Here is a 121,896-nt window from a genome sequence, read left to right on the forward strand (position 1 = left end):
TAAATAAATAAATAAATACAAAAAAAAAGAAAAAGAAAAGTCAACTTTGTGTTATGTTAAGGAGATTGTCTGTGGCCTAAGATTATAAAGTACAAATATCCTACATTTTCTTCTAGGAACTCCGTGCTTAGGGTTTTTAACTGCTAAAGTATTTACCTATCTGGAGTTTATTTTGGTACGAAGGTTAGTTATGGATCTAATTATTTCAAAGGATAATTGCTGATAAGAGATCTATTTTTAGAACAGAGTTTATCTTCTGGTTAAGGTCTGAGCTTTGGAGCTGCTGGTTCTGTGTGAACATGTGCTGCTGTTACATAAAATTTTTGAAATGTTTATTTACTCAGTCAGATCTGTAATTTTACTGAAACTAGGAGAAACTAGCTGTCTTAGTTAAAGTTCTGTTGTGAAAATACATCATGACCATGGAAACTCTTATAAAGGAGAGCATTTACTTGGGCTGGCTTACAGTTCAGAGGTTTATTCTCTTATCCTAATGGCAGGGAACAGGTGGTGCTCAAGCAAGCACGGTACTGCAGAGGGAGCTGAGAGTTCTACATCGGGATTGGCAGGCAGCAGGAAGAGAGAATGACACTGGGTCTGTCTTGAGCATCTGAAACCTCAAAGTCCACCACCAGTGACAAATTTCCTCCAACAAGGCCACGCCCCTAAGAGTGCCACACCTAGGAGCCTATAGGGGCCGTGTTCATTTCCGCCACCACACTAGCCATGGACTAGAACAAGGCCACACCCCTAATAGTGTCACACCGAGGAGCCTATGGGAGCCATGTTCATTCCTGCCACCATCCTAGCCTTGGACTAGAACATAGACTTATTCTGAACAGCATATGAGTTAGAAGAACAAATGCCTAAAATTCAGTGAGGCATCTCTTAGCTCAGTGTAACATATAGGCCTATCTAAATAGTAAAATGCCTGCGTGAGCTTTCTCACAATATCTCCCTGAATCTGTTTGCACAGTATTTTATGTCATGCCTCAAATACTCATTTTCTCTTTAACATAGTAATTGCTCCATCTTCATCCCTTCCAATCCATACCTATTTTCCTATGGGTCCTACTAAAAATTTTAGACCAATAGAGATAGAAAGAATATGTAGCCCCTCGTGTTCTTCAGCCAGCACTCCACTATCTAACCAAGGGATTGTTGTGACCTGGAAGCAGATGAAGCCGCATATACAGGTTGGTGTCGGTGGCTCTCTAAACCATGGCCATCAAGTTGGGTTTTCTGGAGAAAGCAGGTGTTGTTTACTCCTATGGTTTATATTTAATCTCTGATTCCACTAACAACAATTTCTAACAAGTGCAGTCTTACATTACGAAGGACTTCCAAAGTTTAAGCATTTGAGAAGAGAGAGATCCTCAGGTTTGTGAACTGGGAGGATTGGCCTCAGGTGTCATTCAGTCATTTATTTAGCCTTGGTTTCTGTTCTGTTAAGGCAGATTGTAATGTTTTTGGACCTTTGGGTGAAAACATTTTGGAAGCTGCCAACAGGGCTTTACAAAGGGAGTGTTATTTTGTAACAGACAAAGCCTGTTAAATGACTTTTCTATTGTGAATAAGCACTAAAAGGCTGGTCTGGCCCTTCTTTCCTTCCTTCCTTCCTTCCTTCCTTCCTTCCTTCCTTCCTTTCTTTCTTTCCTTCCTTTCTTTCCTTCCTCCCTTCCTTCCCTCCTTCCTTCCTTGGTTCCTTCCTTCCTTCCCTTCCTTTCCTTCCTTCCTTGCTTCCTTCCTTCCTTCCTTTCCTTCCTTCCTTCCTCCCCTCCTTCTTTCCTTCCTTCCATTCGGGTCTTTAGCAGAAGTTGAGATCTTATTTTATTAAAAACAGCTTTATTCATTTTTTATTTTTTATTAAAAAGTTTTATTAAAACTGATAACATCTAACCCTGTTTTTAATACCAACTGGCTTTTTTGTTGTTTTTAAAGACATAATTTAGCATTGATATTTTCATAATTAAAGAACAAATCAGAATGGAAAATGATGGACCAAAGATATATACATTTTATTTGCATATCTGGATAATTTAAAGATATTAAAAACTGACTCTCTAGTTCTAATAAACTGTGAGTTCTTGGTGTAAAACATTATTTTTTCCCTTTTGAGACAAGGTCTCTCTTTGTACCTCTGGCTGTACTGGAATTCATAGTGTAGACCGGGCTGGCTTTGAACTCACAGAGATCCACCTCCTAAGTACTGGGATTAATTCATGTGTCACCGTGCCAGGTTTAATTTTTTTTTTTTTGTCTTTTGAAACAGTAGCTCAGACTGACATGGCACTTCCTGTGTGCTGGGGGATGACCTTGAGCTTCTCATCCTCTTGTCCCTACCTCCTAAAGGTTGAGATTGCAGGCATGCACCACTGCACCTGCCATGTGTGCTCTGTGGGGTGATGGGGATTGAACTGAAGGCTTCAGGAGCCTCATGCTAGGCAAGCGCTCTGTCAACTGAGCTACATTCCCAGCCCTTTGTTTTAAATTCTGTAAGTCGGTAAATGACAAGAAAATCAGTTGCTTTGCTTTCATGGTATCTAGGATAGAATTTAGGTATGTTTTTGGTTTTGTTTTGTTTTTTAACAATGTCTTGCCATATAGTCTGTCCTTGAACTCACCATTTTTCTTCTTCTTTCTGAATCCTTGGACTACATTTGCTACTATACCCAGATTTGGTTAGCATTATCTGAACACAAGTCTTGCATACATAAGACTTTTTAAAAAGTAATTTAACTTTATTGTATGTGCAGTGGTGTGAGGGTGTCAGAGCATCTGGACCTGGAGTTACAAAGAGTTGTGAGCAGCATTGTTGGTGCTGGGAGTTGAACCCCGGTCCTTCAGAAGAACAGCCAGTGCTTGTAACCCCCTGTCGTACCTTGTGAACTGTGGGCTCTTAGTAACTATTTGCCTATGTACTGTGATTAAATAGTGGTAATTTCTTTGCAATAAAGATATTGTTTTCATTTTGCTTACTCTGTATCTGTAAATTGTAAGTGTGACATGAAATATGAAATAGCATCTTTTCCTTTGGCCTTATTTTTACATTGCTTTCACACACAGAGAAAGTTTAGGAAAATACTGACTTTTAGGCTGAATTTCAACTAAGTGATAAGAAATTATCCTTTTTGAAAAAGTTGTATTTATTTTTATTTTGTATGTATGGACGTTTTGCTGTATTTTTGTCTGTGAACTGTGTGTATGCCTGGTGCCCAAAGAGGTCATAAAGTCTTTGGATCCCCTAGAACTGGAATTAGAGGTGGTTATGAGCCTCCATGTGGGTGTTGGGAAAAGAACCCAGGATCTCTGGAAGACTACCAGGCCATTCTTCTAGCCCAGGCCATGTTGTTATGTTAGTAGTTACTAGAATACATAGGGCCTGCTTCAGCTTTGCTGCTGCCCACAGACTGCATGGGGAACTTCCTCTCTGGAACACACGGCTGTGCAGTAGAGCACTGGTGCTTTGGAGATGGAGCAGAAAAGGCACAAACATTGTTGTATTGATGCTTGGGACCAACATGGACACATGAAGCATTTCCAGAGTGAGAACTATAACAATAATAAATATAACCCTGGTGACATTTTCCTTCCACAAGAAGTCAAGGTGTTCTTACTGTTGATCTTTTAGTGAAGTTCTGCTGTTCCTGTCCTTACTTCAAGGTACATCACTGTTTTTCTCTGCTCTTAGCCTCCGGCTTCTAAATGTTCAGTCTGTCTGAGTCTTCAGCTATTGCTGTCCTCTCTGATGTGAATGCAGGCTGAGAAGTATTACTGTAACTCTGAAAAATCTAATGTCATGAGTCTTGCTGGAATGGCTGAAGATGTGACTTTTTTCTGTGATGTGTTACAAAGACGAGGATGAAGACCCATATGAGTACATAAGGATGAAATTGGGTAATTGAGATAAGTTTTCCTTTATCAATTCCTGAATATATAATTATGACTAAATTTATATTCCCAAGCAGTCTGCTCTGTATGGTGAACTCCACAATTCAGAAAAGTTTTATGTTATTTTGCACCAAGGAACTTGATGCTTTTGAAAGTTGTTTTGTTGTTTGAGTCACGTGTGTAAAGTTCCTTATTGCAGCTTGAACTCCTGCCAGGGCCCACCTTGTGGGACCTCGAGCGACAGAGCTCAGCATGCTGACTCCAGGAGCATTTCTTCTTCTCAGGAGAGCAAGGGAAGGAGCAGCACTGGCCATCTCCATTCTCTCTCCATTCTGCCGTTTCCTTTGAAACGTCCTTGTCCTGTGCAGGATTTGTTTCCTCCTCTTTCTCGTGTCCACCCCTTTCCTTGTTTGCTAAGACAGAAGAATGAAGTCATTCTTCCTTCTGTTTAAGGCTTTGTGAAATAGGTTCTCACTCAGTTGTCCAGTCAGGCCCAGAACTTAATGTGTAGGCTGGGCTCAGATTTCTGACAGTCTTCATGGCTCAACTCTCTGAGTGCTGCATTTATAGGTGTCTGCCGTCTTGCCTGGAAAGGTGTGCTGGGATTGAGTCTAGGGCTCTGTGTGTGCTGAGTCTACACTGAGCTAACCTCCAGCCCTAGAGAATTCTTCAGATGGTCAGCGTTTTGATTTTATTTTTAAGACATTTTTATCTATAAATGTGTGAATGCCCAAGTAGGTCAGAAGACAGTGCTGTATTATTCCTTAGAGCTGTAGTGAGAGGTCATCGTGAACTGCCTGATGTGGGTGCTGGGGAACTGAACTCGGATCCTCTGGAAGAACAGCAAGTGTTCTAAACCACTGAGGCATCTCTCCAGCCCCAACTTTATTGCTCATCCGTCCCTCCAACCCCATGTTAACTGCTCAGTTGTACCTCCAGCCCATGTTAACTGCTCAGCCGTCCCTCCATCCCATGTTAACTGCTCAGTTGTCCCTCCACCCCATGTTAACTGCTCAGCTGTCCCTCCTCCCCATGTTAGCTGCTCAGCTGTCCCTCCAGCCCCATGTTAACTGCTCAGTTGTCCCTCCTCCCCATGTTGACTGCTCAGCTGTCCCTCCAGCCCCATGTTAACTGCTCAGCTGTCCCTCCACCCCATATTAACTGTTCAACCTTTCCTTCAGCCCTTCTTTTCTTTTGACTTTGTGAATGAGAGTCTCTCTGTGTTCTCAGGCTTACCTTGAACTTGCAGCAATCTAGGCCTAGCCTCCCCACCACTACATTATATGTGTGTACCACTGTACCTAATGTCTTACCTTTTCCTCCAGCCCCTGATTGTTTTTGTAATGTACAGTGTATTTACTTAACTTTTAAAAACCTAATGTTATTTAATTTATTCTTTGTTCTGCTATCTTCATTTTGTTTTGCTTTTGCTTTTTAAAAATATGAAAACTAATAGTTCTAGTGTCTTTCTGCTATAATACAATTTTCTATTTTTCTATTTTTTTAATTTTTATTACTTTATAAATAAAACCATTCAAAATTTTCACTTCTTCCCCTCCTCCCTCTTCTCTCTCACTCCCCCACTAACCACCCCCAACCAGTCCAGGCAGCGTACCCTGCACTGAGGGAAGTCCAAGGCCCTCCCCACTACATCCAGGCCTAGGAAGGTATGCACATAAACAGACTAGGATCCCAAAAAGCCAGTACATGCAGTAGAATAGAATCCCAGTGCCATTATCATTGGCTTCTCAGTCAGCCCCCATTGTCATCCACATTCAGAAGTCCAGTTTGATCCCATGCTCATTCAGTCCCAGTCCAGCTGGCTTTAGTGAGCTCCCATTAGCTCAGGTACACTGTCTCAGTGGGTAGACCAACCACTCATGGTCCTGACTTCCTTGCTCATGTTCTCCCTACTTCTGCTCTTCAACTGGATCTTGGGAGCTCAGTCCAGTGCTCTGAAGTGGGTCTCTGTCTCCATCTGTTGCCGAACAAAGGTTCTATGGTGACATTCAAGGTAGTCATCAGTCTGACTACAGGACAAGGCCAGTTCAGGCACCCTCTCCTTCATGGCCCAGGGTCCTAGCTGGGGTCATACCCATGGACTCTGAGGAACCCCTCCAGAGCCAAGTCTCTCGCCAACCCTAAAATGGCTCCCTTAATTAAGATATCTTCTTCCCTGCTCCCGTACCTGCCCTCACTCCATCTCAACCACCCAACTCCAACAAGCTCTCCCCTATCCTTCCCTTTTCCCTTCTCTCTCCCCCTCTCTTACCCCCTACCCAACCCCCCCACCCCAATGATCCCAACTTTCACCTGGCAAACTTGTCTACTTCCAATTTGCAGGTGGATCTATATATGTTTTTCTTTGGATTCACCTTATTACTTAGCTTCTCAAGGATCAATGTTTTTGTTTATGGCGAGAGTCCACTAATGAGTGAGTACAAACCATATTCCTCTTTTTTGGTCTGGGTTATCTCACTCAGGATAGTGTTTTCTACTTCCATCCATTTGCATGGAAAATTCAAGATGCCATTGTCTTTTACCACTGAGTAGAACTCTAATGTGTAAATGTCCCACACCTTCTGTATCCATTCTTCCATTGAGGGGTATCTAGGTTGTTTCCAGGTTCTGGCTATTACAAAAAGTGCTGCTATGAACATAGTTGAACAAATGCTTTTGTAGTATGATTGGGCATCTCTTGGGTATATTCCCAAGAGTAGAATTGCTGGATCCTGAGGTAGGTTGATTCCCAGTTTCCTGAGAAACCACCACACTGATTTCCAAAGTGGTTGCACAAGTTTGCATTCCCACCAGCAATGGATGAGTGTTCCCCTTACTCCAATTCTCTACAGCATAGGCTATCATTGGTGTTTTTGATTTTAGCCATTCTGACAGGTGTAAAATGGTTGTTTTGATTTGTATTTCCCTGATAGCTAAGGAAGTTGAACATGTCCTTAAGTATCTGTTGGCCATTTGAACTTCTTCTGTTGAGAATTCTTTGTTCAGTTCAGTACCCCATTTATTAATTGGGTTATTTAAAATTTTAATGTCGCACAGCGAAATGGCGGAGACCATAGCGGACACCCGGCGGCTGATCACCAAGCCGCAGAACCTGAATGACGCCTACTGGCCGCCCAGCAACTTCCTCGAGATCAATGTGAGCTACTGGCAGACCATGGGGGTCGGCCGGGGCCGCTTCACCATCTACGAGATCAGGGTCAAGACAAATCTTTCTATCTTCAAGCTGAAGGAATCTACTGTTAGAAGAAGATACAGTGACTTTGCGTAGCTTCGAAGTGAACTAGAAAGAGAGAGCAAGGTTGTAGTTCCCCCACTCCCTGGGAAAGCTTTTTTGCTGCAGCTTCCTTTTAGAGGAGACTATGAAATATTTGATGACAATTTCATCGAGGAAAGGAAGCAAGGGCTGGAACGGTTTATAAACAAATTCGCTGGTCATCCTCTGGCCCAGAATAAATGTTGTCTTCACATGTTTTTAAGGGATGAAATAATAGATAAAAGCTATACTCGATCTAAAATAAGACATGCCTGAGTTTGGAAAGAAGAGGCAAAACGAGACCATTAATGATTGCTCCACACCAATGAAGAAGCTGTAACTAACTAAGCATGCTGCACGGGCGCTGCTCTAACATGCCCTGGGTGTTCCAACACTCACAGGCTCCCTTTCATTTTGTTTTGTTTTGACAGTTGACAAGAAGTTTTTTATTTGCTTTAGTGAAAACTCCCTCATTGAGCCTCTCTACCTAACTCTCCATGATGCATCCATATACACATTGTAGCCTCACAAGCCCCATAGAACTGCACTGTCCTGACAAAAGTTGCTGACTTGGTCTTATTTGCAGATTCTCTATCCTGTTTGCTTCTTGAATCTGATTGGCTAGAATCTTTCTCCTCCCCCTTAATGTGTGATGTCACCACTTGGTCCTAATTTATGTGCAGGAGCACGACACCGTTTGTCTCCGGTGCCACACATATGAGGTGTACTTTGTGTGCAGAGTGCATCTTTCTTCTGGCCTGTAATCCCCTTCATATGGAAGATTAATGAGGGAAATCTTTACATTCTGTATAAAAGCAAAATCAAATTTATATACTAAAATCATTTGTCAAAAAATTTAAGTTGTTTTCAAATAAAAGTTGAGATGCAAAAAAAAATTTAGTGTCTAGTTTCTTGAGTTCTTTATATATTTTGGAGATCAGACCTTTGTCTGATGTGGGATTGGTGAGCATCTTCTCCCATTCAGTAGGTTGTCTTTTTGTCTTAATGACTGTGTCCTTTGCTTTACAGAAGCTTCTCAGTTTTAGGAGGTCCCATTTATTCACTTGTTGTCTGTGCTACTGGGGTTATATGTAGGAAGTGGTCTCCTGTGCCCATGTGTTACAGACTATTTCCCACTTTATCTTCTATCATGTTCAGTGCAGACAGATTTATATTGATGTCTTTAATCAATTTGGACTTGAGTTTTATGCATGGTGATAGACATGGATCTATTTTCATTCTTCTACAGGTTGACATACAATTATGCCAGCACCATTTGTTAAAAATGTTTTCTTCCTTCCATTGTATAATTTTAGCTAGTTTTTCGAAAATCAAGCATTCATAGTTTTGTGGATTAATATCCTGGTCTTCAATCAATTCCATTGATCAACATCTCTGTTTTTATGCCAGTACCAAACTGTTTGCATTACTGTAGCTCTGTAATAGTGTTTGAAATCAGGAATGGTAATGCCTCCAGAAGTACTTTTATTATATAGGATTGTTTTGGCTATCCTGGGTTTTTTGTTTTTCCATATGAAGTTGATTATTCTTCTCTCAATGACTGTGAAGAATTTTGTTGGGATTATGATGGGGATTGCATTGAATCTATAGATTGCCTTTGGTAGAATTGCCATTTTTACAATGTTGATCCTACCAATCCAAGAGCATAAGATCCTTCCATTTTCTGGTGTCCTCTTTAATTTCTTACTTCAAAGTCTTAAAGTTCTTGTCAAATATATTTATCACTTCCTTGGTTAGTGTTACCTCAAGATGCTTTATGCTATTTGTGGTTATTGTGAAAGGTGATGTTTCTCTGATTTCCCTCTCTGCTTCTTTATCCTTTGTGTATAAAAGGGCTACTGATTTTTTTTTAGTTGATCTTGTATCCTGCCTCATCACTGAAGGTATTTATCAGCTGTAGGAGTTCTTTGGCAGAGTTATTGGGGTCACTTATCACTATCATATCATCTGCAAATAATGAAAGTTTGACTTCTTCCTTTCCAATTCAAATCTCCTTGATCTCCTTATGTTGTCTTATTGCTATTGCTAGAACTTCAAGGACTATGTTGAAGAAGAGATATGGAGACAGTGAACAGCCTTGTTTTGCTCCTGAATCTAGTGGAATGGCTTTGTTTCCCTCCACTTAATTTGATGTTAGCTGTCGGCTTGCTGTATATATTAATTATGATCCTTGTATCCTTAATCTCTCCAAGACCTTTATCATAAAGCAGTGTTAAATTTTGTCAAATGCTTTTTCAGCATCTAATAAACTGATCATAATTTTTCTTTCAGTTTATTTATATGATGGATTACATTGATGGATTTTTTATGTTGAACTAGCTCTGCCTCTCTGGTTCATAATGGATCACATTTTTAAATATGTTCTTGGATTCGGTTTGCCAGTATTTTATTGAGAATTTTTACATCGATGTTCATGAGTTAGATTGGTCTGTAATTCTTTCTTAGTTGAGTCTTTGTGTAGTTTTGGTATCAGGGTAACTGTAACTTCATAAAAAGAGTTTGGCAATGACTCTTTTGTTTCTATTTTGTGAAACACCTTAAGGAGTATAGGTATCAGCTCTTCTTGGAAGTTCTGGTAGTTTTTTTGCCTTAAACCATCTGGTCCTGGGCTTTTTTTTTTTATTGGAAGGTTTTTGATGACAGCTTCTATTTCCTTGTGACATATAGGTTTATTTATATTGTTCACCCAGTCTTTATTTAATTTTGGTATATGGTACTTATCTAAAAAATGTCCATTTCTTTCACATTTTTCAATATTGTGGCATACAGGCTTTTGTAGTAAGACCTAATGATTCTCTGAATTTCCTCAGTAGCTGTTGTTATGTCCCCCTTTTCGTTTCTGATCTTGTTAATTTGAGTGTTCTTTCTCTGCCTTTTGATAAATTTGGATAGGTTTTCTCAAAGAACCAGCTCTTTGTTTCATTGATTCTTTGGATTGTTTTCTGTGTTTCTGTTTTGTTGATTTCAGCACTCAGTTTGATTATTTCCAATCTTCTACTCCTCCTAGGTGAGTCTGCTTCTTTTTTTTTTTTTTCTAGAGCGTTCAGCTATACTGTTAAGTCTCTAATGTGAGCTTTCTCCGTTTTCTTTATGTGGGCACTTGGTGCTATGAACTTTCCTCTTAGCACTGCTTTCATAGTGTCCCTTAGGTTTGGATATGTTGTGTCTTTATTTTTGTTGAATTCAAGGAAGACTTTAATTTTTTCCTTTATTTCTCCTTGACCCAAGGGTGGTTCAGTAGTTGACTGTTCAGTTTCCATGAGTTTGTAGGCTTTCTGGGGGTAGAATTGTTGTTAAATTCTAACTTCCTTCCAAGGTGATCTGGTAAGACACAGGTGGTTACTAATATTTTTTTGTATGTGTGGATGTTTGCTTTGTTACCAATTATGTGAACAATTTTCGAGAAGGTTCCATGAGATGCTGAGAAGAAGATATATTCTGTCCTATTTGGGTGGAATGTTTTATAGATGTCTGTTAAGTCCATTTGATTCATTACATCTGTTAGTTCTCTTATTTCTCTGTTAAATTTCTTCAAAGGCTTGCCTCCCAGGACAGAACAGTTCCTGGGGAGACATCCCTGGGAATCTGTGCCAACCTCTTCCATGACTGGCCTCTCCAGGAAAGCGCAGGCCCTGGGAAGCAGTGCCAGGGAAGTTGTGTCCCCCTCTTACTCAATTGTCCTCATTAGGGCCGGCCATTGCCTGGGGCCAGGCCATGTAAGTAGCAACCCTTCTTACCAGGAGTCAGGCCAGGGACACTGTACTCCCCTCTTCCTCAGCTGGTCCTCTCAGGGCAGGATTGGCCCTAGGGATGCAGATGCTGTGCTACCGTCTTCCACAGCTGGCTTCTGCAGTGGCACACAGAATATGGGGACCAGGTGGGGAAATCTATGCCATCATCTTCCATAGCTGTCCCCTAAAAGACTGTAGATGCCCTGGGGATCTATGCTGGGGAAGCTGTGTCCTGGCCTCCCCAGGACAGGTTAGGCCCTGGGCTGCCAGGCTGTAAAAGCTGTACTCCCTTTTCCATGGCTGGCCTGTGTCAACCCTTCCACAACTGGCCACGCCAGCATATGCAAGCTTGGTAAATCTGCACCCACCTGTCCATGTCTATCCTCCATAGTGCCTGCCAGGCTGGGGATTTGTACCACCTCTTCCATCTCTCCAGAACAACAGGCCCTGGGGTGCTCAGCCTGGGAAGCTGAGCCAGCCACTCTTCCAAGGATGGCCTCCCAGGGGCCAGCCACTGCCTGTGGTGCCAGGCTACCAAACCTGCATGCCCCTTTCATGGCTGGCCTCAGCAGGCCTGGACAAGCTCTGGGAAGGCAAGCATGGAACACTATGCCCTGCTTGTCCTTGGCTGACTTCCTCAGGATTAGTCAGGTTCTAGGGAACCAGGCTGGGGACGTTGGGCTCACCTCTTCTACAGATGGCCTCCACAGGAAAAGAGAGGCCCCGGGATGCCACAACAGGGATGCTGTGCTCTCCTCTTCCCTTCCACGATGGGTCCCCTCAGTGCCATACAGGGCCTGATGAACAACGGCAGGGTAGCTTAACTCCCATCTTCTATGGCTGGCATCTTCAGGTCCAGACAGACCTTGGAGCCAGTCAGGGGAAGCTGCAACACCTCACCCATGGATCACCTCTGTTAGGATGAACAGGCCCTGGAGAGCCAGGCCAGGGAGGCTGAAGCCCGATCTACCATGGATAGCCTCTGTAGCACTGAACAGACTGTAGGGATGCAGGCCAGAGAAGAAGTGCCACCCTCTTCCACAGCTGCCCTCCTCAAAAGCAGACAGTAATGGGAAGGCTGGCTGGGGAAACTGTGCCCCCCTTTTCCATAGATCACCTCTGCAATGCCTAACAGGCCCTGAGGAGTCATGCTGGGGCATCTGCACCCCCCTCTACTATGTCTGGGGTCAGCAGGGCCAGACAGGTCTTGGGGAGCCAGACCAGGGATGCTGCACCCTGCTCTTCCATGGCTAGCTTCTGCAGGGCATCAGGCCTCAGCCTCTTCCAAGGATAGCCTCTGCCTTTCCAGAGAGGCCCTGAGGAACCCTATGGGGGAATCTTTACTTCACTTTCCATGATGGGTCTTCACAAGGCCAGACAAATTTGGGGGAGCAGGACAGGGATACTGCACCCCTTCTTCTAATGCTTGCCTCCACAGGCCCTACCAAGCTGAGGAAAGTGCATGGCCTCTTCCATGGTGTGCCTCCCTAAGACAGGACATGTCCTGGAGAGTGAGACAGGGGAAACTGTGCCCACCTCTTTCACAGCTGGCCTTTCCCAGCTTGACCAAACCATAGGATACCATGCCATATAAGCTGAACCACACCCTTATGGCTTCCTCGGGACCAGACAGTCCCTAGAGAGTCCTTCTGGAAAATCTATGACCTGTCTTCCATAGCTGAGCTCCACAGGGCCACGCAGACTATGGGGATTTAGGCCAGTGCTCAGCTCACCTCCGCAGGGTTGGACAAGCCCCCAGAAGCTAGGCCATGGCAGCTGTGCCCCTCTTCCATTACTGGCATCACCAGGAACTTTAAAAATGGGGAAGCTGTGCCTCTTCATCCACAGCTAGCCTCCTGGCAAGCCCGAGAAGCTGTGCCCCCTCTTTGATGGCTGACCTCCCGGGATAAGCCAGTTACTAGGGAGCCAAGCAGGCGAAGCTGCACCCCACTCTTCTATGGCTGTCCTCTCTGGGGTAGGACAGGCTCTGGGGAACAAGACCAGGGAAACCTGTGCCCTGTGATTCCAGGCCAGTTAAGTTCTGACCTCTCTTCCTTTGCTGGGTTCCCCAGGGCAAGCCATGGACTAGGGAGCCATGCTGGGGAAAGCTGTGCCTCCCACGTCCACATCTGTCCTTACCAGGGCCTACAAGCCTGTGGAAGTTGTGCCTCCTCCTCCACGTCTAGCTTCCTCAGCGTCTTGTCGACTGGGGAAGCTGAGCCTGCTCTTCACCAGCTGGAGTCATCAGGGCCACCACGACCTGGGGGCCAACCCATGTATTATGCACCCGACTCTTCCATGTCTTGCCTCCCCAGTGGCAGTCATGTCCTGTGGGATCAGGCCAGAGCAGCTGTACCCCTCTTCCACAGCTGGCCAATGCTGGGCCAGGCATTCCCTGGAGAACCTGAATGTGGATGCTGGACCCCCATCTTCCATGACTGTCCTCTGCAGAGCCAAACAGGCCCTGGGGAACCAAGTGGGGAAAAGTCCACCCAGTTCTGTCATAGATGGCCACTGCAGGGCTGGAAAGAACCTTTGGAAACAAGTGGGGAGCTGTGCTTCCCTCTTCCATGGTTGAACTTCACAGGGACACACAAACATGGGAGCCAAGCTTGGTCAGCTGTTCACACCTTTTCCATGGCTGGCATCACCTATGCTGGAATGTCCTGGGCTGCAATGCCATGGAATATTTATCTGCTCTTCCGTGAATGGCCTGAGCCCCCTCTTCCACTACTACCCTCCCCACAGCCTGCAGGCTCATGGAAGCTGCACCCTCTCCACAGCTAGCCTCCTCAGGGAAGGTGTGCCCCATCTTCTGCAGCTTGCTTCCCTGAGACGGAACAGGCCCTGGGGAGCCAGGCAAGGGAAGCTGCACCCCTTTCCATGACTGGCCTCACAAGGGCTGTCGAAGACCTCGGGTTCCAGGTAATGTAAGATGTAACCTCCTTTTCCACAGCTGGTCTACCCAGGGATGTGCAATTTCCTGTGAGCTTGGCTGGGGCAACTTGAGCCCCCTCTTCCATATCTGGCTTCTGGCATGCTGCACAAGCCCTGTGGAGCCAGGACTGCAATGTTGGAACCTTCTTCCATGGCTGGCCTGTACCACATCTTCCATGGCTAGCCTCCCCAGGGCCTGCCAGGAGAGGGAAACTGTGCTACCTCTTCCATGGCTTTTCTCCTGGGACAGGACGGACCCTGAGGAGACAGTCTGCGGAATCTGTGCCCCCTCTTCTACGGCTGAATTCCCTAGTATAGGATATGCCCTGGGGAACCAGGCCATGGAAACTGTGTCCCCCCCTTTAATGTCTGGCCTCATCAGGCCTGGCAATGCTGTGTGGGGTTCCCTGGCCATTTAAGCCACAACCATACTACCATGGCTGGCCTCCCAAATACCAGCCTAAATGAAGGAACCAGACCATGTGAGCATCCTCTGGACCAGCCATGTTTTGGGGTGCAAGACCATGTAAGTTGTTCCCCTTCTCCCAGGATTTCCCTGAAACGCATTTTCCATTACTGCTCCCCTGGGGCCTGCAAGCCAGTTGAAGCTGCCCTCTCTTCCACAGCAAGCCTCCACAGGACCCACAAAACTGGGGAAGGCGTGCTTCCTCTTCTGCAGCTGACATCCCCCTGGACCAGTCATGCCCTTGGGTGTTAGGTCGTGAATGCTGCATCCCCTCTTCCACAGCTGGTCTCTGTAGGGCATGCAAGCCCATGGAAGCAGTGCCCTCTGTTACACAGCTGGCCTCATCAGGACAGGACAAGCCAGGTAAGGTATGCCTCCTTTCCACGACAGACCTCACCAGGGCTGGACAGGTCCTGGGAAGTCATGATAGGGCAGTCACCTCCCTCTTTCTAGGCTGGGCTCCACAGGACTGCATAAGTCCCAAGGATTCAGGCTGTTGAAGATGCACCCCCTCTTCCACAACTGGCATTCTGAAGGCCCAATAACACCAAGGAAGCTGCAACAATGAATAAATGGGACCTCCTGAAACTGAGAAGCTTCTGTAAAGCAAAGGACACAGTCATTAAGACAAAAAGGCAACCTATTAAATGGGAGATCTCCACCAACCCCACATCAGACAAAGGCCTGATCTCCAAAATACATAAAAAGACTCAAGAAAGTAGACATTAAAATTCTAAATAACCCAATTTAAAAATGGGGTACTGAACTAAACAGAAAATTTCAAATGGCCAAAAGATACTTAAGGACATGTTCAACTTACTCAACTACCGGGGAAATGCAAATCAAAACAACACTGAGATAGCATCTTACATCTGTCAGAATGGCTAAAGTGAAAAACATTAGTGACGGTTTATGCTGGAGAGGATGTGGAGTAAGGGGAACACTCATCCATTACTAATATGCAACTACTTTGGAAATCAGTGTGGAGGTTTCTCAGAAAACTGGGAGTCAACCTACCTCGGGATCCATTCTTGGGATACCCAGCAGATACCCAATCATATTACAAAAGCATTTGTTCAACTATGTTTATAGCAAAATTATTTTTAATAACCAGAACCTGGAAACAACCTAGATTCCCCTTAATGGAAGAATGTATAAAGAAGGTGTGGCACATATACACATTAGAGTACTACTCAGCAGTAAAAAGAACAATGACATCTTGAATATTGCATGCAAATGGATGGAAATAGAAAACACCGTCCTGAGGGAGATAACCCAGACCCAAAAATATGAATATGGTATGTACTCACTCATTAGGGAATTCTAGCCATAAACAAAGGACATTGAGCCTATAGTCATGATCCTAGAGAAACTAAGTAATAAGGTGAACCCAAAGCAAAACATATATAGATCTTCCTGAAAATTGGAAGCAGACAAGATCGCCAGGCAAAAGTTGGGAGGATGGGTGGCAGGGGGAGAGTGAAGGGAAGAGGGGAGAAGGGGAAGGTTGGGAAAAGCTTGTGGGAGTGGGATGGTAGAGATGGAGGAATATGAAGGACAGATATGTGTGCAGGGAAGAAGACACCTCAATTGAGGGAGCCATTTTGGGGTTGGCAAGATTCTTGACTCTGGAGGGGTTCTGAGGGGTCCACGGGATGACACCAGCTAGGACCATGGGCAGTGGAGGAGAGGTTGCCTGAACTGGCCTTGTCACATAGTCAGACTGATGACAATCTTGAATGTCACCATAGAACCTTTGTCTAGCAACAGATCGAGACAGAGACCCACATCAGAGCACTGGACTGAGCTCTCAAGGTCCAGTTGCAGAGCAGAAGGAGGGAGAACATGAGCAAGGAAGTCAGGATCACGAGGGGTGGGTCCACCCACTGAGACACTGTAACTGAACTAATGGGAGCTCACCAACTCCAGCTGGACTGGGAATGAAGGAACATGGGATCTAACTGGACCCTCTGAATGTGGCTTACAGTTGGGCAGACTGAGGGGCTAATGACAATAACACTGGGATTTGTCTCTGCTACATGTACTGGCTTTTTGGGATCCTATTCTCTTTGGATGCATACTTTGCTCACCCTGGATGTAGTGGGGAGGGCCTTGGACTTTCTTCCACAGGGCAGGGCAGCTTACCCTCTCTTAGGACTGGAGGGGGTGGGTGTGGGGGGAGTGGGATGGAAGTGGGAGAAGGGGAGGAAGTGGAAATTTTGATTGGTATTATTTTTAAAGTAAGAAAAAATAATAATAAAAGCAAGGGAACTGTACCCTGTCTTCTATGGCTAGCCTCCTCGGGGACTCTCAGGACAAAGAAGCTGCACACACCTCTTCCATGGCTGGTGTCCCCAGGACAGGACAGGACCTGGGGAGTCTGTCCAAGCTAGTTGCTTCCCCCTCCTCCTCTCTGTGGAAGGAAGTGGCCTCTGCGGTGCAGTACAGGCCTGGGAGACCAGGCTGGAGAATCTGTTCATCTTCCACAGTTGGCCTCTGCAGGACTGGACAAGGCACGGGGAGCCAGGTCAGGGAAGGTGCATACAGTATTCCTTATCTGGCCTCACCAGGGCCGGTCAAACCCTGGGGTGTCAGGCCATGTAAGCTGCAACCCCCTCTTCCAAGGCTGTCATGCCCAGGGCTGGTCATTCTTTGGGGAGTGAGGCCAGGGAATCTGCACAACCCTCTTCTATGTCCACACTATGCAGTGCTGGACAGACCATGGGTAGTCAGACAGTGTTACTGCGTCCTCGTCTTCCATGTCTGGCCTCTGTTGGGCCAGACAGGCCATGGGGAAACAAGTGGGGGAAGCTGCACCATCCTCTTCTGCAGATGGCCTCTGCAAGGCCAGGTAGATGCTGGGGAGACAGTTGCATAAGTTGTGTCTCCTCTTCCATGGTTGGCTTCTTCAGTGCCAGACACACCCTGGGAAGCCAGGCTGGGGAAATCGCTGCCTCTCTTCCACGACTGTCACGGAGCTGGCCAGGCCCTGGGAAGCCTGGCCAGGAAAACTGTGCTCCCTTTTCCACAGCTGTCTTCCACAGTGCTTGGCAGTCTCTGGTGAGCCATGCCCAAGAAGCTGTGTATACCACTTCTGTGACTGGTCCCCTCAGGTGTGGACAGGAATGGCGAGTCTGACTGGGGAATCTGCACCCCTTCTTCAATAACTGGCCTAGCCAGTGCTGTACAAGCCCTGGGGAGCCAGACTGGGGATGTTGCTGTGCCACCCACTTCTGTGGCTGGCCACCACAGACCTGGACATTCCCCAAAGCCATGCTGGAGAAGCTGTACCCCCAATTTTATGACTGGCCTCCCAAAGACAGCCTAGGCCCTAGGGTACAAAGCCAGGGGAACTGTGCTACCTCTTCCATGGCCGTCCACTGTCCCATCTTTAACAAATGGCCTCCCCAGGGCCTGCCAGGGCAAGGACCACATAGCCTGAACTTCCATGACTCTGTGCTCCTCTCTTCCATGGCTGGCCTTTGCATGCCCTAAAAGGACCTGGGAAGCCAGTCCAGAGAAGCCAACCACTGATCCTGGCAGGCTGAGACAGGCCCTGAGAAGCCCATCTTGGAAAGCTGTGCCCTACCCCTTCCAGAGCTCGTCTCTTCAGGTGCAGACAGAAATAGGAGCTGGCAGGAGGTCTGTGTCCCCTCTTCCACAGATGGACTATGACTTGCCATACATGGCCTGGGGAGCCATGCTGGGGCAGGAGCACTCTCCACTTCTGTGGCTGCAGTCTGCAGGGCTGGAGGGCCCTGAGGAGCCAGGCCATAAAGTTGCATCCACCTCTGCCAAGGCTGGCCTCTGCAGGTTCAGACATGCACTGGGGAGACAGGCAGGGGGAGCTGCAGACCCCTTTTCCATGGCTGAGCTCCGCAGTGCCATACAAACCTGGGAGTCTCAGACTGGGCACACTATGTCCACCTCTTTCAAGGTCGGCCTCTGCAAGTCAGACAGGCCATGGGTAGTCTGCTGGAAAAGGCTGCCTCCCCTCTTCCACTTCTGGCTCCTTAGGTCAGATAATCCCTAGGGAGCCAGAGCATGGAAATATCACCCCCTTTTCCATGTCTGACCTGTCCTTTCTCTTCCAGTACTGACATCCCAAAGATCTGCAAGGTTGGGTAAGCTGTGACTCTCTTCCACGGCTAGTATTCCCAAGGACTACCAGGCAAGGGAATCTGTCTTCACTTCAATGACTAAACTCCCGGGACAGGACAGGCCCTGGAGATCCATACCAGGGAATCTGAGCCCCCCTCTACCATGGCTGGCCTCCCCAAGACAGGACAGGCATTGCAGAGCCATGGCAGAAATGTTGTACAACCCTCTTCCACAGCTGTCCTTCACATGGCCCAATAGGCCCTGGGGAACCAGTCTGTGAATCTGCACCATTCTTACATGGCTGGACTCCTCAGGGAGAGTCAGGACCTCATGAGCTAGCCTGGGGGAGCTGTGCCACCCTTCTTCAATGTCTGGCCTCTGAAGGTCTGGAAAGGACCTGGGGACCCAAGCCAGGGAAGCTGTGACCCACTTTTATGGTCACTGCAGGTCTGGACAGTTCCTGGGAAGCCTTGCTAGGAAAGCTCTGTTCCCCTCTTCTACAGACGAACTTTCTGGGTGTGGACAGGAATGGGGAGCCTGGCAAGAGTTTCATTGCAACCTGTTCCACAGATGGCTTACACAGTCCATACAGGTATGGATAATGACAGCCCCTATCAATACTGACCATAGATTCCATGGGGAGATGGGTCAGGATAGTGACAGTACCAATCAGTGCTGACCCTAGTATATGTGTGTAAAGATGTGTCAGGATAGTGACAGCCCCTATCAATACTGACCATAGATTCTATGGGTAGAGATGGGTCAGGACAATGACAGCTCCCATCAGGGCTGATCATAGTGTCCTTGGGTAGAGATGGGTCAGGATAGTGACAGCCACCATCAGTGGTGATTATAGTATATGTGGGTAGAGATGGGTAGGATTTTCATCTCTCAGTGTTGGTGGTCATCTTTCTGGGTATAAAGTTGTCATATGACAGGTTATAGAGATGTCATCTGTATAGGGTTGTCAAAGGATATAGGGTTGCCATTTGACAGGGTAGAGGGGTAATTGTCATCTGTCAGGGAATAGGATTGTCATCTCTCAGGGTATAGTGTTGTTTGTCACCTGTCAGAGTATAGAGTTGGTTGTGTTCTACAGGGTATTGGGTTGTCATCTTTCAGAGTATAGGGTTTGTTGTCATCTGTCAGGGTATAGGGTTTTCATCTGTCAGGGCATAGGTTTGGTTGTCATTTATCTGTGTATAGAGCTGGGTATCATCTGTCAAAGTTTAGGTTTGTCATTTGTGAGGAGTATAGGATTGTCATTTTCAGGGTATAGGGTTGTCATCTGTCAGAGTATAGACATATTATCTCTGAGGGTTTATAGTTGTAAATTGTCAGGGTATAGAGTTGGTTGTCATCTGTCAGGGTATAGTGTTGTCATCTGTAAGTGTATAGGGTTGATTGGTCTATCATATATCAGGATAAAGGGTTGGCATCTGTAAGGTTATAGGGTTGTCATTTGTCAGAGTATATGGTTGTTTTCTGTCAGGGTATCAGGTTGGTTGTCATCTGTCATGGTATAGGGCTGGTTGTAAAATGTCAGGGTATAAGACTGTCATCTTTCAGAGTATGTTTGGTTGTCATCTATCAGGTTATAGGGTTGTTTTTCATCTGTTAGGTATAAGGTTGATTGTTCTCTGTAAGGGTATAAGGTTGCCATCTGTCAGGGAATATAGTTGTCATCTGTCAGGGTATAGCGTTGTTATCTGTCATGGTATAGGGTTGGTTGTCATCTGTCAGGGTCTATTGTTGGCATTTGTAAAGGTATATGTTTGTCAACTGTCAGGGTATAGAGTTGGTGGTCATCTGTCAGGGTATAGCATTGTCATCTGTCAGGGTATATAGTTGGTTGTCATAATGTCAGGATATATGGTTGGTAGTCATCTGTCAGGGTATAGCATTGTCGTCTGTCAGGGTATATAGTTGGTTGTCATAATGTCAGGGTATAGTTGCCATCTGCCAGGATATAGCATTGTCATCTGTCAGGGTATATAGTTGGTTGTCATAATGTCAGGATATTATGACAGATGTTGGTAGTCATCTGTCAGGGTATAGAGTTATCTGTCAGGAGTTTAGATTTGTAATCTGACAGGGTATAGTCTTATAATACCTCAGCTATAGGGTATGTTGTCATCTGTCAGGGTATAGTGTCAGCATCTGATAGGGTATAAGGTTGTTATCTCTGAGGGTATAAAGTTGGTTATCTTCTTTCAGGGTATAGAGTTGCCATCTATCAGAGTACAGGTTTGATTGTCATATGTCAGGGTATAAATTCGTCATCTGTCACTGTATAAAGTTGTCATCTGTCAGAATATAGTTTGTATAGGATAGGATGTCATCTTTCAGGGTAAAGGGATGTTTGCCATCTATCAGGACATGGAGTTGGCTTCTGTCATGGTATATGGTTGTTATCTATCAGGTTATAGGATTATCTTTTATCAGAATATTTTGTTGTCATCCATCATGGTATATGGTTGTCATCTGACAGGGTACAGAGTTGGTAGTTATTTGTTGGGATATAGGGTTGTCATCTGACAGGGGTTTAGGTTTGCAATCTGAAAGGGTATGGGATTATCATCCCTCAGGTATAGGGTTTGTTGTCATCTGTCAGGGTATCAGGTTGTCATCTATGAGGCTAGATTAGGTTTCTTTGTCGTCTTTCACGTTATAGGGTTGTCTTATGTCAGGGTATAGAGTCGGATGTCATCTGTCAGGGTATAGTGTTGTCATCTGTACGTGTATAGGGTTGATTGGATTGTCGTCTGTCGGGGTATTAGGTTGTCTTACATCAGGGTATAGGGTTTGTTTTCAATATCAGGTGTAGAATTGTTTGTCATCTGTTAGGTATAATGTTGTCATCTGTCAGGGTATAGAGTTTTCATCTTTCAGGGTATAAGGTTGGTTGTCATTTGTCAGGGTATAATGTTGGTTGTCATCTCTCCGGGTGTAGGGTTGTCATTTGTCAAGGTATGTGGTTGTCATCTATTCAGGATATAGGGATATCATTTGGCAGCATGTAAGGTTGGTTGTCATCTGTCAGTTATATGGGGTTGGTCGTCAGGGTATAATGTTGGTTGTCATCTCTCCGGGTGTAGGGTTGTCATTTGTCAAGGTATGTGGTTGTCATCTATTCAGGATATAGGGATATCATTTGGCAGCATGTAAGGTTGGTTGTCATCTGTCAGTTATATGGGGTTGGTCGTCAGGGTATAATGTTGGTTGTCATCTCTCCGGGTGTAGGGTTGTCATTTGTCAAGGTATGTGGTTGTCATCTATTCAGGATATAGGGATATCATTTGGCAGCATGTAAGGTTGGTTGTCATCTGTCAGTTATATGGGGTTGGTCGTCATCTTTCATGGTATAGGGCTCTCGCTTGTCAAAGTATAGGATTGGCTGTCATCTGTCAAGCTATATGGTTAGTCATTATCTCTCAGGGGTATATGATTGTCATCTGTCAGGATATAAGTTTGGTTGTCATATATCAGAGTATAGTGTTGTCATCTATCAGGATATAGTGTTGCCATCTGTCAAGGTTATATGTTGGCATTTAAAAAGATATAGGGTTGTCATCTGTCAGAGTATAGGGTTGATTTTCATCTGTCAGGGTATAATGTCGTCTTTCATGGTATAGTGTTACTTATCATCTGTCATTGTATAGGGTATCATCTGACAGGATATAAGGTTGGTTGTTATCTGTCACGGTATAGAATTGCCATCTGTCAGAGTATAGGGTTGGTTGTCATTTGTCAGGGTGTAGGTTTGATTGTCATTTTTCAGGATCATCTAACAGAATATAGAGTTGTCATCTGTCAGGGTATAGGGTTGGTTGTCATATGTCAGGATATAGGGTTTGTTGTCATTTTACAGGGTATAGGGTTGTCATCTGCCATGGTATAGGGTTGTCATCTGTCAGGGTATAGGGTTGTTATCTGCCATGGTATAGAGTTGTCATCTGTCAGGGTATAGGGTTGTCATCTGCCATGGTATAGGGTTGTCATCTGTCTGGCTCTAGGTTTCCTTTTCATCTGTCAAGGTATAAGGTTGTCTTATGTCAGGGAATAGGGTTTGCAAAGCTCAGGACATAGGGTTTGTTTCAATTGTCACGGTATAGGATTGTTTGTCATCTCACAGGTATAAAGTTGTCATCTGTCAGGTGTATAGGTTTGTAATCTATCAGGATATACAGTTTTCATCTGTCAGGGTATACGGTTGGTTGTCATCTGTCAGGGTATGGGTTTGATTGTCATCTCTCTGATTATAGGGTTGTCATCTGTCAGGGTATAAAGTTGTCATTTGTCAAGGTATAGAGTTGTCATCTCTCAAGGTATAGGGTTGGTTGTCATCTGTCAGGGTATAGTGTTGGCATTGGTAAAGGGGTGACTTTCTACTGCTGCTTTGTTTTCTAGTATGCACCGTATCTTCAGCTGGTGACTCACCAGACCATAGCAACCTGGATGGAGGTCTTTTGGACCATCGTTGATAGGACAGTCCCTCAGGTATGCCAGGGCTCTGAAGAAAGCCTGCAAATGGGTTGGAGTAGCTGGTTAGCTAAAGTAAAGTTGTAATCTGCCATGGTATAGGGTTGTCATCCGTCAGGGTATAGGGTTGGTTGGCATCTGTCTGGTTGTAGGGATTTCATCTGTCAGGGTATAGGCTTGTCAACTGTCTAGATATAGGGTTTGTTGGCATCTGACAGGGTATATTTTTGTCATCTGTCAGGATATAAGGTTGGTGTCAACTGTCAGGGTATAGGGTTGTAATCTGTTAGAGTTTAGGGTTGGTTGTCATCCATTATGTTATAGGACTGTCGTCTGTCAGGTTAGATAATTGTCATCTTTCAAGGTATAGGGTTTTCATCTGTCACTGTATATATTTCATTGTTACATGTCATGGTATAGAGTGGTTAGTTTTCTGTCAGGGTACAGTGTTGCCACCTCTCAGTGTATATGTTTGGTTGTCAACTGTCAGGTTATAGGGTTGTCTTCCATCAGGATATAGGGTTGGTTGTCATCTGTAATTTTATACTAATTTCTTTTTTTAGACAATTAAAAATTTTATTAGGTATGATCAACATTAAGCATAAATGTGAAAATTTCATTCATAATAAAAAAAACATTGGGGCTAGAGAAATGACTCGGAGTAAAGAAAGGTAATCTAGTGTCCTTAAGCTCTGTGTTTGAACCCTGGGACCCATATGACAGAGAGAGAGAACCAATACCTGCAAGGTGTTCTCCTGGTCTACACACACACACACACACACACACACACACACGTTATGAGACAATATTTTAAGAATAAAAATGTGCTCTTAACAATATTCTTTACAGGTGACTTCACCGATTTGGCAAAGGCGTGGACTTGTTGACATCCCCCCACCACCACCCAAACTGTTCTGCAATTACACACTGCTCTGCATCTTGCCTTTTGCAAGCAGGTTCAGTCCAGCTCACTTCATTGGCTTTGAAGGCAATCTTTCTGTAGCCAAACACAATGACAGGTCAGCAAGAACAAGCAGATGCTTACAACTGTTAAGACAAAGCTTTTTAAGTCTCCTGAGGCGACTTTCTCCCGAGTTACCTTTCCTTTCTGTTCCTGGTGTTCAGGGGTAAGTCAAGGCAGCCACCAGGAAAACTTGGGTCTGTTAGCAATGGCCTTTAAGTGTTTCTTTAAATTTGGTGCTGGATCAACTCCAGAAGACCAACCCTGGAGTGCACAAAGGATTTGTGTGCGGCGAGGAGAGTTACAGATGTGCGCCCTCTGGTGGCGTCAGAGGTGCAGGACAAGAGTAACAATTTAAAGTCAACACACTGGTGGGTAGAAACCATTCTGCCCAGGCTGTGATTACCTGATGAGGTGTGGAGAAGGGGCGCTGAAAATGTTCTCAGTTGAAATACAGAAATAAAAATTCATACCTCTGGGACGACACACGAGGATTAAAGGCAGCATTAGCTTGTGACATTTTCTAAGTCATAAACAATACTTGTTTCCCTCTTTCTCATATTTCAAACCACCGTGTAGAAAACACCCTCACTTTGGAAATTATAAAAATTATCAGGTCATTTAGGCTATGTTGACAATGAAGAGGAGACAGGGAGTGGAATTCATGTAAAATCATGACCCCAAACTGAGCTATTATGGAAAAATGGTTTGAACAACTGAAACTTCAACCCAAATAGATTGTTCTGTTATCTCATCATCCCTGTATGGACATGATCAAGTCCCTCAGCCCTGGGGATTAGTTAGAAAGGTCTGTAGGATATAATCAAAACTGAAAGGGCTTCGACAGCGCCTTCTTATGGTTTGCTAGCAGCTTCTTTTTCTTTCTTTTTCCCCTGTAATCACTACAATCAACTTGGATTTTTATTTTACTTTATTAATACTAGGTATCAAAATTTCCACTTCCTCCTCTCCTCCCACTTCCCTCCCACTTCCCCACTAACCCTTCCTCCTCCCCTCCAGTCCTAAGAGAGGTTAGGATACCCTGCCCTGTGGGAAGTCCAAGGCACTCCACCCTCCATCCAGACTTAGGAAGGTGTGCATCCAAATACTAGGGTCCCAAAAAGCCAGTCCATGCAGTAAACACAAATCCCAGTGCCATTATCATTGGCTTCTCAGCCTGCACCAGTTGTCAACCACATTCAGAGGGTCCAGTTTGATCACATGCTCGTTCAGTCCCAGTCCAGTTGGCTTTGGTGAGCTCCCATTAGCTCAGGCACACTGTCTCAGTGGGTGGACCAATCCCTCATGGTCCTGACTTCCTTGCTCATATTCTCCCTCCTTCTGCTCTTCAACTGGACCATGGGAACTAATTCCAGTACTCCCATGTGGTTCTCTGTCTCTATCTCCAACTGTCACCGGATGAAGGTTCTATGGTGACATTAAATATAGTCATCAATCTGACTATGGGACAAGGTCAGTTCAGGCACCCTCTCCTCCGCTGCCCAGGATCCTAGCTGGGGTCATCCCCGTGGACATCTGGGACCCCCTCTAGAGTAAAACCTCTTGCCAACCCCACAATGCCTCCCTTAATTAAGATATCTTCTTCCCTGCTCCCATATCTGTCCTTCCTCCATCTCAACCATCCCACTCCCCCAGGCTCTCCCCAACCCTTCCTTTCTCCCTCTCTCACCCATCTCCACTTCCCCCACCCCACACCCACCCCCATGCTCCCAACTTTTGCCTAGTGATCTTGTCTGCTTCAAATTTCCAGGAGGATCTATATATGTTTTTGTTTGGTTTCATCTTCTTAGGTTTTCTAGGATTGCGAACCAAAGGCTCAATGACCTTTGTTTATGGCTAGAATTCACTAATGAGTGAGTACATACTATATTCATATTTTTGGGTCTGGGTTATCTCACTCAGGATAGTGTTTTCTACTTCCATCAATTTGCATGCAAAATTCAAGATGTCATTTTACCGCTGAGTAGTGCTCTGATGTGTAGATGTGCCACACTTTCTTTATCCATTCTTCCAGGTTCTGGCTATTACAAATAATGCTGCTATAAACATAGTTGAACAAATGTGTGTAGTATGATTGGGCATGTCTTGGGTATATTTCCAAGATTGGTATTGCTGGGTCCTGAGGTAGGTTGATTCTCAATATTCTGAGAAACCACCACACTGATCTCAAAGTGGTTAAGTTTGCATTCCCACCAGCAATGGATGAGTGTTCCCCTTACTCAACATCCTCTCCAGCAGATGTTATCATTGGTGATTTTTATTTTAGCCATTCTGTCAGGTGTAAGATGGTATCTTTTTTTAATTCTTTATTTTTTCCATTCAAAAATTTACACTTTCTTCCCTCCTCCCACTCCCCTCCCGCTCCCCCACTCACCCTCCTCTCTCCCCTTCCCTCCTTAAGAGAGGGCAGGGAACCGTACCCTGTGGGGAAGTCTAAGGCCTTTCCCCCTACATCCAGGCTTAGGAAGCTTTGCGTCCAAATAGACTAGGGTCTCAAAAAGTCAGTACATGCAGTAGAAACAGGTCCTAGTGCCTTTATTAATGGCTTCTCAGTCAGCCCCATTGTCAGCCACATTCAGGGAGTCTGGTTTGATCAGAAGCTCCTTCAGTCCTGGTCCAGCTGAATTTGGTGAGCTCCCATTAGAACAGGCACACTGTCTCAGTTGGTGGACCAACCCCTTGCAGTCCTGACTTCCTTGCTCATCTTCTTCCTCCTTCTGCTCTTCAACTGGACCTTGGGAACTCAGTCCGTTGCTCTGATGGGGGTCTCTATCTCCATCCATTGCCAGACAAAGATTCTATGGTGATATTCAAGATAATCATCAGTGTGATAGTGGGGCAAGGACAGTTCAGGCACCCTCTCCTCTGCTGCCCAAGGACCTAGCTGGGGACATCCCTGTGGACACCTGGGATCCTCTCTAGAGGCAAGTCTCTTGCCAACGTTAAAATGGCTCCCTTAATGTGGATATCTTCTTCCCTGCTCCTATATCTGCCCTTCCTCCATCTCCACCCTCCAACTCCCCCAAGCTCTCTCCAGTCTTTCCCTTGTCCCTTCCCTCTCCCCCTCTCTCCTTCCCCCCTCCAAGTCCCCACCCTTACCCCCACCCCATGATCCCAAGTTTTGCCTGGCAATCTTGATTGTTTCCAATTTCCAGGAGTATCTATATATGTTTTTCTTTGTGTTCACCTTGTTATTTGGCTTCTCTAGGCTGACGAACTATAGGCTTAATGTCCTTTGTTTATGGCTAGAGTCCACTAATGAGTGAGTACATACCATGTTCATCTTTTTGGGTCTGGGTTATCTCACTTAGAATAGTGTTTTCTATTTCCATCAATTTACATACAAAATTCAAGGTGTCATTATTTTTTTACCACTAAGTAGTACTCTAATGTATATATATATATATATATATATATATATATATTCCACACTTTCTTTATCCATTCTTCCATTGAGGGGCATCTAGGTTGTTTCCAGGTTCTGGTTATTACAAATAATACTGCTATGAACATAGTTGAACAGATGCTTTTGTAGTATGATTGGGCATCTCTTGAGTATATTCCCAAGAGTGGTATTGCTGGATCCCAAGGTTGATTGATTCCCAATTTCCTGAGAAACTGCCACACTGATTTCCAAAGTGGTTGCACAAGTTTGCATTCCCACCAACAATGGATGAGGGTTCCCCTTATTCCACATCCTCTCCAGCATAGGCTATCATTGATTTTAGCCTTTCTGACAGGTGTAAGATTGTATCTCAAAGTTGTTTTGATTTGCATTTCCCTGATCACTAAAGAGGTTGAACATGATCTTAAGTGTCTTTTGGCCATTTGAACTTCGTCTGATGAGAATTCTCTTTTCAGTACAGTACCCTATTTTTTAATTGAGATAATGGGAATTTTAATGTCCAGTTTTTTGAGTTCTTTATATATTTTGGAGATCAGACCTTTGTCTGATGTGGGGTTGGTGAAGATCTTCTCCCATTCAATAGGATGCCTTTTTGTCTTAATGACAACGCCCTTTGCTTTAAAGAAGCTTCTCAGTTTCAGGAGGTCCCATTTATTCAGTGTTGCTCTTATTGTCTGTGCTACTGGGGTTATATTTAGGAAGTGGTCTCCTGTGCCCATGTGTTACATCTACTTCCCACTTTCTCTTCTATCAGGTTCAGTGTGGTCAGATTTATATTGAGGTCTTTAATCCTTTTGGGCTTGAGTTTTGTGCACGGTGATAGATATGGATCTATTTTTATTCTTCTACAGGTTGACATCCAGTTATGCCAGGACCATTTGTTGAAGATGTTTTCTTTCTTCCATTGTATATTTTTAGCTCCTTTGTCAAAAATCAAGTGTTCATAGGTTTGTGGGTTAATATTCAGGTTTTCTATTCAATTCCATTGGTCGACTTCTCTGTTTTCATGCCAATACCAAGCTGTTTTCATTACTGTAGCTCTGTAATAGAGTTTGATGTCAGGGATGGTAATGCCCCTGGAAGTTCCTTTAATTGTATAGAATTGTTTTGGCTATCCTGGGTTTTTTGCTTTTCCATATAAAGTTGATTATTGTTCTCTTAAGGTCTGTGAAGAATTTTATTGGGATTTTGGTAGGGATTGTGTTGAAATTATGGATCACCTTTAGTAGAACTGCTATTTTTACTTTGTTGATCCTACCCATCCAAGAACATGGGAGATCCTTCCATTTTCTGATATCCTCTTCAATTTCTATCTTCAAAGACTTAAAGTTCTTGTCAAATAGATCTTTCACTTCCTTGGTTAGTGTAACCCAAAGATGATACTTTATGCTATTTGTGGCTATTGTGAAAGGTTATGTTTCTCTGATTTCCTTCTCTGCTTCCTTATCCTTTGTGTATAAAAGGGCTACTGATATTTTTGAGTTGATCTTGTATCCTGCCACATCACTGAAGGTATGTATTACCTGTAGGAGTTCTCTAATAGAGTTTTTGGGGTCACTTATATACACTATCATATCCATCTGCAAATAATGAAAGTTTGACTTCTTCCTTTCCAATTCAAATCCCCTTGATCTCCTTATGTTGTCTTATTGCTATTGCTAGAACTTCAAGCACTATGTTGACGAGATATGGAGAGAGTGGACAGCTTTGTCTTGTACCTAATTTAGTGGAATAGCTTTGAGTTTCCCTACATTTAGTTTGATGTTGGCTGTCGGCTTGTTGTATATTGCTTTTCTTATATTTAGATATGAACCTTGTATCCCTAATCTCTCTAAGACCTTTATCATAAAGGGGTGTTGAATTTTTCAAATGCTTTTTCAGCATCTAACGAAATGATCATATGGTTTTATTATTTCAGTTTATTTATATCATGAATTACATTAATAGATTTTAGTATGTTGAACCAGCCCTGCATCTCTGGGATAAAGCCTACTTGTTCATAATGGATGATTTTTTTGATGTGTTCTTGGATTCTGTTTGCCAGTATTTTATTGAGAATTTTTTAATGACTTTGTTCAAACATTTCAAGTGTTTTTTTTATTGAAAAAAATTTTTCCCACTTCCTCCTCGCCTCCCATTTCCCTCCCCCTTCTCCCACCCCTCTCCCCCTCCCCCCACTCCTCTTCTCCTCCCTCTCCAGTCCCAAGAGCAGTCAGGGTTCCCTGCCCTGTGGAAAGTCCAAGGTCCTCCCACCTCCATCCAGGTCTAGGAAGGTGACCATCCAAACTGTCTAGACTCCCACAAAGCCAGAACATGAAGTAGGATCAAAACCCCGTGCCATTCTCCTTGGCCTCTCGTCAGCTCTCATTGTCCGCCATGTTCGAAGAGTACGGTTTTATCCCATGCTTTTTCAGTCGCAGTCCAGCTGGCCTTGGTGAGCTCCCAATAGATGGGCCCCACTGTCTCAGTGGTTGGGTGCACCCCTCATGGTCCTGACTTCCTTGTTCATGTTCTCCCTCCTTCTGCTCCTCATTAGAACCTTGGGAGCTCAGTCCGGTGCTCCAGTGTGGGTCTCTGTCTCTATCTCCATCCATCGCTAGATGAAGGTTCTATGGTGATATGCAAGATATTCATCAGTATGGTTATAGGATAGCTTCATTTCAGGTTCCCTATCCTCAGGTGCCCCAAGGAACTAACTGGGGACATTGCCCTGGGCACCTGGTAGCCATTCCAAGTTCAAGTCTCTTGCCAACCCTTAGGTGGCTCCCTTAACTAAGATATGAGTTTCCCTGCTCCCCTATCCAAACTTCCTTTATCCCCAATCACCCCAATTCCCCAAGTTCCCCTCATCCTCTCCTTCTTTATTTTTTCTGTATGTTTTGCTTTGGTTATTTCATGTCGAGGGTACTTTTTTTTTTGATACAGTCTATTTGCTGTTCTGTTATCTTCTTTTATTTATTTATTTGTTTGTTTGTTTATTTATTAAAGATTTCTGCCTTCTCCCTGCCACCACCTCCCATTTTCCTCCCCCTCCCCCATCAAGTTCCCCTCCCTCATCATCCCTAAGAGTAATCCGGGTTCCCTGCCCTGTGGGAAGTCCAAGGACCACCCACCTCCATCCAGGTCTAGTAAGGTGAGCATCCAAACTGCCTAGGCTCCCACAAAGCCAGTACGTGCAGTGGGATCAAAAACCCATTGCCATTGTTCTTGAGTTCTCAGTAGTCCTCATTGTCCATTATGTTCAGCAAGTCCGGTTTTATCCCATGCTTTTTCAGACCCAGGCCAGCTGGCCTTGGTGAGTTCCTGATAGAACATCCCCATTGTCTCAGTGTGTGGGTGCCCCCCTCGAGGTCCTGAGTTCCTTGCTCATGCTCTGTCTCCTGCTCTTGATTTGGACCTTGAGATTTCAGTCCGGTGCTCCAATGTGGGTCTTTTGTTCTGTTATCTTCTTGATCCTTCATAGGGATATCCTTCTTTAGGTTGGGACTGAGCTCCCAAGGTCCAGTTGAAGAGCAGAAGGATGGACAGTATGATCAAGGAAGTCAAACCATGAGGGGTTCACCCACTGAGATAGTGTTCCTGAATAATGGGAGCTCCCCAACTCCAACTTAATTGGGAATGAACAAGTATGGGACCAAAATAGTCTGTCTGAATGTGGTTGACAGTTCTGAAAGACAGGGGCCAATGACAGTGGCACTGGGATTTGTCTCTACTGCATGTACTGGCTTTTTGGGATCCTATTCTCTTTGGATGTATACCTTGCTCAACCTGGATGTAGTGGGAAGGGCCTTGGACTTTCCACAGGGCAGGGTACCTTGCCCTTTCTTACGATTGGAGGGGTTGGGGAGAAGGGTATGTGGAGGGTGAGAGGGAAGTGGAAGGAGGGGAGGAAGTGGGAATTTGTACTGGTATTTTTTAAGTAATAACATAATAATAATAATAAGTTATTAAGTAAAATAATAAACTGTTAAATGACAATTAATTTTATACCCTGACAGATGAAAATACTATAAAAGGCAAGAGGTCCCTGCTCCTGTGCTGAGAGGATCCCGATAGGTGAGTGAGTGACCCCATGGCCTGAAGGTCCCCAGGGAAGTGACTACAGGCCTCCTCCAACTCCCTAAGCTTTTCTGGCCATCCAGTGGGGTGTTTCTTGGCTTCTGGCTCTCTTTAGCACATTTCAGCCTGCCCCCAAGCACCCCCTTTTCATCTGCGAGGTCTTTGGATCCCCTAACTCAGCCTGCTCTGGTGCTGAGAGGTTGGGGAGCCAGTGGGAGTGTCCTTGCCGCTAAAGCTTCTTTGTACCACCCCACCTGCATCCCAAGCCCATCCTTTTGTCCTTGAGGTCCTTAGAGCCAGGCAAGAGGTCCCTGCTCCTGTGCTGAGAGTATCCAGACAGAAAGAGATGGGCAGGCGCCAATGCAAGAATTTTTTCAACAACCTGAAAAGCAACATGATAACACCAGAATCCAGCAAACATGCAACAGGAAGACTTGAAAACCCTAACCCAGAAGAAGTAGAAGAAATCAACTTTAAAAATAACCTTATGGACCTGGCGGTGGTGGCACACGCCTTTAATCCCAGCACTTGGGAGGCAGAGGCAGGTGGATCTCTGTGAGTTCGAGACCAGCCTGGTCTACAAGAGCTAGTTCCAGGACAGGCTCCAAAACCACAGAGAAACCCTGTCTCGAAAAACCAAATAAATAAATAAATAAATAAATAAATAAATAAAACCTTATGAAAATGATCGAGACCCTTAAAAAGGAAGTGAAAAACTCCCTTGAAGAAACTGAAGAGAAGACAAACAAAAAGTTAAAAGAAATTAATAAATCCCTCAATGATACCCAAGAAAATCAAGAAAAAGCAATCAAACAGGTAAAGGAAACAGTACAAGACTTGAAAACCGAAATGGAGGTAATGAAGAAAACACAAACCAAGAGATGGCTAAATATGGAAAATCTGGGTAAATGAACAGGAACTACAGAGACAAGTATAACCAACAGAATACAAGAGATAGAAGAAAGAATCTATCTATCAGAATTACACCTGACTTCTCAATGTAAACCATGAAAGCCAGAAGGTCCTGGATAGATGTGCTGCAAACACTAAGAGACCATGGATGAAGCCCAGACTGCTGTACCCAGAAAAGCTTTCATTCACCATCGATGGAGAAAACAAGATATTCAATGACAAAAACAGATCTAAAAAATATGTATCCACAAACCCAGCCTTACAAAAAGCACTAGAAGGAAAACCTCAACTCAACTAAGCTAGCTACACCTACAATAACACAGACATCTGATAACCCCCAACAGCATAACCCAAAGAAGGGAAACACACAAACACTACCACCAAAAAATAATTGGAGCTAACAATCACTGATCATTAATATTGCTTAATATCAATGGACTCAATTCACATATAAAAAGACACAGGTTAAGAGAATGGCTATGAAAACAGGATCCAGCCTTCTGCTGTTTACAAGAAACACACCTTAACTTCAAAGACAGACACTACCTCAGAGTAAAGGGTTGGGAAAAGGGTTTCCAATCAAATCATCCAAAGAAACAAGCGGGTGTGGCTGTACTAATATCTAACAAAATTGATTTCAAACTAAAATCAATCAGAAGAGATGGAGAGGGACACTTTATACTCATGACAGGAACAGTTCATCAGGATGAAGTCTCAATCCTGAATATCTACGCCCCTAATATAAATCACCCACTTATGTAAAAGAAACATTGCTAAAACTCATATCACACATCAAAACCCACACACTAATATTAGATTTCAGCACTCCTCTCTCACCAATAGACAGATCAATCAGACAGAAACTTAACAGAAATAAGAGAACTAACAGAAGCCATAAATCAAATGGACTTAACAAACATCTATAGAACGTTTCACCCAAACATGAAAGAATATACTTTCTTCTCAGCACCTCATGGGACCTTCTCAAAAATTGATCACATACTTGGTAACAAAGCAAACATCCACAGAATCAAAAAAAATTGAAATAATCAATGGATCACCATGGAGTAAAGCTAGAATTTAACAACAATTCCACCCCCAGAAAGCCTACAAGATTATGGAAACTGAACAGTCAACTACTGAACCACCCCTGGGTCAAGGAAGAAATAAAGAAAGAAATTAAAGTCTTCCTTGCATTCAAGAAAAATGAAGACACAACATACCCATACCTATGGGACACTATGAAACCAGTGCTAAGAGGAAAGTTTATAGCACTAAGTGCCCACATTAAAAAAAAAATGGAGAAAGCTCACATCAGAGACTTAACAGCACACCTAAAATCTCTAGAAAAAAAGAATCAGTGAAACAAAGAGCTGGTTCTTTGAGAAAATCAACACGATTGACAAACCCTTATCCAAACTAATCAAAAGGCAGAGAGAGAACACCCAAATTAACAAAATCAGAAACGAAAAGAGAGGCATAAACACAGACATGGAGTAAATTCAGAGAATTTAGGTTATACTACAAAACCCTGTACTTCACAAAATTGAAAAATGTAAAAGAAATTGACAATTTTTTAGATAGATACAAAATACCAAAATTAAATCAAGACCAATTGAACAATTTAAATAGACCTATAAGCTGTGAGGAAATAGAAGCAGTCATCAAAAACCTCCCAACCAAAAAAAGCCCAGGGTTGTATGGTTTTAGTGTAGAATTCTACCAGAACTTACAAGAAGACCATACTCCTCAAAGCATTACACATAATATAAACATAAAGGTCACTCCCAAAATCTTATATTATGCTACAATTACCCTGATACCAAAACCACACAAAGACTCAACCAAGAAAGAGAGCTATAGACCAGCCTCACTCATGAACATCGATGCAAAAATTCTCAATAAAATACTGGCAAATACTGAATCCAAGAACACATTAAAAATCATCCATAATGATCAAGCACACATCATTTCAGAGTTTAGGGCTGGTTTAACATATGAATATCTATCAATGTAATCCATCATATAAATAAACTGAAAGAAAAAAACATATGTTCATTTCATTAGATGCTGAAAAAGCATTTGACAAAATTCAACACCCCTCATGATGAAGGTCTTAAAAAAATTAGAGATACAAGGATCATATCTACATATAATAAAAGCAATCTACAGCAAGCCAAGAGCTAATATCAATTAAACTGAGAGAAACTCAAAGTGATTCTACTAAAATCAGGAACAAGGCAAGGCTGTCCACTCTCTTCATATCTCCGCAACATAGTGTTTGAAGTTTTATCAATAACAATAAGAAAACATAAGAAGATCAAGGGGATTCAAATTGGAAAGGGAGAAGTCAAACTTTCATTATTTGCAGATGATATGATAGTGTACATAAATGACCCCAATAACTCTGCCAAAGAACTCCTACAGCTGATAAATACCTTCAGTGATGAGGCAGGATACAAGATCAACTCAAAAAAAATCAGTAGCCCTCCAATTAAAAACAAGATAAAGAAGCTTAGAGGAAAACCAGAGAAGCATCACCTTTCACAATAGCCACAAATAACATAAAATTTCTGGGTTTAACACTAACTACAGAAGTGAAAGACCTATTTGACAATAACTTTAAGGCTTTGAAGACAGATATTGAAGAGGATACGAGAAAATGGAAAGATCTCCCATGCTCTTGGATTGGCAGGATCAAAATAGTAAAAATGGCAACTCTACCAAAGCAATCCATAGATTCAATGCAATCTCCATCAAAATCCCAACAAAATTCTTCACAGCCCTTAAAAAAACAATAATCAACTATATTTGGAAAAACAAAAAACCCAGGATAGCCAAAACAATCCTATACAATAAATGAACTTCCAGAGGCATTTCAATCCCTGACATCAACTCTATTACAGAGCTACAGTAATGAAAATAGCTTGGTATTGGCATAAAATCAGAGATGTTGACCAATGGAATCAAATTGAAGACCCGGATTAAACCACAGAGCTATGAACAACTGATTTTTGAAAAAGAAGCTAAAATTATACAATGGAAAAAAGAAAGCATATTTAACAAATGGTACTGGCATAACTGGATGTCAACCTGTAGAAGAATGAAAATAGATCCATATCTATCACCATGTACAAAACTCAAGTCCAAATGGATTAAAGACCTCAATATAAATCTGACCACACTGAACCTGATAGAAGAGAAAGTAGGAAGTAGCCTGCAATGCATGGGCACAGGAGACCACTTCCTAAATATAACCCCAGTAGCACAGACAATAAGAGCAACAATGAATAAATGAGACCTCCTGAAACTGAGAAGCTTCTGTAAAGTAAAGGACACAGTCACTAAGACAAAAAGGCATCCTACTGAATGGAAGAAGATCTTCACCAACCCTGCATCAGACAAAGGTCTGATCTCCAAAATATATAAAGAACTCAAGAAACTAGGCACTAAATTTCTAAATAACCCAATTAAAAATAGGGTACTTAACTGAACAGAGAATTCTCAAGAGAAGAATTTCAAATGACCAAAAGACACTTATGGACATATTAAATTAGGTATCAGGGAAATGCAAATCAAAAAAAAACTTTGAGATACCATCTTACACCTGTTAGAATTGCTAAGATCAAAAACACCAATGATATCCTATGCTAGAGAGGATCTGGAGTAAGGGGAACACTCATCCATTCCTGGTGGTAATGCAAACTTATGCAACCACTTTGGAAATCAGTGTGGTGGTTTCTCAGAAAATTGGGTTTCAACCTACCTCAGAATCTAGCAATACCACTCTTGGGAATATACCCAAGAGATGCCCATTTATACTACAAAAGCATTTGTTCAACTATATTCATAGCAGCATTACTTGTAATAGCCAAAACCTGGAAACAACCTACATGCCCCTCAATGGACAAATGGATAAAGAAAGTGTGACACATCTACACATCAGAGTACTACTCAGCAGTAAAAAACAATGACATCTTGAATTTTGCATGCAAATGGATGGAAGTAGAAAACACTATCCTGAATGAGATAACCTAGACCCAAAAAGATGAATATGGTTTGTACTCACTAATTAGTTGATTCTTGCCATAAACAAAGGACATTGAGCCTATAGTTCATGATCCTAGAGAAGCCAAGTAATAAGGTGAACCCAAAGAAAAACATATATAGTTCCTCCTGGAAATTAGAAGCAGACAAGATCACCAGGCAAAAGCTGGGAGCATGGGGGTGGGGGTAGCTGGGTTGGGGGTAAGGGGAGAGGGGAAGAGAGAAGGGAGAAGGGGAGGAAGGGGGAGAGCTTGGGGAATTGAGATGGTTGAGATGGATGAAGGATGGATATGGGAGCAGGGAAGAAGATATCTTAACTAAGGGAGCCATTTTGGATTTGGCAAGAGGCTTGGCTCTGGGCACTGAAGGAGAGGGTGCCTGAACTGGCCTTTTCTTCTAGTCAGACTGATGACTATCTTGAATGTCACCATAGAACCTTCGTCCAGCAATGGATGGAGGTAGAGACAGAAACCCACATCAGAGCACTAGACTGAGATCCCAAGGTCCAGTTGAAGATCAGAAGGAGATAGAATATGAACAAGGAAGTCAGGACCATGAGGGGCTGTTTGATTCAATGAGGCAGTGTGCCTGAGCTAATGGGAGCTCACTAACTTCAGCTGGACTGGGAATGAACGAGCGTGAGATCAAACTGGACACTCTAAATGTGGTTAACAATTGGAGCAGACTTTGAAGCCAATGATAATGGCACTGGGATTTGTCTCTACTGCACATACTAGTTTTTTTGGGATCCTATTCTCATTAGATGCAAACCTTCCTAAGCCTGGATGTGGGGGGAGGGCCTTGGACTTCCCACAGGGCAGGGTACCATGCCCTCTCTTAGGACTGGAGGGGTTTGGGGAGGATGTGGGGGGTAGCAGGATGGAAGTGGGAGGAGGGGAGAAAGTGGGTATTTGATTGGTATCATTTATAAAGTAATAAAAAGAAATAAAATTTTTAAAAAAGTAAAAAAAGAAGATACAAATCAGAAATGAAGAAGTCAAAGTATTATTATTTCAGATGGATTTATAGTATACACAAGTGTCCCTAAAAATTCCACTAGTGAAATCCTACACTTGATAAACACTTTCAGCCAAGTAGCTTAATACAAAATTAACTCATAAAAATTAGTAGCCCTCCTATATAAAAAAAACAAACAGACTGAGAAAGAAATCATAGAAACAGCACTTTTCACAATAGCTTCAACTTATCCAAAATAATTTGGGATATCTCTTTCCAAGCAATTAATAGATTTGGTGATAAAAACCTCACGTCTTTGAACAAAGAAGTTGAAGAAGATATCAGAAGATGGAAAGATCTCCTATGCTCATGGATCAGTAGAATTAACACTAAAAATGGCCATCCTACTGCAAACAATCTATATATTCAGTAAAATCCCCATCAAGATTCCAACACAATTCTTTACAGACTTTAAAAGAACAGTACTCAACTTCATATAGAAAAATTAAAAATCAAGGATAACCAAAACAATCCTAATGAATAAAACAACTTCCAGAGGTATCACCATTCCTGACTTCAAGCTCTACTACAGAGCTGCAGGAAAAAAAAGTCACATGGTATTGTCATAAAAGCAGACATATTGATCAATGACCCAGACATAAATCCAAACACTTATGGACACATGATTTTTTATAAATGTCTTAGTTAGGGTTTCTATTGCTGTGATGAAACACCCTGACCAAAAGGAAGGTGGGTGGAGGAGAGGGTTTAATAGGCTTTTCCTCAGCATTGCTGTTCATCCCTGAAGTCAAGACAGGATCTCAAACAGGGCAGGATCCCAGAGGCAGGAGGTAAGACACACAGGCCATGGAGGAGGGCTGTTTACTGGCTTGCTCTCCATGGCTTGCTCACCCCATGTTCTTATAGAACACAGGACCACTAGCCCAGGTATGGCACCACCAACCATAGACTGGTCCCTCTCCAACTGATCACTAAGTGAGAAAATGCCTTACAGCTGGATCTCATCGAGGTGTTTCTTAAACTGAGGCTCCTTCCTCTGGTAACTTTAGCTTGTGTCAAGTTGACATACAAAACCAGCCAGTACAAAAAAGAAGCCAAAATTATACAATGGAAAAAAAGACAGTCTTCAACAAATAGTGTAACATGATGGCCTGCTTGTGGGATTTCTGTCCTACCAGGTTTCTGCAATCAAGTTCCAAAGAAAATCACACAGAGTTCTATATTAATTATAAACTGACCCATTAGCTCAGGCTTCTTCTTAACTCTTATAACTTATATTAACCCATTATTTTTATTTATGTTAGTCACATCGCTCAGTACCTTTTTCAGTGGAGCAGGTCACATCCTGCTTTTTCAGTGTCTGGACAGGACTGTGGGAAGAGCTTCCTTCTTCCATGAATACTCCTGTTCTCATTTCCCTTCCTCTACTTCCTGTCTGGTTGTCCCACCTATACTTCCTGCCTGGCTACTGGCCAATCAGTGTTAATTTAAAGCATAATTGATAGAATACAATTGTCCTGCACCAAAATGGTGTTGGTAGGATGGGGGATTTTCCTTTGTATGCTATGACTATGTTTTATTGCCAGTGGTTAATAAAGAAGCTACTTTTAGCCAATGGATTAACAGAGTAAAGCCAGGAGGAAATCTAAACAGAGATGGAGAAAGAGAGTAGGCAGAGTCAGGGAGATGCCATGTAGTTGCTGAAAGAGACAGAGGCCCCAGAACCTTATCAGTAAACCACAAGCCTATATAAAATAATAGAAATGGGTTAATTTCTGATATTAAATTATTGTTATATTAAATATTATTAATATTTATAAATAATATTAAATATTAAGAATTAGCCAGGAATATGCTACAAATTGGAGTACCAATGTGGGCTGACTGCATCCACATAAAACCTAACAGAGGTTAAAAAAGAAATTCTAGAAAACTGGGAATCAACCTACCTCAGGATCCAGCAATTCCACTTTTGGGAATATACCCAAAAGATGCTCAATGATACTATAAGAACATTTGTTCAACTATGTTCATAGCATTATTTGTAATAGCCAGAACCTGGAAACAACCTACATGCCCCTCAATGGAAGAATGGATAAAGAAAGTGTGGCACATTTGCACATTAGAGTTCTACTCAGCAGTTAAAATTAATGACACCTTGAATTTTGCATGCAAATGGACAGAATTAGAAAACATCATCCTGAGTGAGGTAACCCACTCCCCAAAAAATGAGTATGGTATGTACTCACTCATAAGTGGACACTAGTCATAAACTAAGGGCAATGAGCCTATGATTCAGGATCCTAGAGAAACTAAGTAATAAGGTGAACCCAAAGGAAAACATATATAGACACACTTGGAAATTAGAATCAGACAAAAATTTGGGAGCAGGGTGGTGGGGAGTAGATGGGGGAGAATGGGAGATTGAGGAGAACTTGAGGGAATGGGATAGTCGAGATGGAAGAAGGACAGATATGAGAACAAGGAAAGAGATATCTTGATTGAGGGAGCCACTATGGAGTTAACAAGAAGCCAGTCTCTAGAAAAATGCCCAAGAACCCACAGGGATGAACCCAGCTGAGACCCTAAGGAATAGAGGAGAGGGTGTCTGAACTGACCTTACCCTGTAGTCAGACTGATGATTATCTAAAATATCACCATAGAACCTTCATCCAACAACAGATGGGAACAGAGGCAATGACCCACATCTGAGTACTGGACTGATTTCCCAAGATCCAGCTGAAGCACGGAGGGAGTGAGTATGAGCAAGGAATTCAAGACCATGAGGGGGTCATCAACTGAGACAGTTTGCCTGAGCAAATGGGAGCTCACCAACTCCATCTGGAGTGGGAATGAACGAGCATGGGAACAACCCAGCTCCTCTGAAGGGGGTTGACAGCTGGGGCAGACTGAGGGGCCACTGATAGTGACACTGGGATGTGTCTCTACTGCAGAGACCGGCTTCATGGGATCCTATTCTCTTTGGATGTAAGCCTTGCTCAACCTAGACGTAGTAGGGAGGGCCTTGAACTATCCACAGGGCGGAGTTCATGGCACTCACTTAGTGTTGGAGGGGGGATAATCTGTAGAGGGAGATGGAGGGGCCTGGGAGGAGGGTAGGGAGTTGAAATTTGGATTGGTATTTTTAAGTAATAAAAAAGGAAAAAATAAAAAAAGAAATTTTAGGCTTAAAACAGAGTTTAGCGCAGCTTCTTGGTAGCTACATTTTTTTTTTGATGAGCTCTGTTTGCTAGCAGTGAGCAGGGGCACCATAACTCCTTTAGGAGAGGTCTTCTTGACTCAGCTTTGGCAGTGAAGACTGTGTGGCTACTTTAGGGGAGGGCTTCCTGGTTCAGGCTATTTGCAGGAACAGCTCTTGCTTTTTCAGGAAGCTGAACACTTAAATGAGGTCTATGAGCAGCATATTACAAACAGCTTAATGGTGACACAGACCTGCTATGACACAGGAGTTGGCAATGTGCATAGTTCTCAGGGGCAATGAACATGTCTCTGCCATGTTGGATTGGGCAGAGTTGGTCCTAGCCATGTCTGCTTAGCATTTTTTTAAAAAGTGCTCCTGGTCAAAAAATAATTACAGATATGTGCACAATAAAGACAAATCCAGATGGATGGATAAGACCTCTAAATGGGTCACAATGTTGGATAAATGTACGCTGGTTTGAAGAGAGAGAAAAAAGAATATAGACAGTTATAATATAAAAGAGTACAGACATAGATCAAAGGAGTAAAGATAATAAAATAAATATTAAACTTGTAGAAAAAGTAATAGAGTAAGAAGGATAAGCCACGTAAAGATGGAATATACACTGGCCAGAAGGTCCCCGGAAGAGAGGGCAGGACACCTCCAGCTCCTGCTGCAGGGGCTTCTTTGTTCCACACTACCCTGCCTCCCCCCAAGTCTGCCCCTTTGTCTGTGGGGTCCTTGGCCCACCAGGAGTCCCTGTTCCTGTGCAGAGGAGATGCATCCGGAGGGGTGAGTGTGAGCCTGCCCAGGCTCAAGGTCACTGGAAGGGAGTGCAAGGTACCTCTAGCTCCTGCTGCAGGGGCTCCTTTGTTCCACACGACACTGCCCCCCCAAAATCCATCTTTTGTCTGCAGGGTCCTTGGACCACCAGGAGTCCCTTTTCCTGTACTGAAGAGATTCATCCAGATGGGCTGAGTGTGTGCCTCCTCCCCCGGGGGCTGACGGTCTGGAAGGGAGTGCAGGGCCCCTCCAGCTCCTGCTGCAGGGGCTTCTTTGCTCCACACAACCCTGCCTCCCCCAAGCCTGCCCTATTGTCTGCAAGGTCCTTGGCCCAGGAACAGATCCTGCTCCTGCACTGAGGAAATCCAGCCAGAGGGCACTCCTTTCCATCTGGGGGTCCTTAGATCCACCAGCATGACTGGCTTCAGTGCCAAGGGGCCCTAAGAGAGGCCAGACCAAGAAAATTCCTCAAGTACACAGTCAGTAACAGCAAAAATTGGACCAAAACACCAATACTCTCCTGGCTGCATTTGAAGGAAGAGATGGGCAGGCGCTAATGCAAGAATTCCTCCAACAACCTGAAAAGCAACATGATGACACCAGAATCCAGGGATCGTGCAACAAGAAGACTTGAACACCCTATTCCAGAAGAAGTAGAAGAAATAGACTTTAAATGTAACATTATGAAAATAATAGAGGCCCTTAAACAGGATGTGAAAAACTCCTTTAAAGAAATGGAGAAGAGCCGGGCAGTGGTGGCGCACGCCTTTAATCCCAGCCCTCGGGAGGCAGAGGCAGGCAGATCTCTGTGAGTTTGAGGCCAGCCTGGTCTACAAGAGCTAGTTCCAGGACAGGAACCAAAAGCTACGGAGAAACCCTGTCTCGAAAAAAAAAAAAGAAAAAAATCCAAAAAAAAAAAGAAAAGAAATGGAGAAGACAAACAAAAAGGTAGAAGAAATGAATAAATCTCTCGAAGATACCCAAGAAAACCAAGAAAAAGCAATCAAAAGGTAATGGAAACAGTTCAAGACTTGAAAAATGAAAAGGAGGTAATGAAGAAAACACAAACAGAGGGAAGGCTTGGATATGAAAAATCTGGGTAAATGAACAGGAACTACAGAAACAAGTATAATCAACAGAATACAAGAGAAAGAAGAAAGAATCTCAGATTCTGAAGATACTATAGAGGAAATAAATTCATTGATTAAAAAAGAACAAATTCTTTTTTTAATATTTATTTATTTATTATGTATACAATATTCTGTCTGTGCGTATGTCTGCAGGCCAGAAGAGGGCACAAGACCTCATTACAGATGGTTGTGAGCCATCGTGTGGTTGCCGGGTTGAACTCAGGACCTTTGGAAGAAGAGGCAATGCTCTTAACCACTAAGCCATCTCTCCAACCCCCAAGAACAAATTCTTAACACAAAACATCCAGGAAAAAGCAGTGTGGCGGTTTCTCAGGAAAGTCGGGTTCAACCTACCTCTTGACCCAGCAATACCACTATTGGGAATATACCCAAGAGATGCCCAAACATACAACAAAAGTATATGCTCAACTATGTTCATAGCAGCATTGTTTGTAATTGCCAGAACCTGGAAACAACCTAGATGTCCTTCAATGGAAGAATGGATGAAGAAAGTATGGAATATATACATATTAGAGTACTACTCAGCAGTAAAAACAAATGACTTCTTGAATTTTGCATACAAATGGACGGAAATTGAAAACACTATCCTGAGTGAGGTAAGCCAGACCCAAAAAGAGGAACATGGGATGTACTCACTCATATTTGGTTTCTAGCCATAAATAAAGGACATTGAGACTATAATTCGTGACTCTAGAGAAGCTAAATAAGAAGGTGAACCCAAAGAAAAACATATAAGCATCCCCCTGAATATTAACCTTCATCAGGCGATGAAAGAAGACAGAGACAGAGACCAACATTGGAGCACTGGACTGAAGTCTCACGATCCAAAGGAGGAGCAGAAGGAGAGTGAGCACGAGCAAGGAACTCAGGACTGCGAGGGGTGCACCCACACACTGAGGCAATGGGGATGTTCTATCGGGAACTCACCAAGGCCAGCTGGCCGGGGACTGAAAAAGCATGGGACAAAACCGGTCTCGCTGAACATAATGGACAATGAGGACTACTGAGAACTGAAGAACAATGGCAATGGGTTCTTGATCCTATTGCACGTAATGGCTTTGTGGGAGCCCAGGTAGTTTGGATGCTCACCTTAATAGACCTGGATGGAGGTGGGTGGTCCTTGGACCTCCCACAGGGCAGAGAAACCTGCTTGCTCTTTGGGCTGAGGAGGAAGGAAGACTTGATTGGGGGAGGGGGAGGGAATGGGAGGTGGTGGCGGGGAAGAGGCAGAAATCTTTAATAATTAAATTAATTAATTAATAAAAAAATCAGCAAGAAAAAAAAAAAAAAAAAAAAACATCCAGGAAATCTGGGACACCATGAAAAGACTGAACATAAGAATAATAGGGGTAGAAGAAGGAGAATTGCATCTAAAAGACTCAGAAAATATATTCAACAAAATTATAGAAGAAAACTTTCCCAACCTAAAGAAGGATATTCCTATGAAGATAAAAGAAGCATATAGAACACCAAATAGACTGAATCAAAAAATAATCCTGTCACCATATAATAATCAAAACACAAAACATACAGAATAAAGAAAGAATATTGAAAGCTGCAAAGGAAAACTGTCAAGTAACATATAAAGACAAACCTATCAGAATTACACCTGACTTCTTATTGGAAACTATGAAAGCCAGAAGGTTTTGGATAGATGTGCTGCAGACCATGGATGAAGCCCAGACGACTATACCCAGAAAAGTTTTCATTCACCATCGATGGCGAAAACAAGATATTCCAGGACAAAAATAGATTTAAACAATACATAGCCACAAACCCAGCCTTACAGAAAGTACTAGAAGGAAAACCACAAACCAAGGAAGCCAACAACACCCATAATAACACAGGCATCTGACAATCCTCCACCAGCACAACTCAAAGAAGGGAAACACACAAACACTACCACCAAAATATAATCGGGGTAAACAACCACTGGTCATTAATATCACTTAATATCAATGGACTCAATTCACCTATAAAAAGGCACAGGTTAAGAGAATGGATATAAAAAAAGGATCCAACATTCTGCTGTTTACAAGAAACACACCTCAACCTCAAAGACAGACACTACCTCAGAGTAAAGGTTTAGGAAAAGGTTTTCCAAGCAAATGGATGTAAGAAACAGGAGGGTGTGGCTATACAAATATCTAACAAAATTGACTTCAAGCTACAATCAATCAGAAGAGATGGAAAAGGACACTTTATACTCACAACAGGAACAATTCATCAGGAGGAAGTCTCAATCCTGAATATCTATGCCCCTAATATAAAAGCACCCACATATGTAAAAGAAACTTTACTAGAACTCAAAGCATACATCAAAACCCACACTCTAATAGTAGGAGACTTCAACACCCCTCTATCACCAATGGAGAGGTCAACCAGACAGAAACTTAACAGAGAAATAAGAGAACTAACAGATGTAATGAATCAAATGGACTTAACAGACATCTATAGAACATTCCACACAAACAGGAAAGAATATACCTTCTTCTCAGCATCTCATAGAACCTTCTCAAAAATTGATCACATAATCAGTAACAAAGCAAACATCCACAGATAAAAAGAAATTGTAGTAACCACCTGTGTACCACCTGTGTACTATCGGATCAAACATTAGAATTCAACAACAATTCTACCCCCAGAAAGCCTACAAACTCAGGGAAACTGAACAGACAACTACAGAACCACCCTTGGGTCAAGGAAGAAATAAAGAAATTAAAGTCTTCCTTGAATTCAATGAAAATAAAGACACAACATACCCAAACCTATGGGCCACTATGAAAGCAGTGCTAAGAGGAAAGTTCATAGCTATAAGTGCCCAAATAAAGAAAATGGAGAAAGCAACATTAGAGACTTGAAAGCTCTAGAAAACAAAGAAGCAGATTCACCCAGGAGGAGTAGAAGACAGGAAATAATCAAACTGAGGGCTGAAATCAACAAAATAGAAACAGACAACAATCCAAAGAATCAATGAAACAAAAAGATGGTTTTTGGAGAAAATCAACAAATTAACAAACCCCTATCCAAACTCATCAAATGGCAGAGAGAGAACACGCAAAAAAAAAAAAATCAGAAATGAAAAGAGGGGACATAACCACAGACACAGAGGAAATTCAGAGAATCATTAGATCTTACTACAAAAACCTGTATGCCACAAAATTGGAAAATGTGAAAGAAATGGACATTTTTTTAGATAAGTACCATATACCAAAATTAAATCAAGACAAGGTGAACAATTTAAATAGACCTATAAGTCATGAGAAATTAGAAGCTGTCATCAAAAACCATCCTACCAAAAAAAAAAGCCCAGAACCAGATGGTTTCAATGCAGAATTCTACCAGAACTTCGAGAAGAGCTAATACCTATACTCCTTAATGTGTTTCACAAAATAGAAACAGAAGAGTCATTGCTAAACTCCTTTTATGAAGCTACAGTTACCCTGATACCAAAACCATACAAAGACTCAACCAAGAAAGAGAATTACAGACCAATCTCACTCATGAACATCAATGCAAAAAATCTCAACAAAATACTGGCAAACCAAATACAGGAACACATCAAAAGAAATTATCCATTATGATCAAGTTGGCTTCATCCCAGTGATGCAGAGCTGGTTCAACATATGAAAATATGTTCATATAAATAAACTGAAGGAAAAAACATATGATCATTTCATTAGATGCTGAAAAGATTCAACAAAATTCAACACCCCTTTATGATAAAGGTATTGGAGAGATTAGGGATACAAGGTTCATACCTAAATATAATAAAGCAATATACAACAAGTCGACAGCTAACATCAAATTAAATGGAGAGAAACTAAAAGCCATTCCACTAAAATCGGGAACAAGACAAGGCTGTCCACTCTCTCCATATCTCTTCAATATACTGCTTGAAGTTCTAGCAATAGCAATAAAACAACGTAAGAGATCAAGGGGATTTGAATTGGAAAGGATGAAGTCAAACCTTCGTTATTTGCAGATTATATTATAGTATACATAAGTTACCCCAAAAACTCTACCAAGGAACTCCTACAGCTGATAAATACCTTCAGTGATGTGGCAGGATACAAGATCACCTCCAAAAAATTAGTAGCTCTCCTATACACACAGAACAAAGAAGCAGAGAGGAAAATCAGAGAAACATCACCTTTGACGATAGCCGCAAGTAGCATAAAGTAACTTGGGGTAGCTCTAACCAAGGAAGTGAAGGATCTATTTGACAAGAACTTTAAGTCTTTGAAGAAAGAAATTGATGAGGATATCACAAAGTGGAAAGATCTCCCATGCTCTTGGATTGGCAGGATCAAAATAGTAAAAATGGCAATTCTACCAAAAGTAATCTATAGTTTCAATGCAATTCCCATCAAAATCCCAACAAAATTTTTCACAGCTCTTGAAAGAACAATAATCAACTTTATATGGATAAACAAAAAATCCAGGATAACCAAAACAATCTTATACAATAAAGGAACTTCTGGAGGCTTTACCACCCCTGACTTCAAACTCTATTACAGAGCTTCAGTAATGAAAACAGCTTGGTATTGGCATAAAAACAGAGACATTGACTAATGGAATCATATCAAAGACCCAGATATTAATCCACAAACCTATGAACACCTGATTTTCGACAAAGGAGCTCAAATTATACAATGGAAGAAAGAAAGCAGGTTTTACAAATGGAGCTGGCATAACTGGATGTCAACCTGTAGAAGAATGAAAATAGATCCATATCTATCACCATGTACAAAACTCAAGTCCAAATGGATTAAAGACCTCAATATAAATCTGACCACACTGAACCTGATAGAAGAGAAAGTGGAAAGTAGCCTGCAATGCATGGGCACAGGAGATCACTTCCTACGTATATCCCCAGTAGCACAGACAATAAGAACAACATTGAATAAATGGGACCTCCTGAAACTGAGAAGCTTCTGTAAAGCAAAGGACACTGTCACTAAGACAAAAAGGCAACCTACTGACTGGGAGAAGATCTTCACCAACCCTGCAACAGACAAAGGTCTGATCTCCAAAATATATAAAGAACTCAAGAAACTAGACATTAAACTTCTGATTAACCCAATTAAAAAATGGGGTACTGAACTGAACAGAGAATTCTCAACAGAAGTTCAAATGGCCAAAAGATACTTAAGGACATGTTCAACTTCCTTAGGTATCAGGGAAATGCAAATAAAAACAACTTAGAGATATCATCTTACACTTGTCAGAATTGCTAAGATCAAAAACACCAATGATAGCCTTTGCTGGAGAGGTTGTGGAGTAAGGGGAACACTCATCCATTGCTGGTGGGAATGCAAACTTGTACAACCACTTTGGAAATCAGTGTGGCGATTTCTCAGGAACTGGGAGTCAACCTTCCTCAGGATCCAGCAATTCCACTCTTGGGAATATACCCAAGATATGCCCAATCATACTACAAAAGCATTTGTTCAACTATGTTCATAGCAGCACTATTTGTAATAGCCAGAACCTGGAAACAACCTAGATGCCCCTCAATGAAAGAATGGATAAAGAAGGTGTGGCACATCTACACATTAGAGTTCTATTCAGCAGTAAAAAACAATGACATCTTGAATTTTGCATGCAAATGAATGGAAATAGAAAACACTATCCTGAAAAAGATGAACATGGGATGTACTCACTCATAATTGGCTTCTCGTCATAAAGGACATTGAGCCTATAATTCGTGATCCTAGAGAAGCTAAATAATATGGTGGACCCAAGGAAAAACATATATTTATCCTCCTGGATATTGGAAGTAGACAAGATCACCGGGCAAAAGTTGGGAGCATGTGGGTGGGGTGGTAGAAAGGGGATATGGGGAGAGAGAAGGGAGAAGGGGAGGATTGGAGAGAGCCTGGGGAAATGGGATGGTTGAGGTGGAGGAAGGGTAGATATGGGAGCAGGGAAGAAGATATCTTAATTAAGGGAGCCATTTTAGGGTTGGTAAGAGACTTGACTCTAGAGGGGTTCCCAGGTGTCCAAGGAGATGTCCCCAGCTAGGTTCTTGGGCAACAGAGGTGAGGGTGCCTGAACTGGCCTTCTCCCATAGTCCCACTGATGAATACTTGCATATCACCATAGAACCGTCATCCCGAGAAGGACTGAGATAGAGACAGAGACCTACATTGGAGCACCGGACTGAGCTCCCAAGTTCCAGATGAACAGCAGAAGGAGGGAGAACATGAGCAAGGAAGGCAGGACCGCGAGGGGTTGGTCCACCCACTGAGACAGTGTGACTGATCTAATGAGAGCTCACCAAGGCCAGCTGGACTGGGACTGAACGAGCATGTGATCAGACTGGACTCTCTGCATGTGGATGACAATGAGGGCTAACTGAGAAGCCAATGACAATGGCACTGGGATTTGATTCTACTGCATGTACTGGCTTTGTGGGAGCCTAGTCTGTTTGGATGCTCACCTTCCTAGACCTGGATGGGGGGGGCTTGGACTTCCCACAGGGCAGGGAACCCTGACTTCTCTTAGGACTAGAGAGGGAGGGGGAGGCAGAGGGAAATGGGAGGAGGGGAGGAGGTGGAAATTTTATTAAATAAATAAATAATTAATAATTTTAAAAAGAAAAGAAATTTTTCTATTAAAAATGCTTCAAATTTTTACAGAATCTGCATGAGATGGTCAGAAAACGTTCACACTTTTTTTTTTTTTTGATTTTTCGAGACAGGGTTTCTCTGTAGCTTTTGGGGCCTGTCCTGGAACTAGCTCTTGTAGACCAGGCTGGCCTCGAACTCACAGAGATCCGCCTGCCTCTGCCTCCCGAGTGCTGGGATTAAAGGCGTGCGCCACCACCGCCCGGCAAACGTTCACACTTTTAACTCGGTTTTCAGTGAGACAGTAGCGAGAGAATCTCCCATGGTTCAGTATCAGCTTGGCAAGTTCACACCAACCAGAGTGGTCGTGTCAGAAGACAAGAAGAAAGAAATTCAGTCCCTCTGCTGCAAGGATGTGATTGTGTGTGTGTGTGTTTTGGTGTATGGCTGGATCTAAAAGTGTAACTGTGTGTGTAACTGTGGTAGCAGTTGTGTGCACTTGAACCATCCCCACATCCAACCATTCATTTTTCATTAGAACCATTTTAAATTGTCCCCCTGTTATCTACTGATGTGGTCAACACCAGGCCCAAAAGCAGAGCAGCAGCGACAACGGCTCTCTCATTGTAGTCTCTTATGGCCTGAGCACAGCCTTGTCTCATCAATCTGTAAAACTCAGAAAATCCCAAGGTGCTTCTGTCTCAAGGAAGGAGCTAAGTTAACCTCTCCAGGCTGGCATAACCCTGTCCACGATCCACATTATGGAGATGCTATGTCTAGTCCAGAGACGGGGAAAGACAGAGCTCCTATATAGACACACAACAGTTTGTGGCTCTTTTAAATTACATAGATATGCTAAGGAGATACAACAGTGTGGAAACACGGCATGTTCTGAGCACCTGCGTGAAAGAGAACTCAGTGAACTGTGGTGAATCCTTAGCAGAAAAAGGTGCACATAGAGGTTCTTCACTATGTCAGTTTCTGTAACTGTCGTCATAGTCTTTGATGCCTTATATCTGCTCTGAGCACCGCCATCCCCCAAGGGTCCAACTCCAGAGCTCACTACAGGAGGAAGACGTGCAAATAAGGCTTCTCTGTGCCCATGAAAACCAGCCCTTCCCTGACCCTGAAGTTCTGGCAGAGGAGCCCAGTCCTGGATTCCCAGGGTCTCCCATTCAGAGATCAGCACTGAGCACAGATCACTTACCATGGACTTGTGGCTTATTTGGATTTTCTTTGCCGTTATTTTAAATGGTGTCCAGTGTGAGGTGCAGTGGGTAGATTCAGGAGGAGGCTTAGTGCAGCCTCAAACATCCTTAAAACTGTCCTGTGATGCCTCTGGATTCACTTTCCGTGATTATCACATGAGCCGGGTCTGCCAGGCTCCAGGAAAAGGCATGGAATGGGTCGCGTAGTGGTGGTAGTAGCGACATCAAATATACCGATGCCGTGAAAGGCCGATTCACCATCTCCAGAGACAATGCCAAGAACACCCTGTACCTGGAAATGAGCAGTCTGAGGCCTGAGGACACAGCCATGAGGACACACGCCAGATTCAGTGATGCAAAGTTACTCTGAGATCAGACACAAACCTCCCTGCCAGGGTGCTCATGACCAGCAGGGGGTGCCAAGAGCACCCAGAGATCTGGGTCAGGTAAGAGCCTGTCCAGAAAAGGCTGGACTCCTCTGTGTCTGGGCTGACTCTCCAAATCACCCTCAGGGATTCTCTCTACAGGCTCCTTCCAATGGTTTATATACACTGCCTCTCAGCAAAAATGATGGGTAGTCCGTGTTGTAAAATCTGAGACAGATTCTTCACCTGAAGCTCATGTATACTCGTTTGGATTCTACAGGAACCTGGAGTAACTGATGCCTCCTCACTGTATGCCGGGATCCTATGGACAGTGTCACCATGAAGGAACAGATAAGCACGGACACAGTGAAGATGTGATGACACCTGAGAACTGATCAAGGCATGCTCAGATTGTCTTCAACTTTTCTCACCTTTGATGACGTCATAACTGAGGCTGAGATGCTCTGTTCTGTGAGTTCTGAAAAAAAATGGCAGGACTGGAGCTGTGTATCGATAAGTTCAGCCATTAGGCAAAGCATCTGGAAGTTGCAGACAGGAGACTAGACTGCTCCTACAAAGCAACTGCATCTTCTCTGCACTGCCCTTCCAGTATCAGGTCCATGCGATTCTGTGAGGACTTTGTCCTGACCAACAGGAAGCCGAGAATTCTGTCAAGGCTAAGAACATCACACTGTCACAGCAGGGCTACTTAATGACTCAGACACTGGAAAATGGTCCAGCCAGGACGATATCTGAGACTGTAATTGCCTCTTATTTCCACCAGAACTCTTGGTTAACTCTTCTTAAAACCTTTGTTAATGGATTTGTTCAGAGAACTAAGCACCACCGTTCTTTTTCTTCCTGTGTGATCATGAACTAAATGTGGATCCTCAGTTGGGGGAGACTGGGGGAACTGAGAGCACTGGATGGAAGACGGCTTCTCCAAAGTAAAGGAAAAGTGAAGTCAAATCTTACTAAAATCTGTGCTTCCAGAAAGAGTTCAATAATCAGGCTGAGTTCTCCATAGGGCACATGTTCCCATCACAGACCCCGTCTTCTTGTCTTGACTCTGTTGCCCCTGAGTTAAATTGTTGGTGAAGCTGTGCTGGAATGCATTGATGTTTCATATGGGTCGACTCAGACATCGCAAGGTCACTTTCGACATTGTCCTATTTGTAGATTAGATAGAGGAGTCATCAACATTGTTTCATATCACAAAGGTTATAATATATATGTTTACCTGAAAAAAATGCACTTCTTGTTTACTTAGGTAATATAGCCTTCTGGATTCTTTCTAGGAGTTGAATAATTTATAGTTATAGGTTTCCTTAGTTATGATAAAAGATAAAATAGATATGACTGTAATTCTTGCTTGATAACTGTTTTATGTAATTTTACTATGTTAAATTTAAAACCTTTTTATTTAAACAGAAAAGTAGAGGTGATGTTGGCTTTCCCTCTGCATGCTGTGATTATCATTAATGAATAAAGAACTGCTTTAGCCTTTGACAGGGAAGAACAGAACTAGGCAAGGAAAGCTAGGCTGTATGCTGGGAGAAAGAAAGGCCGAGTTAGAGAGATGCCATGGAGCCACCGCCAGAGTCAGACATGCCAAAACTTTGCTGGTAAGCCACATCCACGTGGCAATACACAGATTAATAGAAATTGTTTAAGTTAATACGTAAGAGTTAGCCAATAAGAAGCTAGAGCTAATGGGCCAAGCAGTGATTTAATTAATACAGTTTCTGTGTGGTTATTTTAAGCTAAGCTGGGTGGCCGGGAACCATCCTTCATCCTCCCATTACTCTAATGTTACAGAAGAATTTCTGTAACAGAATGAGTAATTGTCCAGGCAGCAAGATGTCTCTGTCAATTCTAGAGTTTTGGAAGTTGCTTACAATGCACTTCCTCTTAACTTAGGTAATAATATATCCTTCTGGAGTCTTTTTGATGAAGTTGAAAATGGATAGTTATAATTATAGTTTTCCTTACAACAAAAGATAAAGTAGATATAAATATTATAACTGTAATTCTTGCTTGATACCCATTTTGCTATATGTAATTTTACTATGTTAAGGTTAATGCTGCGGCCAGCACAGCCTGGATAGCAAGACTGGTGGGGAGTGCCGGGATTGAGACACGGAGGTTTCTTTTCAGGTGGAAGAACAGCAACCTTTATTTTGCCCAGCAACCTTTTATACCTCTACTCCTTCTATGGAGACCCACAGGCCAGAAAGAACACAAACATCATTGTCAATTACAGACCACAAGGAAGTTCCGTTTCAGTCAGGGGGAAAAAGGGCAGCTGGATCACAACAGGTTAAACCTTCCTTTTTATTTAGACAAAAAAGGGAAGATGATGTGAGATTCTCCTCTATGTGCTGTGAATATGCTTTACTGCCATTGGTTAATAAAGAAGCGTTTTTGGTCCATGACTTAACAGAGTAAAGCCAGGTGGAAAATCCCAACAGAGATGGAGAAAGAGAGAGTAGGCGGAGTCAGAGTGACAACATGTAGCTACCAAAGGAGATAGACACCAGAACTTTACCCAATAGATCAAAATCTTGTGGCAAACAGAATAATAGGAATGGGTTAATTTTAGATGTAAGAGCTAGTTAGGAATATGCCCGAGTCACTGGCCAAGCAGTGTTGCAATTAATATAGTTTCTCTGTGATTATTTTGGGTCTGGGTGGCCGGGAACAAACAAGCAGTCTCTGACTGCACTGGTCTAACTGGATATCTGCATGTAGAGGAATGCAAATAGACCCTTATCTGTCACCCAGTGCAAAACTCAAGTCCAAGTTGATCAAAAAACTCAACAAAAAAACAGATCCACTGAATGCGTAGGCATGGGAGAAGACGTCTTGAACAAAACATTCTTGTTCTGACTAGTCATGAGTCAACTTGACACAACTAGAGTTAGCTGAGAGGAGAGAGCCTGAATTGGGGAAATGCCTCCATAAGATCAGGCTGTAGGGTATTCTCATAATTAGTGATCAATGGGGGAGGGCCCAGTTCCTTGTGGGTGGTGCCATCCCTGGGCTGGTGGCCCTGGGTGCTATAAGAAAGCAGGGTGTGCAAGCCATGGGGAGCAAGCCAGTAAGCAGCACCCCTCCAAGGCCTCTGCATCAACTCCTGCCCTGCTTGAGTTCCTGTCCTGACTTCCTTCAATGATGAACAGTGATGTGGACAAGTGAAACAAATCAACCCTTTCCTCCCCAATTTGCTTTCTGGTCACAGTGTTTCGCCAGAGCAATAGAAACCCTGAGTAAGACAACTTTAACACAGGCACTAAGATCAACAATTAATAAATGGGGCCTCATGGAACCCAAAAGCTTCTCCGCATGGACAGGGCCTGCGCAGTCTGCACCAGATCTTCTGCATGTGTATTGTAGGTTCCAGGTTAGTGTTTTCATGTGATTCCTGAGTTGCGGACGAGTGGGTCTCTGCTTATTGCACTGTCTCTTGGGCTCTTTTCCTTCTGTTTGTCTTCTTCTGACATGTTAGCTTTTGTTTTATATCATCACATTTTATTTTGTTGCTATTCCTTAGAAACCTGTGCTTTTCTAGTGAAGAGAAAAGAAAATGGGTGGATCCAGATAGGAGGGGGAGTGGGGAGGAACTAGGAGAAGAGAGAGGGAACCATAGTCACAATATATTGTGAGTAAAGATCTGGTTTTGATAAAAGGGATAAAGAAAGGATTTAACCTTTTTGTGTGTGTGTCTGGGGTTAAGGAGGGTGGTATGTGCACATAAATGTAGTATTTATAGAGGCCAGTAGGGGGCATCAGGTACCCCCAGCTGATGGAGTTACAGGCACTTAACCCACTGTGCCATCTCTCCAGCCCCTGCTTGCTGTTTAAATAAAAAATCCCTCTCCAGGGTCGTGAGAGAAGGGTGTCAGCTGCACACTTCTCCAAAACATGAGGACCTAAGTTTGGATCCCCAGGAGCAATGCAGTAAGGCAGGCATGATGTAATGCCAGCAGTGGGAGGCAGAGACAAGAGCAAGCCTGTAAGCTACAGCCATGCACACTGGTCTACTTGAAAGTTCCTGGCCAATGAGAGACCTTGTCTCAAACAAAGAGTGGAAAGCATCTGAGGATTGACACTTGCAGTCACCCTCTGACCTCCACATACATGCACACACGTGAATGCCCACGGACACACACACAGGAGCCACCCTAGCCCAGGCTGGTCTCACATCACCAGCCGACCTCAGCCTCCTCAGTGCTAGTGTCACAGCTGTGCCCCACTCCCGCCGTGCTCACTAAACTGAGTTCTTTGCCAGTCTGACAGAGCCCTGCTGAGCTCAGGCGACATGAACCCACCTTCTCCCTGGGGTCTTCTGACTGTAATGGACCAGCTGATCCCTATAGGAACCTGGTGTACAGGACTTAGACTCAATCCTGACCCGGTCTCTAAGGGAGGAGTGAGATGGGGGTGTCCCTAACTGTCCCGCCATGCTCTCTGGCCCAAGGAGCCTGCCCATTCCCAGACAGACACACACCTTGTCCTGGGATACAGCAAGGCCTGCCACCACTCCTGCTGCCCCTGGATGACCAGCAAGGCACCATGGGAGCATTTTTGGGCATCTAGTAACATGGTCCATGAAGGGCCTCCGTGTTCTAAAGTAGACTTAGCATAAGCGTCCACCAAACACCAAGGAAGGCCACAGTGGCTATAAGGCCTCCATCTTGGGCTGTATACAGAACAACCAGGCCAGGTCTCTGTCCCCTAAGTCAATGCTGAGACTGGGCAGGTCCAACACAGTGCACTGGGCAAGAAGGCAGGTGCAGCAGGGCCATCTCACCAGGAGAGCTTAAAATCAACACTCAGGGCCAAGACCTTTGGTACAAAGTTTATAGCTCACCCTCCCATGAAGGTAACTTTAAGTGTTCTGAAATAGATGGGAACGGCAGACCTAGGCCCACTCCCAAAGCCTGGCTACACATCCGGTCCGTGCGGGGGAGTGGAGGCCGGACTGGACAGCAAGCTTTGAGGGAGGGCTTTGGAGGGCTCGGGCAGGAATCTTCTGCAGGCTTGAGAACAGGATTCAGACAAAAGTCACGTGTGTCTGTTCCTAGGCAGCCCAAGGTTTAGCAACCCTTTTCACACTTGTGATCCCTGACCCAGGCCAAGGAGAACGGCTCCACCCAGGCAAACAAGCGGTCTGTCCCCGCAGGACCCACAGGGAGGATGCCGACTTCATAAACCATCATAGACCGGCCCATTCCTGGGGCCACGCAGGGATGGCTCTCCTCGAAAAGCCCTTTGTGGTAGGAGACAGCCCTCGGAGCAGGACCTCATCTTATCTTCCTAGGGCACTCAGGGAGCAATGAGGATGGATCCTGCCCACACTCAGGGCCAGTCAGGTACCCAGGACCCTGATCAATGGTCACCATCCGGGACCCTAGGGCAGCTCCAAAGTCAGTAGTGCCTGACCAGGGCCAAGGGGCCAACACGTGACTGGCCCAGAGGTGGCTTCCGGGAAGAGACTGGGTACTCATAGTGGCTAAGGTCCGTCGCCGAGGGTCAGCGTCAGGGACAGACTGGGCTTGCGCTCCGGTTCCTGGTCCTCCTGGCAGGGCTGGGGCGGCCGGGATTTGAAGAAGTCTGAGACATAGCGGACCTGTGGGGGAGGGGAAAGCAGTGCATAAAGCCAAGGAAGAAGACCAGAGGGAGGAGCCAATGAGGGAGGAGCCAATGAGGGTAGTAAAGAAAACCGGGCCAGTGGTGAGGGGCAAGCTCTGGGACGCAGATCAGCAGGCAGAGGTCACAGGAACATTGGGCTCAGGCTGGACAGGTCCTATAGGATGAGGCAGGCAGGGCTCACCGTGAGGCACGCTACCAGGGCTCCCTGCAGGAGGCCGACGAGGACATCACTCCAGTGGTGCTTGTGGTCGGACACACGGGTGTAGCCCACATAGATTGCAAAGGCCACCAAGAAGAACTGAACCGTGGGCCTCAGCAGCCGTGCCCACTTCCAGCAGAGCCGGGCCTGCACATAGAGCTGTGGGGGCATCAGCCTGCATTAGCTGGGCCCATGGGTGTCCTCTCCCTGCCCAGCCCAACGCAAGAGTCGTAAACCCCCTACCCTCAGGGCCTCCTCAACGTACTCCATTGTGCAGCGGGAAGACCCAGGCCCAGGGAAGGGGAGGCTGGGCAAGGTTCCCTGGGAGGAAGGGAGACACTCACCGCCAGGAACAACATGCAATACATGCCGAAGGAGGAGTGTCCAGAGTAAAAGGAGAGCCTGGGAGGGAGGGCAAGCTGGTCAGTGGAACCCAGAAGGCAGAGCCAAGGGCTCCTTGAGGGGCTGGCAGCCACAGAGGGGTGCAACTCTAAACTATGGGAAGCAGGACTGGAGAGATGACTCAGCAGCTACGAGTCCTGACTGCATTTGCAGATGACCCAAGTTCAGTTCCCAGTACCTACATCATCCAGTACCTACACCAGCTGCTCACAACTACCAGAAGATCTGATGCTCTAAGGGCACCAGCACTTACATGCACGTGCACAAACGGAGGGAGGGAGGGAGGGGGGAGGGAAGGACGAAGGGAGGGAGAGAGAGAGACCAAAAATAAATCATCTTTAAGATTTATATATCTTTATGTATATGGTGTTTTATTTACATCTGTCTGCCACATTACTGCAGTGCCTGAAAGTGGCCACAAGGGGGCATCATATTCCCTGGAACTGAGGCTACAAATGGTTGTGAGCTGCCTTGTGGGTTCTGAGAATCTAACCGAGGTCCTCTGAAGAGCAGCCAGGGGTCCTAAACACTGAGCCATCTCTCGGGTCTCTTAGCCTGAGGGAAGGCTTACACACACAGGACACTCACCATGGAGTGAACATCTCCCCTCCTCACTCTCACTTCACCAACTCCAACTCCCCGACCTGCTCCTACCTGCTCCTGGAGCAGGCCTGGCCAGCAAGACCACACTGAGGGTGGCAATCACCCAATACGGCCACCGTAACCCAGTACTGTCACCCAATACTGTCACGGCCACTGTTGCGACAGCTGGTGGTCCGGGGTACTGATATCACCTCAGCTTATAAAGATATCAGTCACCGCTGCCTCAGAGCTCAAGCAGCAACCTGGGGGCTATGCTTTGGAGGCTCAGAAGGACCAGGCATCCCCAATGCACCCCCAGAGCCACTCCACAACCTTGGCAGACAAAGTAGGGCTAAGACAGAGCCCCTAGCTCCACCCTAGCACCCAGAAAACAGAGAAATGTATGTCAATCCTGTCAACCACTACGCTGACAACAGATCCTCACGACATGGCCGTCCACATTGTTCCCTCAGGGGAGTCACTAAGTAGATGGTGAGCACACTGTCCATTCCCCCCTGGAACTTGGTGTTAGAGAGACTTGCCTGGCATGTGTGAGTCAAAGCCATTGATTTGATCATCAGTATGGCCATAGAGACAAAAATCACTGTTTTACAGGAAAATAGATATAGATAGATACATAGATATATTCATACATACAGAGAGAGAGAGAGAGAGAGAGAAGAGAGAGAGAGGGCACATGTGGAGAAAACACACATGCACACAAATAGCATGACTAATAAACAGGCTGTCTAAGGAGCTGGGAAGATGGTCAGTGAGGAGCCTGCTCTGTCAGAATGAGGACCCGAGCGCCATCCTAGCACTCATGGGGAAAGTGAGGTGTGGAGCACGCCCGTAATCCCGGGCCTGGGGAGCTGGAGACACATGGCTCCCTGGAGCTTGCTGGCCAGTCTAGAATTGTACAGCTCCAGCGTCAGTAAGAGACCTTGTCTTAAAATAAAATGTGGAGAGGGACTGGAGAGGTGGCTCTGGAGTTAAGAGCACTTCCTGCCCTTGCAGAGGACCAGGGTACAGTTCCCAGCACCCACACAGCTGTTAACAACCTCTTGTAACTCCAGTTCAAGGGGATCTGATGTCCTCTTCAGACCATCATGGACTCCTGCACAAATGTGGTGTACACACATACATGCAGGAAAACACACATTTACGTGTGGTGGAGAGCAACTGAGGAAGACACTTGCTATTGGCTGACTACTGGCCTACACACACATGTGGACACACTAACACACGCATATAAAGCAGTCCATACGGAGACACAAGTGCCAAGCTTAGGGGACAGACACTTCAACCAGTCACCGGAAATATCCAGAGATGAGAACATCTGTGAGGACGGAAGGAAGAAACAGAAGCCGAGGAGACAGTCTACGCCAACCATAGTGACACAAGCCTGTCACCCCAGCACTCGGGAGACTAAGGCAGGAAGACGAGAAGTTTGAGGTCATTCTGGGCTACACAGTGAGATCCTGTCTCAAAAATCTAAAACTGCATTATGGGTGTGAAAAATGCCCGTAGTATTGAAGGAGAAAAAGCACTGGAAGGACTTATGGCTGATGGGAGCCAACAGACAGAGAGGGGTCAGCGGAGATGACAGAGTGTGGGTACGGACACACAGGCCACACCAGGCATGAAAAGCACAGCTCAGAAGAGCAGGATGGGCAGGGAAATGGTGCCAAGAGCAAACAAGCTCACCACAGAGGACCCTGAAGAGGAAAGAACTCAGGCACAAGCCTTGAAGCGCAAACGGCAGCCAGTCCACCCCCGCAGGGCAGGCCACTGCCTCCCAGACAACTGAATCCTGAGACTACCTGCCCACTATGTGACTGCACACAGCACAGAGGAAAACCCATGACCAGCTTCTCCACCTGCCTCTGCTGACAGTTTTTCTCCATTCACCAAGCCCCAGATTTTCTGTCCTTCAGAGCCTTGCCTGGGCTGCAGTCAGTACCCACCTGGCCTCAGTGACGTTGGCAGGGCTGCCCCTGCACACCTCCAGCTGCACGTAGCCGGAGCAGTTGACCCGGCTCCAGTCAGGGTCACAGACAGCCAAGAAGCTGGGTCTCAGCCGGCCGATCATGTACTTGGCCAGGTCGGTCAGAGACTGGCTCACAGCAGCCCCGAACAGGAAGGTCCCCAGCACCTTGTAGATGGCGGCCACGTAGTTGTTGAAGTCGGATCGTGAATAGAGACGGTCTGTGTACACCAGGTAGGCCTCCCCCGATGAGACCTGCCAACGGAACAGCTGCAGAGTGCGGCAGACACCGCTCCCAGGGTGCATCCTGCTAGGGAGCTGGGCCTTACCTACCTCAGGGCAGGGCTCACCCAGCCCCCACCCGAGCACTTTTCCGCCTTACAAGGATGACGGTGGCCGTGATGATGACCCCGGCCATGAGTCCGTGGGTGATCGTGTCTGGACGGTAGGGGTACCGGATAGAGTCATCTCCGCAGTAGAACCCTCGTTTGTATGGTGTGTTCACCAGAGTCAGGATGACGAAGGGCAGAGAGGCTGTGGGAAGCCAGGGAAGGCACACAGTGCAAATCCTGCCCACATGGTTTCTGTCCTGGGATCATGGTCGCTGTGCCATGACCCCATGGGAAACTCCTCGGGTGACTTCTGTTAATGAGCCCAGCTACAGAGCCGCTCTACCATGCTGCACTCTGGCCCCACCCTCGGGCTGACTCAGCACCAGCAGCCACAGCCTCTACACACCATACTGAAGCACAGTGGCTCCTTCCCATCTCATTCCAGCCCCTGATGAGCCACCCATGGGGTCACCGGTGCTCTTCATGGCTCCTGCCACCTTAGAGACAGTTGGCTGAACTGCTCCATCTGCATAGGAACAGCAAGGTGCCTGCTGTGTTTGGGGCAGGGCACTTTTGGGGGCTCACTGCCTAGGAAGGTAGGTGAGATCATCTAGCAACACAAGGGGAGACTGCAGGGCTGTGGGGCTGTGTCACCCACATCAAGGGCACAGTCGGAGGGCTCTCCCTACAGTCTGCCTTTTTTAGGGTGCACTGAGTTTTGTACTGCGTGAGGGTGTTGGATCCTGGAGTTACAGACATTTGTGAGTTACCATGTGGGTGCTAGGAATTGAACCCGGGTCCTCTGGAAGAGCAGTCAGTGCTCTTAAGTGCTGAGCCATCTCTCCAGCTCCTAGTTTCTGCTTCTTTATCTGCCTTCATTCCAAGTCCTGAGCCACTGCCAGCTACACACTGGACAAGATGGACCCAGCCCTGGATGTGGGAAGCTCAGACCAGAGCCCAGAGATGCAGAACCTCTTGGAAAATGACCTGGCAGAGAAGCTGTGAACAGAGCTGCAACCTGAGAGCAGGTCACAAGGACAGGACAGTGGGTAGCGCCTTGTGCCGCAAGCATGGGAACACAGACACCCCAAAGAGGCAAACCTGGGCAAGTGCCCTTTGCCCGTGAGCAGGGAAGCTGGGTGTGGAGGACGCAGCTTCAGGCCGTGAGTGCCAGGAGCACACAAGGAGATGAGCCTCCCTCAGCATGGAAAGGGGAATCAGACAGCAGAAAACAGTCCCTGACAAGGCCCAGAGGGGACATGATCCAGGAAGGTGCCAACATCATGAAGCTAAGAGGTGGGTCTAAAATGTAAGGGTGACAGCAGCAATGTCCCCTGGGAGGGGTCAGGCTTCAATACAGTGAGAGAAGGCTTGAAGGAGAAGCGGTCAGAGGACAAGGTAGGAAGGCCACAGAGGAGGAGAGCACAGGGACGGTCAGAGAGGGGAGAGAAGGAGAAAGAGTAGAGGTTGAGAGGAGAGAGGGTCCGAGGAAACAGGTCTGAGCAAATCCCTTATCTTGTTTATAGGAAGTGGAAAGTCAAAAGATCTGGTGATATCATCCCGGGAGACACTGGAGTCAGTGAGTCTGCTTGGTGGACATGCCGGGCAGACCACAGGCACAGGGACAGACCTAAAGCTCAGAGCACGGCTGGGCTGCATGGCAGGTGTGAGCCAGGGCACCGACTCCCTTCCTCCTTCCGTGGGTATCTTTCGGGGATCCACCAACAGGCAAGGGCCTCCTTTATTCGTGCTCGCAGGGCCTCCCCGCCAGCACCCGAAGTCTGTGCTGACTAAGGGGAACAGGCTGGCATTGGCCTCCTCCTGCTGCTGTGACTCCCTGGGTAACTCCGCCTCTGGGGACCCAGGACTTCCCAAGGAAAAAATGTAAACTGTTTCCAAGTCCTCCAGCCCCTGGCACAGAGTTAAAGCAACAGAAATGTTTTAATAAACCCATACGGTCAAAAAGTGTGCCCAAGGCTCGGGGATGTCCCACGGGGCCTCTTGGCTGCCAAAGGGCGAAGCTAAATAAAGTATCCTTCCGGGATACGGAAGGTGGACCAAGAGAGGGAGATGCAGAATAGGGGAGGACAGACAATACCCTGTCACCGCCTTCGGTGTAGGATCCAGTCACTCATTGTCTCCTGGGCCCCCGAACAAACACTTGGCCTTTGTCTCGCCTTGGGGGTTCGGAATGCTCCTCCCCACGACTTGAACCGGACTGGCAGGTTTGTCTGTGCGAGCCTGGACGTCCCCGCCTTCCGAGGGCACCGTGCTGGACCTTGGCCACGAGTCACTGGCCTGCAGGGTCTTGGTGCCGCCCCGCCCAAGTGAGTCACGTCGCCCCGAGGTACTCGAGCGACTTCCTGTTGCTGGCTTGCTGGGACCCATACCCCGGGAATAGCCACAGGTAGAGAGGCAGCCCCGATCCTGCCGAGCGCCCAGGAGGGCTGGCAGGGCGCGCACAGGGAAGTGGGGAGCACGGGTCACCACCGTCGGCATCCCGAACGCGCACTGGCAGGAGGGACCGTGGGAGCGTGCACTTGGGAGAGAGTTCCCGTCCCCGGGTCCCGAGATTCTTACCGACCAACACGCACAGCACGTCCAGCAGCACGAAGACCCACCTCCGCTCCATGTCGCCCCCGCCCAGGGACGCCCGCGACTCCCGCTGGTCCCAGTTGTTCCGGAGCGTCCCAGCAGCCCCAGGATCACATGGCCGTGGAGACTGCCCGGCCCAGGGAAAGGGCTGGGCTTGAAAAAAGGGCCCGAGCGAGGCGGAGGCGGGGCTGGGGGAGGGCGTGGCACGAAGAGAAAGTGCGGAGGCAGGAGGGGAAAGAGAGGGCGGAGGCCCTGAGGGGTGTGTTTACCACCTTGACCCCGGCGAGGAAGGGCGGGGGCTTCGGGCTGGGAGGGGTCTCAGGACAAACAGAAGTCTCCTAGCAGGGAGAAGTCTCCAGGCTGGCATTCCGGAATCTCCGGGTTGAGAATATGCCTCCAAAGCTTGACTGGGGTCTCCCACCTGGAAAGGAGTCTTCTGGCCACCAGATGCCTAGGATTCAGGCTGGAGGTCACCCAAGCGTCCCCAGCACTTCTGCGGAGTCTGCAGTTGTAATGTATGCAGAGAGTTGCGGGTAGAGCAAGCCGACGGCACTGAGCTCACACTCGGGAGTTGATTTCCTCAGCCTTTCCAAGGGAGGGCTGACTACCTCTGAAACCAGCACGGGGTGACCGCGGCTCACACAGAGACCCGCCTTTCCTCTAAGCTAGCATCTTGTGGTCCCTGACATTTAAAGAGGTTCCTTAACATTCCCGTCAGGGTCAGGATCACGCCCCTTAGCCCTGTAGGGATCCACCACCACAGAGGTTCTGAAGTTGACCCATGAACGCAGCCCCAGACCACCCTGTCCCTCCCGAAGCCCTGGACCAGGGACATTTGGGAGTCAGTGGGCATGTGGACGCTGGAGAGGAAGTTCAGGCTCCAATGTACATACGGGATCCTTGCTTCATGAGGCCTCCACCTAGGCCACACTCATGGCCACCATCAGCCTTTCTCCCATCGCAGGGTTGTTTCAAGATGGTTGAGACTTGAGGATAGGCGAGGACAGGAGAGGACCAGATCCTGGATGAAAGTCCAAAAGATTCCCCAACCTGCTCCTGCAGGATGCCATCTGGTGTAGGGCTGTCCAGAGAGGTCCCGAGAGAACCCAACTCCCCGCCCTTTGGTGCTGGGATTGGGAAGCGCAGTGACCTGCTCGTGGGTAAGAGAGGACCCCTGCACCCTAGAAGTCGCCTATAGAGTTGGCAGGAAGCACCTTCGACACACAGTAACTTCCCAGCCACTGAGTCTGGACAAGGGCTGTGCAGAAACCTGGCTCCAGGTCGTCTGCACCCATCTCCAGCATCCACCCCCACCGAGGCCACAGGCTGGACTCAGGACAGGGCTCTGTTTGACAGCAGTGTGAGCAGAGCTCCCCGATGCCAGCTTTCGCTCACACCATTCACACACGTGTAGAGAACATCCTTCGCTGCTGCTGCTGCTGCTGCTGCTGCTGCTGCTGCTGCTGCTGCTGCTGCTGCTGGCCTGCGACACATGTGGCTTGTGTGCCGGCTCCTGACCATTCATATGACTAGTGGCATCCTCTCTGCCCCCTTTAACCTCTGACTCCCTGGGACCTAACCATTAGAAAGTCTTAGCAGGTTAGGACAGCACTGCAATTGTGTGGCAAATACGCTAGGGTCCCTTAAACTGAATGCCTACTGTGTGCTGAGAGGAGGGGGAGTGAGAGAATAGGCTGGAGCAGGGCTGGGGAGTGTGAGGAAGGAGGAGGGTGAGCCTAGAGGGGATGAATGGGAGGGACTGGGGGAGGAGAAGCCTGGACAAGCTCGGAAGGATTGGGGTCAGTGTTATTAAAACCTTGTGGAGGTGGCAAAAATTAGGATTAAGGTTACGATTGGGGTCATGGCTCCTAATCAATTACCAACGTGGCCACAAATAGTGAGAAATTTCCCTAGCAGATTTCTCCCACCATGCTAGGCATGGCTGCCTATCCTGCACAAACCCCCCCACCCCCGCCCCAGGATGGCTAGGAGAGTGGCCTTTTCCTGGGGCAGAGGGGATTTGATCAGTCTCAGGGAAATGGAGTTCAGGCTTAGCTCCAGCCCTGGGGACTCAGTGTCTCTAAAGGAATGCTGCAAGACACCCAAAGTGGTCAACGGGACCTACAGTTATTAGACACCACCTGCATACTCACGGCCTCACCTCTCCATTTCCCTGGGGATCTGGAGGGTGTTTCAGGGCTCCCCTCCCCAGAGTCAGGGTAAGGGTTCCACACAGTCTGACGCAGGCAAGATGAAGGCCAAGGCAGGGAATTTGGATGTGTCCCTGTGGACAGACCCTGTAGCCTAAGACCCCTGGAAATACTCAGCAGGAAGCACCCCACAAACAGAGGGAGAGTACCACTGGAGAGTGGGCCACCATCAGCATCAGGACCCAGTGCACTGCAGAACCGACCTTCCACTCTCCCTGAGTCCTCACTCCACGCCAGTCACCTGCAGGGTCCAAGCTGGGCAGCTCCTGCCCGTTACCTAGCCACTCCCCTGGGTGAGCACCAGGAGGCAGCGGCTAGAGGATGCACACACCACCAGCATGCGGGACTGGGGACGACTGACTGCAGTGGTGCAGTGGCTGCACTGGCTGCAGTGGCTGCACTGGCTGCAGTGGTGTACTGGCTGCAGTGATGTACTGGTTGCAGTGGTGTACTGGCTACAGTGGCTGCACTGGCTGCAGTGGTGTACTGGCTGCAGTAGTGCACTGGCTGCAGTGGTGCGCTGGTTGCGCTGGCTGCAGTGGTGCACTGGCTGCAGTGGTGCGCTGGCTGCGCTGGCTGCAGTGGTGCACTGGCTGCAGTGGTGCGCTGGCTGCGCTGGCTGCAGTGGTGCACTGGCTGCAGTGGTGTACTGGCTGCAGTGGTGCACTGGCTGCAGTGGTGCAATGGTACACTGCTCTCACACACAGCGGGACAGGGCAGGTGTGAGCAGCACTGCAGTCCCCACACAGCCCTTCCTCACACGACTGCCTCCTTCCCTGCTGCTGCTGCTCAGGACCTAGTACATACAAAAATAAAAACCGGAAGCACCATACTGAAGGGCAGGCTCAGAGGGACTCCGTGGCAGCCAGCTGAGGGCCGAGTCCTATGGAACATGAGGTAGACACCTTGTGACCCCACTGCTATTGCTCGTTCCTCAGGGTGTGACAAGTGTCCGCTGGGCAGAGCTCCAAAGGAACAGGGAGTGGCTCCCGCCCCCCGCGGACCACCTGCCCTCAGTTTGTCTACACGGAGGCTCTGTACATCGCTCTCAAATCACCATTCCTGTCACCTCATGCCAGCCACAAGGCCTGGACCAGATGACTGCCCCGGGTGGGGCTGTGGACCAAGCAAACGAAAAGACAAAGCCCAGAGGGTCTGAGCAGCGGGCTGACAAGCCGTTATCAGCAGAAACATAATTCTTGATAATATGGAGCCAAGGCAGTGCATAGCTGGTCTGTCAGGGGAATCTGAGTACCCATATTTTACCTGGTGACCCCATCAAGAAACTACAGACTGGGAGACTGAGGACCACTAAGAAATGAGCAGAAGTCTAGACAACGGGTCCATCATACCCTAGAGCTTTGACCAAGTCAGAGAGCCTGAACTCAGGGCACTGCAGGCCCAGATCCTCCAGCTCTGGAAGGCTTTCTCCCTCCTCCAAGGCTGTCTTGAGAAGCCCCATCCGGGTTCGCAAGCCTACATCCACTTGCTTGGTCCAGCACAGACTCCCACACTTGTACACAAAGGCCTGGTGCTAAGGGCTGTCACCAGCCTGAGGTCTAGGCTAAAAAAACAGGGACAGGATTGGTAGGAACGACCTGCAGCCATTTGAACTCATGATGGTGACCTGGCATCTGCCCCAGCTGCAGATGATGAGGGCTGCCAGCCCAGTTCTGATCCCCAAGTCGTCAGTGTCCCATACAAGGCACAGATGCTGTGAAGTCACCAATCAGCATGACGCAGAACTCAGGGTGCTCCTCTCAATTCCAGCCCCCCTTGTGTCCAAACACAACTTCTGCAGCAGCCCAGGCCCTAGGCTCCCAAGGATCTGCAAACCTCTTGGCCTGGAAGCGCGTCCTGCAGCTGGCCTATGCTCCCAGAACCGAGCAGAACATGCCACAGACACAGCAACTGCCCCAGGGTCTCAGCTGTCCCTGCACACTCACGCCAGAAAATCCCGTCTATGATATGAGACCCAGGAAATCTCACCCAAGGACCTGCTGGCAGAACTGGAAAGACACAGGCCTTCCACAGGGAAGACGCAGGGCTGCAGCCCCAAGCCAGGTGATGCAGCAACAGGGATGACCCGTTCCCAGCAGCCTCCACAAGAAAACCCACAGAGCCAACTAACTAGGGTTCATGGGAGACCACAGAGATTGAACTGACAACCAGGGAACCTGCACAGGTCTGACCTGGGTCCTCTAGGTCCATATATTACGACTAGGTGGCTTGGTGTCCTTGTGGGACTCCTAACGATGTGAGTGGGGGCGCCCTGACTCTTTGGCCTGCTGTCAGACCCTTTTCCTCATACCGGGTCGCCTTATCCAACCCGAATATGAGGGGAAGTGCCTAATCGTACTGCAACTTGATACGCCATGTTTGGTTGATACCCACAGGAGGCCTGCCCTTTTCTGAAGAAAAACAGAAGAGTGGATGGGGGGGGGTGGGAGGAAAGACAGGAAAGACAGGGAGGTGAGGAGGGATGTATTATATGAGAAAAAAAATAACTTTTAATAATTTGTTTAATTTATTTTATGTGCATTGGTGTAAAGGTGTCGGAGCCCTGGAACTGGAGTTACAGGCAGCCGCGAGCTGCCACGTGGGTGCTGGGAACTAAACCCAGGTCCTCGGAAGAGAGGCCAGTGCTCCTAATCACTGAGCCATCTCTCGGGTCCCCAGTTTTTCTCGTTTTTCAAGACAATTTTCTCAGTAGCTTTGGAGTCTTCTCTGGAACTCACTCTAAGCTGGCCTCAACCCCAGAGATCCACCTGTTTCTGCATCCCAAATCCTGGGACGGAAGGTGTGTGCCACCACTGCCTGGCCTGAGAAAAATTAATTTAAGTTAAAAAAAAATAGACTCAGATCCTCAGAAACAGCCAGACACGAAGCAAGGCTAACATGGCAGCAAGTGAGCTGAGGGAACAGGAAAGTGGGCGGAGTCTTCTAGGACCCAAATCAGCAATCAAAACTTGTCAAAACTACACAGGTATTTTGGGCGTGGCGGCTCAGGTCTATAATCCCAGCACTCAACAAATTGAGAAAAGGGGATTAGCGGAAACTCAAGGCCAGCCTGGGCTACACAGTGAGTTTGCAGTCAGTCCAGAGAGCTGGCTCAGCAGCAACCTGAGGACCAAAGACCTGGGAACAAGATGGGAGAGAACCAACTCCCAGGCTGCTCTCTGACCTCCCATGACATGGATACACCCATAGTATATATACAAATAAATAGAAAACACAGGACTGGAAATATGTCCATGGTACAGAACTTGTCATGTAAAGGCCTTGGAAAGAAAGGATGGATAGACATACACCCTCCCCTCTCCTTTCCCCCCTCCTAGGCAGGAGAATGGCAGGTTTCAGACCAGACTGTTCTACAGTCTGAGGCATCTTAAACCACACAGCAAGACTCTGTCTGTAAACAAAACAGAAAACCAACACATAAAATACAACAGTAACAGAATACAAAGAGACAGCAGACACAACACGGAGTGTTTCAGCAGAAAAATTTAAAAAGAATTCAAGACTATGAATGGGCCTGGAGTATCAGAAAAGATGCCAGTTCTCTGTGCCAGGTTAACAGGAGCCATATGAACAGAGGGGTGGATGGAAACAGACCCACTGTCCACACAGAAGAAAAGCCTCCCACAGCATGGGACTCTCAGATCCCACGCTCTCTCTCCTCTCCCAGACTGCCTTCCTTCCTCTCTGCCTTGGGTCCCACTGTCTGGGTCCAATCGCCCTGTCCCTGCCCAGCCTGTTTGCAGTACCCAAGGAAGTGATGCCAGGTACAAGCTTCCAATGGTGCGCACACAGAACACCCTTCCCGACCTCTGCCCACCACCCCAGGGCTCTGCCCCGGTGTCTCCTCTGCCATCGGCTCCACCCAAAGCCGACTGATACTCCACGTTTGAGCTTTACTGGCAACTTCCAGGTTGCCTGGGCCTAGGTCATGGGTCCTGTGTGACCTGTTGACCCCACGCCTCTCAGACGTGCTCTGCTGTGCAGCCAGACTGTTACCCAGAGTCCCTAAGCGTTAACAAGGGCAATGTAGGTTCCCCAGCTCCTGCCAAGCCACCATAGACACCCCAGGCTTCAAATCAAGTTTAATAAATAAAATAGAGTTGGGCAAAGGCAGTCTCACATCACAGTGTCCTCGGTGGGGCGAGGGACGGTCCAGTCCAGCCGCACAGGCTCAAACAGCACCGCTCTGCCAACACCGGGCGGACCCCTGCCTGCCCAGGGACCCCACTCCGAATTGTAAACACCAACATAAATAAAATGAGGGAGGCCGAGGACAAGACGGACGGACCCAGCCACCCTGCTAGGAGCCTCCAAAGAAATGAGACCCTCAGGACAGGGGGACGGCAGGGTGGTACTTCCAGAGCGGTACCCCAAAGTGCCCCAAGGAGAGGGGCAGGAAGGGAACGGACCACCTGCTCCTCACCCACCAGGGCTGCTGAGGCCCCACCTCAGCACAGGGGAGGGGTGCGGGCAGGAGGCAGTGGGGTATAAAGTGCGGCTTTTCCTGAAGTGGAGACGGCAAAGGGCTGAGAAAGGGCGGCCACAGGGCGAGGTATATGGCTCTGTGCCCCAGGGTCCCACGCTGAGCAGAGGCTGGCGGCCACAACCCCGCTGAGGTGGGGAAGGAGTTGGCCTGTGGAGGGCGCCTGGGCAGAGGCTGCTGGTTCATAATGAGTCTGCCCAAAACCCCGGCAGCACCGCCTGTCCAGCCCCTGCAGGCTGAGGCCAATGGCTGGGTCCACGTGGGGATGGGCCCTCTCTGAGCCCAGTTCCAGGGTGACTCCATGGCATGGTGGCAGCCAGGGGCTGTGGCGGTACTGGATGCTGAGGTCTGGGGTCTGTGTGGCCCTGGCCACTTCACTGAGTCCCATCATGTTCTGAAGCAAAGGAGGCACCACGCAGGCCTGCGTGGGAGGGGTCAGGAAGACTGACGGGCAGGCCTGGCAGTGCTGCCATGTCCATTCTGAGCACGCGTGCCCACAGATGACCAGGGGTCAACAGGTCATCACATTGCACCTATGAGAAATTGTAAGAAAGGGTCAGTAGCTGAGCGACCCAGGCCTTGCCCATCCCCACCCACTGCTCCCACCCAGAGCACGGCTCTGGTTTCTGCCTAGACAGAGCCTGGAGCCGCGCCCGCTTGGAGCTTTGTGAACAATGTGAACATATCACCAGGCCAAGCACTAAGGAAGCCACAGAGGAGGTACAAACAGGGCAGCCACAGTCCACTGGAGGCAGCTGTGCCCTGGACACTGGCCAGCCCGCAGAAGGTGCTAAGGATGGCACTCACTGTGACAAAGGCTCCGAGCGCAGTGTGGAGGCTGGGCACGTGGGGTGGCCAGTTAGGAAGGGGTTCACATCTCCGATGCCAATGAGTCCAAATTCAGTGACTGACAAGGCCATCTGTGCTGGAGCCATGGGCTCTGCAGTGTCCTCGCTCAGATCCACAGGGCTGGACACAAGGGGCAGTTCCTCAGGTAGGGCAAGGTCCACAGCCAGTCTGGGGCTAGTGCCCGGCTCTGGAGCAGGAGCAGCAGCGGCAGCGGCAGCGGCCACCACCAGTGGGAGCTCAGCCGGGGCGGCCAGGCTGCTGGGCTGCTGGAGTGAGGCCACAGCAGGGGGCTCCTCCAGAGGCTGGAACGAACATGGTTTTGGCTCTGAGGATGGGAGCTCAGCTGAGCCCACTCCGGGCTGATCGAGACCACCAGCTGCAACGTCCACACTCGGTAGTTCTGAAGGGAGAACAGGGGAATGGCGTCAGTCCCCACAGCCCCACATGCTCCTCTTGGGTCTCACGGATGTGGGGCCTTCTTAACCGGCCCAGCCACAGAGACTGAGGTCAGGAGCAGGCCTTGTCTACGGACAAGCTATGGCTTTGTAAACTAGCTCAGTGGACAGAAATGAAACAGGACCCTGCTGGGCAGTGTGAACACTGGACAGTCCTGCGAACCCACAAGTACCACACAGGGAACCATGCAGACACGATGCCAGAGCACTGAGATGAGGCCTCTGCCAACAGACAGACGTAGAAGCAGAGTCCTAATCGTGTGCCCTGCGTGAATACACTTCTGTTCCCTTCCAGTCAGGGTTAGCACGGGTGGCACTAGGACCCAGCAGGCCCTCTGCTGACTATAGCGACAGTGTTGCAAGGCTTGGGTTCCCTGTCCTTACCCACAGCCCTGCCTCATGAGAACTCACCTATGGGCACCCCTGCCTCAGACTCCTGCTCAGGGCGCAACCGGGCAGGGCCATCGGGGTCAAGGCCATCCAGGTCCTGCTCAGCATCCCTGTGGAGAGAGGGCTATGAGAAGGAAGCCAGGGAAGCAGGGCTCCAGCAGGAGGGACTGCCCCATCCCCACCCACCCTGGCCAATGGCTGGCATGAGCACGCACGTGATTCCAGAGGAGACGAACTTTCTCCGGCCCAGCCGCGTCTGCTGGGCAAAGTAATCATAACGCTCAGATTTCTTCCACAGGTAGTAATACTCCACACACTCGCCCACTGACCGTGTGCGTACCTGTATGGACCACAAGCATGCGTTGGGCCTACCACACAGCTGCAGCCACAGGGCAACAGGAAAGGCTCCCCACAGGAACCTCTGAGACCCCACCTGTTCCATCAACTAGCTCCCAGCCTTCTTTTCCTGACATCGTGAGAACCGGCCTCACCCCGTGGGCAACTCTCTCCTGCATCTCAGCTCCATGCACCCAGGACATCCGCGCTGCTCCCCATGCGGTGCACAGACAAACAGAGCCTCCAGCCAGAGTGCAGTGCAAGTGTAGGATGCTGGCCCCGGGAGTCAGCGGCTAGTGTGAACACGGACTGGAGCCGTCCTGAACACGCAGCTGAGGCCGTGCACTTCTGGGCCCCGGGAGTCAGCGGCTAGTGTGAACACGCACTGGAGCCGTCCTGAACACGCAGCTGAGGCCGTGCACTTCTGGGCCCCCGGGAGTCAGCGGCTAGTGTGAACACGGACTGGAGCCGTCCTGAACACGCAGCTGAGGCCGTGCACTTCTGGGCCCCGGGAGTCAGCGGCTAGTGTGAACACGCACTGGAGCCGTCCTGAACACGCAGCTGAGGCCGTGCACTTCTGGCCCCCGGGAGTCAGCGGCTAGTGTGAACACGGACTGGAGCCGTCCTGAACACGCAGCTGAGGCCGTGCACTTCTGGGCCCCGGGAGTCAGCGGCTAGTGTGAACACGCACTGGAGCCGTCCTGAACACGCAGCTGAGGCCGTGCACTGCTGGGCCCCGGGAGTCAGCGGCTAGTGTGAACACGGACTGGAGCCGTCCTGAACACGCAGCTGAGGCCGTGCACTTCTGGGCCCCGGGAGTCAGCGGCTAGTGTGAACACGGACTGGAGCCGTCCTGAACACGCAGCTGAGGCCGTGCACTTCTGGGCCCCGGGAGTCAGCGGCTAGTGTGAACACGCACTGGAGCCGTCCTGAGGACACACACAGCTGAGGCCGTGCACTGCTGGGCCAGTGCTGCCCATCCAGTCAACCTCCAGGAGACACAGCTCACACATGATGGAGGAAGGTCATTTGTCAATAAACAAACTGCCTTGGCCCATTTGATAGGCCATCCCTTAGGTGGGTGGAGTAGACAGAATAGAATGCTGGGAGGAAGAGGAAGTGAGCTCAGATGCAGGGCAGCTCCTCTCAGAGCCAGAAGCGATGAAGCAAGCCGCCAGGTCAGACATGCTGAATCTTTCCTGGTAAGACTGATGCTACACAGATTATTAGAGATGGATTGATCGGGATATGAGAATTAGCCAGTAAGGGCTAGAGCTAATGGGCCAAGCAGTGTTTAAAAGAATACAGTTTCTGTGTAGTTATTTCGGGTATATAAAGCTAGCCGTGCAGGAGCCGGGCAGGACGAAAAGCAGGCCCGCAGCTCCCTACTACAGAATGGCCCCCAACGTGTGGACAACTGAATCCACAGAAAGCTTGGGAAAGAATAAAGCATATTTTCTTGGTAGCAGCAATTTCTTGGTTCTGTTCTGCTTGCTAGAGGCAAGCAAGCGCTCTCATCTAAGAGAGGCTTCCTGACTCAGCTTTAGCTGCAAAAACTTGCAGCTCTCTCAAGAGGTCCTGCCACAAAACACTTAAATGGTATTGATAAAAGCTGAACGCATTCTTTTCAGTTTTCAGCCGTAGCAGGAAAAAATGCGCTGTTTAAAAATGCCGTCTTTCTGGGTCGTCCTGCCAGGGCAAACTCTGACTCTTTGAGGCAGGAGATCAGCTACAGAGAGAGCATTTGAGTGTTGTAGCTTGTTTGCTGGCAAGGACCTTGAAACGCCAAAGACTTGTGGTGATAAACATGGCTACAGCCGGTACCTCCGCCATGAGGCTGGAAAGCTAAGGAATGGGCTGGATCTAGCTGGCAAAGCCACAGCTTTAATCCTACCCATATTGCTCAGTAATTTAAAGGCTCGTGTGGTCAGAAAAAGAGAGAGATACAGTAAAGATATTCAAAGACAAAGAAAACCTTTAAATGATTTACAGTGTACTTAAAAATATATGCAGACTAAATGTTAAAGTTCTTAAAAGTAAAGAAAAAAACAAAAAACAAAAATTAGGAAGAAAGAAAGTAGTTGGATGTGGTAGTACACACCTTTAATCCCAACACTTTGGAGGCAGAGGGAGATTGACCTCTGTGACTTCAAGGTGTGGTAGCACACGCCTTTAATCCCAATGCCTGGGAGGCAGAGACAGATGGATCTCTGAGAATTCAAGGACAGCCTGGTCTAAAGAGTTATTCCAGGATGAAGATAAACAGAAAATATAAAACAAAAGTAAAAATAAACAAAATAGAGTTAAAATAAAGCTGCATAAAGATGGAAAATACACAGAGAATCTTGATACTGTATGCTATTATGCTCTCTTTGAATTGTTTGAATGCTGAGAAAAGAGCAACAGCTGCTAAAAGATATTTGTTTATAAATGCTGCTGAACTAATCCAAGATAGATATTTTCAAAATACCTTGACTTCAGAATTTGGATCTAAGGATATGATACTTTGGAAAAGAGATTCTTCTTTTGTTTTCACAGAAAATGAGACTCTATGGATTGCTTCTTCGATCCCAATATGGTATGATAGACCACGCCCTCCTGAAGGGTTGCTGTGAACACCCTTAAAAAATTGCTTCGCTCAACTGCCAACTGAGATGAACCTAGCAGACAGGTTATCCCATAAAAGACCCGAATAACAGCGCCCCCATTCAGCAGGAAGCAGTTTGGAGAGAAAAAACTGTGCCCATGTTCCCATATATTGTTTATAAATGTTCTTTTACATTTAAAGAGGGAGATGATATAGATGTGAGTAATTTGCATTGATATGAATCTTGGTTTATTGATATAAATTTAAGGTCAATCTTGTTATATGTATTTCTGATATTAAGGTATTGTGATTGTGTAGTTCATGTAAAAATGTAATGTATATAGGTTGTTAATGGATAATCATCTATAATAGTCAAGTTTGTAGTCATGTTAGTTAGATTTTCTAGATGTGCATGGATATATTTCAGATAGGCATTCATCATATCTTTCAAAGGCTAGAGAATATGGTATTTTAAATGTTTTAATAAGTTAGGGTTTTTCATGACAATGAGACGTCTGCTCCTGGAAGCACCAATCTACTTCAAGAGGAAGATGGGCATCGAAGAGGCTCCTTATGGAGTTTGATAGCCATTTGGGCAAGAAACTGCTCTTGCCTGGACTGTTGCATAAACTGGACACAGAGAACCCACAGAGAGAGGAGTGCTGAACTTGCCTAAAGGTGAGATGATCTTTCGGGGTTCCTGATTCATGAAAGAGTCTGCCAGACATTCTGCAGGACAGATAGTGACTGAACTGCCTTTGAATTTTCCTGCTTCATGGAAATGTCTGCTGGATACCATGGGCCTATAGGCCGAAGATGGATGCCCCAACGGTACAGAGGAACTTTGGGTGACTGTCCAGGCAGCAAGATGTCTCTGTCATTTCTAGAGTTTGGAAGTTGCTTATTTCTTATTTACTTAGGTAATATTATATCCTTCTGGAGTCTTTGATGGAGTTGAAGAATATATAGTTTGTTATAGTTTTCCTTAGTTATGATAAAGATAAAATAGATGTAAATATTGTAACTGTAATTCTTACTTGATAACTGTTTTGCTATATGTAATTTTGCTATGTTAAAGTTAAAGCCTTCCTTTTTTATTTAAACAGAAAAAGGGGAAATGGAGGAAGGTCATTTGTCAATAAACAAACTGCCTTGGCCCATTTGATAGGCCATCCCTTAGGTGGGTGGAGTAGACAGAATAGAATGCTGGGAGGAAGAGGAAGTGAGCTCAGATGCAGGGTAGCTCCTCTGAGAGACAGACGCCATGTTCTCCTCTCAGAGCCAGAAGAGATGAAGCAAGCCGCCAGGTCAGACATGCTGAATCTTTCCTGGTAAGACTGATGCTACACAGATTATTAGAGATGGGTTGATCGGGATATGAGAATTAGCCAGTAAGGGCTAGAGCTAATGGGCCAAGCAGTGTTTAAAAGAATACAGTTTGTGTGTCGTTATTTTGGGGCATAAGCTAGCCAGGCAGCCATGAGCCGGTCTGTGGGAAGAGGCCTGCAGCTCCTCACTACACACACATAATTTACAAGGGTGTTTCTGGGTTTACAAGAGGAAACCCCAAGATGCATATGGGTGGGGTCCAGGATGAATCAAAAAGGAAAAAGATGGCAGCTGAGCACCAGTATCCACCTGGCGACTGGGAGAGAACTCATGTGACCATCACCTCTTGTTCCCGTCACCATGGTAGACTGCAGCATCAAATCATGACCAATAACAGACATCCTTAAGATGCTTGTGGCTAGAGGTTTGGTCACAGCAACAAGCAAGTGACTAATACAGAAAACCAGTGCTGAGAAATGTCACTGGGTAGACAGACTGACCGTGTGGTCCTCAAGTATCTGGGAGGAACGTGAAAAAGTTTGAAACTTGAGTTAGAAGCTCTAGGCTCTAGCGCCTAGCAGAGTTTTGTGACCAGTCTGGTAGGAACCCCGAAGGGCAGAGTGTGGAGAGAAACATGCACAGTGGAAGCCGCGAGGTTCCCATAGGGAACAAGGCTAGCTACATTTTGGCAAAACTTCTAGCTTCCTCCTATTTGGTTGCTGAACACTGGAGTGGAGCTGAACTCAAAAGTAACAGACACGGCTGGGCAGTGGCACATACTTTTCATCCCAGGAGTAGGGAGGCAGAGGCAGGCGGATTTTTGAGTTCAAGGCCAGCCTGGTCTACAGAGTGAGTTCCAGGACAGCCAGGTATATGTAGAGAGATCCTGTCTCAGAAAACAGATACAGCTGCTCCGTGGAGATTTCAAGGTAGACCAGTGCGCTCACTGTGAACTGCACCCTGTCCAGATGCGGCCGCAGCAGCTGCAGCACATGCATTGTGCACTGCACCCGCTCAGATCAACAGTAACAGAGAACAGAGAGAACGTGAGGTTCAGTAGGAACAGAGACCTCAAGTGAGATCCCAGCTGCAAGTACAGCTTCGAGCACCGCGTCCCTGAGCCCTGCGATGGACACAGAAACCAGCACAGAAGGTCCACTGAAGCCTAAGTCCACGAGGAAGTAGCACGGACCGAGGTCGCTGACAGGGCCCCTTCCTCAAAGCAAGTGCCCAAGCGAACTAGCTCCCCAGGTGCAGCCAAGGAGCAGAGGCCACCGAAGCACCGGCACCAAGGGCCACCACAAGCTGGGCTGGCAGGAAAACCCAGCAGCAACAAGCACAAGCGCTGGCTTTGCAGACACAAAATGCCAAGTGCAAGAGGGCACGGAGGCTGCACCGGCGTGCTGGAAAGCCACTGCATGAAGCTCCAAAGGTAAAGCTCAAGTCCAGTGGAGATGCCAGGGTGCCGGAGGTACCACAACCAGGAAAAACGGCAGGCATGGAGTGGAGCTGTGGCAACACAGCTACAGCAGCGGGACTATGAGGTCATCAGGAGCAGGACACAAGCTGTGGCGTGTGGGGTCAGTCAAGCAGGGTCCCGCAGTGCTTTCGGCTTATGCAGAAAGAACAGTACTGCATGTTGAGCCCCACTGCACAGAGCATGGAGCTTAGAGTTTTGCTTTTCTTTGTTTTCTTGCTTGAGACAGGGTTTCTCTGTGGAGCCCTGGCTGTCCTGGAACTCGCTCTGTAGACCAGGCTGGCCTTGAACTTAAAAAGAGATTCACTGAGTGCTGAGATTAAAGACATGAGCCACCATGCCGAGCAATTTATGAGTATTTATCTGCATGTATGTATGTGCACCATGTGTGTGTGTGTGTGTGTGTGTATGTGTGTGTGTGTGTGTGTGTGGTGCACTTGGAATTCAGAGAGGGAACAGATCTCTCAGAACTGAACTGAGAGGCATTATGAGGCACTGCCCTGCAAGGGCAGCCATCTCCCCATCCTATAAATGCTATGCAGAGAGAGGTACAGGGAACTGGATGCATTCCCATCAGGAAGAATCCAGGAGAAAGGGAACTCCAGTGAACAGTCACCTAAGTGACACACACAATCGGCGTGTCAGAGAGTCTCTGGAGAGATGTAACTGGGTATGGAGAACACACCCTGATGTGAAGGCACCATCGATAAGTAGTGGTTCTGGGTGAATAAAGGGGAAGCAACGACAAGCAGGGGACGGAACGTGAGCAGCTGACTCCCACTCTCAGCCCTGCCCCGCATGAGTGACAGCATTTCACTCTGGAAGGCAAACACAGGCCCTTCCTGAACCCCTCGTAACACAGTATCTTATCACAGCACCAGGGCAGTGACAGACATGACACAGGTGCAGTGACAGACAGGACACAGGTGCAATGACAGGAAGTGACTGACAGGACACAGGTGCAGTGACAGGAAGTGACAGGACACAGGTGCAGTGACTGACAGGACACAGGTGCAGTGACAGGAAGTGACAGATAGGACACAGGTGCAGTGACAGACAGGACACAGGTGCAGTGACTGACAGGACACAGGTTCAGTGACTGCCAGGATACAGGTGCAGTGATAGGAAGTGACAGACAGGACACAGGTGCAGTGACAGGAAGTGACTGACAGGACACAGGTGCAGTGACAGGGAAGTGACTGACAGGACACAGGTGCAGTGACAGGAAGTGACTGCCAGGACACAGGTGCAGTGACAGGAAGTGACTGACAGGACACAGGTGCATTGACAGGGAAGTGACTGACAGGACACAGGTGCAGTGACAGGGAAGTGACTGACAGGACACAGGTGCAGTGACAGGAAGTGACAGACAGCACACAGGTACAGATGCCAGGCTTCATCTGTGGTCCACCAGGTAGGCTAGAATGATGTGGGAATGTCATATATCAATCTGTTGATTTCATTGGTTAATCAATAAAGAAATTGCTTGGCCTAACAGGTTAGAACATAGGTGGGTGGAGTAAACAGAACAGAATGCTGGGAGGAAGAGGAAGTTAGGCAGACACCATGCCTCTCCTCTCCAGGGCAGACGCGACCCAAGATGGACGTAGGCTGGAATCTCCCTGGTAAGTCACCACCTCATGGTGCTACACACATTAATAGCAATGTTCATATAAATACAGCTTGTGTGTTGTTATTTTGGGTAAAGCTAGCCGGTGGCTGGGAGCCGGGCGGCAGGAACGCAGCCCGCAGCTCCATCTACAGAATGGCGCCCAGACGTGGATGACTGAATCCACAGAAAACCTGAGAAGGCTTGGGAAAGAATAGAGTAAAGCATGTTTTCTTGGTAGCGGCAATTTCTCGGGTCTGCTCTGCTTGCTAGAGGCAAGCAAGTGCTCTCATGTAAGAGAGGCTTCCTGACTCAGTTTTAGCTGCAAAACCCTGCAGCTCTTAAGAGGTCCTGCCACGAAACACTTAAATGGTGTTGGTAAAAGCTGACTGCATGCTTGTTTGTTTTCAGCCATAGCAGGAAAAAAGTTGTGCTGTTTTAAAATGCTGGCGTTCTGGTCCGTACTGCCAGGGCAAATTCTGACTCTTTCAGACAGGCAGGCTTATTGAGTGTGGTCTGTGAGCAGAATGCTGGAACTTGCTTGCTGGCAGGGACTTTGAAACACCATAGAGTTGTGGCGATAAACATGGCTACAGCCGGTACCTCTGCCATGAGGCTGGAAAGCTAAGGAATGGGCTGGATCCAGCCGCCAAAGCCACGGCTTTAGTCCTACCGATATTGCTTGGTAAATTAAAGACTCATGTGGTCACAAAAGAGACATATACAGTAAAAGAAAGATTCAAAGTTGAAGAAAATGTCTAAATGGTTTACAGTATGTTAAAAATATATGCAGGCTAAAAGTTAAAGTTCTTAAAGGAAAGGAAAAGAAAGGGAAGGGGAAGGGAGGAAGGGAGGAAGGGAGGAAGGGAGGAAGGAAGGAAGGAAAAGTTGGGTGTGGTAGTACACACCTTTAATCCCAACACTTAGGAGGCATAGGTAAATTGACCTCTGAGACTTCAGGTGTGGTAGCACACACCTTTAATCCCAATGCCTGAGAGGCAGAGACGGACGGATCTCTGAGAGTTCAAGGACAGCCTGGTCTACAGAGTTATTCTAGGACAAAGATATACAGAGAACCTGTCTCAAAAAATAAAAGTAAAAATAAACGAAATAGAGGTTAAAACAAAGCCACACAAAGATGGAAAATACAGAGAATTTTGATACTGTATGCTATTATGCTCTCCTTGAGCTGTTTGAATGCTGAGGAAGGAGCAACAGCTGCTGAAAGATATTTGTTTATAAATGTTGCTGAACTAATCCAAGATAGATATTTTGAAAATACCTTGACTTCAGAATTTGGATCTAAGGATAAGATACTTTGGAAAAAGAGATTCTTCTTTTGTTTTCATAGAGGATGAGACCCTATGGATTGCTTCTATCCCAATATGGTATGATAGACCATGCCCTCCTGAAAGGTTGCTGTGAACACCCTCAAAAAATTACTTTGCTCAACTGCCGACTGAGAGGAACCTAGCACACAGGTTACACCATGAAAGACCTGATTAACAGCGCCCCCATACAGCAGGAAGCAGTTTGGAAAGAAAAAACTGCGCCCATGTTCCCAAATATTGTTTATAAATGTTCTTTTACATTTAAAGGGGGATATGATATAGATATGAATAATTTGCATTGGTATGAATCTTGGTTTATTGATACAAGTTTAAGGTCAATTTTGTAATATGTATATGTATTTCTGATATTGATTAAGGTATTGTGATTGTGTAGTTCATTTAAAAATGTAATGTATATAGGTTGTTAATAGATAATCATCTATAACAGTCAAGTTTGTAGTCATGTTAGTTAAATTTTCTAGATGTGTATAGATATATTTTAGGTAGGCATTCTTCATATCTTTCAAAGACTACAGAATATGACATTTAATGTTTTAATAACTTAGGAGTTTTCATGACAATGAGACACGTATGCTCCTGGAAGCACCAATCTACTTCAAGAGGAAGATGGGCATCGAAGAGGCTCCTTATGGAGTTTGATAGCCATTTGGGCAAGAAACTGCTCTTGCCTGGACTATTGCATAAACTGGACACAGAGAACCCACAGAGAGAGGAGTGCTGAACATGCCTAAAGGTGAGATGATCTTTCGGGGTTCCTGATTCATGAAAGAGTCTGCCAGACATTCTGCAGGACACAGCAGATAGTGACTGAACTGACTTTGAAATTTCCTGCTTCATGGAAATGTCTCTGGATACTATGGGCCTGAAGGCTGAAGATGGATGCCCCAACGGTACAGAGAAACTTTGGGTGACTGTCCAGGCAGCGAGATGTCTCTGTCATTTCTAGAGTTTGGAAGTTGCTTATTTCTTGTTTACTTAGGTAATATTATATCCTTCTGGAGTCTTTGATGGAGTTGAAGAATAGTTAGTTATAGTTTTCCTTTGTTATGGTAAAAGATAAAATTAGATATATTGTAACTGTAATTCTTACTTGATAACTGTTTTGCTATATGTAATTTTGCTATGTTAAAGTTAAAGCCTTTTTTTTGTTGAATAAACAGAAAAGGGGGAAATGATGTGGGAGTGTTATATTATCAATCTGTTGATTTCATTGGTTAATCAATAAAGAAACTGCTTGGCCTGATAGGTTAGAACATAGGTGGGTGGAGTAAACAGAACAGAATGCTGGGAGGAAGAGGAAGTTAGGCAGACGCCATGCCTCCCCTCTCCAGGGCAGACGCGATGAAGCAAGACGCCAGGTCAGACATGCTGAATCTTTCCCAGTAAGACTGGTGCTACACAGATTACTAAATATGGGTTAAGGCAAGATGTGAGAGTTAGCCATTAAGAGGCTAGAACTAATGGGCCAAGCAGTGTTTAAATGAATACAGTTTCCGTGTAATTATTTCGGGGCATAAGCTAGCCAGGCGGCCAGGAGCAGGGTGGCAGGAACGCAGCCCGCAGCTCCCTTACTACACTGGAATACAGGTGGCAGATCACCCCAAATCCCAGAGCTGTGCCAAGTTATAACCTGTGGCACTGCTACTCCAATGTCCCCAGTAGTGTCGCACCTGATATCCCCTGACTCACGGCCCCACCCCTGCCCAGGACACAGCACTTCACAGAGGCCCAGAATCTACACCTCCTGCCCAGAGGGCAGGCCTTGCACACGCACACGCGTGGGCAGGGCCGGTTTCCGCAGGCACAGGTCATCATCTGAGGAACCCAACCTTGCAGTGCGCTCCTCGTGGGACAGTTCAGGACTGAGCACTGACTCTGGCCAGCGCCCGGCACAGTGACAGTCACCCCTGCACCACCACTCACTAAAGATAACACAACACTCCTCAAGTCCCCAGGCAACCAGGCTAGTGCAGGGCTAGGCTGCCAGCAGCCACAAAACCTAACAACCTCAGGCTGAGGCCTGTGCACACATCAGTCCAGAGCAGGGCCAGCGGCACTGCAGCAGAGCAGGTGCCCATGGGGATCCAGGTCTGCGAAGGAAGAAAGACCCGGGCATCCCGTTCCAGTGTGCAGCACTGGGTGACAAAAAGGTGACAGGGTGTGGGTGAGAAGGAGCCAGCTCGGGACAGGAGCCTCTAACTCCGGGGTGAGAAAGGGGCCTGGTGAGTGTGGCCAAGACCCAGGGGAGCCATCAACAGGAAGGGCAGGTCTGCCAGGACAGTGAACCTCACCCACCTTGTTGGCCTGGATCAGGTGGAAGTTCTTCCCATGAACACGGAAGCCATGTTCAAAGTTCCTGCACTCTTCCTCACTCCAGGCGCAGAGCCCGTCTGCAAAGAGAGGGAGGGGCTCAGGCAGCTAGGGGCAGCAGGGACAAGGGGGAGCCCAGGGCTGCAGCTCACCTCTGATCACTTTTACATTGAACCTCAGTCTGCGCAGGGCCTCCTCTACATTGAAATTGCACTTCACCAGCTCGTACAGCGCCTAGGGCAGAGTGGTTTAGCTTTTCCACCTGCCTACCAGGGCCAGCGCGAAGGGTACCTACACCACGCACCGCACCCACACCACAGCCCCAGAGCCGTGGCCACAGCACCCACACCAAGGCCCCCAGGTGTGATCAGACTGACACCATTGCCCCCCACAAGCTGTTTCAATGTGAAGTCCACCCTACAAGCACACTGCCTGACCATTCCCGGGGTGTGCCCAGTGTGTTGACGCCTACCTGTTCACTGTCCTTAACCACCTCGCCCTCTGGGATCTGGGGGCCAGCCGTCTCCTGCCACCTCCGCTTCACTGCCCTGTACAGGAACTCTTCCACCTCCCGCTCCGGGAGCACGCTGGGGCTCCACAGCAGCTGGTCTTCATTCTCATAGACTGTGGAAGAGGCTGGGAGTCAGGTGTGACAATGGCCACCCACACCAGGGGAGCCAGGGCAGGCGCCTCAGCACCTCCCAATGGCTGAAACCAACTCCTGGCACTTGCAGTTCAACATCATATGGACCCAAGGGGGCTATGGGCACTGAGGGAACAAAAAAGGCGGGGTGTGAAGTCAGTGAACAGGGCCCCAGAGGCAGCGCCACTAGGTATGCCCAGCTGCAGGCAGAGCTTCGGTACACAGTAAACACAGAGGAAACAAGGCGGACAGCAGCAGAGCTCAAGACCAGAGTGGTGGCGTGCACCGAGGAGCCCAGCACTTGAGAGTGTTAGCCCATCTATACACAGAAGGTTCTAGGCCAGCCTGTCTCAAAAAGGGAAATAAACAAGAGAACACACACACACTGAAGTCTATGAACTCAGCTAAAAGTTCACAGATCTCTGTGAGTTCAAGGCCAGCCTAGTCTACAGAACTAGTTCCAGGTCAGCCTGGGCTACAAAGAGAAACTTTTTGTTTTAAAAAACTGAAATGAGTAAAACCAGAAGTGAAGCACAGCCCAGACGGCTTCACAGCAGAACTAACACACACTTCCTGGGACAACAGAGTCTTCCTGCCTCTGAAGAATGGCAACCAACACTTCCACAGGGCAGTTTAACCTGGTGTACACACACACACACAATGTAGACATAACGTGTAAAGATGCCAAGGAAGAGGCCACTATGTCCCCAGTGAATGACACAAAATATACACACCGACCCCACAAAGCGTCGGCCAGCTACTGAACAAATGGAAAGAGATTGACACCACCCTGACAGCAGGAGGGAAGCCACGAGCTGGTGACTACCAGAAACAGAATCAACCTGGGTTGTGTCCCAAACATGCAAATAAATAACAACTCCTGCAAACCATATGGGCGCTGGATAAAGCGTTGGGTCCACAGTCCAGGAACTCTCCACCCACCTGAGGACAATTTGACACAGACTAAGGAATAGCTGACACCACCACACAAGCAGCAGACAGGCCACAGAGGGACAGCTACTGGAGGCCACGGAAGACGCCTGAATGACACTGAGGGCTGGGCGCACACCAGTCCGGGCTCAAGGACACAGCAGGGCAAGTGTAGGTGCCTGTTGACTAAGTGTCTCTGTGCCGCACCCTAAGTGGGCACACCCTGCACAGTCCACATCCCAGCAGTCATCCCCTGCAAGGTCTCTGACCCCTGCTGCTGGGCAGAGCAGAGTGCTCAATTGGCAGTGCCCTGCAGGCAGGAGGCAAGAAGTCCAGACAGGAAGTGACCTCCCAGATCAAGGAACAATTAGGAGACACGGGAGCAGCAAGCATATCGTATCCAGGGTAGGCCCAGAGGAGACACTAGACCCATCCAGGGAAGGGTGCTGTTGGTAGTACCAGTACACACGGGGCGGTGGGAACCCACAGCCTGGGCAAGGGACATTACCCTAGGGCACTGCCAAGGCTGGTGGACTCCACCTGCAGACGACAAACAGAAACTGGCTGAGGTGCCGCCTATTCCCGGAGTCCCTGGACAGAGCCCCAGGCCTCCGGGACCACTTACTCTTGTCGCAATGTCGGCTCAAGTGCAGGATGTTGAGGTCAGCCTGGAACTGAGGCCCCACCATGATCTCCTGCAGAGGCAAGGACCAGGGAGAGGGTCAGGAAGTGAATGGCAGACACGAAGCTGGGACCCCACAGGCACCACGGACTCCAAGCAGAGGCTGCCACCCAGAACTGTGGGTCTGCCAGACAGTGCCCCCTTCTGTACTCTGGTGGGTGAGTACAGAATACTCTGCTGCCCTGCCCTGCAGGATGCTGGGTCAGTCACCCCCAGAGCAGCAGAGACACACCGAGGTCCAGGCACACGGTGGCCCCACCCATCCTGGAGGCACGCAGTAACACAGCTCCACACCTTCTTGCACTTGTTGGCAGGAAGCGTGTCCTCCTCAGTGTCGGAGGAGACCGAAGAGCCTGGGCCATTATCACCAGCCAAGAACCGAGCTGAAGAGAGAGAGGCAGTAAGGGGACCCACCAGAGTACGGTCAGCCCTTCCAGTGGCTTCAATGGCAGTCTGCACAGTGGTCCCCAGCCCCACCCTGGACCACCATAGCATCTCCCTGGCAAAGCCCCAAGCCGAGGCTGTGCGTGCAGGCCTAGGTGACACATAGCAGCAATGTTAGTGACAATGACACTATACCCACTCTGGTTACGGAAGAGGTCCGAGGCCTCGTGGGAGGTGACAGATGGGGTGAGGTCATCAGCGGAGGACTGTGTCTCTTCCTCCTCTTCCCCAGAAAGCAAGTCCTTGGCTATTTGCTCCTTTGAACGGGACAGCAAATCAAATATGGCAATTACTTTATCTACACCAACAAAAAACGCCAAGCCTGCCAGGCGGAGGGGACGCAAGACACTGTCTGTGTTGGCCCAAAATGCAGACTCCACATGCCCTCTGGGGCTCCAGCTCTGTTCCCTGCCACAGTTCCCCTGGATGGCATCCATCACCTGAACCAGAATGGGTGTCAGCCCTACCCCAGGGCAGGGTCACTGTGGTTGTACCAGAGAGGGCGGAGCAGCAGAGCAACCCTGGGCAACTGCCACACTTGCTGACTGAGTAGCGCCCCATCCTGGGCCTGATATCCCTGCTCTTCACCTCCAACTCAGGGCAACCAGTGGCTCCCTGGGGATATTTCAGGGACACTTCCACTCACCTTGTCCAAGGTCATGTCCGGGAGGGTTGGGGCTGCGTCTCCGCCCTCGCTCTCCTGCTCAGAGATAGGGTCTGACGCCTCGTACCCATAAAGTGCAAGCAGCTCATCCAGGGGCATGTCACTGCTCTGGGGAAGGAGTACCGGACCCATGTGGGGGGGTTAAGCCTAGTGTTGTGCCTGAGTCCTGCTGACCTCCACAGCTGGGACCCCTTGACACCCCTCAGTAAGTCCCCCTGGGGCACTACAACCGCATCAGGACCACAGAGGAGATAAGCAGGCTTGAGCACCAGCCCAGGTTCTGGGGAGCAGAGCAGGCTGAGGCGGGGCCAGCACAGCACCATGCAAACCACATGGGGACCAAAGGGAGCAACTGGATCAGACTGGTGAGTGACCACACCTGCGCGATGAAGTCCTTGTCCAGCTGGTCCTCTGGCTTGTCAGGGCACTGCGGGGCCTCAGCACAGCCCTCTCGGAGGCTGTAGTTCTGTGACAAGAGCTCGGCGAGGTTAAACCGGTGGTCTGCAGAGCCCATGGATACCACTGTGGGAGAGTGCAGCAGGTAGGCAGAGTGTGGGGACTGAAGAGGGGTAGGTCTGGAGGGCCCACAGACTGGGCAGAAGCAGATGGGTCTAGAAGGGCACTGGGGTTAGAAGAGGGGAGGCATCAGTCAGGTGACCGTGGAAGGCAACGGAGGTGTCCCAGGTTCTGCCCCACAGCCATAGCCCTGGTTCTGGGCTATGGACAATATGGACACAGTGCCCAATTCACACGCGGGGCCACATAGACAACACCACACAAGTCACTGTAGCTGCACCGAGCTCTGCTATCTGCAGGGCCACATCCATGTGACATTTATGGTGGCAGAAACCTCCATCACTTCACCCACAAGGGCCCACAGCAGACGACCAGCAGACCGGCCAGAGACCTTAAAGTCATCAGGCATGTAGCCACCCCAGGGAGGGTCCCTGTCATTCTCAGTTAGCTAGCCACCGTCCCATGGCTCCAAGGAGAGGGAGCGTCCTGACCACTGAGTGTGACCCCACCTGATGGGGACACTGAGTCGCCCAGTGTTCTCGCCCACGCCCGCTCAGTCAGGCTGAGCACGGGCTCTGTCTCTGGAGGTCTAGGACACAAGGGGTGAGGATGGTTACCTGCTGTGGCCTGCAAGCTGCACTCCCGAGGGCACAGGCTGTGTGCAAGGCAGGGGGCCACACAAGGACTCTGCCTCTCCAGCGAGGAAGCCTGCAAAGAAAGAAAGGTGGTGCTGGTTCAGGAGCCAGAATCCACAAGCAGACCTCACGCAGCTACTGAGGCCCTGGTGAGAGCCCAGCCACTGGGTAACTTTGAGGACAGCAGGGAAAGCAGTCTGGGGACTGCCCAATCACAGCTCCTGTGTGGAGGGACCTTGAAGACATGGGACTTGGCGACAGATAAAGACACAGAAGGATAGACTTGTAACACTCCTGACAAAGCAGAGAGTGGAACTGGACTTAGGGTTCTGCTGGCTGGGGACAGCAGCTCTAGAAATGAAAGCAGTAGCTACACCGGTCCCACTGTACTGAGAGGAGGTGACAGTGGCAGCAAACTGAGGCCACGTCTGTGAAACCAGGACCAGCGACGTCAGGGCTGAGCCTGGACACATCCCCCATTCCATCAACACCAGCTAAGGCTCCAGTGTCACTGCAAGAGAATGAAATGAAGGACAGAGGATGGGCACCTCTTCCAGGTGGTGACACAGAGATGGTTCAGCAGGGCTAAACGCCATCTTGGTCCCAAACTCGAGCTATGGAGATTCCGTAAATTAAGGAAACAACTCCACTCACAACAGCTGGGGTGCACACAGCACATGCTCCCTAAGAACACAGCCATGTTCTGCTGACAGAGAAAGGACTGGTATGAGAGAAAAGATAACCATGTTCCTGGCCAAGGTCCCCACACTGGAAGATGGAGACCCTCTGAAGTGACCTAGACAGCCAACACCACCTAAATTGTAGAAATCGACAAGCCAATTCCAAACAGCACACAGAGAAACTCAAGGGACCCAGAAAAGCTAAAACCATCCTGCAACAGGGTGCTCCCAATTTCACAGATGACAATCAGAGACATCTCAGCAGGGCGGTGTGAGTCCACAGACAGGCTCAGGTCAGAGGCACACAACTGGGACCTGAGACAAACTCCCCAATGGCCTGGACACACGAGTCCAACACACCTAACCAAACAAGCAGACCGACGCTCGTGACAGGACTCACAGAATGGGGAGAAAACACTGGCAAAGACATATCTGGAAAGAGGCGCCCGCATGTACAGACCGCTTACTGAGCGAAGAGAAAGACAATGGTCCTGCCTGTAATGTCTCAGGCCCAGGGTACATACATATCTTGCTCCTATCAGAACAGAGCGCACTCCAAGAGTAAGCCCAGAACAGGGAAGGCGCATCAGAGCCTGCATTCCTGGAGACAAGCATGCAGCACCAGGAATGGCTTGGCAGTATCCCCAAAGTCACACCACCGTGAGACCAGCACCTCTACTCCAGGAGAGACATTCACCTCTGTCAGAAGTGGGAGGGACAGATGAATGGAACTCCACAGAGCACCACACAGTCATGGACAAGCAAGGCTCTCCCACCACTAGATAACTCCACAGAGCACCACACAGTCATGGACAAGCAAGGCTCTCTCACCACTAGATAACTCCACAGAGCACCACACAGTCATGGACAAGCAAGGCTCTCTCTCTCTCACCACTAGATAACTCCACAGAGCACCACACAGTCATGGACAAGCAAGGCTCTCCCACCACTAGATAACTCCACAGAGCACCACACAGTCATGGACAAGCAAGGCTCTCTCACCACTAGATAACTCCACAGAGCACCACACAGTCATGGACAAGCAAGGCTCTGTCACACCACTAGATAACTCCACAGAGCACCACACAGTCATGGACAAGCAAGGCTCTCTCACCACTAGATAACTCCAAAGAGCACCACACAGTCATGGACAAGCAAGGCTCTGTCACACCACTAGATAACTCCACAGAGCACCACACAGTCATGGACAAGCAAGGTTCTCTCACGCCACTAGAACCAAGGGGGACCTTGTGAGCACTACAAAGACAAGGTCACACAGTGTGGGGGCACCATGATGGGAAATGCACACTAGAGATGAATCCTGAGACAGGAAGTAGGTTTGTACTGGCTGAGTGCTGGAAAGGGCCAGGGTGACTGCTCATGGGGACAGGGCTCCCTTTAGAGGTGACCGAACACTCTCAACTGATTGTGTTGGCAGTTATACCAACTTCAAAAACACCAGAAGCTACCAAACTGTACACACTAAAAGGGAGACAGACAGGGTGTACCGCAGCAAAGCTGCTGCTAAGAATAATATTACTATTACTATTATTATTATTATTATGTGGGCAGGAGAGGTGGCTAAGTGGTTAAGAGCATTGGGGTTCAATTCCCAGCACTCATGGCGGCTCACAGCCATGTAACTCCAATTCCAGGAGATCTTGCACCCTCTTCTGGCAAAACACTAATACACAAGAAATAAAGATACATTTCCCCCCCAAAAAAGTTAGAATGTTAAAGAAAGTTTAAAACTTAGAGCACTGTAGCACTAGGTCCTCAGAGAACCTCAGAGGTGAAGCATTCATCCCTCCCAGAAAAGAAACAAGTAAACTACAGCCCAGAGAGGTCAAGGTGCTCACTCAGCAAGGGGTCCACCTAGGACAGCCGCAGGGGCTGAAGGCAGGGAAAGAACAAGGCGTTCAGGCAGGCTGTACCTGGTGTGGTGAGGCAAGGCGTCCTAACCTTCTTGGAACACAGGCTACAAGCAGACCAACAGGCAGATGTGAAGGCACGGGAAGGGTGCCCCAGTGTCCTTGGAACTATGCCCAAGGACTGGCCTCTCTTCCTACAGTCAGGAGCCCTAACTAAGACGGGAGACCCCAAAGGGCTCCACAGTTGCACGGCAGCCTAGGAACAGTCTCATTATCTAAACAAAATGAGAAAAACGTCCTGTTTCAGGTCAGAGGTCAGGGCTCCTCAGTGGGGTCAGACCTAAACAGACTCAAGCAGAGAGGAGCTAAGAACAGTGAGAGACAGTCAACTGGGGAGTCACACAGTTTCTTCCTTGCCAACCAAGCCAAGTTCAACATCCCCAAGATAGACATGGTCACTGGAAAACCAGGTACATCACTTTAAAGTGTGGTCCAAGGCCCTATTTCCCCACATCGGGAAAGACAAAGGACAGCAATGCCCCTCGGAGCTAAGGTAACACAGGTGACAAACACACTAGAGGCTGAAATCCAAGGAGAAGGCCAGAGGCAAGCGGGGCCCCCCCTCCAGGTCCCTGAGAACAGAGGATGAGCATGCAAGTGGATTAGCATGACCACCATCACCCTGACCGTCAGAAGGCCAGACACAGTGCAGGCGGCGCCTCCCAGGCAGGTCTCCACCCAGGACCCACCAGACTGAGACTGTTAGAAAGACAGGTACTAACTTCGGAGGCTGTCCCAGCAGTCCACAGAGCATCTTTTACAGCATGGACGCCACGATGCGAGGAAGCCCAAGCCGTGCAGAGACCTCATACATGTGTGGCAGCCCACAGCCCCATGGGGAAGGAGCCTCAGCATTAGTTCTAAGTCCAGTTACCTACAATGGCAACCCACAAGAAGTCAAGCAAACTCCAAGAATTATGAGGTCAAATGAATGCCGAGGAGTTACAGAGAAAGACTCGTCCACACCCAGGCAAGTGCCCCCGTACCCCCGGCATCCCAGCCTCACCCCTCCACTGTGGCACCATCCCCAGAGACGGGTTCAGCCTGTCTCCACCCACGTGGAGCTGGGACACAGGACGACAAATACATGGGGGCTAAACGAAGGCATAGGCAGCTGAGGTCACAGAAGGCATCCCAGGGCCAGATGAGGTGCGACAACTGGGGGATAGCTCCATGGGAATTCAGAGTACCAGGGAGGACTCCATGGGGTGGGTGGTCTCAGGAGGGCAGCAAAGGTAGGTACAGGGAAAAGATAAAGCTTAGACGAAGAGCAGGACAAGCCACCAGGGCTCCCACAGCTGAGACTGGTGGCCGTCTCCAGGTTCCACCCTTCACTGAGCCACACACTAACAAGCACTAACAAAGAGGACTTCTAGATGACCGTGTCCACTTCTATGAATTAAAGATAGACGGACGCCACCACATGAGAGGACGACGCATCAGGACTCCACCGGACCTCTCAGCTACGGGAAGATACCAACACGGTCCCACTCGAGATGGGGAAACTGAGGCCGACCCCTTCTAAATCCGAGACTCCAGAATAGGACGTAGGCAGTCTGCTAAGTCTCCACCCCCCAAGTCACCCAGGGCAGAGCAGCCTGGGGCCCAACAGCACTCACTTGGCCACCATGTCCCGAAGGTTGATCTGCCTCAGTTTCCCCAAAAGCCCCCTAAAGAAGGAACTACGCCCGTAAGAACCCTCCGGATCAACCAGCCAGAGAGGTCCAAGTGGACTTCCAGAACGCGACCCCATGGCCCGCGCGCGGGCCTGTTGCTACCCAAGCGGCCCCACTCGCCCACCGTGCTGAGTTGCAGTCCTGGAGTGGCGGGTTCGCGGCACCTCGATGGGGGCCGGTTCCGGGGTTCAGCGGCCGCACCCAGTGGTGCAGGTGGGCTCTAGGGAGAGCCCCGCAACCCCGTGCCCGCGGGGAGGCCCGCGCCCTACCTCCTACAGCCAGACGAACTCCACGCGCGAAACTTTCCACTCGCAAAGCGCCGCGGACTCCGCTCCGTGCTCACCCCAGCGCGCTCGGCTGCGGGCCCCGCGGCGCCGTCCCAGACGCCAGCGCAGCCCACCCACCCCGTCCGCAGCGCCCTCCCACCGCGCGGCCCCGGGTCTCGGCCCGGCACCCGGTCGCCCGCGCCTCGCGCCCCTCCCCCTCGCCCGCCCGCCCGCGCATGCGCACCGTGGCCGAGCTGGGGCGCGGCGGGCGCCCACCGGGCTCACGCTCCGGCCCGGGGGTGGAAGGGAGGCTCGGGGCGCTCGGGCTGGGAGAGCACGAGCCACACCAGGGCGACGGAGGGCAGCGTGTGGGAGGGGCCGCTGCCCAGCCGCTCACTCACCTCTGCCATGGCCGAGCGTGCGCGCGGGAGGCGGCGGCCAAGCGGGTCCCCGGATGCGGTGCAACGCGCTTATTGGCGGAGGCGCAGGGAGGCGGGGTGGGGCGGGCCGCAGCAGGCGCGTAGTAGGTGTGCTGGGGCGGAGGGGAGGGCTGTGTACCCCACTCCGGCATCATCCACCTGATTCCCGTGTGGATGCCCAGCCACAGGTGAGGGGCGCAGACAGAACTGTAGGGGAATGGAAGGGGCATTGATCTAGAAGTGAGAAGGAAGTGGCTCACAGGTGAGGAGGAACAGTCTACAAGTGAAGATGTCCCACAGGTGAGGGGCCAGTCTATCGGGAGTTGGTCCCGAAGTGAAGTGGGTGGCCTGGAGGTCAGAGCGATGGTCCAGAGGTGATGGGGAATGGCCTAGAGGTGAGAGGGCTAGTCCGGAGATGAAGGATACAGTTCACAGGGGCGGGGAATGAGGTACAGAGGGCAGGCGCACACGGGAGCTTCAGGAACAGGTGCACAGACCTTGTCAGGAGGGGGCACACAGAACGGGAGACACTTGGAGACCCTCAGGTAGGCAAACCTGGGTTTGCGGAGGTAAAGTACTCTGGTCTACTCAGGTCACCCGATGAGCCTGCCCACTGAGGCCAGGAGCAACTGAGCTGAGAACTGAAGGCACCACTGGGTGCTGGAAGAAAAAGGCTCTGCCCTGGCCCTGAGGACTTGCCAACCCAAGACAGAAGGCTTGCTTCCTGCCCCTGAGCCAGCGCCTCACTACTCCACTCCGCTGTTCACAGCCATCACATCTGCTGGGCCCTGTGGTTGAAATTCCTCAGGAAATGGGAAGAAAAAAAACGTGTGGATTCATTCATTCCATGAACTAAATGCATGTACTATACAACTGCCCCCTGGATGCCGAATTCAGAAGTCCCGTGAGTCTTTGAGACACTTCAACAAGCACAAGAGGGAGCTGAGGAGAAAGGCCGAGCCTGCCTACAGAGCTGTGACAGGATCGCTAGAGAAAGCCAGGCATGGTGGCTCACACTAGTAACTCCAATGCCTGGCGAACTGAGACATGAGCGTCATTATCAGTTTGAGGCCAGCACAGGCTATGGCGCGAGACCCTGCCTCAAGAAACCAAACTAAATCTGGGTATGTTGGTGCACACCCTTAATCCCAGCACTCAGGAGTCAGAGGCAGGTGGATCTCTGTGAGTTCAAGACCAACCTGGTCTACACAGCGAGTTCCAGACCAGCCAGGGCTGCATAGAGACACCCTCTATCAAAATAAACAAACCAGAAACAACAAAAACCAAATTAATCAATCATGAGAGGTTAAGCAATTGGACAAGTGGATGAAGAGAAAAACTCTTCAAGATGGGGTTTTTGTTCCCCATGGACTCAATGGTTGCCATGGAGAACTGAGGTGACCTTTTGGCCAAGTGGCAAGCGTGAGTATCCCTACTGAAAGCAGGTGGACCCTGCACCTCCCCAGGTGGTGCTGGGACGCATCTCATCCAGGCCAGACTGCTGAAACTTGACAGAGGCATGGGCTCCAGACCAAGCTTGAAAAGGAACGTTCTGTAGCCGATGCTGGAAGACCGTCTTCCAGTTCCATCAACAACATGCGAAATGCCACACAGGACTCTCAGACTTCATGGACAGAACTGAAGTCTAGATATAAAGGATTGGATCAGTGTTGAGTTTCCCAAACTTGACGACTGTCTTATGGATCTGCAAGAGAATATGCTTGTTTGAAAATTCACGGGCTGGAAAGATGTTAAGAGCACCTCTGCTCTTCCAGAGGTTTTGAGTTCAGTTCCCAACAACCACATGGTAGTTCACAACCATCTGTGATGAGATCTGGCATGCAGGCATACATGGAGCCAGAATGTTGCATACATAATAAATAAATAAATCTTTTTTAAAAAAAAAAAAAAAAAAAAGAAAATTCACAGTAAAGCCAGGTATGGTAACTCAGACCTGTAATCTCACCATTGACAAGGCTGAGGCAGGAGGATTGCTGTCAAATCAAGGCCAGTCTGGGCGACAGAATGACTTCACCATGGGATATAGGCTGAAACATTGCCCAGAGGGGCCGGGGACCAGCTCAGTTGCCCCTTGCCACTCTTACAGAGCACCCAAGGTCCATCCCTAGTGTAGGAGCCCACTCCTACAAAGTCAGCTAGGGTTCCTGGGTTGGGGTCATCAAGGCTGAGGAAATTTCAGATGAAAGAAGCAGAGACAGAAGACACAGGATAGAATCAGGCGATCTGTTTGGTCATGCCGAAACAGCCAAACAGCCCAGAGTTTATTTCAGAACTTGCTTATATACAAAAGCAGAACAAAGCATAGCACAGTCAGTCAGTTACCAACCACAAGACCGTCCCTGTCCTTGACTGAGCAACCTCCACTCCAACACGTGCTTGCTGCTCAGAAGCTACCTTACTTTCTATCTTGTTCCTGAGGTTTGTTGCCAGCAGTGTACTAGATCGAATGCTCTTTTCTCATGGGCTAAATCAGAAGTCTCTCATAGCCCTCAAGGTTATTTTAAAAAGCAGAGTAGGCAAGATTGAATTCAAATGACTTATAAGTCAGAATGAGCTCCAGATGGAAACTGAGTCACATATGGGCTCCCACACCTTAGTACCTACATAGCAACTCACACCTACCTGTAACTCCAGACCCAGGGAATCCAGTGTCACCTGGCTTCCTAGGGTACCTGCACAGATGTGGTACACATACATGCACTCAAATGCATACACAGAAAATAAAAAATCTGAAAAAAAACAGGTTGGAGAGATGCAGAGGACACGTCAGTTCCCTGCACACACATGGAGAGATGCAGGGACACAGTTGGTTCCCAGCACACACATGGAGAGATGCAGGGACACGGTCGGTTCCCAGCACACACATGGAGAGATGCAGGGACATGGTCAGTTCCCAGCACACACATGGAGAGATGCAGGGACATGGTCGGTTCCAGGGACACGGTCGGTTCCCTGCACACACATGGAGAGATGCAGGGACACAGTCAGTTCCCTGCACACACATGGAGAGATGCAGGGACATGGTCAGTTCCCTGCACACACATGGAGAGATGCAGGGACATGGTCAGTTCCCAGCACACACATGGAGAGATGCAGGGACATGGTCAGTTCCCAGCACACACATGGAGAGATGCAGGGACACGGTCAGTTCCCAGCACACACATGGAGAGATGCAGGGACACGGTCGGTTCCCAGCACACACATGGAGAGATGAAGAGGACACGGAGTCGGTTCCCAGCACACACATGGAGAGATGCAGGGACACAGTTGGTTCCCAGCACACACATGGAGAGATGCAGGGACACAGTTGGTTCCCAGCACACACATGGAGAGATGCAGGGACACGGTCTGTTCCCATCACACACATGGAAAGATGCAGGGACACAGTCAGTTCCCAGCACACACATGGAGAGATGCAGGGACACAGTCAGTTCCCAGCACACACATGGCGGCTCCCAACCATCCGTAACTCCAGAGGCTTTGCCACCGTGGTTCCTCCACACAGCCCCACTCCCTTCACCCTCTGGCCCAGTATCACATAAACTTCTCTCTACAAGCAGGGGTTCACCATTAGGGCTCCTACAACAGACTGTGTGTGATTACCTGAAGCCAAACTTGGCAAGCCAGTGAGTGTATTGGGTTCACAGAGAGTTGTGCATGACCCCAAGGCAGCTGGACCATCAAAAGTCTTACCCAGAGCCGGGCGGTGGTGGTGCACGCCTTTAATCCCAGCACTCGGGAGGCAGGCAGGCGGATCTCTGTGAGTTCGAGGCCAGCCTGGACTACAAGAGCTAGTTCCAGGACAGGCACCAAAACCACAGAGAAACCCTGTCTCGAAAATCCAAAAAAAAAAAAAAAAAAAAAAAAAAAAGAGAGAGAGAGAGAGAGAAAAAGTCTTACCTAGGAATGATGATAATGTCCCCATAGCTGTGTAAATGGGATTCTCTTTTCAGACAATCCCCCTGCACCTTGTGAACTCTATCAGCTCCTGAGGCCGTGAGCAGACTGGGGCCACTCAGATGGGAGGGTGGTGTAGGAAGGAATGGCATCTCAGAGGAGGGCTAATGACAGTCCTCAACCTTCCTGTGAGGGACAATCAACAGGCCCAACCTGAAGGTGATGATGGCTGTTAGGCTCAGAAGAAGGCCAGCATTCCACTGCACCCACGCTGACCCCAGTGGTGATCTTAGTGTCCCTCCTGCCCATAATGTCTCTAAGTCCATTATGTCATAATATGGCTTGAGTCATATTCTTAAAGATTTGAAGTAACAGACTGGAGGACTATCTTGATGTGTCAGTGCTGCTCCAACAGAATACCACAATGGAGATGGAAGATGTGCACATCTTGGCTGCTTGGCAGCCAGAGGCATGGTGTGGGAACCCATTCTGTACATGTGTTGCTTTTATTGGTTAATGAATAAAGAAGCTGCTCTCGGCCAATGGCTTAACAGAACACAGCCAGGCTGGGAGAGATCTATGGAGAGAGTAGGGGGAGTCAAGGAGATGCCATGGAGCCGCCACAGGGGAAAGACACAAGCTGTTAGCCGGAACCTTGCCGGTAGGCCACGAGCCTCATGGTAAAATATCAAATAATAGAAATGGGTTAATTTAAAGGATAAGAGTGAGCTAGAAATATGCATAAGCTAATAGGCCAAGTAGTGATTTAATGAATACAATTTCTGTGTGATTATTTCTGGTTTAAGTGGCTGGGAATGTACAAGCGGCCTCCTACAACAAATTGGAGCACCAATGTGGTCTGAAACGTTTGTGGCTGACCACTCAGGGTCCTGATGCTTATGTGCGCACTCAGGGTCAGTAGGAAACTGAGACCATGCCCATGGCTCAGCACTCCCCACCTGGGCAGGCGGCAGGATCAGGTCTGCTAGGCGTGCAGGAGAGCATGGCGGATTCCCACCACCTTACACAGAGATATTTCCAGGTCATGCAGTGCACCGCATGGCAGATTTAGTTTTTACTCAGATAAAAAGGGTTTAAATGCTGCACGGTGCTTCCTAGAGTTGAGGTGGTGAGGATGGCTCCCACCAGGCAGCCTCAGAAACAGTGAACATGCCTCCTCCATGTTAGACTGGGCAGAGCCAACAGGCAGGGCCTTGCTTGTTGGCCCTAGCCATACTCGCTTAGCAAAAAGAAAAAGAAAAAAAAAAAAAACTAAGATGTTTCTGGTCAGAAAATACAGATACACAATAAAGACAGATTTAGATTTAAAAAAAAGACCTCTAAATGGGTCACAATGTTGGATAAATGTACGTAGGTTTGGGAGAGAGAAGCAAAGGGGTATAGAAGTTCTAAAAAGAAGTTTAAATGGCTTTTAAAAAGTAAAACAAAGTCTTTAAAGAGACAAAGTACAGACAGTCATAGATTAAAAGAAGTAAAAAAGTAATAATAAGCCACGTAAAGATGGAAAATACACAGAGAATCTGAATTATGTATATTATTGTGTTTTCTTTGAATTTTTTGACTGTGAAGGAGCTAAGTACAGAGAGACATTTTATTGTATGGGCTGCTAACCTAAACCAGCCTATATATTTTAAAGGTATTTTGATTCCAAAAATTGGGTCTAAGGATTTGTTGCTTTGGAAAAGAGGTTCTGCTTTTGTTTCCACAGAAGATGAGAACCTGTGGATTCATTCCAGACTAATGTGGTTTGATGGAGCGAGACCCCCAAAAGGTCACCATGAACATCGCCAAATATACTTCACCCAACAAAAAGCAGGAAGCAGTTTGGAGAGAACTATGCCCATATTCCCAAATATTGTTTATAAAGGTTTGTTTACATTTAAAGGGGGATATGCTATAGAAATTTGCATAGGTATGGATCTTGGTTTGTTGATACAAATTTAAGGTCAATTTTGTGTGTGTGTGTGTGCGTGTGTGTATCTGCTCTTGATTTAGGTATTGTGTTTGTGCGGCTTATTTAAAAATGTAATATATAATTAAGAAATGCAGATTAGTAGATAGTCATCTATAATAGTCAAGCTTGTAGTCATGTTAGTTAGGTTTTTTAGATATATAGAGATACATTTCAGTTAGATAGATATTCTTCAAATCTTTCAGAGACCTTCAGAATATGGCATTTAAAACATTTTAAGAACTTAGGACTTTTCATGACAGTGAAACACATCTGCTCCTGGCAGCACCAGTCTACTTCAAGAGGATGAAGAGCATTGAAGAGGCTCCTTATGGAGTTGGTTAGCCATTTGGGCAAGAAACTGCTCTTGCCTGGACTGCTTGACGAACTGGACATTCAGGACCCACAGAGAAATGACTGCTAAATTTGCCTAAAGGTGAGACAGATCTTCAGGGTTTATGTTTTATGAAACAGTCTGCCAGACTTTCTGCAGGACACAGAAAGTGACTGACAAACTGCCAATATAGGCAGAACTGTCTTTGAAATTTCTGCTTCATGGAAAAGTCTGCCGGATACTATGGGCCTGTAGGCTGAAGATGGATGCCCCAATGTTACAGAAGAACTTTGGGTGACTGTCCAGGCAGTAAGACATCTCTGTCGATTCTAGAGTTTTGGAAGTTGCTTACAATGCACTTCCTATTAACTTAGGTAATATTATGTCATTCTAGAGTCTTTGATGGAGTTGAAGAATAGATATAGTTTTCCTTAGTTATAATAAGAGATAAAGTAGATATCAATATTGTAACTGCAATTCTTGCTTAATACCTGTTTTTGTTATATGTAATTTTGCTATGTTAAAGTTAAAACCTTCCTTTTTATTTAAGCAGAAAAGAGGAGATGGTGTGGAAAGTCTTTCGTATATTTGTTGCTTTTATTGGTTAATGAATAAAGAAGCTGCTCTCGGCCAATGGCTTAACAGAACACAGCCAGGCTGGGAGAGATCTATAGAGAGAGTAGGGGGAGTCAGGAGATGCCATGGAGCCGCCAGAGGAGAAAGCGCAAGCTGTTAGCCGGAACCAGCCAGAACCTTGCCAGTAGGCCACAGGCCTTGTGATAAAATATAAAATAATAGAAATGGGTTAATTTAAGAGATAAGAGTGAGATAGAAATATGCCTAACAGTGATTTAATGAATACAGTTTCCGTGTGGTTATTTCTGGTCTAACTGGCCGGGAACAAACAAGCAGCCTCCTAAAGCAGATGCAGGAGGATCACTTGAACCCAAGAGTTCAAGAACAATGTGGTGGTGTAGCAAGGTACCTTAATTACTTTTAAATTGCGATGACAAAACACCATGACCATGGCAACTTGCAAAAGAAAGTGTTCAAATTGGGGCTTACAGTTCAGAGGGTGAGTCCATGACCATCATGACAGGGAGGCAACAGGCAAGCAGGCAAGGTGCTGGAGCGGTAACTAAGAATGTGCATCTTAACCACAGCCCAGGACAGGCGGGGGAAGGGGAAGAGGGAGGGAGGGGAGCAGAGCAGAACGAGGAACGGTGTGAGTGTTTAAAACCTCCAACAAGGTCACACATTCTAATCCTTTCCAGACAGTTCTGGCAATTGGGGACCAACTGTTCAGACAGAGGAGCCTGTGGAGGTCACATTCTCATTTGCCACCACAAGACCCTTCTCCATAATAGTGATGCCACAAATGGGTTATAAAGGACATAAATTAAAACTGGCTTCTTGAGCTGGGCAGTGGTGGTGCACTCCTTTAATCCCAGCACTCAGGAGGCAGAGGCAGATGGATCTGTGAGTTCAAGGCCACCCTGGTCTACAGAGCTAGTTCCAGGACAGCCAGGCCTACACAGAGAAACCTTGTATAGAGAAGAAAAAAAAAAACCCTTGGGGCTGTGACTCAGTTGTGAGAGTACCACCACCCTTCCAGAGGACCCAGGTTCTATTTCCAGCATCTACATGGCAACTCACAACTGCCTGTAACTCCAGCTACAGTCACAGAAAAAAAAAAAAACTGGCATATTGCCCATATGTTAATCCTAGCACTGCAAGGCTGAAGTCAGGAGATCCAGTCTCAAAGACTGCTTCCATGGAAATGCATTTCTCAGAGCAGGGGAGAAGGTGCAGTAAAGTGCCTGCCACGCAGCGTGAGGATCCGAGTTCGGATCCCTGGTGCCATCTAGAAGCCAGACCCACATGTCTGTAGCTAGCTCTGGGGATGTGGAGATAGATAGGTCCCAAAACTCACTGGAGCAAGTCTAGCCAGTGGCTGACCTCGAATGCTGGGTCCTCCAGAAGGGGCATGCATTGTGTCTTGTCGTGGTGGGAGGGTGGAAGGGCAAACAAACAGCCCCCCACCTCCTCAACCTCAAACCCTTTTATAAGGTGCTAATCCCATGAAGACTCAATCGCCCTCTTAATAATGTCACATTAGGAATGAATCTCGGAAGGGGCACCGTCATTTGAGTCACAAGAAGCGTCACAGTAGGAAAGATGTCCCCAAACAAGATGGCACCTAGTCCTGTGAGCAGCTGTGTCAGAGCTGCCCTCAGAATGCATGGCAGGACAGCCCTACTGTGTGCTGTGATCCAGGGGCAACCCATGTGTCTGCATTATTCTCCCAGTCACCAGCACAAGATCCCACAACTGCCTGTTCTACTGTGTGCTGTGATCCAGGAGCCACCCATGTGTCTGCATTATTCTCCCAGTCACCAGCACAAGGTCCCACAACTGTGCCTTGTCGCTGCCAGACACAGCCTGGCCGCCCAAAGCTCCTGTGTGGGAAGTCAGCCTTTTTCCATCCTTTTGCAGGCCATACTGTCTAGGAAGCAGCCTTGGCCAGTTCTTAGGCCAACTAGACACAAGGTAGATATATCTGAGAAGAGGGAACAACAGTTGAGAAAATGCCTCCAAAAGATCAGGCTGTAGACACCCCTGTAGGGCATTTTCTTAATTAGTGGTAGTTGGGAGAGGACTCAGCCCATTGTGAGTGGTGCCATCCCTGGGCTGGTGGTCCTGGGTTCTATAAGAAAGCAGGCTGAGCAAGTCATGGGGAGCAAGCCAGTAAGCAGCACCCCTCTGTGGTCTCCACATCAGCTCCTGCCTCCAGGGTCCTTCTCTACTTGAGTTCCTGCCCTTTTCTTCCGTGATGAACCGTGAAGTGCCAGCGTGAACCAAATAAACCCTTCCTCCACAAGCTGCTTTTGGCCATGGTGCTTCATCACAGCAGCAGAAGCCTCGATGAAGACAGAAGCCAACAGAGACTCATACTGGGGAGAGGATGCCTCTGGAAGTGGAGGCAGTAAGGTGAGGGAACCGCCAGGCAGTGGGCAGAGCCCGTGATGACCTCAGCATTTAAGGCTTCCCCAGAGAGAGTGACACAGAGAGCTGCCCTCTGGGGCAAGTCTGTTTGCAAAACTAGAGTGAGGCCAGACATGGTGACATACATCTTTAATCCCAGCACTCAGGAGACAGATGCAGACAGATCTCTGTGAGTATGAGGCCAGCCTGGTCTACAGAATTCCAGTACAGACAGAATGATACCTTGAGTTCAAGGTCAGCCTGGACTAAACCGTAAAGCCCAGGCCAGAAGATCAGAACGTTCCTGAGCAGGTAATGGGGTCGCTCTCCTCCCTTCCTTGGTCGCCTCCTCTGTGTTCGTACTGATGACTTCTGCTTTGGTGACACAGAGCCCCTGTAAGGAATGACATCTACCTCTAGGTAGAGACAGTAGAGCTTGCCGGGAACCTCAGAAGGGAACCACCCCTAAGGAGGCAGATTCACCTTGAGATAATAGACCTTTTCCTCTCAAAATTCCCTGCCCCTAGTGCAGCCCCTGGGAGCCACTGTGAGGCTGTTCTGAGGCCTGACATGGAAGGATCTGTTTCCTGTTCCCTTAAGTATCTTTTTCTTCCAGATGCTGGTCCAGAGCCTCAACCTCTGAACTAATGCTCTGAACTTCTTCACCTTTGTCCAGCTTAGCCGCCCGCCTGTCACTCTTCTCTGCCTTATTTCAGATGGTTTAGCCTTTGTTACCTCTCTCCCCACCTCCCCCACACCCGCAGCCCCTTCCAAGCCCCTTTGATTTGTTCAGCTTGCCTGCCCTGGAGTTTCTGTCTGAAACTCTAATCAATGGTCCTCCAACTGCCATTTGTAGCAATTCTTAAATTCTTTTATGAATAAGACTGGGAACCCCAAAGAGGGGGACCCCAATTTCCCAGGTATCATATGATGACTCTTCTGGGACTTCCCGAGATTTCCTGGAACATTTTTTTTCCTGCCTTTTGGTTAGTTCATTGACAGAAAACAAACGAACCTATTTCTGACACCCCGAGATGGCCATCATTCCGTTTGTCAGGGCCTCTGTCCATCCTGTGATCAGATAGTACCCCCAGCTCAGGACCCCAGGCGTCTGTGAAGGGGGAGCATGACCACAGACAGCAACCACACACAGTCTGTGCCTCAAAGGGCACATTGGTCGCCCTGTCACTAACCAGAGCTGAGCGCGGTCTGTCTCTGAAGAGGTAGAGCCTCATTCGGGCCACATAAGACATCCAACTACCTTCCCCAGTTCCTGAGTGCACTACCCAAGCACTGCAGAAATGGGGACCCCCACCCCACTATCCTGGATGACCACCTCTGCCTGGCAGCTGCCAGTGCTGTGAGAATGGCCTCCTCCACCAACATGAGGGGCTCCGTTCAGAGACACCCCATCGTCTCATTTTGGACGCCGACTTTTTGACTCTTGGTCTAGGTCTGGGCAGCAAGTGCTCAATCATATCCTCTGAATTACCAGAAAAGTTCATGTTTTCCGAGAACTCACAAGCAAGACCGTCGGATTACCAGGCTTAGCCCGGATCTGTGAGATGATGCTTACGGCCATAATGCAGACCTCTCTCTGTCCTGACCAGGACAGCTGGCTCGCCGTGACACAGTCAGCCACCCAGGAGGTTCTGTGGAAGATTCCACAATGAGGGAGAGTCCTCCTGCGCAGTTCCCCATCCTAGAATATTCTCCTCGAGATTAGGTAAACACCCCTAAACTGGGGACCATAATGGACCAAGTGTCACCGTGGGGTCCTCAGAGAAGAGGAGACTTGGAGCAGAGACTGGGAGACAGGAGCTGCTCGCTCCTGAGGACGAAGGAAGGGCCTCGTGCTAATATGGCCCTGAGACTCTGGGACAATGGGACCAGTATGTGCTCCCGGATCTACCAGAAAGAAGTACCTGTATTTCATCCAACTCTCACGGACCTGAGAGGTGGGAGACCCCGCGGAGGTTCATTGGGAACCTAGAGCCTGTTCCACATGTCTGCATAACCAGCTGCCACGTCTGAAGACCTGACAGACAGAAGTCTGCTTCTGACAGCCCTGGAAGCCACGTCCTGCTGTGTGCCTTCAGCTTGTGCAGTGACGTACCCTCGGATGGCAGAAGTGGCCAAGAGTGCGCCCCTCCCAGCCTCACTGCCTCCCAATCCTCCCTCCAAACACCATGACCCTGTGACAGTTTCAACAGTGAAATTCAGGACGCTGGCAGGAGCCCCATAAGAGGAGAACCAGTATGCCATGGGGCTGAACTTGAGGTCCGTGTGGGTATGTGGGAGGCAACAGGACGGGAAAGTCGGGGAGATGGGGCAAGGGCCTGAGGCCCAGCCTCAGAGTCCCTTGAGATGGGAAATAAAAGGGCAGCACATTGCAGGTAGAATGTGAAAATAACGTTATTATTGTTGTGGCCTGAGGCGTCCCTGCCCGCCCATGCCCAGGCCACGAAGCTCAGCAAATCAGGCACACAGGTGAGGATGCACGGGTGTTTACTGGGGGTGGGCCGGAGGTCGGGCCTGGCTGTCACACTTTCTTGGTGATGAATTTGGGGGTGGCTAGCTCATAAATGCGAGGAGACGCCTGGGCCACCAGAGAGGCTGGAGAGATGTAGTACGGATTGTAGCCCTCGTTGAGGTCCTTGCGGATCTTAGGCTGGGCCAGGGAGAGGATCCGTGAACTGGCCACTGCTCTCTTGGTGGCTTCCAGGACCTCCCACTGAGGGCTGCGGTCAGGAACACACTTCTCTGACAGAGCCTTGGGAGCTGGAGAGCAGAAGAGAGGAACAAGGCCAGGCTCAGCCTTCTCAAACAAAGCTCCAAGCTGGGTCTGCCCACCAGGAAATGAGTGACAGAATCCTGTGGGCCACGCTCACAGTGTCACTCGGAGCACACGGCACGCACGTGCACACACACAGCCATGACCAGAACCGAGGCTGGGAGACAGTCGCGTGAGCGGCTGTGAGAGGACCAGACACAAACCACACGATAGCACAGGAGTCCGTGACAGGGAAACCCAAAAGAGGAGGTGGATTCGGGGGTGCAGGAGACTGCTCAAGAGGACAAGGTTTTCTTTTGTGGTGAAAGAATGTTCTAGAACCGGATAGGTGATAATTGGACAACTTGGTGAATATATCGAAAACCATCTTTTAAGAGGGTGAATTGTGAAGATGTTTTAGTTGGTCGTGGCGCTCAGAAAGGAGACACAGGCACCAGGGAGAACGTGGGTCCTTCTCCACCTGGACCTGGTGGCAGTGGTGGAAAGAAGGCGACCCTGGTCTCTGTGTTCTACGCCTTTGGCATCACCATGAGATGGGGTAGACGACTACAGGGCTTCTCCCTGGCCGGCGGCCATGGGCCTCTTCCTGGCCAGCCCCTCTCACAGTCCCATCCTCCCAGAACAGCAGCCGCAGCCTCCATCAAGTCCCTGTCTGCCTGGGCCCGGTGAAGATGGACGAGCCCTCCACCCACCCACACACACCAGGGTCAACAGCCCTACTGCACAGAGGCCCTGGGGAGAGACCTGGAACCCTATGATGGAGAATCACCATGGAAACATGCCTCTGGGCATGTCTACAAGAGCCTTTCTCACAGAGCCAGGAAAGAACACCCTGAATGTGGGGGCACCAACCCGGGGGCTGTGCCCTCAAACCGCAGGGGTAAACAGCTAACATAAGGCAAGTCCTCAAAACCCAGAAGGACCTCAGGTTGGATCAAAGCTCTACGAGCAAAGGTCCTGGGGTAGAACTGAGCCGGCATCTGGGACCCGGCGGCCCCAAGGCAGGAGACTTGACCCTCCCTGGACTCAGGGCACCTAAGCTTTCAGCAATGGTAACGCCTGAGCTTATCTCTGCTCCAGAACAATTTTATTGTTTAATATGTATGAATGCTTTTGCCCATATGCACATCTGTGGGTGCCCTGTGCCCTCAGAGGTCAGAAGAGGGTGTCGGGTTCCCTGGAGCTGGAGTTACTGCTGGTTTTGAGCTGCCACATGGGGGCTGGGGGGGATCGAATCCCCGGTCCGCTGGAAGAGCAGCCAATGCTCTCAGCCACTGGGCCATCTCTCTAACCCCGACTTCTGGGCGTTAAAACTCTGTGAAGCACGGAGTGACAGCGGGGAAGAGCCCCGCCCCCTCCGGCTCTGGCAGGACTGATGGAAGCAGGACTGGGTGCACGCTCCTACACATCGCTCAGCACACCCCACTTGTCAGCAGCAGAGGGAGCGCCCGGCAAGCTCAGCGCCAGGAAGTGCTGGTCACAGTCCTTTGGACTGGGCACTGGGTGTTGGGCAGCAAAACCCTAGCCCACAGCGTACACAGTAAGGCCTGGGTGAGAGGGAACACACACACAAAGACACGCACGCTCACACATGTTCACGCCACCTCGGCCTCACCCCTCCCCATCTGCTGTTGAGAGAACAAACAAGTGAACAAACAGAAAACCCCACAGGCAAAGTGTAAAAGGACAAGTGGATCGGAAGGCATCACCTCAGGGCGTCACCGTCCTCCATAAAGAGACCTCCAAACTGTAACCAGAACCCCGGACAGAGGCAGCTGGGGAGAAGGTGGGGAAGCCCCCAGCTATGCAGGCGCAGGCCCAGGGCAGCACAGACCACGCCACGTGCAGAAAGCACGCAGACTGCCAGGGTTCCGCGTCTGAGGTGGACAGGGTGCAGGAACGACACAGGAAGGGGAGTCCTGAGGCCAACAACACGCAAGGTATCCAGTGACGGTCACCAAAGCCCACTGGTCAGTATGAGAGTGGGGGATAGCCTGGAAGAGGTGCATGAACCAGCCCACACGGGGTCTGCATTGTGTGTGGCCTCTAAGCCGTGGCGCTAAATGTTATTTTCACTTTCTTCTTTCGGCTCTTTCATTTTTCCTGTGAACAGTACGCATTACTTTTGCCGCTGGTGAATGGCTATTCGACTTTCACACAGAAGGGAATCAAACAAATAATTCTTTCAAACCAGCCCTCCCAGCTCAGCCTGGCTGCCAGGTGCCTGCCCTCAACCTCATGCCCTGTGCCCACTTTGCCTGCTGTACCCTCTGATAGTTGCCAGGTTTCAGACAATCAGTCTACAGATGCGGGGGATGCAGCCCAAGGAAGGCACAGCTTTGGCAAGTGCAGGCCTCTACCCCCCTCTGCCACCCCACAGCAGGAGGGCAGCCACTCACTTGCCAGCTGGAGGAGACGGTTATAGTCAGACACATAAGGCTTGGGTTTCGGCATAGGGTCCCACTCTTCCATGAGGATGGCTGGGGGCCTGGGCTTTGCCAGGCTAAGGGTCCGTGGGGTGGGGACTGCCATCTGGGCTGCTCTGGACACCTGGGAAACCTGGAAACAGGACCAGGGGGAAGAGTGAAGCAGACACGATTTCTCAAGTCTGTGGAGCAGGAGAGCCCTTCTCCTGGGGAGAAGTGAGGTTCGCAATGTGGTCAACAAGGATTAATGGCCTTAGTACACAAAGAACCCCTCCGGGGACAAAATAACAGTGCTCTCAGCTGACTCAGAGAAGGAAATCATCAAGCGAAATACCAGAAATACTATAATAATAGCCCAGCATGGCAGCACATGCCTTTAGTCTGGCATTGGGGAGGCAGAGACAGACAGATCTCTGTGAGTCCGAGGCCAGGCTGGCGTACAGAATGAAACCCTGTCTCAAAATGAATAAAATAAACAAATAATAAACAGAGAGAAAACAGGCTATCGCTGGACAGTGACAGTGTGGTCGCAGAGACTCCAGACACCAGAGCAGGAGAGCAACTCTACACTGCTTCCTGTGACTCAGAGTGAACCTCGCAGCTCTGGCATCAATGCGTAACACACATGCAAAGCCAGCGGGTAGCAATGCTGAGTTCACCTGGAACGGGGAGGCTACACAGGGGCTGCTGAGGCGGAGGCGGGAGGACGTGGAGGTGCTACTGAGGAAGGAAAGGGAAGCAAGCCAAAAGATATATTCCCCTACGGTATGTTCTTTTTTAAAAAATATTTTTATAAGCCGGGCAGTGGTGGCGCACGCCTTTAATCCCAGCACTCGGGAGGCAGAGGCAGGCGGATCTCTGTGAGTTCGAGGCCAGCCTGGTCGACAAGAGCTAGTTCCAGGACTACGGAGATACCCTGTCTCGAAAATTAAAAAAAATATATTTTTATAATTTGTATGTGTATTTGAGTCTGTGCATCACATGTGTATGCTGCCTTCAGTAGCCAGAAGAGGGTGCCAAATCCTCCGGAACTGGAGTCAGCACAGGGGTGTGCTGTGAGTGGGGCCCGGGTCCTCCGGAAGAGCAGCCAGGGCTAACAACAACTGAGCCCACTGTCCACGGCCTCAGCATTAGATCCGTGGCTGTGGCTCAACACCCACCCTTGAAAAGTTGCTGCATTCCCCAGCCTGAGTCTTCCCCACTGACACTCTCAGAGGCCCAGAGGGAAGCCTGCATGTATGTTGCTGACACACGGACTGGATATACTAGCACACACGTGATACTAGCGGGACTTGCTGAGCTCTGCAAGAGCCGACGCATGCAGGAAGACGCGGTGCTAGCCCTGGCGAGCTGGTTTCTGGACGACAGATGGATCGTGACAGGAGTCCCCAGAGAGACCAGGCCAGGGAGCACAGGAACAAGACACACACAAGGTGGGCCTTGTGTAGGACCAGTATTGTTCTGGGCAAAGTCTGGGCTTGGCTGAGGCTAGACCCTCACCTGTTTCAGAGGGAGCGCTTGAGAAGGACAGAAGGACTTGGCTGAGGCTAGACCCTCACCTGTTTCAGAGGGAGTGCTTGAGAAGGACAGAAGGACTTGGCTGAGGCTAGACTCTCACCTGTTTCAGAGGGAGCGCTTGAGAAGGACAGAAGGACTTGGCTGAGGCTAGACCCTCACCTGTTTCAGAGGGAACCACTTGAGAAGGACAGAGGACTTGGCTGAGGCTAGACCCTCACCTGTTTCAGAGGGAGCCGCTTGAGAAGGACAGAAGGACTTGGCTGAGGCTAGACCCTCACCTGTTTCAGAGGGAGCACTTGAGAAGGACAGAAAGTCTCCCGTGAGGCCTCAACTCCAGGCCCCGGAACCTGCTCTTCAGAGGGTCCTGGTGACCACAGAGGCCTGAGGGGATTGCAACCCTGAGGCACGGGAAGTGACCTGAATGCAGGACCCAGCAGGAAGGAGGTGGGAGTGTGAGGGCAGGGACAGGAGGCAGTGGGTTCGAAGAACCGTCTTCTCACTTGGATCCAAAGGAAAACCAAGTTCAAAAGTCATCTCTGAGATAAGCAGGGAATTTAGTTTGCTTTTGTTTGGCGGGGGTGGGGGTGGGGGTGTGTGTGTTTGTTTTTGTTTTTGTTTTTGAGACGGGGTTTCTACATAGCCCTGACTGTCCTAGAATTCACTATGTAGTCCAGGCTAGATCTGAACTCACAGAAATCCACCTGCTTCCTCCTGCCTCCTCCTACCTCTGCAGGGCTGGGATTAAAGGCTCGAACCACCACCATGCCTGACATGTTTTTGGTTTTGGAGACAGGGTCTCTCACTAAAACTGGGGCTCAGTGACTCAGCTAGACTGTCTGGCCAGGGAACCCCACCTGGGCTTTAAAATTATTTAAAAATCAGGTTCAAATGACCACACAGAGTGACTGGTCACATCACTTTGGGTGGTGTCACTTCTCAGTGGAACCCCACCCTAGCCAGAGGCCAGATGCTGGCTTAACTGGGGGTGGTTAAAAAGCCTTGGACTGGGGGGGGGGGGCTCAGAGGGCAGAAGAGGGTGACAAGGTTCAAGGGCTAGAATATGGGAGAGCAGAGTCTTCCAGATGAGCGGTGAACCCACCCACTCCGTAAGGCTGCATCCCTGTCCCCCTCATCTACACCCAAATGCAGCTGTCCCCGCTGTCCCCCCCCCACTCGGAGTGTGGCCAGCGCTACCTACCTCAGACATGTCGATGCTCCAGATGTTGTTGCGGACCTTAGGAATAGCCAGTTGCTTCACCCGGTTAGAAGGCTGGTACTCCAAAGTGGATCGAGGGATGGGCCAGATGGGTGTGGTCCTAAAAGGCACCCCAAATTCTGCCGTCACCCCATGCCTCTGGGTCCCCGTGAGGGACTAACAGTGTGTGTGGTCTTTCTCAGAATTCTCAGAATGCTCCTGGATGTGGGAGCCAGGGGACACTGGGGCAGGAGACGGCTCCCAGAGGACATCCAGCGAGGGTCAAAACAGGCCTCTCCCAGATATCCAGCCCAGAGGGTAGAGTGGCCAGCTCCATCCCTATCAGGATCCTGATGGGGATGAAGACACAGACATAACATGTCCTGCAGCTATCCCGAAAGGCTGAGCTCAAAGGGTAAAACCGGGTCCCTGTCTTCCCTGTCCAGGAGTAAACACTGTCACAAGAATGCCACTGCGACCTGGGCTTCTGCGACTGCTAAGCCACCTCTCCCATTGGCTGCCAGAGGCTCACCCTGAAATCCACTCCAGTGCCAGGGCATTGCCCCCCATGGGTGAGTAGGACTTAAGCTTCCTCCTGCTCAGATGATAACACGGCACTGCCACAGAATGGGGCAGTGCATAAACACAGGTATGGAAACCCAGGACTCCACAGTGGTGGCACAGGGCTCGCGTCAGCCATCAGTGGGGATTTATCGTCTCTGTGCACAGAGACAGCGAGCTTTGTCTGAGTGGCTCTGAGGACAGGCTTCAGAAAGCATGGTTGTCCTCCAGGTCCCGCCTCTATAGCCTACAGTCAAGAGCAGCAATAACACGAGGCTGGGTTGATCACCTATGGGTGCTGTCCCCGTGACCCCTGAGGTCAGTCCACCGTGGGACATTGGCTGGGAGCTCTTGAGATCAAGACCCATAAGTGGGACATGCAAAGCCCATCTGGGAGAGGAAGAGGAGGGCCTCCGAGCTGTGGCGTCTGCCTGCCCTCTCTCACCTGTTGTTGTTGTAATATTCCAGGTAGAACCTCTTGGGCCGCGACAGCTCCTCCACTCGGCGGGATACCTCTGAACAGAACGGACCAGTCACCATGGTTACACTGGGCCTCAGTGGGAAGCACCCTCCACCGGTCCAGGCCATAGACATGGGTGTCCACAGACACCCTCTCATAGGGAGGACAGGCATACATAATACAGTGGACAACAGGACACCGGGACTATAGCTTCTTCCTGTCCAGGGCTGAGCACAAGAGGCTCAGAAACTGGGTTTTTGTTGGAAGTTAGTGCTGGCTGGCCTAGGATTTCTAGGGCTTGTGGGTTGTGACTGAATCTGGAGCCCCAAGAGAGACCCTGCTTGCTACGCTCATCCACATAGGAGCTCTTGTTAGGAGTCCATGATTTCAAAGAAGATGAATCCCATTTGGGGGGGAAGGTGGGACTCTGAGAAACAAATACTAGCCCTGCCCAGATTTGTCCAGGAAACTGCCCGGAGCCCCATGCCCTGTGATGTGTCTACAGGATTCGAACCACTCAGGGAGGTGGAGGAGGACTGGGGAGATGACACAGGTGGTCCCAGGCCAGGCAGAGGACACCCAGGCTGCCCTGAAGAGACGGGACCTACCGGGGACTGTGATGCTCAAGGTGGTGTCCTCGATAAACCGCTCGGTCCAGTATACAGAAGGCCTGGAATACAGCCGAGCAGCTCAGGGCAGAGGCCTTGTGCCCTGCGCCCTGCTGGGGAAAGGAAGCCTGGGGTCCTGGAACAATGAACCGGAAGCTGGGGAACCAGGGAGGGTAGCCCGAAGGAGGGCCCGGAGGAGACAGAGGCCAGGCCGACCGAGGGCAGCGAGTACCAGGGAAAACAGATTGTGTAGATGCCCACGGTCCAACCAAGACAGGTGGGAAGGCCGAGTGCCCTTTGGAGACCTAGGACCCCCAGTGGCACAGACACTGCCAGCAGGCTCAGTCCACAGCAGGGGAGCCCCCAGCCAAGAGCCCTTCACCCCCAGAACCTGGTCCCTGGAGAAAAGGCAGCTCGGGTGTAACCCTGGGGCCTGGCATGTCCCTGACATGGACAGGTGACACAGGGAGGGGACACCCCAACTCACCAATACAGGCAGAACTGCAAGCTGTTCTTACGTGGGGAAATCCAGGCATAGCCCTTACAACAGCACCCCTTCCTGCGATGAGACAGGGTCCCAGGCCCTGCCTTTGCCTCTGGGTCCCCACTGGCCCCCAGACTCCTCACTCTACTACCACCCAAGGACCCCACCTTTGGTGTCCTGCCTGATGCCTCCCCAGTGGCCCATTTATTCTCTAGGTGCCCTGCCCATGGTGATGCGGGGAAGGGGAAACGGGTTGGAGACAAGTTCCAGAAGAGCACAGGAGGCCTGGGGCTCCCAGTGCCTCGGCACCTCATGGGCCCCAACCCTCACCTGTCTCTCAGGCATTGCCAGTTGGTTTTCGGTTTTGCCAGCTCCAGCAGTCTCCGGGCCTTCTTTTTCTTCCTGCTCTTGGCTGTGGAGATGCTGGGAGTCCGCTCAGTGATGGACAGCTGGCTGCAACAGAGTTTGGTGTCAGCGGTCTACTGGTCCACCTTGATGTGTCGGAGAAACTACAGAACAGTCCCCCACAATCAGGGATCTTTGGTTGGCTCTGGTGCCTGGAGGTTCTACAACGTCTGAAAACTGAGCCCTGAGCCCATGGAATTCGAAGAAACCAGCTCCCACCTCCTGGTGCCATTGAGAGAATGAAGAACACAATGCTCACTTATTTGTGGAATATTACTTTAAGTATGTAAAGGTGTTACATGCATTTGTTTAACCATGGAAAGATGTGTTGCTTTACCTGCCCAAGGCCCCTGGTTGGTCTAATACAAAGTCGAACAGGAAACAGCTAGGCAGGAAAGGGATAGGCGGGGCTGGCAGGCAGAGGGAATAAACAGGAGAGGGAAAGACAGGGAGACGCCTGGGGCCAGCCAGGCAGGCAGCTGCCATCTCAGGAAAGCAGGACACACAGAATGAAAGAAAATAGAAAGCGCTGAGGCGATAGATGACGAGAAACAGGTTAATTCTGAGTTACAAGAGCTGGTGGGGTAAGCCTAAACTAAGGCTGAGCATTCGTCACGAATATGAAGTCTCTGTGTCATGATGTGGGAGCTGTCACGCTCACTTCTCTCAGCAGCGATACTGGACCCCAACAGCATCCCCGGCCTCGGGGGGAGCTGGGGACTCTGGGGGGAAGGACAATAAGATGGCCAGGGTGGCCTGGTGTGTCAGTGCGTGCCTCCTCCTGCTCCCAACACCCACCTCATTTCAACTACTTCCACCTCCAGCTCTCGACTACCATCCGGATCGGGAGCCTCAGCTAGCTCTTCCCCGGCCACCTCTTCCTGGGGAATCTCTTCCTCCGGGTCTTCTGAGGCTAGCCCTGAGGTGGCCTGGGAGCCCTGGAGCCAGTGGCTGTCAAATGACGTGCTCTGGGGGCCCAAACTGCCATTGTCCAGACCGCCATTGTTCTGCCCACGCTCTGACCCCTCCGAAGTCTTGGCCTCCGGGACAGGGTTGTTGAGCAAACTGGCTCTGTGTTCACCAAGTTCCCCCATGTGCTTGGTCCTCCTAACCCTTTAACCCCACTCCTTCAACACCCAAATGGATATGTGGTTGTCACAGTAACAGAATGCCCACCCATGGATTCTGAGGCCCCATTCCATCCAGCCTGGGAGTTAAGTCTGAGGTGTGTGGTTCAGGGTTCCACTATACATGTCTTTCTTTTGGAGTGGGGGACAAGGGGTGACAGGGTCTCGCTATATAGCTCAGGCGGGCCTCAAACCCAAGTGATGGAGGTGGGTCTTGTATTAATCTGTTTGGAGAGAAAAAAACTGCACCCATATTCTCAAATATTGTTTATAAATGTTCTTTTACATTTAAAGGGGGATATGATATAGTTATGAATAATTTACATTGGTGTGGATTTGAAGGTCAATTTTGTTATATGTATATGCATATTTCTAATCTTGATTAAGGTATTGTGATTGTATAGTTCATTTAAAAATGTAATGTATATAGGTTGTTAATGGATAATCATCAATAATTGTCAAGCTTTTAGTCATGTTAGTTAGATTTTCTAGATATATAGAGATATATTTCAGCTAGATAGACATTCTTCATATCTTTCAAAGACTACAAAATATGGCATTTAATGTTTTAATAACTTAGGGCTTTTCATGACAATGAGACACATCTGCTCCTGGCAGCACTAATCTACTTCAAGAGAAAGATGGGCACCAAAGAGGCTCCTTGTGGAGTTGATTAGCCATTTGGGCACAAAACTGCTTTTGCCTGGACTGTTACATAAACTGGACACAGAAAACCCACAAAAAGAGGACTGCTAAACTTGCCTAAAGGTGAGATGGTTTTTCGGGGTTCCTGACTCATAAAAGAGTCTGCGAGACATTCTGCAGGACACAGCAAAAAGTGACTAAACTGTCTTTAAAATTTCCTGCTTGGTGAAAATGTCTGCTGGATACTATGGGCCTAAAGGCTAAAGATGGATGCCCCAACGGTACAAAAAAACTTTGGGTGACTGTCCAGGCAACAAGATATCTCTGTCATTTCTAGAGTTTTGGATTTCTTGTTTACTTAGGTAATATTATATCCTTCTGGAGTCTTTGATGGAGTTAAAAAATGGATAGATAGTTATAGTTTTCCTTAGTTATGATAAGAGATAAAATAGATATAAATATTGTAACTGTAATTCTTGCTTGATAACTGTTTTCCTATATGTAATCTTACTATGTTAAAGTAAAAGCCTTTCTTTTTTGTTTAAACAGAAAAAGGGGAAATGATGGAGGTGGGTCTTGTATTAATCTGTTGCTTTCATTGGTTAATTAATAAAGAAACTGCCTAGGCCCATTTGATAGGCCAACCCTTAGGTGGGTGGAGTAAACAGATCAGAATGCTGGGAGAAAGAAGCCAAGTCAGGGAGTCGCCATGATTCTCTCACTCCAGACAGACGCAGGTTAAGATCTTTCCTGGTAAGCCAGCTCGTGGTACTACAAAGAATATTAGAAATGAGTTAGATCAATATGTGAGAGCTAGCCAATAAGAGGCTGGAGCTAATGGGCCAAGCAGTGTTTAAAAGAATACAGTTTCCATATAATTATTTCGGGGCATAAGCTAGCCATGCGGGCGGCTGGGTGCCAGGGATGCAGCCCCGCCGCTCATATTACAACACCCAAGCTCCTCCTGCCTCAGCCTCCAGAGTGCTAAGATGATCCATCTGCACTGGACTCCAGAGTCAAGCCAAGACTCAGATCTCACCAGAGGCTGCACCTCTCCCATCATCGATGGGCTTGTGGGTTCCACGGAGATTTCTAGGGACAGGTTCTTTCTTTTCTTTCTTTCTTTCTTTCTTTCTTTCTTTCTTTCTTTCTTTCTTTCTTTCTTTCTTTCTTTTTTCCCTAAAAAAAGAGCACATCTCTTCTGGTTAGAATTGGGTCTGTTTTTAATGTCTGATGCTCAAGCAGCCACTCTGTGACCACAGAGCCAGCTAATAGGATAGCAAGTGACCAAGATGAGGCTTCCGTTTCTGGGGCTTCCAAACTGTACGCCCTCAGAGATGGTGCTAGAGCTCTGCGTCCTCCTGGTAGCTGAGTCTCAGGTCCTCACAGCTACGTCCTCCTGGTAGCCGAGTCTCAGGTCCTCACAGCTACGTCCTCCTGGTAGCCGAGTCTCAGGTCCTCACAGCTACGTCCTCCTGGTAGCCGAGTCTCAGGTCCTCACAGCTACGTCCTCCTGGTAGCCGAGTCTCAGGTCCTCACAGCTACGTCCTCCTCTGGTAGCCAAGTCTCAGGTCCTCACAGCTACGTCCTCCTGGTAGCCGAGTCTCAGGTCCTCACAGCTACGTCCTCCTGGTAGCCGAGTCTCAGGTCCTCACAGCTACGTCCTCCTCTGGTCGCCGACCCTCAGGTCCTCACAGCTCAAAGCACCATGACATGAGAAGACTCCGCCACCAAGCTATGTAAGAAGCATCTTCCAAATACACCAGCTTACATCCTCACAATAAAAATATGGCTATGACACAGGGTATGGCCAGCACATCCCCCATCTCCAGCCTGGAAATGGAGGGAGCTAAGGGCATGGAGGACCTTGGCCCTCATCCCATGGCTCGAGAGCCTCCACCTCCACTGCCTCCACAGGGGTGGGACCGAGAGGAGGTCAAGGGGCGTGTGGGAGAGGCCGCACTCAAGGGAGCCGGGGTAGTTTGTGTGTAATTGACCCCAATAAGCTCATAGGGAGTGGCCTTGTTGAAGGAAGCATGCCGCTATGGGGACAGACTTTGCTCGTTCCCTGCCACAGCCCACTTCCTGTTGCTTTCTGATCCAGATGTAGTCAGCGTATGTCTGCCTGCACACCACCATGCTCCCTGCCATGACAACAATGGACTGCACCCCAGAAACTGCAACGGAGTGATTCTGATTAAATGTTTTCTTTTATAAGAGTTATTGCAGTCATAAGGGTCCAGGACCTCTGAGGGAGTAGGCCTGAGCCAGGACTTCTGTGGGTCTGGGCGTTGGTCTGGGAGTCAAAGGGAGTAGGCAGGAATGAGAGACCTCTGCGGGTCCAGGCATGAGTCTGTGACCTCTGAGGGAGTAGGCCTGAGCCAAGTCCTCTGCCCTTCTGAGTACATCCGAGTCTGGGAACTCTGAGTAAGGGAGCAAAGCCCGGGAGTGCTGAGCGACCTCCAGGAGCATGGAGCGACCAACGGGGAAACTGGAACCGGCACTGACTGTACCACGAGGAAGAACCGTCTGAGCCTTGGATTTACTGGCACCTAGAAGATTAATCACCAGAATCACAGAAAGCCCCAACCACACCAATTAGAGGATAAAATGAGTAGACAAGAACACAGGCAACACCACAAAGAGCAACACGACACCAGTAAAATCTAGAGACCCTACAACAGCAAGACTTTTGTTGTTGTTGTTGTTGTTGTTGTTTTTCGAGACAGGGTTTCTTTGTAGCTTTGGTTCCTGTCCTAGAACTAGCTCTTGTAGACCAGGATGGCCTCGAACTCACAGAGATCCGCCTGCCTCTGCCGCCCAAGTGCTAGGATTAAAGGCGTGCACCACCACCACCTGGCATGCAATCTTTTTTTCTTTTTTCGAGAAAGGATTTCACTGTAGGTTTAGAGCCTGTCCTGGAACCAGCTCTTGTGGACCAGGCTGGCTTCAAACTCACAGAGATCCACCTGCCTCTGCCTCCCGAGTAAAGGCATGTGCTATCACTGCCTGCAAGAGCAAGACTTGAACAACCAAATATAGAAGAAGCAGAAAAAAATGACCTAAAAAATAACTTCAGGAGAAAGTTTAAAACTCTTAAAGAGGAAATGAGAAATTCCTTCAAAGAAATGGAGGAAAAGATAAACAAAAAATTGGAAGACATCATCAAATCCCTTAAAGAAAATCAAGTAAAAGCAATCAAACATATGAAAGAAACTATTCAAGACTTGAAAACTGGAACAGAGACAATAAAGAAAAGACAAGCCGAGGGAATTATAGAAACAGAAATTATGAGAAAACGATCAGGAACCACAAACACAAACATACACAGCAGAATACAAGAGATGAAAGACAGAATCTCAAGAACTGAATATACAATGGAGGAAATAGACTCATCAGTCAAAGAAAACATTAAATCTAACAAGAGCTTAATCCAGAATATCCAGGAAATATGGGACACCATGAAAAGGCCAAATCTAAGAACAATAGGTATAGAAGAAGTTCAATTCAAAAACACAGAAAACATATTTAACAAAATCATGGAAGAAAACTTTCCCAACTTAAAAAAGATACGCCTACGAAGATACAAGAAGCTTACAGAACACCAAACAGACTGGATCAAAAAAAAATCCCCTTGCCACATAATAATCAAAACACTAAACATAGAGAGTAAAGAAAGAATATTAAGAGCAAAGGAAAAGGCCAAGTAACATATAAAGGCAGAGCTATCAGAATTACACCTGACTTCTCAATGGAGACAATGAAAGCCAGAAGGTCATGGTCAAGCTTTATGCAGACATTAAGAGACCACAGATGTCAGCCCAGACTACAACACCCAGCAAAACTGTCAATCACCGTAGAAGTACAAAACAAGACATTCCATAACAAAACTAGATTTCACCAATACCTAACCACAAACACAGCCCTACACCAAATACTAGAAGGAAAACTCCAACCCAAGGAAGTTGGCTACATCAACGAAAACACAGACAATTGATGGTCTTAGCAGCCAATCCCAAAGAAGGGGAAAACATACAAATTAACATCACCAACAATGAAAACTAAATTAACAGGAGATAGCAACCACAAGTCATTAATATCCCTTAATGTAAATGGACTCAACTCACCTATAAAAAGACACAGACTAACAGATTGGATACAAAAACAGAATCCCTCCTTCTTCTGCATTCAAGAAACGCCTCCCAACCTCAAAGACAGACATCATCTCAGAGTAAAGGGTTGGGAAAAAAATCTTTCAATCAAATGGACCTAAGAAACAAAATAGACTTCAAAGTAAAATCAATCAAAAGAGACAAAAAGATCATTTCATATTAGTCACAGGAAAAATCCATCAAGAGGAAATTTCAATACTGAGCATCTATGCCCCAAACACAAAGGCACCCTCATATGTAAAAGAAACACTTCTAAAGCTTAAATCAAACATGAAACCCCGCACACTAATAGTGGGAGACTTCAACACTCCCCTCACCACTGGACAGGTCAGTCAGACAATAAATGAACAGAGAAATAAGGGAACTAACATGTTATGACTCAAATGGACTTAACAGACATCTATAGAATATCCCATACAAACATAAAAAAAAAAAAAAACCTTCTTCTCAGCACCTCATGAGCCTTCTCAAAAATTGACCACATACTTGGTTAAAAAAAAAAACTCAACAAATACAAAAAAATTGGAATAACCCCACATATCTTATCAGATCACCATGACTTAAAACTAGAAGTTAACAGCAATACTAATTCCAGAAAACCCACAAACACATGGAAATTAAACAATGCTCACCTGATCATCAATGGCTCAAAAAAGAAATAAAAGGAGGGGCTGGAGAGATGGCTCAGTGGTTAAGAGCACTGACTGCTCTTCCAGAGGTCCTGAGTTCAATTCCCAACAACCACATGGTGGCTCACAGCCATCTATAATGAGACCTGGCGCCCCCTTCTGGCTTGCGGGCACACATGGAAGGAATGTTGTACACATAATAAATAAATAAATAAATATAAAAAAAAGAAATAAAAGGAAAAATTAAAGACTTCCTAAAATTCAATGAAAATGGGACACAATGAAAGCAGTGTTAAGAGGAAAGTTCATAGCACTAAATGCCTACATAAAGAAACTGAAAAAAAATCCCACACTAGTGAATTAACAGAACATTTGAAAACTTTAGAACAAAAAGAAGCAAAATCACCTAAGAGAACTAGATGGCAGGAGATAATCTGTTGCGGGAAGTCCTTCCGCTCCTCCAGCCAATAGCCGCTGAGATACCAGCCCATTGGGGCGTGCTCTCTCTCCCTTTAAAAAAGCAGCTACTTCCCTCCTCGCTCTCTCTTACTTCCTGCTCCGCTTCCGGTGACTAGACTCCCTTCCTGATTGCGCAGAGGGCTGTTGTCTGGGACGATGATCTGTAAGTTTTTTCCCCTTTAAATAAATAACCATTATATTAATCATAATTCCAAATTAGGGTGGGATTGTTTGTGACTTACGCCTTCGCCTTCATCTGGCGCCCAACGTTTGGTTTTAGGACCCCTCCTTCCCCCGCTCGGCTGCCTGCCGCCAGTTTGGCCGCGGCCTGTGCCTTGCAGCCTGTGCCTTGTGCGTGGAGCCAGCAGTTTAACATAAATCATCACGCAGGGGCTTTTCTTGCTGCAGTTCTTTATATTTTCCCTTTAGACATCTCAGGTTGACTTCAAGACCCACGCAGCCTATCGTTTGCCTCCCCACGTGGATTTAAACTCCACAGGACCGCGTAGTCTCTGCCCGCGTGGTTTGCTCTTTTCTGAGTCGTTTTCAAATCTCCCTTGCAAGCGCAGCTCTTGAGTGGCGCGAACCAGAGCATGCGGTTACCGATTGCCGAAAGCTGCAACCCCTTGGGACAACTCTGTCACATGGAGGCATACACGGCTTCGGGGTTACTCTTCTCTACCCCTGGATTCTGGGTTTATGGTTCTGTGTACGGAATTGATTTAATTACATTTACTTTGTTGAGCAACTTGAATTTCCCAGTTTTTAACAAATACTAGGCGGACACTGAAACAGGACCCCGTTTTCGTCGCGACTTGGCAACAGCGCCACCTGCTGGATAATAGGTAATATGGCAGTTTTCGTTTCCAACACGAATTTTACTGTTTTGGTTACCAAAACAATAGGTTATATTATGCAAGGTTTATATGACTATGGGGATAACTTAATTTACTGATTACTAGGTTTCAGTATTCTTTTGCATATTCTATCATTTAGGAAGAATATGGCACTCCTAAGAACCATACAATCTTTACTAGAAACTTATGCAGGTAAGGAGATTCAGGATTCAAAAGCTTTGGAATCACAGGTGCAGAATGGGGACCAAAAAATTGATACCTCAGTGAAATCACTAGAAACACATGCAGGTGAGGAGATTCAGGATTTAAGAGAGACAATAATAAAAAGACTTGAAATGATTGAAGAAATTATTGGAACTGGTGAGCAGAGTAATAAGGCACAAGGACAGGATACAATGCCACCACCAGCTATTAGAACTGGCTTACCCAGGGTTTTAGCGACATACCCTGCAATTCATTTTGACAAAGCGTCAACTTCTAAAGGCTCAAAGGAGTCAGAGAAGCTAGATGGATGCCAATAGCAATGAATGATCTGAAAGAAATTAAGCAAGCTATTGTTACTTTTGGCTTGCACTCTGCATATGTTAAGGAAATGATAAGGACTTGGGCTTCTAATGCTAGAGTTACCCCCCACGATTTCCATCAGTTAGTGTCTGCAGTTTTAGATGATGGACCTTCCTTGATGTTTGGAATCTATTTCAGAGAAGAATCCAAACATATGGAACAGCAAGGAAGAGCAAAAGGTATGGAGGTTTCCCAAGATCAAATTCTTGGTGCAGGAGAATATGCTGATCCACAGGTCCAAGCTCTTTATGATGATGAAGTACTGTGTCTATGTCACCAAGCAGCTTTAAATGCTTGGAATAGGCTACAAGATCCAGCAAAAAGGGTTGAATCATATACCAGAATTAGGCAGGGACAGAGAGAACCCTTTATTGACTTTTTGCAAAGATTAATTAAGGCTCTGGACATGGGGGTAACAGACCCAGAAGCTAGACGACTACTTCTTGAATCTCTAGCTTTTGAGAATGCAAACATAGAATGCAAAAAGATAATTGGGCCTTTAAAGTTTAGATCAGCACCTATGGATGAATGGATTCAGCATACAATGAATGTTGAGATGTTTAGCTATAATGATAAATCTTGGGTAGGAGAAGCGATTTCCAAAGCATGAGGAGACATCAAACTGCCAGGTGTTTTAATTGTGGTAAATTAGGACATCTGAAAAGGGATTGCAGGCACAGAATTTCTAGGAATAATATCTCCTCTGGGAATGACAAAAATAGGAGCCCTCAGCCTCCAGGTGTATGTAGGAGATTCGGTAAAGGCCGACATTGGTCCAACTAATGCAGGTCAACAACAGACAGACAGGGCAACCCGATATCATCGGGAAACTCCTTGAGGGGCCTCTCGCAGGCCCCCAAGCCAACAGTGGCCCAGTCATTCCCAGTCACAGTGGAGAACGTGCCTCACCAAAAAATTAAAAGCTCCAATTTCTGCTGTAAAAAGTAATACTGGTCTAAATGATGAATTAAGCATGGAGGATGAGTCAAAAAACCCAGTAGGACAGAGTAAACGTATATTTTGGCAGACTTCTATTAATGATCAAAGACCAAAGCTAAGAGTCTGTATAAATGGCACTTTTATTGAAGGCTTATTAGACACAGGTGCGGATGTAAGTATCATTACTCCAGAATCTTGGCATCCGAATTGGCCTCTTCAAGAGGTAGATGTTCAGTTCCTGGGAACTGGAACCCTATCTCGTGTAAAACAAAGAACAAGATGGGTTGAATGCATAGGGCCTGAAGGGCAAATAGGAAGACTAAGGCCATATATTGCCAATATTGCAATAAATTTATGGGGCCGTGACCTGCTACAGCAATGGAATACCCAGATTAACATTCCTGTAGTTCCAGGAACTCATAATTCTGGGAAGGATATGATGAGGTATTATGGAAAAAGGTCACCAGCCATTCAGGCTGTACAAGAACATACAGCAAATACCAAATCTTTAGAGGTACCAACAGCCCTACCTTTAAAATGGCTAACTGAAAAGCCAATATGGATCAAACAGTGGCCTCTAGCTGAAGATAAATTACAGGCATTGGAACAGCTGGTGCAAGAGCAACTAGATGCTCACCATATTGAAGAATCAACCAGCCCTTGGAATTCTCCTGTGTTTGTTGTAAAAAAGAAATCTGGTAAATGGAGAATGGTGACAAATTTAAGAGCTGTCAACAAGGTAATTCAACCTATGGGCCCACTACAATCTGGAATTCCTTTGCTTTCTCTATTACCAAAAGGATGGCCTCTTATAGTTATTGATTTGAAAGATTGTTTTTTCACTATACCATTACAAGAAAAGGATAGAGAAAAATTTGCCTTCACAGTGCCTACTTATAATAATTCTCAGCCTAATAGGAGATATCAATGGACTATCCTCCCACAGGGTATGCTCAATAGTCCTACATTGTGCCAATATTTTGTAAGTAAGCCATTGGAAATAATTCGTAAACAATTCCCCAAGTCCATAATTTATCATTACATGGATGACATTTTGTTATCTGATTCAAATAAAGATACTTTAGAAAGGATGTTTGAAGAAGTAAAGAAAGTCTTGCCTAGGTGGGGATTACAAATTGCCCCTGAAAAGATTCAAAGAGGAAATTCTATTAATTACCTAGGTTAATAGGGTTAGAGAAAATTAAAACGCAAAAGGCACAAATTAGGAGAGACCGGTTAAAGACTCTTAATGACTTCCAAAGATTGCTAGGAGACATTTCCAGTCTACTACCAGCTGTTGGGATAACACCTGATCTAATAGTTCATTTAAACAAAACCTTAGATGGTGATAAAGATTTGAATAGTCCAAGAAAACTGACAGCTGAAGCAGAAAAGGAACTGACAATGATTGAGGAAAAATTACAGGAGGCACATGTGGATAGGGTGAACCCAAATCTTAACTGCATCCTAGTCATATTGCCTTCCAGAATTTCTCCTACAGGGATTCTAATGCAGAGGGAAGATATTATTTTAGAGTGGATATTTATACCTAATAAACCAAGTAAAAAATTTAAAACTTATGTGGAAAAAGTCTCTGAATTAATTATAAAAGGTAAACTGAGACTTCGTC

The 121,896-nt window shown here is 47.8% G+C and overlaps 3 protein-coding genes and 1 pseudogene across 15 annotated transcripts; 1 reads left to right on the forward strand and 3 right to left on the reverse strand.

Annotated features, from left to right (window-relative positions):
• The first annotated feature begins 6,952 nt into the window (after positions 1–6,952).
• On the forward strand, positions 6,953–7,502 carry LOC130875633 (sorting nexin-3-like; annotated as a pseudogene).
• A 47,921-nt stretch (positions 7,503–55,423) lies between these two features.
• On the reverse strand, positions 55,424–62,414 carry Plpp2 (phospholipid phosphatase 2). Its single transcript, XM_057772088.1, is given in 7 exon segments — positions 55,424–56,092; positions 56,094–56,200; positions 56,405–56,581; positions 56,767–56,824; positions 59,374–59,648; positions 59,776–59,927; positions 62,306–62,414. Coding segments are annotated over 7 exon segments (915 nt in total). The 5' UTR covers positions 62,358–62,414; the 3' UTR covers positions 55,424–55,998.
• A 6,202-nt stretch (positions 62,415–68,616) lies between these two features.
• Positions 68,617–91,248, reverse strand: Mier2 (MIER family member 2). Of its 12 annotated transcripts, none has more exons than XM_057772966.1 (14): positions 91,197–91,248; positions 86,225–86,315; positions 85,471–85,613; positions 85,074–85,199; positions 84,567–84,684; positions 84,278–84,366; positions 83,927–83,996; positions 82,201–82,352; positions 81,881–81,962; positions 81,714–81,808; positions 70,944–71,068; positions 70,750–70,838; positions 69,842–70,283; positions 68,617–69,567 (listed from the first exon to the last, which is right to left on the reverse strand). In XM_057772966.1, the coding sequence occupies exons 1-14, from the start codon at positions 91,203–91,205 to the stop codon at positions 69,546–69,548; spliced, it is 1,653 nt and encodes a 550-aa protein (XP_057628949.1). In that variant the 5' UTR covers positions 91,206–91,248; the 3' UTR covers positions 68,617–69,545. The 12 variants fall into 12 exon arrangements, with proteins under 12 accessions (XP_057628949.1, XP_057628957.1, XP_057628954.1 ...); XM_057772974.1 differs by having other exon boundaries at positions 85,074–85,194; positions 85,471–85,713; positions 91,197–91,226; XM_057772971.1 differs by having other exon boundaries at positions 85,471–85,713; positions 91,197–91,226.
• Positions 91,249–102,965: 11,717 nt separating this feature from the next.
• On the reverse strand, positions 102,966–111,968 carry Spmap2 (sperm microtubule associated protein 2). 2 transcript variants are annotated; one of them, XM_057773072.1, is made up of 8 exons: positions 111,673–111,968; positions 110,800–110,922; positions 110,473–110,544; positions 109,986–110,047; positions 109,363–109,432; positions 108,360–108,477; positions 105,617–105,776; positions 102,966–103,204 (listed from the first exon to the last, which is right to left on the reverse strand). In XM_057773072.1, the coding sequence occupies exons 1-8, from the start codon at positions 111,966–111,968 to the stop codon at positions 102,966–102,968; spliced, it is 1,140 nt and encodes a 379-aa protein (XP_057629055.1). The 2 variants fall into 2 exon arrangements, with proteins under 2 accessions (XP_057629055.1, XP_057629056.1); XM_057773073.1 differs by lacking the exon at positions 110,473–110,544.
• Between the last annotated feature and the right edge of the window lie 9,928 nt (positions 111,969–121,896).

This window comes from Chionomys nivalis, chromosome 6, assembly GCF_950005125.1.
Source record: "Chionomys nivalis chromosome 6, mChiNiv1.1, whole genome shotgun sequence".
Classification (NCBI taxonomy): Eukaryota; Metazoa; Chordata; class Mammalia; order Rodentia; family Cricetidae; genus Chionomys; species Chionomys nivalis.

Excerpts from the sequence above, each read along its gene's own strand:
- Spmap2 (XM_057773072.1), bottom strand. The coding sequence starts at position 111,968 with ATGGGGGAACTTGGTGAACACAGAGCCAGTTTGCTCAACAACCCTGTC. Across the intron at positions 110,048-110,472 it reads TTGCAGTTCTGCCTGTATTG|GCCTTCTGTATACTGGACCG; the intron begins GTGAGTTGGGGT and ends GCTGTATTCCAG. Across the intron at positions 109,433-109,985 it reads CTTGAGCATCACAGTCCCCG|AGGTATCCCGCCGAGTGGAG; the intron begins GTAGGTCCCGTC and ends CGTTCTGTTCAG.
- Mier2 (XM_057772962.1), bottom strand. The coding sequence starts at position 89,663 with ATGAGGTCTCTGCACGGCTTGGGCTTCCTCGCATCGTGGCGTCCATGC. Across the intron at positions 81,963-82,200 it reads TGGTTAAGGACAGTGAACAG|GCGCTGTACGAGCTGGTGAA; the intron begins GTAGGCGTCAAC and ends ACTCTGCCCTAG. Across the intron at positions 81,809-81,880 it reads CAATGTAAAAGTGATCAGAG|ACGGGCTCTGCGCCTGGAGT; the intron begins GTGAGCTGCAGC and ends CTCTCTTTGCAG.